This window comes from Oncorhynchus tshawytscha, linkage group LG04 (assembly GCF_018296145.1).
Source record: "Oncorhynchus tshawytscha isolate Ot180627B linkage group LG04, Otsh_v2.0, whole genome shotgun sequence".
Taxonomy (NCBI): domain Eukaryota; kingdom Metazoa; phylum Chordata; class Actinopteri; order Salmoniformes; family Salmonidae; genus Oncorhynchus; species Oncorhynchus tshawytscha.
Genome location: NC_056432.1, coordinates 44,233,125 through 44,377,303, shown reverse-complemented (window position 1 = coordinate 44,377,303; position 144,179 = coordinate 44,233,125). Strand labels below are relative to the sequence as shown.

General features: G+C 41.6%; 1 protein-coding gene across 2 annotated transcripts; it reads left to right on the top strand.

The window, feature by feature from the left end:
• The first annotated feature begins 45,051 nt into the window (after positions 1 to 45,051).
• LOC112249724 (calcium-binding protein 7) lies at positions 45,052 to 111,374 on the top strand. 2 transcript variants are annotated; one of them, XM_024419499.2, is made up of 6 exons: positions 45,052 to 45,543; positions 45,912 to 46,151; positions 106,755 to 106,898; positions 107,051 to 107,163; positions 107,939 to 108,089; positions 108,393 to 111,374. In XM_024419499.2, exons 2-6 carry the CDS (start codon positions 46,040 to 46,042, stop codon positions 108,518 to 108,520), a joined length of 648 nt encoding a protein of 215 aa, XP_024275267.1. In that variant the 5' UTR covers positions 45,052 to 45,543; positions 45,912 to 46,039; the 3' UTR covers positions 108,521 to 111,374. The 2 variants fall into 2 exon arrangements, with proteins under 2 accessions (XP_024275267.1, XP_024275268.1); XM_024419500.2 differs by lacking the exon at positions 45,052 to 45,543 and having other exon boundaries at positions 45,758 to 46,151.
• The last annotated feature ends 32,805 nt before the right edge of the window (positions 111,375 to 144,179 follow it).

The window sequence follows — 144,179 nt, the reverse complement described above, 5'->3', positions numbered from 1 at the left end:
AAGGCTTGGGCGAGTTGCTGTGGGGGGTGCAGTGCTGTTGACCGGGGTAGGAGTAGCCAGGTGGAAAGCATGGCCAGCCGTAGAAAAATGCTTTTTGAAATTCTCAATTATGGTGGATTTATCAGTGGTGACCGTGTTTCCTATCTTCAGTGCAGTGGGCAGCTGGGAGGAGGTGTTCTTATTCTCCATGGACTTTACAGTGTCCCAGAACTTTTTTGAATTAGTGTTGCAGGAAGCAAATTTCTGCTTGAAAAAGCTAGCCTTGGCCCTTCTAACTGCCTGTGTATAATGGTTTCTAGCTTCCCTGAACAGATGCATGTCACGGGGGCTTTTCGATGCTAATGCAGAACGCCATAGGATTTTTTTGTGTTGGTTAAGGGCAGTCAGGTCTGGGGAGAACCAAGGGCTATATCTGTTCCTTTTCCTGGTTCTAAATTTCTTGAATGGGGCATGCTTACTGTTCAGAGGAGACTGTATGAATCAGGCCTTCATGGCCTTCAAACCATTACTGATGGACACCAATAAGAAGAAGAGACTTGCTTGGGCCAAGAAACATGAGCAATGGACATTATACTATTGGAAATCTGACCTTTGGTCTGATGAGTCCAAATTAGATTTTTTTTCCCAACCACCGTGTCTTTGTGAGACGCAGAGTATGTGAATGGAGGATCTCCACAAGTGTGGTTCGACACCGTGAATCATGGAGGAGGAGGTGTGATGGTGTGGGGGTGCTTTTGCTGGTGACACTGTCTGTGATGTATTTAGAATTCAAGCATACAACAGCATTCTGCAGTGATATGCCATCCCATCTGTTCTTAGTGGGACTATCAATTGTTTTTCAACAGGACAATGACCCAAAACACACCTCCAGGCTGTGCAAGGGCTATTTGACCAAGGAGTGTGACGAAGTGCTGCATCAGATGACCTGGCCTTCACAATCACCCGACCTCAAGTGGCTCGGGTGGTTATTGTCCTTGATGATCTTTTTTGCCTTCCTGTGACATCGGGGGTTGTAGGTGTCCTGGAGGGCAGGTAGTTTGCCCCTCCAGAGATGCATTGTGCAGACCGCACCGCCCTCTGGAAAGCCCTGCAGTTGTGGGCAGGACAGTTGACGTACCAGGCTGTGATACAGTAAAACAGTAAAACTGTAAAACTGTTTTTTTTGGAGACAAGCCACATTTTTTCAGCCTCCTGAGGTTTTAGCCTTCTTCACCACACTGTCTGTGTGCGTGGACCATTTCAGTTTGCCGGTTATATGTACTACCACTGTTGTGTTGTCTGCAAATTTGATGATTGAGTTGGAGTCATTCATGGCAAAGCAGTCGTAGGTGAACAGGGAATACATGACGGGGGCTGAGAATGCACCCTCGTGGGGCCCCAGTGTTGAGGATCAGTGTAGTGGAGATGTTGTTTCCTACCTTCGCCACCTGGGGGCAGCCCGTTAGGAAGTCCAGGACCCAGTTGCACAGGGGGGGTCGAGACCCAGGGTCTCAAGCTTAATGATGAGTTTGCAGGGTAATATGGTGTTGAATGCTGAGCTGTAGTCAATGAACAGCATTCTTACATAGGTATTCCTCTTGTCCAGATGGGATAGGGTAGTGTGCAGTGTAATGGCGATTGCATTGTCTGTGGACCTATTGTTGCAGTAAGCATATTGGAGTGGGTCTCGGGTGACAGGTAGGGTGGAGGTGATATCCTTAACTAGTCTCTCAAAGCACTTCATGATGACAGAAATGAGTGCTATGGGGAGATAGTTATTTAGTTCAATTGGGAACAGGAACAATGGTGGCCATCTTGAAGCATGTCGAACAGCAGACTGGGATAGGGATTGATTGAAAATGTCCATAAACACACCAGACAGTTGGTCTGCGCATACTCTGAGGACGCAGCTAGGGATGTCGTCTGTGCCAGCAACCTTACGAGGATTAACATGTTTAAATGTTTTACTCACGCCGGCCATGGAGAAGGACAGCTCACAGTCTTTGGTAGCGGGCCGCGTTGGTAGCACTATATTGTCCTCAAAGAGCACAAAAAGTTGTTTAATTTGTCTGTAAGCAAGATGTCGATGTCCGCAATGGGGCTGGTTTTCTTTTTGTAATTCGTGATTGCCTGTAGACCCTGCCACATACGTCTCGTGTTTGAGCCGACTCCACTTTGTTTCTATACTGACGCTTCGCTTATTTGATTGCCTTACAGAGGGAATAACTACACTGTTTGTCTTCGGCCATGTTACCAGTCGCCTTGCCGTGATTAAATGCGGTGATATGTGCTTTCAGTTTTGTGCAATGCTGCCATCAATCCATCGTTTCTGGTCAGGGAAGGTTTTAATTGTCACAGTGGGTACAACACCTCATATACATTTCCTTATAAACTCGCTCACTGAGTCAGCTTATACGTCAATGTTATTCTCTGAGACTACCCGGAACATATCCCAGTCCACGTGATCGAAGCAATCTTGAAGCATGGAATCCGATTGGTCAGATCAGCGTTGGACAAACCTAAGCACGGGCGCTTCCTGTTTTAGTTTCTGCCTATAGGAGGGGAGCAACAAGATGGAGTCATGGTTGGATTTGCCTAAATGAGGGTGGGTTGAAGGGCCTTGTGTGTATTGCGGTTGTTAACCTCTCTAGGGGGTGTAGGACGGTAGCGTCCCACCTGCCCAACATCCAGTGAAATTGCAGAGCGCCAAATTCAAAAACAGAAATACTCACTATAAAAATTCATAAAACATACAAGTGTTATACATCAGTTTAAAGATGAACTTCTTGTTAATCCAACCATGGTGTCAGATTTCAAAAAGTCTTTACGACGAAAGTATACCATGCGATTATCTGAGAACAGCGGCCAACAGACAAATCATTACAAACAGTTTACCAGCCAAGTAGAGGAGTTACACAAGTCAGAAATAGCGATAAAATGAATTACTTACCTTTGATGATCTTCATATGGTTGCACTCACAACACTCACAATGTTTGTTTTGTTTGATAAAGTTCCTCTTTATATCCAAAAACATCCATTTGTTTGCACGTTTTGTTCAGTAATCCACAGGCTCAAAGGCAGTCACAACAGGCAGATGAAAAATCCAAAAAGTATCAGTAAAGTTCATAGAAACATGTCAAACGATGTTTATAATCAATCCCCAGGTTGTTTTTAGTCATAATAATCAATAATATTTCAACCGGACAAAAGCTTCGTCAATATAAAAGGAAAACAAGAAAGTGCTCTCGGTCGTGCACATGAAAAACCTCTGGGACACTGCAGTGTCCACTCATTCAGAATGGTCTTAGTCCGTCATTTTTCAGAATACAAGCCTGAATCAATTTCTAAAACTGTTGACATTTAGTGGAAGCCATAGGAAGTGCAATTTGAGTCCTAAATCAATGGAATCTGTATAGGCAGTCAATTGAAAACCACAAACATAAAGAAATCCCACTTCCTGGATAGATTTTTCTCAGGTATTCGCCTACCATATCAGTTCTGTTATACTCACAGACATTATTTTAACAGTTTTAGAAACTACTAATTATATGCATATCCTAGGTTCTCGGCCTGAGTAACTTTGGGCACGCTTTTCATCCGGAGGTGAAAATAGTGCCCCCTACCCTAGTGAGGTTAAAGTAGCAATGGTTGAGTGTGTTACTCGCTCGTGTACTGCAATCGATATGCTGATTAGCTTTCGATTAGCAAATTAGCTTTGTTAAAATCCCCAGCTACAATAAATGCAGCCTCAGGATATATGGTTTCCAGTTTGCATAAAGTCCAGTGAAGTTCCTTGATGGCCGTCTTGGTATCCGCTTGCGGGGGGATATACACGGCTGTGACGATAACCGAGGAGAGTTCTCTTGGGAGATATTATGGTTGGAATTTGATTGTGAGGAATTCTAGGTCAGGTGAACAAAAGGACTTGAGTTCTTGTATGTTGTTAGAATTACACCATGAGTCGTTTAATCATGAAATATACACCCCCGCCTTTCTTCTTACCGGAGAGATGTTTATTCCTGTCGACGCGATGCACTGACAATCCCGTTGGCTGTACGTACTCCGACAGCATGTCTCCAGCTCGTCATGTTTTTATGAAAAGGTGTATGTTACAATCCCGGATATCTCTTTGGAAAGCAACTCTCTCCCTGATTTCATCGACCTTATCGTCACACCTCAGTCAGGGTTAGGAACAGTGTGAGGAGACTACCTAAGCCTTTTATACAGAAATAACTATTTCAGTAACGGGTGCAACAAAAATCTAACTAAGTGATTGGATTAGTTTCGAAAAATGTATATTATTTATCTTTGTTTAGCATAAGATTAATCCATCAATCACTCAATGTACATGCAAAAACAGAGATATTAAAAACAATTCCCAAAAATATACCTGCATTTTGGGTAAACAAGTTTTGCTTGTTATTTTTTATAATAACTTTAAAAAATAGATTTGATGTGACTTCTAATTTAGTTTTGAGTCATTACCACACATTTTAAGTAATCATGAATTTTCATTGACTTTGAGTTAGACTACCAGAAGTATTTGAGTTGAAAATGCTTTGGGGTTTACAATGATAGACTCAATCAAATGCTCAAGATATTTCTAAGATATCTACTAAGAAGAAGTTTTAGAGGACAACAGTAGTTTTCCACCCAGTTTGGAAAATGAACAACAGTAGACAGACAAATGAAGATTCATCAGTGTGCTTATTATTGGGGGGAGCCTTGCTGTGAGCGCCTGAAAAAATACCAAGGGTGCAGGACTGAGAGGGTGCCGAAGAAACAAATGAGCAAGCGAATGAACACCACTCTCATCTGTCTGTCTGGTCCACCTGCTGGCAACGCCTCCAGCCTGCCCTTAGCCAGTGATTCCGTTCACAAACAAGGACACCTGGGTACCCTTCACTGGTATTAGATAAACCAGACTGGCGCCCACTCTTCCCCTGAATACACCTCAGACAGCTTCTCCCTGCTGGGATGAATGCATAGGGCGTCTTTGAAATCAGAGGGCTTTCACTTTCCTCTGTTTAAGAGGGTTGTTTTGTGTGTGTGGGAGAGAGAATATAATCAAAAAATGCAAGCTTCAGGCTTGAATACGTTGGGAATACAAAATTAGACCATTTGTAGCAATTAGTAGTAGTAGTGGTTGCCCTTGTCATTACTATGCAAAATGTGTAATTGCAGTAGATTCATACATGAGTGGGTTAGTCACTTTAAAGATCAGCTCTGACACTTTGCTGCATCGCATTATGTCACTGTGTGTCTCATTATGAGCAGGACAAGCTCAGACAATGAATATGTCTGCCTATTTATTGCAGTACCCCAACAAACCAAAAACTACTGACAAATTGTTGAATCGAATGAAAAGTTCCCTGCAGTCTGTAGGATAATATAATGAAGTTAAATTATATGGTCTATGACTCTATTGTGATCAATAGGTGCTACCTAACTAGATGAGTGCCGTTGTAGCAGCAGCTATATGACTCAGAGAGACTTCATTCAGACATGAGCTGCCAGAACCACCAGCTTCGAACAGCCTCCTGGGCTTCCACATACATTTCTAGGTCACTTTACATGCCAATGTAGCATTAAGACACAGAGAAAGCTAAGCAAACATGTACACACGCACACACCAGGCCTCCAGTGTCCAGTCTGGAGTCGGAGGTCACGAGCTCTGCTGGTTGGCTACTGCGTAGCAACCTATAGAATTACATGAAAACCACTACATCAGCATGATCCGTTGCTAGTTAAGGCCACATTCACCATAATCCTTAACGATTTTTCTATAGCATTCAGTCACCTTCAGCAATATGGCGCCTTTCAAATTCAAATACTTCGGGCTTCATGCGCCATCAGGAATTTTCCATAGGAATATGCGGGTGACCCCAGAGCCAGCACTACCTACTGGTTTTAATGTCTATTGCACACGCACACACACACAAATGTAGTTGTCAGAATGCACAAGCACGCACACACACACACGCACACACTGAAGCTTTGAGCAAGCCATAAGCTTTGTATCCAGTTGGTGGTCCTATATGGCTGAGTGGAGAGCAGTCTGTAGACAGACTATTTAGACAGACTCTTTACTAACTTTAGCATGTGGCTTTCACACCTTTTACAGTGAGCTCCAAAAGAAAATGGGAAAGTGACAGATTTTTTTGTTGTTTTGCCTCTGTACTCCAGCACTTTGGATTTGAAATGATACACTGACTACGAGGTTAAAGTGCAGGCTGTCAGCTTTAATTTGAGGCAGTGGAGGCTGCTGAGAACAGCTCATTATAATGGTCAGAACTGAGCAAAAGGAATGTCATCAAACACCTGAAAACCATGTGTTTGATGTATTTGAAACCATTCCACTGATTCCGCCCCAGTCATTACCACAAGCTCGTTCTCCCCAATTAAGGTGCCACCAACCTCTTGTGATTTGAGGGTATTCTCCTCTATATCGGGTGAACCGTTAAGAAATCACACTTTGTGTACATAGTTCACACATTTCAAGGGACCAAAAGTATTGGATTAAAGTAGTCAGAAGTTTAGTATTTGATCATTTTCTGCCCAATGGAAATGAATGGTAAATAATGTTTTGTGTCATTTTAGTCACTTTTAATGTAAATAAGAATACAAGTTCCATGCCAAGAAGAAGCATGAAAGCATGTGCCAAGATAGGAGAAATAGAGGATGGTGTAGTACAGATGGACATGCACACACACACACTCATTCTAAGAAGTTGCCCCTCTGTGTATTGTGCATACTGTTATATGCACCCCTCCCTACAGAAGCTGTCCTTAAACAGTGGTGGGTCAGCTAGTCCTTGGCATTACTACACTTCTCTGTGAGAGAAACTTTGTGGGATTCTCATATCTGCTGTTCCAGACTTCTCAGAGAGACATATTTCCCCTGCGGAGTACAGTCATAGGAGACATGAGTGGAGGGGAGACTGGTAGGGGAGGCACTGGTGGAAGGCGTAGAAACAAATCGATCCAGTAGCCTCACTAAGCGTACAGTATGGTAAATCCACTCAGGGAACTGCCAGATCTCAAGATCTCAAGACAGCTGGGTATAATTGATTTCAGACAGGGGAAATGTGGATTTTCAGCTATTTCCATTTATACTGAGTTTACAAAACATTAGGAACATCTTCCTAATATTGTGTTGCACACCTTTTCGCCCTCAGAACATCCTCAATTTGTCTGGGTATGGACTCTACAAGGTGTCGAAAGTGTTCCACAGAGATGCTGGCACATATTGACTCAAATGCTTGCCGCGGTTAGGTCAAGTTGGCTGGATGTCCTTTTGGTGGTGGAATATTGTTGTTACACATGGGAAACCTTTTGATTGTGAAAAACCTAGCACTGTTGCAGTTCATGACACACTCAAACCGGTGCTCCTGGCATCTACTACCATACCCCATTCAAAGGGCACTTCAATATTTTGTCTTGCCCATTCACACAGTAAAAATAAAAGTGTTCATATAACTCCTATAGAGTTGAATTCAACACTGTGTCAGATAATATTTGGTCCCAGTCTACATAATGAACTACATAATGATAGTGACACTTTGGAAAAGTTCTGGGAAGTTAATTTTACGTGAAGGGAATTTTTATATTGAAATGTTTATATTGACAGTGAAAGCAAGACAATGGAAAAGTGTTGAATTGTCTCAATGATGACTATTGCGGGCAAAGAGTGCATTTCAGTATAGTTGTGGCATGATATAAACTCACATCACGTCTTGCTAAACTTCGAGTTTTGCTGAACTTTTCAAAAGGGATAGTTTCCTCAATGATATCTCCTCACTGTTGCTTTTCTGGGCCTCACAGCCTGCAGACTCAGATGTTCTGATGTGTCGTGACTCCCCTCTAAAGGTGTGTGTAAACAAACTGTAGTTCACTGATGGAAGGGGAAAGATGACAGAGCCATCTTGCCCTGGTTCCCAGAACTTTGACGTCAGACTGACAGAAGCAATGCAAATTCTGTAAGGAGCCTTGCCGAGTATTCCTTTTTAAGATGCCTTGTGATACCAATTTTTGTGTTCTGTTTGTGCTTTTCTATAAACCAGTTTCTGTGTTCATGCAAGTGACTGATTGAACGAATCGTCACTATCAGTATCTGCAATTTGGCAGTATGCCCAGAACGTTGTTTAGAGAAAGGGATATCTCGGTTTCAAGGTCTCAGAGAGAAGAAGCCTCATGAGGTATTGGTCTGTCACATGCATGACCCAGTATTGGTTGTCACATGAATGAAGCAAACATGAATTATAAATAAGCTAAATCATGCAAATGTAACTTGTCAGTATATAAGGGAACTAACGGGACTGCCCCAATAGAGCTCACTTCAGACCGGTACATTATGCATATAAGTTTGACTGTGACCTCTCCAGCTTGCGGTCAATAAAGAATGATTCATATAAGATTGACTTGTGTAAGAATTTCCACAAAATGCCCAAAAACTCTGCAGAGATTAAGGGTAAATAAGCTCCATCAGGAAAATTTTTCTCTGGCCTCGAATCCTGAGGTCTATGTAGGTATTTGGAGTCTGTGTCTACCTACTGGGCACACATATCAGTTATCCACATTGATTCAACTTCATCACATAGATTTTTTTTAAATGATGTGGAAACAACGTTGATTCAACCAGTTTTTGCCCAGTGGGTGGTTCTTTTGGCTTTCTTACAATGCCCCAAATCACAATCTTAAAATAAATCTTCTTGAGGATCGGTGTCCTGCTAGTGGGACAACTTCCGGTGAAACTGGAGGGCGCGCAATTAAAATAAATAATCATAAATATTATGGATTTTAAACATTTAGGTACATATAAGTGTCTTATATCGGCTGAAAGCTTAAATTCTTGTTAATCTAACTGCACTGTCTTATTTACAATAGCTATTACAGCAGAAACATGCCATGCGATTGTTTGAGGATGGCACCCCACATCAAAATATTTTTTAAACCGGCACAGGTTTCATACATTCACATATAACGATTAAATATTCACTTACTTTTTGAAAATCTTCCTCTGATTTGTCATCCAAAGGGTCCCAGCTATAATATGTAGTGCCGTTTTGTTAGATAAAATCCTTATTTACATTCCAAAAAGTCAGTTTAGTTGGTGCCATCGGTTTGAGTAATCCACTCGTTCAACTTGCAGAGAAAGAAATCTGAAAATCTACCCCTAAACTTTGTTTCAACAAGTCAAAATATGTTTTTATTTACTCCTCAGATGCCCTACAATGTAATCAAACTGTAATATTTATTTCGGAAAGAAATATGTTCAATAGGAAACCGATTTTAGCAGGTGCGTAATGTCTTCATGGCGCACGCAAACGCGAATTTCTAAAACTGTGTCATTCTACTAAAACTGATATTTTGTATTAGTTTTTAAAGTTACAAGCCTGAATCCTTGAACATAGACTGCTGACACCCAGTATAAACCATAGGAATTGCATCCAGGGAGCTAATTTTCAACATGACCTTTCTCTTGCATTTCTAAGAGGATGGTCTCTCTCAACAACAACATTTTGGTTGGTTTTTATTTGGATTTTCTCCTACCATATCTATTGTGTTATATTCTTATACATTATTTTAACATTTCTACAAACTTCAGTGTTTTATTTCCAATGGTACCAATTACATGCATATCCTGCATATCCTGGCTTCACAGCCAGAGCTACAGGCAGTTTATTCAGACAGGAAGTGGAGAAAAAAGGGGCCTGTCCCTAAGAAGCTGAAGAAAGTCAAGACTATAGTTGGCTTAGGGCGACTCCTATGGTAGGTACACATATAGCTCATCTCTTGGCAGTAGTACTGTAGAATACTTTATCACTGACCTCAACCCAGAGTCTCTTAGAGCGTTCACAATCAGTCCACTGACACCCATATCAGATCACAGCAAAATCACACTCTACTTGAACAGAGCTTTGCTCAATCATGAGGCATCAAAGGCAAAGGAACTGAAAAATATTAAGAAATGTAATAAACTACCGGTGTAGAGTGTGCAAAGCTGTCATCAATGCAAAGGGTGGCTATTTGAAGAATCTCAAATATAAAATATATTTTGATTCATTTAACACTCTTTTGGTTACTACATGATTCCATATGTGTTATTTCATAGTTTTGAATGTTGTCACTGTTATTCTACAATGTAGAAAATAGTAAAAATAAAGAAAAACCCTTGAATGAGTAGGTGTTATTAAACTTTTCACTGGTAGTGTAGAAGGAAGAAAAGTGGTGTGGGAATCTACCAAAAAACAATTAAGCAACAACAAATTAAATCCCTTTCTAGACAATTTCCTGGACCATATGTTTCACTGTAACAGTGAAGGTGTAAACTTGGCATGATAAAACCTAAACAGTATATTTGACCCCTCAGCTTCCCTAGCAAATCTAAAAATGTTAATCAGACAACCTAAGAAAATGAAGAACAATGAAAAATGGTTTGATGAAGAATGCAAAACCTAAGTAGGAAATTGAGAAACCTATCCAACCAAAAACATAGAGACCCAGAACACCTGAGCCTACACCTTCACTATGGTGAATCACAAAAACAATACAGAAATACACTACTGAAAAAAAAAGGAACAGCACATCAGAAATCAGTTCAATGTAATTGAAGAATCCATAGAATCTAACCACTTCTGGGGGAAAACTCTAAACAAACAACAACACGAAGAGTTATCTATTCAAAACGGTTAAAATTGGCAAAAAAACACGCACATTTCTTTCCACAGTGCCGTGGGTGAGACAGGGATGCAGCTTAAGCCCCATCCTCTTCAACATATATATCAATGAATTGGCGAGGGCACTAGAACTGTCTGCAGCACCCGACCTCACCCTACTAGAATCTGAAGTTAAATGTCTACTGTTTGCTAATGATCTGGTGCTTCTGTCCCCAACAAAGGAGGGCCTAAAGCAGTACCTAGATCTTCTGCACAGATTCTGTCAGACCTGGGCCCTGACAATAAATCTCAGTAAGACAAAATTAATGGTGTTCCAAAAAAGGTCCAGTTCCCAGGACCACAAATACAAATTACATCTAGACACCGTTGCCCACCGTTGCCCACAAAAAACTATACATACCAGAACCCAAAACAGCCAGAGGAATATCCACCATTTTGGAATCAACAAAGTTAGAAACAACACCATAAATATTCACTTACCTTTGATGATCTTCATCAGAAGGCACTCCCAGGAATCCCAGTTTGACAATAAATGACTGATTTGTTCCATAAAGTTCCATAATTTATGTCCAAATAGCCACTTGTTGTTAGCGTGTTCAGCCCAGTAATCCATCTTCATGAGACGCAGGCACTTCATCCAGACTAAAACTCGAAAAGTTCCATTACAGTCCTTTAGAAACATGTCAAACGATGTTTAGAATCAATCGTTAGGATGTTTTTAACATAAAACATCAATAATGTTCCAACCGGAGAATTCCTTTGTCTTCAGAAAAGCACTGGAACGAGAGGTAACTCTGTCGGGAGCGCGCGTCAGGAGACCAAGGCTCTCTGTCAAACCACTGATTCAAAGAGGTCTCATGAGCCCCTCCTTTATAGTAGAATCATCAAACCAGTTTCTAAAGATGGTTGACATCTAGTGGAAGCCCTTGGAAGTGCAACCTAATCCCAATCTCAATATGTGTATTCGGTAGGCCAAGCTCCGAAAAACTACAATCCTCAGATGTCCCACTTCCTGGTTGGATTTTTCTCAGGTTTTCACCTGCATGAGTTATACTCACAGACATCATTCAAACAGTTTTAGAAACTTCAGAGTATTTCTATCCAAATAGTAGTAATACGCATATATTAGCATCTGGGACAGAGTAGGAGGCAGTTCACTCTGGGAACGCTATTCATCCAAAAGTGAAAATGCTGCCCCCTATCCCAAAAAGGTTAAAAGGACTCGCTGAAGAATTAACATATTAGACCAGACAGCGTGGCTACACAGCTGAGAAATGGTTTAAAACTAAAGACCGGTATACGTGCAGCACGAGCTGAATATGTTACAAAAGACTACAATACCAGAAAATGGTAAGACCCTCTGAAACTCTCAAGGAAGCCTACACAGGAACATTCAGTCTACAGCTGTTTTTGCACTGTTAGGCTAGGAAACTCGACCGAAGACGAGAGACAAAGAACAATTTCCTTTCACCACTATAGGTATCTCTAGGGTATCTATTCTAAATAAACAGAGTGAAGGACAAGACCCACAACACCACGAGTTACACCTCTGGAAGATCCATTCTAACAGACACTCCAATGCCAAGAAGCTGCAATTACTAAGTACATGGTGACCTCTGGTGGACAACCAGAGACTTACACAACCAGAGACTTTCTGATTAACTACTCTCCACAGATTGATCGGGTGATTTCACCAGAGAGAGGCGACAAAGACATACAAGTAAATATGTATTTTGCATTTCTAAATCCGAATTAGCAGTTGTTAGGGTGCTAAATATCCACATTTACGATGAGCATATTATTCAACTGTATGTACGATAGTTGAATTCCTTTATGTCTCCTCCCGCTCTTTCTTTCCCCACCCCTTTTCATTGTGTACCAAGCCGTCATATCGGGTTAGTCCACTAGGGACTTTTCATTGACTTGTTAGTAATCAACGCATAATCTACCCTGTGTGTGTGTTTATGTATTTCTGTGTGATTATTTCATTAGTTAGTAAATAAATCATTTAGATTCATCATGGAGACTAGGGTATGTGCAGATTTATAGGATATTATGACGTTCAGAATGAGACTGAAATAGGAGCAAATGATTGATGGATGTTGGATAGTATACCGAGATATTCTGATATTGAGTTCAATCGGGAAACAGTAACTCGTTAAATACATTTTTCCTGTGGTGCCCCAGATTAATACTTAATTAATTGTTATATGATTAAATTTAATCTCATAATAATTGAATGGCGTATGTAATCATTCAATGAATAGCTGTCATCACATTAATTGTAGCAACGTCACGACAGGGTGAACCGTTTAGAAATTACAGTCGTTTTTGTTCATAGTCCCCCCATTTTAAGGGACCAAAAGTATTGGGACAAATTCACTTAATATCTATTTTAAAGTAGTCAAAGGTTTAGTACATAGTCCCATATTCCTAGCATGCAATGATTACATCCAGCGTGTGACTTTACAAACTTGTTGGATACATTTGCTCTTTGTTTTGGTTGTGTTTCAGATCATTTTGTGTGTAATAGAAATGAATGAAAAATTAGGTATTGTGCTACTTTGAAGTCCTGAAATCCCGAATCTTGATACCGCATTCCAGCCGGTAAATAAAAGTGACTCCAAAATGACAGAATACATTATTTACCATTCATTTATATTGAGCACAAAATTATCTGAAACACAACCAAAACAAACAGAAAATGCATCCAACAAATTTGTAGTCACAACATTGATGTAGTCATTGCGTGCTTTGAATATGGGACCAAATACTTTTTTTACGACTTCAATACACATATACGTGAATTTTGTCCCAATAACTTGGTCCCCTAAAATGAAGAGACTATGTACAAAAAGTGCTGTATTTCTAAATGGTTCACCCGATATTTATGACAATGTGAAAAATAAGCTGACAGTCTGAACTTTAACTTCATTGTCATTGTATTATTTCAGAGCCAAAACAACAAAAAATGTGTCACTGTCCAACATCTGGAGGTGTGAATTTTTCAAACCAAAACCAACCACCATTGACCAATCAAACAATACCAAGTTACAGTAACCTGATCACACAGGCCCAATCTTCATAGGATGTCATAGCATCTAAAGGTTTGTGTGGCCCTTAAATCATTGTCCTTTGCGTTTTGGGTCAATTCACCATGCAGCCCCAGGTGACAGAGAGCATGTAAGTTTGTGACAGGGCCTACACCTGTATCCATTAAATTACCCCACTCAGACAATCAAAAGCAAACACACACCTCTATGTCTCTGCAAATGCACACTACGCGGAGCTCTCTTCTACTTCCAGTATTGCCTTGAATATCTTCATAGTGTTTGAGAACACCTGCAAGGCCTTGGTTTGTTTAGAGGCATCAGATCAAGAGTGTAGCACTTTTGATCGGTCACCAGGATTTTTATTTTATTTTCTAAAAAGAAAAGGTTTGCTCAGCTCCTTTTCCATACATCCAAGTCTATACCCCCAACCTCTACCCCTATTGTCTCCCCCCTTCCTCATCCAAGGCGAAAGCTTCCCAAGTAATGGAACATCAAACAGGAGCTGGGTGCGCCGTCCAAAAATCTTCAGCACCGTCCACCCATCTCAGGACTGCCCATGGAGGCATAGGGGAGATGAGAGGAACAATTGGAGATAAGCACAAAGTCCCAGGTAGAGAATATGAAAGCCAGAGAAAAAAAGAGTTCTCAATCTCAGAGAGTTGGAAACCATATCACCGAATGAACCCTTTCTGATTAATGTAGTATATGCTATTTCTGCTGCTGCAGCATTCAGAGAGAACAATTCAGCTCAGTTCTGCTCCTCTTTCCCTGGCAGCTCTCTTGTTTCTTTATAGACTTCAGAATGAACTGTAATTCAACCAAAACCCAGAAATGGCTACAGTGAGCATGCACACACAGTGGGTATGAGAGTTAAAGAGAATCGGAACCGGGGCTGGCTGTGCCACTGCTCACCAAATGAGAATGTTTGAAATGGGACATTCAATTGGAACAAAGCTCTGTCTGGGTCTGAGTGTGAGTACTGCATCACACAACATCAGTGCTTACACAAGCATACACCACTAAACAAAACTAGACTAATCCAATTCTCCCAAAGCAATGTGCTGGAGTGGCTAGCCGGTCATGAAGTTTGTGTGCTTCAGTCCCAAATACAGAGAAATCACCCTTTTTGCTTTTCCCTCTCCCACTTCCTTGTTTTTCAGCCAGCAGGTCCCTGTGGCTCCAGTCTGCAGTTTAAATGTCCTAAGTGGCACCCTATTCCCTATATATTAGGGAAAATCCGTCTGCAGCTGAATAGGATGCAATGTGGGCCGTTATTCACTCCATGTAGTTTCCTGCCTGCTCTGCAGCTCGCTCTGTATTGCCAGCAACACGGTCTGAATGGAGAGAATGATTGGTTCAGGGGCAGATATGACAGAAAGGGAAGGGTACTAGCCCCCCAGATTGACAGGCAGAAAAAGAGATTTCCTCATCCCAAGATGGTGTCTGGGGGAGTGGATGGACATGGTAGTAGAATCTGGAAATGTTTCAATAGAGGGTCCTGGAATGACACACACAATGTTCCACAAATTTTACTTTAGAATTTTTATGTCAGTCTGTCTGGTGGAGGATTTGCTGCTGTATTAGTCTTTCTTTAAAAGCTCAATCTGCTCATTTAAATTTATGAAGAAAAAATCTGTGTCACGCCTGCTCCAGCTCCCCCTCTCTGGCGCTCAAGGGCACCAGGCGGCCCATCATTACGCACACCTGTCACCATCGTTACGCACATCAGCACTTCATGGTACTCACCTGGACTCTGTTACTTTATTGATTGTATTCCCTATATCTGTCACTTCCTCAGTTTCTTCCACGTGTCTGCATTAATGTCTTAATGCCGTTTTGTTCCCCCTGTCCAGACGCTGTTCTTGTTTTGTTAAATGTCCGTTTATCCATTAAATCTCCACTCCCTGTACTTGCTTCATGTCTCCCAGCATCTGTCCTCACAATCTGGTGACTGTACTTTGAAGGCTATGAGATGCAGCAATGTACAGTAGGCAGTGCTTACCCTGTGTTAATCTAATAAAATAAGCAGTTATGAAAAGCCTAGTAAAAATACAATTACATACATATATTTATTTTCTTATCTAATGTTTTATCTAAATGATTCTGGTGGGTTTTATGCTCAAGATCTCAACAAACTGCATCAAAACCTCAGGAAAAGTGCCAGGATATGCATGCCTTTCTCCTCAATGTCCCCATCCATTCAATTAGTTGATGCCATTCCTGACTCCAAAGGCTGTTAATGGACAGAGTCAGCATAGACCTCACTGCTTTTCCTAGCTGACATTTGTTTCATTGAGCGGATTAGATATTTTGTGAATGCGTATTGCCTAAAAATGTTGTGTGGGTGAGCTCTGCACATTTGGGAGTCTACGTCATTTGGCGCACGCATCCCTTAAATTGAATGAAGCTAGCTAGCTAGCTAGCAAAAACAACCTGATAAAATGTACACTATACTGCGCCGCAAAAGAAATCCCAGTTGGACTGTAAAGGAAAACTTGGTATACAGTAATTCAGAGAGGGAGAACAACACCTGCACTTCCTGAAGGAACAGGAAATCATAAGATTGTTTAAACAGGAGTGGTATGAATGAAAACAATGGCTGTGTGGTTGCGCTACCAGTAGACGTCTGTACTAGTTACGCTGCCTGCTCTTCTCAATCAGGGACAACGATTGCATAGCATGCGGCTTCTGCAACCTCAACAACCTGACCAATGCCCTCAACAAACATGACAAGTTGGCATCCCATATCCAACACCATATCACTCTAAAAACATTTGGGAACAGATGAATCAATCTGGCAATAAATGAGCAGAAAAAACAACCAGTGACCGTCCACAATAAAGGAAAACTGTATGATTTCGAAGGACAATTAGAGCAACATCCTACCTAGGGTAACATGTGTTAGCATTATGCGGTAATAAGCTAGCTCATGTACTCGTGGCAACAATGTGAAGTTATTCTACACCTTTGCTGACAAAAATGTAAGGCTAGCTTGACACTTGGAGACTTCCACCGTGTTTCTGGGTACATCCAACAGAATACAGAATGATTTGATAGAAGCAGTCATTATGTATTGGGAGTGTTGGTGAAGTACAACTGTGCCATCCTCGGCCCTCATGTCAACTGTGACTGAGAAATGTTTAAAACTCAAAGGGAATAAAGAAGACTTCTACAATGGTGTCACTGAGAGGTTCATCCTGATGGACCTAATTTACAACATGGTTAGCCTTTTAAACTCTGAGTGGTTGATTGGGACCCGGTACCAGGCCAGGCGAGTTTTGGAGGTGCCCCACCAAAAAATATCGTTGACAGAAAATAGAAAGTGACAAATCTTTTGAAAGCTACAGTCCTTGTCTTTTTGGAAATCAAACTCAAATCTTACTGCTGGTAATGTCATAAGAATCCCCCCCACACACACCAAAACTCTAACCGTAACCATAACCCTTACCTATAACACTAACCTTAACACTTACCTTAACCATTTGAAATTTCAACTTCAGTACACGGGGTGGTTGTTTAGCAATTAAACTGACGTGTGCGCAACAATGGGCAAAATAGATAGGGTTGCCTTAGATTGACAACATGTAAACTAGTTTTCGTCTCCAATGTTTATTGAAAACATAAATAAAGTTGCACAATGAGCGCTTGTTGTCTCTCACATACATTGTTACAGTTGCTGGTTAGCTAGCTAGCAAATGTTTGAATACATTACCATATGCGTGACATCATTGGACGTCTACCGTGGATCGCTAAAATAATAATTAACGTGCACCTCCTAAATTTAAATATTATGTGGAAACCTATGCATTTGGCAGCCAAGGACGAGATATCAGTGTAGACACATATTGTTGCTAGACATGATGTTGAAATATTTTCATGCCTAGAATAAAAACCTCCATGCTTCCGTCATGAGATTCAATTGGAAGAAAAATAAGGGTACGAGGGTGCGAGACGCTAGTTTTGATCAACTACACATTTCCTCAACACTTTTGAAGTAAATTCCATCAAAACAATTTTGAGGTACATTTATCATATTTTTTGTAATTTAGGAAAAGTGGTAGATATAAATCCAATAAAGTTAGATACATAATTTTGTTTTTATATACATATAGGGAAGCCTTAAAATAAATAATCCACTTGTTTAGAGGAAAATGTTGATGGTTTTGGAGTAGTAATATGCTAGGTTAGTATGTTGGGGTAAGATTTTCAAAAAGAATACATTTGATGAATTAACAAAAAAAATCTGTCAAATGTAGCCATGTATTTTCCTTCATGGTTTGTTACCCTAAGTATGGCCATCATCCACCTACAATGCTTTTTTTCAGCAATTAGACGTTGATCTTAGGGGGGTGTCTTACCCCATGTTGCCCTACAGGGGGTAGTTTGGAAAAATATCAAAATATCCTTGCTTTCTCTGTTATATCGTACAACACACTGCTTTAAATCAAGCAGACAATAGCAGATGACCAACATCAATTTAGGGATATTGACTAAGTGTCCCGCTGATAGCCAATCAGGTGTCGTTGGGGCTCTTAAAGTGTTCAGATGATTGATCAGAATTAATCTTTCAGAACATCCACACCTAGCCTAATAGTCAATCACCACACAGTCATCTGGACACTTTTCTATCTGTGCAGGTCAGTCACATTCAGTCTTCTTTTATATACATTTTGTTTATTATCGCTATGCTTTCAACCATTTAAAAGCACAACCAAAATCCAATGGAAAAACAATATCAGATATTTTATATTTATACAACATAATGTGTTATCACTGTTGTTCATCTAATAGCACAACCAAATGACCAGCATTGCAGTTGAGATTACATTAATTAAAAGTATATAGTGCAAGTGATCAATGCTGTTCAAGTTCCTGTGCATATTATTATAGCAAATGTCAATATCTCCACAGACCTGTGACCTTGCTATCTTGAACATGCACATTTTCAATGATTACATCAGAATACATTAATAGTTACGATAGGCTAACCTCAAAATGTGGCCATGGATGTGTTACTAATATTAAGGTTGAATAACTACTGTTGCATTAGTTTGTACAATAGCCTTAACTTTAAACTAGAGTCTTCATTGCAAAAATATTATTGAATTGTGTTTGGTTCACAGCGCAACCAAATATCAACATTTTAAAGGATATCTAATGCTTAGAAAATTTCATCTGAGCCACTGGTGCACTAAGTTTAACAATATAACGAAATCTAATCTCTCAAATTTTCTCCCGAGTGGGGCAGCAGTCTAACGCACTGCATCTCAGTGCTAGAGGCGTCACTACAGACCCTGGTTCGATTCCAGGCTGCATTACAACCGGCTGTGATTGGGAGTCCCATAGGGAGGCGTACAATTGGCCTAGCTTTGCCAGGGTAGGCGTCATTGTAAATAAGATAATAACTTGTTCTTAACTGACTTGCCTAGATAAATAACGGTTAAATAAAAATAATAATACATCTAATCAAACTTTAAATGCACTTCAAATAAAGTTTGATTGGATTTAGTCCTATTCTTTAACTTAGATTTTTGGTTGTGACGGAGACGAGAATAAAACATATTAAGGAATAACTTGAAGAGTATATATGAAATGAAACCAAAGCATGAAACCCTGTGCCCATATGTATGGTCTATTCTTTGTTGAACCCTGGGTTGAATTGAAAATATATTTTTTGATGACTTCGCAAATACTATATAAGCTTAAATAGTGTCATTGATGATATATGACTCATAAAGTATGGCTACATTTAATTTGCTCTGTTAAACTATCCTTTGGAATGACTTCGATAGCAACAGTGTCACGCCCTGACCTTAGTATTCTGTGTTTTCTTTATTATTTTGTTTAGGTCAGGGTGTGACATGGGTGATTATATGTTTTTTACCTGTCTAGGGCTTTTGTACGTTTATGGATTGCCCAGTCTAGGGGTTATGTATGTCTATGGTTGCCTAGATTGGTTCTCAATTAGAGGCAGCTGTGTATTGTTGTCTCTGATTGGGAACCATATTTAGGCAGCCATATTCCTTGAGTATTTCGTGGGTGATTATCTAAGTCTATGGATGTTGCATTCCGTGTTGATAGCGGGCACGTGTAGTTTGTTAGTTTGTTAATTTAGTGTACTTTGTGTTATTTCTTCTTACATTAAAGTCACCATTGGTCTCATGGTGAAATTCCTGAGCGGTTTCCTTCCTCTCCGGCAACTGAGTTAGAAACGATTTCTGTATATTTGTAGTGACTGGGTGTATTGATACACCACACAAAGTGTAATTGATAACTTCACCATGCTCAAAAGGATATTCAATGTCTGATTTTTATTTGTTTTACCCATCTACCAATAGGTGCCATACTTTGTGAGACACTGGAAAACCTCCCTGCTCTTTGTAGTTTAATCTGTGCTTCAAATTCACTGCTCGACTGAGGGACCTTACAGATATTTGTATGTGTAGGGTACAGAGATGAGGTAGTCATTCAATTATTGCACAAATTATTATTGCACAAAGAGTGAGTCCATACAACTTATTATGTGACTTGTAGCATATTTTTTACTCCTGAACTTATTTATGCTTGCCATAACAAAGGGGTTGAATACTTATTGAATCAAGACATATAAGCATTTCATTTGTAATTAATTTGTATAAATAAATACAAAATTCATTCCACTTTGACATTATGGGGTATTGTGTGTACGGTAGGCCAGTTGCAATTCTTTAAAATGGAAGTAATTAAACATTTAGGCTGTAACACAACAAAATGTGGAAAAAGTCAAGGGGTGTGACTACTCTGAAAGCACTTTACGTGTGAGACACATCTGATATCCTGTACACCTCAATTTTCTTAATCCCGCCTCTACATTGATGTCACTCTCTATTTTAATTTTTAACTTTATTTAACCAGGCAAGTCAGTTAAGAACAAATTCTTATTTTCAATGACGGCCTAGGAACAGTGGGTTAACTGCCTCTCTCATCTTTTGAAGTGGGAGAACTTGCACAATTGGTGGCTGACTAAATACTTTTTTGCCCCACTGTATATATATATATTTCTCTCTCTCTGGCTCTCTCGCTCTCTCTGCCTGCTTGCCTTTCTTCATCCCTCCATCCCATCCCTGTGTTAAATCTGAAAGCCCGTTAAAAACGCCTCTCCACATCATTGCCTGCACCAACCAACCCAGGCCATTGAGTCACAATCCTCTCTTAGAAGAAGCATTCAAAGCTTCTCTGGAATCCAGGGATTTTCTTCCAAGTTACTTTTCAACTGTTCATCGATCCCGATGCAACCAGCTCCCCTTGACGACTGGGCTTTAAAAAAAGCTTGAAGTTCTCTGTGGCTATACCACCTCCTCCATCTTCTCCAACATAAACCTGGAGTTTCACCCTTTTATCTTCACAAAGCAGCATACCTACATTATAGAGTGCACTCATTGAAGAGGCATTGAGGAGGTCAGACTGCTTTGTTCTTCCAATAGACACTCAATTAGCCTGTCGTTTAGGCCCTGATGCAGTCAGTGCCTTCCTTTGTTACCTCAGGCATCTAATGATTTCCCTCTCCTGTGCTGGAGCCTGTGTGTTAGTGTCTCCTACTGTTGTTTTCTGGCTCAACTCTATGTCAGTGGTGTGATGAGTCTTTCGGTCTCAGGGCTAGCACAAGATGGCAGTGCTCCTACTCTTACTGCCCACAACACTCACTGCATAAGCCCTCTCATCTGTCTGAATTCCAAATCGGGAACTAGATTTTGTACCCGTAAGGCAGTTGCGTAGATGTTAGACAGGGTTACCGTAGGTGGTAGAGGATCAATTCGGAATTCATTGTATGTTGTCCAGTAGCATTTCTCATAACCAAAAATGAGCTGACCCTGTGTCAGTGCTTAGGTACAACTCCTTCCCACTCATTGCCACTCATGGGCAATTGTGTGCTACGAGCTAGCATATGCCATACCATGATGGCATGGAACTGGGCTGAGCTGAACTAGGGGGACTAGGGGAACAGGGGTGGGTAGCTGAGCTAGGGGGACTCTGGTGATGCCCATCAGGGCTCTGATGACAGCTTGGCGCCACAGATTTATACCTCATCATACCGAGCCCAGCTCCTCAGCTCTCTGGCAGTTATTCACCAAAGACAAGAAGGTGGCTCCCAGGAGGCTCTTCCTCAGACTCTTTTTTTCTATTGCCAAATCTTTTCTTCAGTCTGCAACAAGGATGTGAAGGAGAGAGACAGGTTTTAGGGAAGAAGCCTGATTACATTGTTAGAGATGAAAAAAGGTGAAAGATTAATAAAGAGGGAAAGAGAGAGGGGTACACTACCGGTCAAAGGTTTTAGAACACCTACTCATTCAAGGGTTTTTCTTTATTTTAATTTTATTTCTACATTGTAGAATTATAGTGAAGACATCAAAACTATGAAATAACACGTGGAATCATGTATTAACCAAAACAGTGTTTTAAACAAATCAAAATATATTTTATATTTGAGATTCTTCAAATATATTCCCTTTGCATTGATGACAGCTTTGCACACTCTTGGCATTCTCTCAACCAGCTTCACCTGGAATGCTTTTACAACAGTCTTGAAGGAGTTCCCACATACAATGAGCACAGGTCATCTGATGCAACACTCCATCACTCTCCTTCTTGGTCAAATAGCCCTTACACAGCCTGGAGGTGTGTTTGGTCATTGTCCTGTTGAAAAACAAGTGATAGTACCGCTAAGCCCAAACCAGATGGGATGCTGTATTGCTGCAGAATGCTGTGGAAGCCATGCTGGTTAAGTGTGCCTTGAATTCTAAATAAATCACAGACAGTGTCACAAAGCACCTCTACACCATAACATCTCTTCATCCATGCTTTACGGTGGGAAATAGACATGAGGAGATCATGCGTTCACCCACACCACATCTCAGAAAGACACGGCGGTTGGAACCAAAAGTCTCAAATTTGGACTCCAGACCAAAGGACATATTTCCACCGGTTGAATGTCCATTGCTCGTGTTTCTTGGCCCAAGCAAGTCTCTTCTTCTTTGTTGGTGTCCTTTAGTAGTGGTTTCTTTGAAGCAATTCGACCATGGCGGCCTGATTCACGCAGTCTCCTCTGAACAGTTGATGTTGAGATGTGTCTGTTACTTGAACTCTGTAAAGCATTTATTTGGGCTGCAATTTCTGAGACTGGTAACTCTAATGAACGTATCCTATGCAACAAAGGTAACTCTCAGTCTTACATTCCTGTGGCGGTGCTCATGAGTTGCCAGTTTCATCATAACGCTTGATGGTTTGTGATTTGTGACAGATCTTGAAATGTTTAAATTGACTGACCTTCATGTCTTAAAGTAATGATGGACTGTTGTTTCACTTTGCTTATTTGAGCTGTTTTCATGCTACATACACTCTAAAAGTTAGCAATAGGCTAGACAGCCTCTTCTACTGGAGAGTTGATCTACAGTCATTTTGATCTCCAATCCAGTGTTTTAACCAAGCCCAACCCTGCTTAGATTTTATCTTTGTCTCTGAATACTACCAATGTGCTACTGTGAGAATAATTACTGAGAGACCTCTTAATAACTAAACATATTATTAACTGTTTGTCACACTCTTCTTCCTCCTCCTCCTCTGACGAGGAGTAGTAGTAAGGATCGGAGGACCAAAGCGCAGCGTGATGTGAATACATTGTTTTAATGTAAGACGAAATAACACGAAGTACACTAAACAAACGTGACCGCTATCGACACAGAGTGCAAACATGCAACATCCATAGACATTAGATAATCACCCACGAAATACTCAAGGAATATGGCTGCCTAAATATGGTTCCCAATCAGAGACAACAATACACAGCTGCCTCTAATTGAGAACCAATATAGGCAACCATCGACATACAAAACCCCTAGACTGGTGCAAACCCATAAACATACAAAAGCCCATAGACAGGACAAAACATATAATCACCCATGTCACACCCTGACCTAACCAAAATAATAAAGAAAACACAGAATACTAAGGTCAGGGCGTGACAGTAGCCCCCCCCCAAAGGTGCGGACTCCCGGCCGCACACCAAGCTGCCAGTGTCGCCGTCTGTCCTGAGCTGCCAGAGTCGCCCGTCTGTCCTGAGCTGCCAGAGTCGCCCGTCTGTCCTGAGCTGCCAGAGTCGCCGTCTGTCCTGAGCTGCCAGAGTCGCCCGTCTGTCCTGAGCTGCCAGAGTCGCCCGTCTGTCCTGAGCTGCCAGAGCCGCCCACCAGTCAGGAGCTGCCAAAGCCTCCCTCCAGTCCGGATCTGCCAGAGTCTACATATACATATACATATATATATATATATATATATATATATATATATATATACACTGCTATATACACTGCTCAAAAAAATAAAGGGAACACTAAAATAACACATCCTAGATCTGAATGAATTAAATATTCTTATTAAATAATTTTTTCTTTACATAGTTGAATGTGCTGACAACAAAATCACACAAAAATGATCAATGGAAATCAAATTTCTCAACACATGGAGGTCTGGATTTGGAGTCACACTCAAAATTAAAGTGGAAAACCACACTACAGGCTGATCCAACTTTGATGTAATGTCCTTAAAAACAAGTCAAAATGAGGCTCAGTAGTGTGTGTGGCCTCCACGTGCCTGTATGACCTCCCTACAACGCCTGGGCATGCTCCTGATGAGGTGGAGGTGTCCTCCTGGACAGTCTGTGGTGCAATGTGGTGTTGGTGGATGGAGCAAGACATGATGTCCCAGATGTGCTCAATTGGATTCAGGTCTGGGGAACGGGCGGGCCAGTCCATAGCATCAATGCCTTCCTCTTGCAGGAACTGCTGACACACTCCAGCCACTTGAGGTCTAGCATTGTCTTGCATTAGGAGGAACCCAGGGCCAACCGCACCAGCATATGGTCTCACAAGGGGTCTGAGGATCTCATCTCGGTACCTAATGGCAGTCAAGCTACCTCTGGCGAGCACATGGAGGGCTGTGCGGCCCCCCAAAGAAATGCCAGCCCACACCATGACTGACCCACCGCCAAACCGGTCATGCTGGAGGATGTTGCAGGCAGCAGAATGTTCTCCACGGCGTCTCCAGACTCTGTCACATGTGCTCAGTGTGAACCTGCTTTCATCTGTGAAGAGCACATGGCGCCAGTGGCGCATTTGCCAATATTGGTGTTCTCTGGCAAATGCCAAACGTCCTGCTCGGTGTTGGGCTCTAAGCACAACCCCCACCTGTGGACGTCGTGCCCTCATACCACCCTCATGGAGTCTGTTTCTGACCGTTTGAGGAGACACATGCACATTTGTGGACTGCTGGAGGTCATTTTGCAGGGCTCTGGCAGTGCTCCTCCTGCTCCTCCTTGCACAAAGGCGGAGGTAGCGGTCCTGCTGCTGGGTTGTTGCACTCCTACGGCCTCCTCCACGTCTCCTGATATACTGGCCTGTCTCCTGGTAGCGCCTCCATGCTCTGGAAACTACGCTGACCGACACAGCAAACCTTCTTGCCACAGCTCGCACTGATGTGCCATCCTGGATGAGCTGCACTACCTGAGCCACTTGTGTGGGTTGTAGACTCCGTCTCATGCTACCGCTAGAGTGAAAGCACCGCCAACATTCAAAAGTGACCAAAACATCAGCCAGGAAGCATAGGAACTGAGAAGTGGTCTGTGGTCACCACCTGCAGAACCACTCCTTTATTGGGGGTGTCTTGCTAATTGCCTATAATTTCCACCTGTTGTCTATTCCATTTGCACAACAGCATGTGAAATGTATTGTCAATCAGTGTTGCTTCCTAAGTGGACAGTTTGATTTCACAGAAGTGTGATTGACCTGGAGTTACATTGTGTTGTTTAAGTGTTCCCTTTATTTTTTTGAGCTGTATATATATATATATATATATATATATGGTACAGTACAGTAGGTTTGCTATTAGAAACAATTATGACCTTGCATCATTAGCCCTTATCTGTGCCCAGCGGGAGAGCAGTGGTGATGTCAGTTAAACATCTAGTTTTGATTGATGAGCTGTCAACTGACGTAAATTCATTGTGAAATCAACAAAAATGGTCAGCATGTCATTGAATTTAGATTTAAAGTTGGGTGAAAAAAAGACTAAATGTCACGCCCTGGTCAAAGTATTTTGTGTTTATCTTTATGTATTTGGTCAGGCCAGGGTGTGGCATGGGGTTTTTGTAATTGTGGTGTGTTTGTCTTGGGGTTTTGGTGGTGGTATTGGGATTGTAGCTTAGTGGGTTATCTAGCAAAGTCTATGGCTGTCTGGAATGGTTCTCAATCAGAGGCAGGTGCTTATCGTTGTCTCTGATTGGGAACCATATTTAGGCAGCCATATTCTTTGAGTTTGTCGTGGGTGATTGTCCTTAGTGTCCTATGTGTACTCTCGGTTAGTTTGCACTAGATAGGCTGTTTCGGTTTCGATTACGTTTATTGTTTTGTGTAGTGTTCGTGTTTCTTTATTTGATTAAACATGAATCGCAATCGACACGCTGCAGTTTGGTCCGACTCTCCTTCATCACCACTAGAAAACCGTTACACTAAATGTCCTTTTTGCAAATTCAATTACATTTTTCATGTTGATTCAACATCATAACATAGATTTTTTGTTGTTGAAATGACATGGAAACAACATTGATTCAACCAGTTTTTGCCCAGTGGGCTGTGTGTGTGTCAGTCCTCTGTTGACGACTTGGGAGGGCAGTGTTGGGGTCACTTCCATCTCCCCTAATTTATATGTAATTACAGTCCATCAGAGACATAATGAATATAATGTTGAGAGTGAACACAACCACACACACACATGCACGTACGCACGCACACACGCATGCACACACACACACACACACACACACACACACACACACACACACACACACACACACACACAGTGCCTTCAGAAAGTATTCATACCCCTTGACGTATTTCACATTTTGTTGTGTTACAGCCTGAATTCAAAATGTATTAAACATATGTTTTTTTTCAAATGTATTGAAAATTAAATACAGATATCTGATTACATATTACGTATTGATTACGTATTCACAACCCTGAGCACTTTTGGCAGCGATTACAGGTGTGAGTCTTTCTGGGTAAGTCTCTAAGAGCTTTCTACACTTGGATTGTGTAACATTTGCCCATTGATCTTTCAAAATTCTTCCAAAAATTCTCTGTCAAATTGGTTGTTGTTAATTGCCAGACACCATTTTCAGGTTTCGCCATAGATTTTCAAATAGATTTAAGTCAAAACTGTAACTTGGCCACTCAGAAAAATTCAATGTCTTCTTGGTAGGTAAGCAACTCTAATGTAGATTTGGCCTTGTGTTGAAGGTTATTGTCTTGCTGAAATGTTAACTAATCTCCCAGTTTCTGGTGGAAAGCAGACTGAATCAGGTTTTCCTCTAGGATGTTGCCTGTGCTTAGCTCCATTCCGTTTATTTTTTATCCTGAAAAACTCCCCAATCCTCAATGATTACAAGCATACTCATAACATGATGCGCCACCACAATGCTGGTACTCAGTAATGTGTTATATTGGATTTGCCCCAAACATAACACTTTGTATTCAGGAGGAAAAGTTATTTGCTTTGCCAAATATTCTGCAGTATTACTTTAGTGCCTTGTTGCAAACAGAATGCATGTTTTGGAATATTTGTATTCTGTATAGGTTTCCTTATTTTTACTCTGTTAGTTCCGTTCGTATTGTGGAGTAACTACAATGTTGTTGATCCATTCTCAGTTTTCTTCTATCACAGCCATTAAACTTTGTAACTGTTTTAAGAAGGTAGAACAGCACTTTATTATGACAGACTTCTCCCCATTTTAGCCACTGTTATGTTTTAAAACACAATATGTTTTGACCATGACCGTTTATAATCCAGGGTTACTCCAAGCAGTTTAGTCACCTCAACTTGCTTATTTTCCACATGATTTATTACAAGATTTAGTTGAGTTTTAGGGTATAGTGAATGATTTGTTCCAAATACAATGCTTTTAGTTTCAGAAATATTTAATATTTAAAAATATTTAAATATTTTTTTTATCATTAATTTATCTTAGCCAATCATCAGTCATTTGTGTAAGTGCTGTGCTTGTTGAATGTAATTCCCTATAAGCATGCTGAATGTCTGTTACCAATTTGTGTACTGTAAAATAGCATTGTATCTGGTCAAACTGTAAGGACAGATGCTTCGAGATGAGAAGCATTGGGATAATGACGAGCTGGCTGAGGCGTGGAAGCCTGGTGAGCTGGCTGAGTCGTGGGAGCCGGATGAGGCGTGGAAGCCTGGCAAGTACAGGGTGTGAACATTTAATGAATAATCAACATGAAACAAACAAGGACAGCATCTGGACAAGGGAAAAATAACAACAATAATGCGGACACAGGGATCAACCCGAGGAACAGACAGATATAGGAGGGGCAATCAACAAAGTAATGGAATCCTGAGGAGTCCAAAGATGCACTGGTGTGTGTAACGATGGTGACAGGTGTGCATAATGATGGGCAGCCTGGCACCCTTGAGCACCAGGGAGCGGGATCAGGCATGACAGTACCCCCCTCTAGGGGTGACACCCAATGTCCCACCTGGGCGAGCCTGACGGCCCGGCCGAGACATGGGAGTCAGACGAGTCGGCAGAGGCATGGGAGCCCGACAAGCCGGCTGAGACGTGAGAGTCTGACGATCCCTCCGAGGATTGGGATAATGACGAGCTGGCTGAGGCGTGGAAGCCGGCAGGAAGCTAGCTAACATTTGGCCCTGGTTGATTAGCTACCAGCACTGTGGCATCGTTGGCACGTTGTTCATTGTTGTTTAACTAGCTAACGTTAGCTGGCTGGCTCATTAGCTAACGTTACATGACGTGTGTGATCTAAAATGTTGTTTACCTAGCCAGGTTCATTGTTTACCTAGTTAGCTAGCTGTATGTCTTAAGCTAAAGTGCATTATTAGCTAGCTAACGTTAGTTGGCTGGCTCCCTAGCGGATGTTATTATTTGTTTCCCAGAGCTGTTTGTTTTCTAGGCCGAATGTTTGTTTTCTATGCCTAATGTTAGGCATTGTTGGTACCTTGTTCATTGTTGCTTAACTAGCTAATGTTAGCTGGCTGGCTTGTTAGCTAATGTTCAGTGACATGTGTACAACACCCGTTGAATATGGTCGTTGTCAGTAAACGTCTGCAAAAAGCGTAATGAAATTGTTGCCAGCAGAGCTGGTTAGGCTGTTTTCATGTTATCCAGAGGTAAACAAATCACCGGCCAGAGCATCAAGTGTGTACTCAGAGAGCGAAACGAGATGGGTGGGGATAAACTTGAAAGAGTGTGAACGATACTGAATGGGTGTAGACAAAGAAGAGCTTTTCACTAGATACTAAAACATTCAAAGGTGATTATCTCAAAAGTGAGTTTACAAGTTGATCAACTTTCAAAGCAGAATCACTTTCCCATTGTTCATTAAATGCAGTGTATGATGAGTGCAGTGTATGATGAGTGCAGTGTATGAGTCTCTACTTTTATCCAATGTAAAAAACACAATTTCACATTTTGCTACGTAACACCGAATCCAGCTGGAGAGCCACATATGGCAAATAGGAGTGGCAATGTCGTCTGGTATTATCCTTAGTCATTTTCCATCCAAGTTGTCAGACCACGGTGGCTTGTCATTGTTAGTAGACAACAATCATTTTTTCACCTCTTCCACACTCACTTTACGGAGTTGAACATTTCAATGCTTGTCTTCCATAATTAGGTCAAATATACTTGGATGTGTAGTGTCAGTGTTTGTTGCTGACATGTCATGCCTATTTTTGCTAATCTTGCCAATGAAAAAATCATTGAAGTAGTTGGCAATATCATTCGGTTTTATGATGAACAAGCCTTCTGATTCATCGAATGGTGGAGCTGAGTACTGGATACTTTTTTCAAGAACATTTCTGCGGCATTAGTATAGATGGGATCAATACATGTTGATGATTTAAATCCTGTGCTGTTTGTAACTAGCCTGGTAGGTTGACTGATAACATTTTAAAGTTTTTTCTTGAGTGGGCAGCTTGATGAAAGCCAGTAAATATTTAAATCACCCAGAAAATGTAACTCTCTGTTGATATCAAATACATTATCAAGCATTTCACACGTCTTATCCAGATACTGACTGTTAGCACTTGGTGGTTTGTAGCAGTTTCCCACAAAAATGGACATTAGGTGAGTCAGATGAACCTGTAGCCATATTACTTCAACAGTATTTAACATGAGATCATATCTAAGCTTAACAGGAATGTGGTTCTGAATATAAACAGCAACACCTCCACCATTGGCATTTCTGTCTTTTCGGTAAATGTTCTAAACTTGTGTTGCTACCACTGTATCGTCAAAGGTATTATCTAAGTGAGTTTCAGAGATAGTCAGAATATGAATGTCATCTGTTACTAGCAATTGATTGATTTCATGAACCTTGTTCCTTAAGCTACATATGTTAACGTGGCCTATTTTAAGCATGTTTCTTCTGGGATGCTTACTTGTTTTCATTGCTTTACTGGGAAGTTTAGCAGAAGTAAATATGCTCATGTTATTTACAGTGGACTTCCCACTAGGGCACACTGCCTCAGTGCTAACAGTATAAATCTGGTTCATAGGCACATGATTACTGCATACAATAGCTATAGGATCAGCAGAGGCATTTATGGCAGTTAAAGGGACATACATGAGGTTACTTACATTGTGTCTACCAACTCCCCTGGTACAATGTACATTTGCTGAAGAGTTATGGCAACTCAGCATCAGAATGGTAGGGCTTGGGTCATTGATAAGTAAATGTCTCAATTCAGCCTTATAATGCTGTGAAATGATCCAGGAACCCAAATGATTTTGGTGGATCCCATCATCCTTATAAAATGTGTTACGTTTCCAAAAGTTATTGAAATTCGAAACAAGAGTTGCACACATTGAGCTGCAATAAGTTGTGAGGTGAAAGAATCCAGCAAAAACTTTCAATGCCACGATTTAGAGAGAGCACAGGGCCAGATATGTTTTTTTCTTTCTTTCTAGCAGAGTGTCAATCAGCTCTTTTAAAATCCAGTTTCAACTGTTCAGAGCTGCCCTTTATAATGTCATTAAAACCCACATGGACTACGATAGAATCGATTTCCATGTCCTGAAGTAGTAAATTCAGGAGCAGCTTAGTAATGTGATATTCTCGAACTCCAGGATAGGACATTGTTTTTGCACCAGGAACGGTCACATTTCTTACCATGGAGCTGCCCGAAATCATGGCTGGTGAAAAAGACGAGGAAATCCACCCACTTCCACACGTCACAGGATTCGGAGAACAGTTTATGGATGGGTGAGGCCTCCGACAGAGCGAGAAGCCCGGCTCGATCCAGAGCAAGGATGGAAGGTTGCCAACGTCGACTTCAAAATCGTAGGAGTAGACACTGTGGGCGGCAGGCACAGGTACAACCAGCGACAAAGGTGCAGGAAGATCAGGCTCCAGGATGACGAAATTATTAGTTGTTTGTATCCGCTTATTTCCCCAGTTTCTTATGTAGGCTGGTGACCTGCGTGATCAAGGAAGCCACCTCAAGCCTATAATCCTCGGCAAGCAAGCTATGGACAAGGTATGACAGCAATCCATGCTTTGGTTTTATTTCCAATGCTAACATTTTAGCATTTGTGGCACAAATCTCCTTCTAGCCACGGTATTGATATTAGCATTTTTCACAGATCATGTCCAAATGGTTAGTGGCGACAAATTTGGAAACAGGGCCATGAGAACTAAACCAAATCCTGTATTGCTGTCCCTAGACAACTTATAGGGTAAGGAAACCAACATTTTATTTTGGAATTTGGGTGAACTATCCCTTTTTTAGAACTTCATGAAAGACACGTGTGTCTTCACTTACTTTAACTGCAAATGCCTGCCCTATTATGCCCTATCATTACAAATGTATGTGGACTCCCCTTCAAATTAGTGGATTCAGCTATTTCAGCCAAACCTGTTGCTGACAGGTGTATAAAATCAAGCACACAGCCATGCAATCTCCAAAGACAAACATTGGCAGTAGAATGGCCTGTACTGAAGAGCTAGTGACTTTCAACATGGCACCATCATAGGATGCCACCTTTCCAACAAGCCAGTTCATAAAATTTCTGCCCTGCTAGAGCTGACCCGGTCAACTGTAAGTGTTGTTATTGGAAACCTTTAGGAGCAACAACGGCTCAGCCACAAAGTGGTAGGCCACACAAGCTCACAAAATGGGACCACCAAGTGCTGAAGCACGTAATGCATATAAATCGTCTGTCCTCAGTTGCAACACTCGCTACCGAGTTCCAAACTGCCTCTGGAAGTAACATCAGCACAATAACTGTTCGTTTGGAGTGTCATGAAATGGGTTTCCATGGCCGACCAGCTGCACACAAGCCTAAGATCACCATGCGCAATTGCCAAACGTCAGCAGGAGTGATGTAAAGCTCACCGTCATTGCACTATGTAGCAGTGGAAACGCATTCTCTGGAGTGATAAATCACGCTTCACCATCTGGCTGTCCGACGGACGAATCTGGGTTCGGCAGATGCCAGGAGAGGGCTACCCGCGAGAATGATCTGTGACCTTTGCATGCTATCTTGAACATGCACATTTTCAATGATTACATCAGAATACATTCATAGTTACGATAGGCTAACCTCAAAATGTGGCCATGGATGTGTTAGTAATATTAAGGTTGAATAACTACTGTTGCATTAATTTGTACAATAGCCTTTTAACTTTAGGCTATTTACTTTATTGCAAAAATATTATTGAATTGTGTTTGGTTCACAGCGCAACGAAATATCAACAAAGGATATCTAATGCTTAGAAAGTTTCATCTGAGCTACTGGTGCACTAAGTTTAACAATATAACGAAATCTAATCTCTCAAATTTTCTCCCGAGTGGGGCAGCAGTCTAACGCACTGCATCTCAGTGCTAGAGGCATCACTACAGACCCTGGTTCGATTCCAGGCTGCATTACAACCGGCTGTGATTGGGAGTCCCATAGGGAGGCATACAATTGACCCAGCTTTGCCGGGGTAGGCCATCATTGTAAATAAGATCATATTTTTTTCTTAACTGACTTGCCTAGTTAAATAACGGTAAAATAAAAATAATAATACATCTAATCAAACTTTAAATGCACTTCAAATAAAGTTTGATTGGATTTAGTCCTATTCTTTAACTAAGATTTTTGGTGGAGACGGAGACGAGAATAAAACGTATTAAGGATCACCTTGAAGAGTATATATGAAATGAAACCAAAGCATGAAACCCTCCGCCCATATATATTGTCTATTCTTTGTTGAACCCTGGGTTGAATTGAAAAGATATTTGTTGATGACTTCTCAAATACTATAAGCTTAAATAGTGTAATTGATGATATATGACTCATAAAGTATGGCTACATTTAATTTGCTCTGTTAAAACTATCCTTTGGAATGACTTAGATAGCAACAGTCCATCATTGCTTTAAGACACGAAGGTCAGTCAATTTAAAACATTTCAAGATCTGAAAGTTTCTTCAAGTGCAGTCACAAAAACCATCAAGCGTTATGATGAAACTGGCACCTCATGAGGACCGCCACAGGAGTGGAAGACCCAGAGTTACCTTTTTGCATAGGATACATTCATCAGAGTTACCAGTCTCAGAAATTGCAGCCCAAATAACTGCTTCACAGAGTTCAAGTGACAGACACATCTCAACATCAACTGTTCAGAGGAGACTGCGTGAATCAGGCCTTCATGGTCGAATTGCTTCAAAGAAACCATTACTAAAGGACACCAACAAAGAAGAAGAGACTTGCTTTGGGCCAAGAAACACAAGCAATGGACATTCAACCGGTGGAAATATGTCCTTTGGCCTGGAGTCCAAATTTGAGACTTTTGGTTCCAACCGCCGTGTCTTTCTGAGATGTGGTGTGGGTGAACGGATGATCTCCTCATGTCTATTTCCCACCGTAAAGCATGGATGAAGAGATGTTATGGTGTAGAGGTGCTTTGTGACACTGTCTGTGATTTATTTAGAATTCTAGGCACACTTAACCAACATGGCTCCCACAGCATTCTGCAGCAATACAGCATCCCATCTGGTTTGGGCTTAGCGGTACTCTCACTTGTTTTTCAACAGGACAATGACCAAACACACATCCAGGCTGTGTAAGGGTTATTTGACCAAGAAGGGGAATGATGGAGTGTTGCATCAGATGACCTGTGCTCATTGTATATGGGAACTCCTTCAAGACTGTTGTAAAAGCATTCCAGGTGAAGCTGGTTGAGAGAATGCCAAGAGTGTGCAAAGCTGTCATCAAGGTAAAGGGCCGCTACTTTGAAGAATCTCAAATCTAAAATATATTTTGATTTGTTTAACACTGTTTTGGTTACTACATGATTCCACGTGTTATTTCATAGTTTTGATGTATTCACTATTATTCTACAATGTAGAAATAAAATTAAAATAAAGAAAAACCCTTGAATGAGTAGGTGTTCTAAAACCTTTGACCGGTAGTGTACCCCTCTCTCTTTCCCTCTTTATTAATCTTTCACATTTTTACATCTCTAACAATGCAATAAGGCTTCTTCCCCAAAACCTGTCTCTCTCCTTCACATCCTTGTTGCAGACTGAAGAAGAGATTTGGCAATAGAAAAAAAGAGTCTGAGGAAGAGGAAGAGCCTCCTGTTAGCCACCTTCTTGTCTTTGGCTAATAACTGCCAGGGAGCTGAGGAGCTGGGTTCGGTGTGATGAGGTATAAATCTGTGGCGCCAAACTGTCATCAGAGCCCTGATGGGCATCACCAGAGTCCCCCTATCTCAGCTACCCACCCCTGTTCCCCTAGTCCCCCCAGTTCAGCTCAGCCCAGTTCCATGCCACCATGGTATGGCATATGCTAGCTCGTAGCACACAATTGCCCCTGAGTGGCAATGAGTGGGAAGGAGTTGTACCTAAGCACTGACACAGGGTCAGCTCATTTTTGGTTATGAGAAATGCTACTGGACAACATACAATGAATTCCGAATTGATCCTCTACCACCTACTGTAACCCTGTCTAACATCTACGCAACTGCCTTGCGGGTACAAAATCTAGTTCCCGATTTGGAATTCAGACAGATGAGAGGGCTTATGCAGTGAGTGGTGTGTGGGCAGTGAGGGTAGGAGCACTGCCATCTTGTGCTAGCCCTGAGACCGACAGACTCACCACACCACTGACATAGAGTTGAGCCAGAAAACAACAGTAGGAGACACTAACACACAGGCTCCAGCACGGGAGAGGGAAATCATTAGATGCCTGAGGTAACAAAGGAAGGCACTGACTGGGGCCTAAACGTCAGGCTAATTGAGTGTCTATTGGAAGAACAAAGCAGTCTGACCTCCTCCATGCCTCTTCAATGAGTGCACTCTATAATGTAGGTATGCTGCTTTGTGAACATAAAAGGGTGGGACTCCAGGTTTATGTTGGAGAAGATGGAGGAGGTGGTCTAGTCACAGAGAACTTCAAGCTTTTTGTTTACAGCCCAGTCGTCAAGGGGAGCTGGTTGCATCGGGATCGATGAACAGTTGAAAAGTAACTTGGAAGAAAATCCCTGGATTCGAGAGAAGCTTTGAATGCTTCTTCTAAGAGAGGATTGTGACTCAATGGCCTGGGTTGGTTGGTGCAGGCAATGATGTGGAGAGGCGTTTTTACCGGGCCTTTGGATTTAACACAGGGATGGGATGGAGGGAAGAAGAAAGGCAAGCAGGCAGAGAGAGAACGAGAGAGCCAGAGAGAGAGAAATATATATATATAGAGATAGAGAGTGACATCAATGTAGAGGCGGGATTAAGAAAATTGAGGTGTACAGGATATCAGATGTGTCTCACACGTAAAGTGCTTTCAGAGTAGTCACACCCCTTGACTTTTCCCACATTTTGTTGTGTTACAGCCTAAATGTTTAATTAATTCAATTTTAAAGAATTGCAACTGGCCTGCCGTACACACAATACCCCATAATGTCAAAGTGGAATGAATTTTGTATTCATTTATACAAATTAATTACAAATGAAATGCTTATATGTCTTGATTCAATAAGTATTCAACCCCTTTGTTATGGCAAGCATAAATAAGTTCAGGAGTAAAAAATATGCTTAACAAGTCACATAATAAGTTGTATGGACTCACTCTTTGTGCAATAATAATTTATGCAATAATTGAATGACTACCTCATCTCTGTACCCTACACATACAAATATCTGTAAGGTCCCTCAGTCGAACAGTGAATTTGAAGCACAGATTAAACTACAAAGAGCAGGGAGGTTTTCCAGTGTCTCACAAAGTATGGCACCTATTGGTAGATGGGTAAAACAAATAAAAATCAGACATTGAATATCCTTTTGAGCATGGTGAAGTTATCAATTACACTTTGTATGGTGTATCAATACAACCAGTCACTACAAATATACAGAAATCCTTCCTAACTCAGTTGCCGGAGAGGAAGGAAACCGCTCAGTGATTTCACCATGAGACCAATGGTGACTTTAAAACAGTTACAAAGTTTATTGGCTGTGATAGAAGAAAACTGAGGATGGATCAACAACATTGTAGTTACTCCACAATACGAACGTAACTAACAGAGTAAAAATAAGGAAACCTATACAGAATACAAATATTCCAAAACATGCATCATGTTTGCAACAAGGCACTAAAGTAATATTGCAAAACATTTGGCAAAGCAAATAACTTTTCCTCCTGAATACAAAGTGTTATGGGGCAAATCCAATATAACACATTACTGAGTACCAGCATTGTGGTGGCGCATCATGTTATGAGTATGCTTGTAATCATTGAGGATTGGGGAGTTTTTCAGGGTAAAAAATAAATGGAATGGAGCTAAGCACAGGCAACATCCTAGAGGAAAACCTGATTCAGTCTGCTTTCAACCAGAAACTGGGAGATTAATTCACGTATCAGCAAGACAATAACCTAAAACACAAGGCCAAATCTACATTAGAGTTGCTTACTTACCAAGAAGACATTGAATTTTGCTGAGTAGCCAAGTTACAGTTTTGACTTAAATCTATTTGAAAATCTATATGTTTAATACATTTTGAATTCAGGCTGAAACACAACAAAATGTGAAATACGTCAAGGGGTATGAATACTTTCTGAAGGCACTGTATGTGTGTGTGTGTGTGTGTGTGTGTGTGTGTGTGTGTGTGTGTGTGTGTGTGTGTGTGTGTGTGTGCGTGCGTGTGTGTGTGTGTGGTTGTGTTCACTCTCAACATTATATTCATGATGTCTCTGATGGACTGTAATTACATATAAATTAGGGGAGATGGAAGTGACCCCAACACTGCCCTCCCAAGTCGTCAACAGAGGAGTGACACACACACATCCCACTGGGCAAAAACTGGTTGAATCAACGTTGTTTCCACGTCATTTCAACAATACAAAATCTATGTGATGATGTTGAATCAACATGAAAAATGTATTGAATTTGCAAAAAGGACATTTAGTCTTTTTTTCACGCAACTTTAAATCTAAATCCAATGACTTGCTGACCATTTTTGTTGAATTCACAATGAATTCACGTCAGTTGACAGCTCATCAATCAAAACTAGATGTTTAACTGACATCTGTGCCCAGCGGGAGAGCAGTGGTGATAAGGGCTAATGATGCGAGATTATAATTATTTCCAATAGCAAACCTACTGTACTGTACCATATATATATATACGCCCTTGTCCATTGTTACGCAAATACCTCAGTCTCAGAAGCAACACCTGGGAACAAAGGCTATGTGACTTGAATTATCTTTTAAAACACTCAATAGTTTATTAATCACAGAACAAAAAAACATTGAAGAGCCACTGTCCCGAAAATCCAGAAACATTTTTCATACTTAAAGTTGCAATATGCGGAAAACGCTCTGCCATTTCCTGTTTGCAAAAATTATTACGGTTCACCTAATTACAGTTTATCTAACAAAACAAGCAGTATTTAGTGTTAAGAATCGCTCTGAAATATTTTTAAAAACAACAAATATTTTATTTTCAGCTGTTTGAAGTTAGTGTACCAAACCGAAAGTAAAAGACACAAAAACAAAACTTAAGAGTGGGAAGCATAAAAATAGTGCACATAGAATAGATCTACTGCTTTTAGACTTGCATTCAATGAGAATGACAGATCTATACTGATCTATACAGATCTATGACAGATCTATACTCTGAAACTCATATGTCTATGTGAATTTGGTGACTTTGACCAAAAAGCTACATAAAAGGATAGTTAACCCAAATGATAAAACTAAAAATTGGTTTACTTACTCTGTATTTGTATATATTATGGATCCCCAGTAGCTGCTACCAAGGCAGCAGCTACTCTTCCTGGGTTCCAGCATAATTAAGGCAGTTATACAATTATGAAAAGATTACAATACATTCACAGATTTCACAACACACTGTGTGCCCTCAGGTCCCTACCCCACCACTACCACATATCTACAATACAAAATCCATGTGAACATGTGTGTATAGTGCTTATGTTATCGTGTGTGTGTATGCATGTGTCTGTGCACCTCAACGTAGTCACCTCAACTTGCTTATTTTCCACATGATTTATTACAAGATTTAGTTGAGGTTTAGGGTATAGTGAATGATTTGTACCAAATACAATGCTTTTAGTTTCAGAAATATTTAGGACTAACTTATTCCTTGCCATCCAGTCATTTCATTTGCCGTAGTAGCCGACGAGGCGGCTGAGGCGTGGGAGCCCGACGAGTGCGGCTGAGACGCGGGAGCCCGATGAGCCGGCTGAGGCGTGGGAGCCCGATGAGCCGGCCGAGGCGTGGGAGCCCGACAAGCCTACTGAGGCGTGGGAGCCCGACGAACTGGCTGAGGCATGGGAGTCCGATGAGCCGGCTGAGGCGTGAGAGCCTGGCAATTCCGCTGAGGCGTGGGAGCCTGAGGAGCTGGCTGAGGCGCGGGAGCCGGATGAGGCGGCTAAAGCATGGAAGCCTGGCGAGATGGCTGAGTCGTGGGAGCCTGATGAGTCGGCTGAGGTGTGGGAGCCTGATGAGCCGGCTGAGGCACGGCGTGGGGTGTGAGCCTGTGAGCCAACTGAGGCAAGGAAACCTCTCGAGCCAGCTAAGGCGTGGAATCCCGACGAGCCAGCTGAGGCACCCCCGGTTCCTTTCGGGCAGCTGCAACCGGACCTGATGTCACCAACAAAAACAAAACACTCACTGATGCTTCAAATTGTGTGTCAGCATTCTGTGAGGACAGACACTGGGAGACGAGAAGCAAGTACAGGGAGTGACCATTTAATAAATAACCGACATGAAACAGACAAGGACAGCGTTTGGACAGGGGAAACATAACGACAATAATGCTGACACGGGGATCAAACTGAGGAACAGACAGATATAAGAGGAGCAATCAACAAAGTAATTGTGTCCAGGTGACTCCAAACAAGGGCTGGTTCACATAACGATGGAGACAACTGTGCGTCATGATGGGCAGCCTGGCGCCCTCGAGAGCTAGGGAGGGGGAGCGGGCGCAGGCGTGACACAAACACAATTTTTTCCAAAAGTTTACTAAGGGTTGGTAACAGGCTGATTGGTCGGCTATTTGAGCCAGAAAATATGTAACCCGATTCAGGAAACTAGAAGTATGTCGCATGTCACAAAATGTATTTTTATCAAAATACATTTTGGGGCCTTCTCAAACATGTGAACTTTCATGTGCCTTAATAACCAAAAAGTATGCCATCTGTAAATATGAATACAATTGTTAATTAAATTACGAGCCTTGTGGGTAAAGCCACAGAAAAAGCAAGCAACCTTCCCACCAGTCATGATTGGCTGCAATAATGAGTGGGCTGGCCAGAGAGATGTATTCTGATTGGTCTGCCATATTCAAGGCTTCTGTCTATTTGAGCTTGTCGGTATGTGTTGGTAATTCTGTCAAGCACGGCTTTTTTTAATGTATTGTGTAGTGGAGCTTCATAAGTGTTGCTCTCCACTTTCTGGAGGATCAAGGTTTGAAATCAGTGGAATTAGAGTATGATTGCTAAAGAGATGGAGAAAACACCTGTCTCTGGATTACATCTTCAAGCTAAGGGCAACCGTGGTATGGCATTCCTGACAAGGAGACATCATCATCATGCATGAGGATGTATACAGGTAAGATAGTATAGCGTTAGCAGCTACTTTTTCAGGTATTGGACAGAAAGTGTTTTCATTTAAAGCTAAAGGGTCCTGTTAGCTAGCTAGCTAACGTTTGCTGGCTAGCGCCCTAGCTGACGTTATTATTTGTTTCCCAGAGTCGTTTGCTTTTCTAATTAGAGCCTAATGTTAGCTAGCTAACATTGGACCTGGTTGGTTAGCTCCCAGCACTGTGGCATTGTTGGCATGTTGTTCAATGTTGTTTAACTAGCTAACGTTAGCTGGCTGGCTCATTAGCTAACGTTACGTGACGTGTGTGATCTAAAATGTTGTTTACCTAGCCAGGTGTCCCTAGTTTACCTAGTTAGCTAGCTGTATGTCTTAAGCTAAAGTGTACTGTTATCTAGCTAGCTAACTTTAGTTGGCTGGCTCCCTAGCGGACGTTGTTATTTGTTTCCCAGTGCTGTTTGTTTTCTAGTTAGAGCCTAATGTTAGGCATTGTTGGTACTTTGTTCATTGTTGTTTAATAACTAGCTAATGTTAGCTGGCTGGCTTGTTAGCTAATTTTAAGTGACGTGTGTACAACACCCGTTGAATATGGCCATTGTCAGTAAACATCTGCAAAAAGCATAATGAAATTGTTGCCAGCAGAGCTGGTTAGGCTGTTTTCATGTTGTCCAGAGGTAAACAAATCACCGGCCAGAGCATCAAGTGTGTACTCAGAGAGCGAAACGAGATGGGTGGGGATAAACTTAAAAGAGTGTGAACGATGCTAAATGGGTGTAGACAAAGAAGAGCTTTTCACTAGATACTAAAACATTCAAAGGTGATTTTCTCAAAAGTGAGTTTACAAGTTGATCAAATTTCAAAGCAGAATTACTTTCCCATTGTTCATCAAATGCAGTGTATGATGAGTGCAGTGTATGAGTCTCAACTTTTATCCAATGTAAAAAAACACAATTTCACAATTTGCTACATAAGCCGAATCCAGGTGTTGATCCACATATGGCAAATAGGAGTGGCAATGTCGTCCGGTATAATCCTTAGTCATTTTCCATCCAAGTTGTCAAACCCCGGTGGCTTGTCATTGTTAGTAGACAACAATCATTTTTTCACCTCTTCCTCACTCACTTTACGGATTTGAACATTTCAATGCTTGTCTTCCATAATTAGGTCAGATATACTTGGATGTGTAGTGTCAGCGTTTGTTGCTGACATGTCATGCCTATGTTTGCTAATCTTTCCAATGAAAATCTGATTCAAAGAATGGTGGAGCTGAGTACTGGATACTGCTTTCAAGAACATTTCTGCAGCATTAGTAAAGATGTGATCAATACATGTTGATGATTTAATTCCTGTGCTGTTTGTAACTAGCCTGGTAGGTTGACTGATATTTTCTGGGTGATTTAAATATTTACTAGCTTTCATCAAGCTACTCACTCAAGAAAAAACTTCAAACTGTAACCAGTGCCTGCAACCTGTTGATATCAAATACATTATCAAGCATTTCACACATGTTATTCAGTTACTTACTGTTAGCACTTGGTGGTTTTTGGCAGTTTTCCACAAAAAAATGGGCTTTACGTGAGTCAGATGAACCTGTAGCCATATTACTTCAACAGTATTTAACATGAGATCATCTCTAAGCTTAACAGGAATGTGGTTCTGAATATAAACAACAACACCTCCACCATTGGCATTTGTCACGCCCTGGTCTTAGTATTTTGTGTTTTCTTTATTTATTTGGTCAGGCCAGGGTGTGACATGGGTTTATTTTGTGGTGTGTTTGTGTATTGGGGTTTTTCGTAGGTTTTGGGATTGTGGCTTAGTGGGGTGTTCTAGCAAAGTCTATGGTTGCCTGAGGCGGTTCTCAATCAGAGGCAGGTGATTCTTGTTGTCTCTGATTGGGAACCATATTTAGGCAGCCATATTCTTTGAGCGTTTCATGGGTGATTGTTCCTGTCTTTGTGTTAGTTGTCACCAAATAGGCTGTATAGGTTTTCACGTTCCGTTTGTTGTTTTTGTATTGTTAGTTTTTTCTTCGTTATTAAACATGTATCTAACTTACCACGCTGCATTTTGGTCCGACTCTCCTTCAACAGAAGAAAACCGTAACAGCATTTCTGTCTTTTCTGTAAATGTTCTAAACTTGTGTTGCTACCACTGTATCATCAAAGGTATTATCTAAGTGAGTTTCAGAGATAGAAATGAATGTCATCTGTTACTAGCAATTTATTGATTTCATGAACCTTGTTCCTTAAGCTACATTTGTTAACGTGGCCTATTTTAAGCATGTTTCTTCTGGGATGCTTACTTGTTTTCATTGCTTTACTGGTAAGTTTAGCAGAAGTAAATATGCTCATGTTATTTACAGTGGACTTTCTACTAAGGCACACTGCCTCAGTGCTAACAGTATAAATCTGGTTCATAGGCACATGATTACTGCATACAATAGCTATAGGATCAGCAGAGGCATTCATGGCAGTTATAGGGACATAAATGAGGTTACTTACATTGTGTCTACCAACTCCACTGGTACAATGTACATTTGCTGAAGCATTATGGCAACTCAGCATCACAATGGTAGGGATTAACTGAGCTGGGCTTGGGTCATTGATAAGTCAATGTCTCAATTCAGCCTTATAATGCTGAGAAATGATCCAGGAACCCAAATGATTTTGGTGGATCCCATCCTCCTCATAAAATGTGTTACGTTTCCAAAAGTTATCGAAATTCTAAACAAGAGTTGCACACATTGAGCTTCAATAGTCACGTAGCCAGTTGTGAGGTGAAAGAATCCAGCCAAAACTTTCAATGTCATGATTTAGAGAGATCACAGGGCCAGATATTATGTTTTTTTTCATTACTTTCTAGCAGAGTGTCAATCAGCTCTTTAAAATCCAGTTTCAACTGTTTAGAGCTGCCCTTTATAATGTCATTAAAACCCACATGGACTACGATATAATCGATTTCCATGTCCTGAAGTAGTAAATTCAGGAGCAGCTTAGTAATGTGATATTCTCGAACTCCAGGATAGGACATTGTTTTTTCACCAGGAACGGTCACATTTCTTACCATGGAGCTGCCCAAAATCACGGCTGGCGAGAAAGTCGAGGAAATCCACCCACTCCCACACGTCACAGGATTCAGAGAACCGTTTATGGATGGGTGAGGCCTCCAACAGAGCGAGAAGCCCGGCTCGATCCAGAGCAGGGATGGAAGGTTGCCAACGTCGACTTCAAAATCGTAGGAGTAGACACTGCGGCGGGCAGGCACAGGTACAACCAGCGACGAAGGTACAGGAAGATCAGGCTCCAGGACGACGAAACTATTCGTTGTTTGTATCCGCTTGTTTCCCCAGTTTCTTACGTAGGCTGGCGACCTGCGTGATCAAGGAAGCCACCTCAAACCTATAATCCTCGGCAAGCAAGCTATGGACAAGGTATGACAGCAATCCATGCTTTGGTTTTATTTCCCTGACACTGTTTCCAAATGCTAACATTTTAGGATTTGTGGCACAAATCTCCTTCTAGCCACGGTTTTGATATTAGCATTTTTCACACATCATGTCCAAATGGTTAGTGGCGACAAATTTGGAAACAGGGCCATGAGAACTAAACCAAATCCTGTATTGCTGTCCCTAGACTGCTTATAGGGTAAGGAAAACAACATTTTATTTTGGAATTTGGGTGAACTATCCCTTTTTTAGAACTTCATGAAAAACACCTGTGACTTCAGTTACTTTAACTTTAAATGCCTGCCCTATTATTACACATTTATGTGGACTCCCCTTCAAATGAGTGGATTTGGCTATTTCAGCTACACCTGTTACTGACAGATGTATAAAATCAAGCACACAGCCATGCAATCTCCATAGACAAACATTGGCAGTAGAATGGCCTGTACTAAAGAGCTAGTGACTTTCAACATGGCACCATCATAGGATGCCACCTTTCCAACAAGTCAGTTCGTAAAATTTCTGCCATGCTAGAGCTGACCCGGTCAACTGTAAGTGTTATTATTGGAAACCTTTAGGAGCAACAACGGCTCAGCCACAAAGTGGTAGGCCACACAAGCTCACAAAATGGGACCACCAAGTGCTGTAGCACGTAATGCATATAAATCGTCTGTCCTCAGTTGCAACACTCGCTACCGAGTTCCAGTCTGCCTCTGGAAGTAACGTCAGCACAATAACTGTTCGTCTGGAGTGTCATAAAATGGGTTTCCATGGCCGACCAGCTGCACACAAGCCTAAGATCACCATGCGCAATGCCAAACGTCAGCAGGAGTGGTGTAAAGCTCCCCGTCATTGTACTCTGTAGCAGTGGAAACGCATTCTCTGGAGTGATGAATCACGCTTCACCATCTGGCTGTCTGACAGACGAATCTGGGTTTGGCAGATGCCAGGAGTGGGCTACCCGAGAGAATGCATAGTGCCAACTGTAAAGTTGGTGCAGGAGGAATAATGGTCTGGGGCTGCTTTTCATGGTTCGGGTTAGGCCCAGTGATGACAAATCTTAATGCTACAGCATACAATGATGTCCTAGACAATTATGTGCTTCCAACTTTGTGGAAACAGTTTGGGGAAGGACCTTTCCTGCTTCAGCATGACAAAGTCCATGTGCACAAAGCGAGGTTCATACAGAAATGGTTTGTTGAGATCGTTGTGGAAGAACTTGACTGGCCTGCAGAGAGAGCTAACCTCAACCCCCATCGAACACCTTTAGGATGAACTGGAACTCCGACTATGAGCCTTGTGGCTGCTCTTGTCCCTGTAGCAATGTTCATATATCTATTGGAAAGCCTTCCCAGAAGAGTGCAGGATGTTCAAGCAGCAAAGGGTGGACCAACTCCATATTCATATTCATGGTTTTGGAATGAGATGTTCGACAACCAGGTGTTTACATACTTTTGGTCCTGTTGGCATCACATTCAGTGGTTTCTGGTCAACAACCTCAATGGCACACATGGCTGTTCAGTGTTTAACATTTGGTGTGCAATTTAAGGTTTCAGATATAAAAGGTAAAATGTATTAATTTGAGAGGAGAGACGCCAGGGGATAAATCATCGGTATGCTATTGTGCCTCGTTGTCATTAATCACAGCTCTCGTTGTTTATGTGATACCAGTGGAGCACGTGTGACGCTACGGGATTTAGTTGCGCGCTGTGTGGAATTCAGGTTGAACGCGTAGAGAAAGATGCACACACAGTTGAGTCAGGGAACGGAGTGTGTGTGGACGGGTGTGTGAGAGAGCTGACTATACACAGGGTCCAGGGCTGCCGTTCACAAGAGTCCCTTACCTGTGCGGAACAAATAGTGAATTGGAGATGAAAAGGCGCCCCCGTGCCAATGACCAAAATAAGGGCGAGCGAGTGCTTAGGCTGAACGCATAGGCTATTTTAGTGAATGTTCTAACGATTTCTGAGACAGTTTTGAGTGAAGGTAAATTTGGACTCTTAATTCCTACTCTGTTAGTCTTTAATTTGTATTTTTCACCTGGATTTGTATCACTGTGTGATTTGTATCACTGAGTGCTCAATGGAAGAAGAAAATAACTTGCATCCAAGAGATCCAACAAGTGGCTGAATTAATATTATTTATCTGCATGAACGACTGGACAAAAACAACGGATTTAAGCATCGTTGAATTGTCTCATTGTCTTTGTCTGCCTCTCTTCTACCGCAGTGAGTTAGACCGCTTGTCTTTTTTATTTGCATATTGCGCTGAAAGCTCACTGGCAGTGTGTCTCAGCAGATGGAGTCGCCGTGATGTGTTTAGTTTTGTTCAGCTAATAGCAATTATACGTGTGGCAATATAGGCATGTTTCAAAAGTTGCCAATTAATTCCCTCAACCTAGGCTTGATCCATCTTGCAATGTCTGTAAACATAACTGTCAACTATCCAGATAAATAAAAACGATATACTGTGACAACGTCACGTCTATAAAAAATAATAATAATCTATTAGGCTTCTTAGTGTTCATTTACCAAAGAACGGGGGAGGAATTCACGGATATTCTCCTCTCTCCTGCCTCTCGATCCTGTGGCCACAGCGGTTCCTTCCTATCCATGGACTTGACCACCGCACCCTCTTTGAAAGTAAAGTTGTGAACGACTCTCTGAAGAACCACTCATATGAAGACCAGGTCACAGGTGGCAGCCCCAGACCGTCACCGCAGCCATGCCTATCATGCATCCAATCACCTCCAATTTGATGTACCGGGGCATCTGCACTATCCCGGACATGCTCGCCTACCGAGCCCCGGTCAACCTGCCCGAGGACGAGGTTGAAGGTGAGGATGAGACTTTACCTGTTATATAATCAGCTCTGTTTCGGTTACCAGCTCTGATGGTATTCTGTTGCCTAGTCAATATATAATCATGGCTCTTTCAATGTGTGAAAAAATGTCAGGGTAAGGCAGTTGTATTCACTATAGGCTAATTGGTGTGGCTCTCAGCGAGCGGTTTGAGTTCATTCAGACGAAGTCGCTGTCAGCGTTATCAGATTAAGCACCATGGACAGCGCCACTCAAAGCGTCTGCATTTCAAGCAGTCCCTCGCCTCACCGTGATAACAATGTGTGACACAGTTTAGACCACCCAACCACTGTAGATTGTCATTCACAGTTGTTTCGTTGCTTTTCTACCTCAACTTTATAATTTAATAAATTATGAAGCTATCAATTAATCAATTAATTTAATCATCAATCAGTGGGATAATTGTGTGTGGTTCGAGCTTCACCTGTTTGCAGGTGAAAGGGGAATTGTGAGAGGAGTGAGAATTGTGAGAGTAGTGAGATGTCCACATATTCAAAAGACAGTGCTATAAGCCTGTCCACTGAGTCCACATATTTTGTTTATTGGTGTGTAATAGTGCCTTATTGTGGACTTGCTTATCAGTGACTGACCAGTACTTGTTCTGGTAAGAAGGCAGTACTAGCATTGATACTGTCTCTCGAACAAAAAGGTTAGAGATGTGTGTTAATGTATGTATTTCTGCACCCCGGCACACGTTGCCCAATAGCAATAATGTATGTATCCATATAAATAGCACTTGAAATGTAAACCCCTGGTAGACACATAATCTGTATTACACAGAAACCCTGTAGATGAATCCTCTCAATGAGATAGAACACTCATGCGTACATTGTGACTGAAATCTCACACTGTAGTGGTGGAAATCACCTATTGTGTGAAGTTTCAATTTTTTTTATGTCAAGTGTACAAGTACAGTGAAATAGTACAGTCATTGTTTATTTCAAGGTACAGTATGTATTTAGTTTTGCTCTCTGATCTTTATTAGCCGATAGAACTTGCAGGATATCATGGTAGCCAATGTTTGTGGTAGCCATTATGCCTGGATTTACTGTTACTGTTGCTAGTAACGTTAGTAACCTTAGCACTCAGGTTAGCATGTGGCTAGCTATAGCTAACATTTCCCAATGAGAGCATTTTAGCCAGTTTTCTTATATTTACATTTAATGAATACCACGATGGTAAAGGTTTATCTTGACTTTGTGTAACAGTATGAGAAATGCTGATGTGCTGAACTGTTAATAAGTGATTTAATTCAAGGTTCTAGTGGTTCTAGTGGTTAGTTAGTAGGGGCAAGCCAGTAGGGGTGTAAAAGTGTCTATGCTAAAAGTGTGCGTGTTTTATAAGTGATACAGTTGAAGTAGGGAAGTTTACATACACCTTATCCAAATACATTTAAACTCAGTTTTTCACAATTCCTGACATTTAATCCAAATAAGAAATTCCCTGTTTTAGGTCAGTTAGGATCACTACTTTATTTTAAGAATGTGAAATGTCAGAATAAAAGAAAAGAGAATGATTTATTTCAGCTTTTATTTCTTTCATTACATTCTCAGTGGGTCAGAAGTTTTCAAACACTCAATTAGTATTGAATAGCATTGCATTTAAATTGCTTAACTTGAGTCAAACATTTCGGGTAGCCTTCCACAATCTTCCCACTGTCACGATCGTCGTCCTCCTCGTCTGAGGAGGAGTAGTTGGAAGGATCGGAGGACCAAAATGCAGCGTGGTATGTGCTCATCGTGAATTTAATGAACAGAGAACACTTGAACAAACTATGCAAAACAATAAACGAATAACGACCGTGAAGCTATAATAAGAACTGTGCTCACACAAGCAACTAACATAGACAATCACCCACAACCCACAATAACAAAACAGGCTACCTAAATATGGTTCCCAATCAGAGACAACGACTAACACTTGCCTCCGATTGAGAACCATATCAGGCCAAACACAGAAACAGACAAACTAGACATCCAACATAGAATGCCCACTCAGATCACACCCTGACCAAACAAAACATAGAAACATACAAAGCAAACTATGGTCAGGGTGTGACACCCATAATAAGTTGGGCGAATTTTGTCCCATTCCTCCTGACAGAGCTGGTGTAACTGAGTCAGGTTTGTAGGTCTGCTTGCTTGCACACACTTTTTCAGTTCTGCCCACAAATTTTCTATAGGATTGAGGTCAGGGCTTTGTGATGGCCACTCCAATACCTTGACCTCGTTGTCCTTAAGCCATTTTGCCACAACTTTGGAAGTATGCTTGGGGTCATTGTCCATTTGGAAGACCCTTTTGCGACCAAGCTTTAACTTCCTGACTGATATCTTGAGATGTTGCTTCAATATATCCACATCATTTTCCCTCCCCATGATGCCATCTATTTTGTGAAGTGCACCAGACAACATGATGCTACCACCCCCATGCTTCACGGTTGGGATGATGTTCTTCGGCTTGCAAGCATCCCCCTTTTCCTCCAAACAAAACAATGGTCATTATTAACAGGTCTATTTTTGCTTCATCAAACCAGAGGACATTTCTCCAAAAAGTATTTCTCCAAAAATGCATCCACAAGTACACCTCCAATTGACACAAATGATGTCAATTAGCCCATCAGAAGCTTCTAAATCCATTACATAATTTTATGGAATTTTCCAAGCTGTTGAAAGGCACAGTCAACTTCTGACCCATTGGAATTGTGATACAGTGAATTTTAAGTGAAATTATCTGTTTGTAAACAATTGTTAGAAAAGCTACTTGTGTCATGCACAAAGTAGATGTCCTACCCGACTTGTCAAAACTATAGTTTGTTAATTTAACTATTTAGAGTTTTAATTTAACTCTTTAATAATCACTAAAAATGTTACACTGAAAAATCTACACTAATTAACATTGGTGAATGTATGTATGTTAATGTTATGTTGCCTATTGTTTTTGTCTATGTACATTTTTGGTTTATTGCGAGAAAAAAAGTGAAATAAAAAATATAAAAAAATTAGAATAAGTCATGACAGAAAACCATTCAGAAAAGTGACTTCAAAGAGATGGACACACGAGTGAATACACAGCTGGAGTGAAGCCGCTGTCCACAAAATACAGTAAAGAACCATAGCATACTAAGTCCTCATTGCTTTTGGAAAAAAAATATGTGTGTATGTGGCACTCTGAATGAAGTCAACTTATCATCTGACCATATAATTTGATTGAATTGTTCTGTATCAGCAAAAAAATATCCCTACAGTTGAAGTCGTAAGTTTACATACATTTAGGTTGGAGTCATTAAAACTCGTTTTTCAACCACTCCACACATTTCTTGTTAACACTCAGTGGGGTAAAATAACCCCACTGTTGGATTCCAATATGAATTTCACATCACTTTGCAAGCCAGCATAATATGACTTGCAGGCTTGATGTGGCCTGTAGACTATGAGTTTCAGGGAACTGTATTAGGGTAAAACTAGGCACTCAAAAGATCTTATGAAATATGTATTGTATTATCTTAATTTAATTTTAATGACAACATATTTACTTCGGATCTCTATTGGTGAAGACCACAGGACTTAAAATGAATAAATGCAACAATCGTGTCTTTGTCACTAGCAAACAGTCATGGGTGGTAACTCAAAAATTAACTCGATAGGCACCTTGGGAAATGTACAAATAATGCTTAAAATCCTACAGCAGGGCAATTCAATTCTGGTCCTGGAGGTCCAACACACATCTGGTTTTGTATTTATGTATGGTTCTTCAGAGAACCTAAAATGTTTCCCCTATGGTATCTCTCTCAATAACCTTATTTGGTTCCAACTTGGACCTTTTATTTGTAAGGGTGTATAGAAACCCAGTGGATTAATAATCTCAATGATAGAGAAATGCTCACATTGTGACAGAAATCTCCTATTGTAGCGCTTCACTCAGTGTTGTGTTGCCTAGCTGGCTTACCCTTGTCACCTGATTGAGGTTTATGGATCAGCTACAGTATATTTATAGCTTGTATTTAAAGGGAACACAATTATACTGTAGTGTTGAGTTCAGATAGAGAGAGGAAGAAAGGCTCAAGGCACTCAACCCACTCTCAAGTCCCAGTTTGAGACAGACAGCATTTGGCTGCATGGTTGAGCTTTGACAGATTGACTGAAACTGTTGGTATATGGTGTTGCTTTTCGGTGTGAGAAGATGTATATCAGTGTACAAACAATTCAAATGCCTCACATTTTGGCTTATCTGACCATGACAGAATGCATACATAAGTGTGAATGACAGCATCTGATTATGTCTTGCAGGTCAGGTCTTGTGAGAGACCTCACTGTGTGGTTACCAATGAGGAAATTCCCTGGGACAAAAACCAGATGAATAGCTAATTGAACCTGGAGTCACATATGCATGCACACACATGCACAGGGTCACACGTGCACACATGCACTCACTCACACTCGCTCTCACTCACACTGTAAAGAAGGCACCGGAGAAGAAGGCTGATGTTTTACCTAACCAATTGTGTTTTTTTTGTTCGTTTCTTTGCGTTGTTTGTAACTTATTTTTTCACTTATTTTGTACATAATGTTGCCGCTACCGTCTCTTATGACCGAAAATAACTTCTGGACATCAGGACTGCGATTACTCACCACGGACTGGCAGAATCCTTTTTTCCCTTTAACGAGTGTGACGATCCCAACGTGAATTATATACTGCTCTCCTGGGAACAGGCCCAGATCCCCGTGATTTGCGTGAAGAGAAGGAGGAGGCCAAAGGGCGGGCTGCCTTCTGAGAATTCGTAGGCGATCGAATAAACCCCCACTTCCTTCCATTCTGCTAGCAAACGACCAATCTTTGGAAAATAAAATTATACTACCAACGGGACATTCAAAACTGTAATATCTAATGCTTCACGGAGTCGTGGCTGAACGACGACACAATCAACATACAGCTGGCTGGTTATGCGCTGTACCGGCAGGATAGAACAATGGCGTCTGGCAAGACAAGGGGCGGTGGACTATGTATTTTTGTAAATATCAGCTGGTGCACAATATCTAAGGAAGTCTTGAGCTATTGCTCGCCTGAGGTAGAGTATCTGATGATAAGCTGTAGGCCACACTATCCACCTAGAGAGTTTTCATCTGTATTTTTCATAGCTGTTTTACATACCACCACAGACTGAGGCTGGCACTAAGACCACAATGAATGAGCTGTATTCCGCCATAAGCAAACAAGAAAATGATCACCCAGAGGCGGCGCTCCTATTAGCCGGGGAATTTAATTCAGGGAAACTTAAATCCATTTTACCAAATTTATATCAGCATGTTAAATGTGCAACCAGAGGGAAAAAACTCTGGACCACCTTTACTTCACACACAGAGACGCACACTGTCACGTCTGCTCCCTCTCCCGGCCTCTATGTCCCCAGGCTCCTCGTTATGGCGCACACCTATCACCATCGTCATGAGCACCTGCGCGTCATCAGACTCACCTGGATTCCATCACTTCCCTGATTACCTTCCCTAAATATGTCACTCCCTTTGGTTCCTTCCCCAGAGGTTATTGTTTCTGTTCCAATGTTACGTTTGTGCGTTGTTCGTGTTTGTTTTGTTTATGTTGCGATTATTTATTATAACACTCACTCCCTGAACTTGCTTCCTGACTCTCAGCACACATCATTACAGAATAACGCCTCACCTAAGGGAAGCATCAGGGAGTGTTTTTTTTGTTTGTTTTGTTTCGGTGGAAATGATGTCGGGTCCAGAAGCCGCTCCAGGCTCTCATGCCTCAGCCGGATCGCCAGGCTCCCCCGTTACAGCTGGCTTGTCAGTCTTTCATGCGTTCACGGATTGCCAGGCTCCCCTGCTTCCACTGGCTCATCAGGCTCTCATGCCTCAGTCGGTCTGTCAGGTTCCCGCGCCCCAGCCGGCAACAGATTCCCACGCATCAGCAGGGGTGATCGGTCCACTCCTGATCCCCGGGATCGTCCCTTTGGTTGGTGTCCTGCGGTTGGAGCCGAACGCACCGGTGAGGGGGAACCGTCACGTATGCTCTTTCCGGTGCTCTAGGTCACCATGCTCCCGTGTCTCAGCTACACGGACAGGTTTCCCGTGCCTCAGCAAAGGTGACCGGTCCGCTCCTGATCCCCGGGATCATCATTTCGGTCAGCATCCTGCGGCTGGAGCCATGCGTCGGGGAGGGGGTGCTGTCACGTGTGCTCCCTCTCTGGCCCCTAGGTCACCAGGCTCCTCGTTATGGCGCACACCTGTCACCATTGTTACACGCACCTGCATGTTATCAGACTCACCTGGACTCCATCACTTCCCTGATTAACTTCCCTATATATGTCACTCCCGTTGGTTCGTTCCCCAGGCCTTATTGTTTCTGTTCCTGTGTTAAGTCTGTGGGTTGTTCGTGTTTCTTGTTTTGTTTTATGTTAAGTTAATTTATTAAAACACTCAATCCCTGAACTTGCTTCCCGACTCTCAGCACACATCGTTACACATACAAAGCTCTCCCTCACCCTCCATTTGGCAAGTCTGACCATAATTCTATCCTCCTGATTCCTGCTTACAGGCAAAGATTTAAGCAGGAAGCACCAGTGACTTGATCAATAAAAAAGTGGTCAGATGAAGCAGATGCTAAGCTACAGGACTGTTTTGCAACCACAGACTAGAATATGTCCTGGGATTCCTTCAATGGTGTTGAGGAGTACACCACATCAGTCATTGGCTTCATCAATAAGTGCATTGATGACATCACCCCCACAGTGACCGTACGTACATACCCCAACCAGAAGCAATGGATTACAGCCAACGAGAGCATACATGTTGCAGTGGTGGGTAGTATATGGGTCTTTGGTGACAAAACATATGGCACTGTGATAGACTACATCCAGTTTGCTGAGTAGAGCATTGGAGGCTATTTTGTAAATGACATCGCCGAAGTCAAGGATTGGTAGGATAGTCAGTTTTACGAGGGTATGTTTGGCAGTATGAGTGAAGAAGGCTTTGTTGCGAAATAGGAAGCCGATTCTAGATTTAATTTTAGATTGGAGATGCTTCATGTGAGTCTGGAAGGAGATTTTACAGTCTAACCAGACACCTAGGTATTTGTAGTTGTCCACATATTCTAAATCAGAACTGTTTTCCAAATAATGATGCTACTCGGGCGGACAGGTGCGGGCAGCAATTGGTTGAAAAGCATGCATTTAGTTTTACTAGCAGTGAAAAGCATTTGGAGGCCACGGAAGGAGTGTTGTATGGCATTGAAGCTCGTTTGGAGGTTTGTTAACACATTGCTGCAGGAGGTGCAGAGCAGTTGGCTGGGGTAGGGGTAGCCAGGAGGAAAGCATCGCCAGCCATAGAAAAATGCTTATTGAAATGATCGATAGCGTAGATTTATCAGTGGTAACAGTGTTTCCTAGCCTCAGTGCAGTGGGCAGCAGGAAGGAGGTTCTCTTATTCTCCATGAACTTTACTGTGTCACAATTTTGGGGGGAATTAGTGCTACAGGATGCAAATGTCTGTTTGAAAAAGCTAGCCTTAGCTTTCCTAACTGACTTCTCTGAAAAGTTGCATATCGCGGGGGCTATTTGATGCTAATGCAGAACGCCACAAGATGTTTTTGTGCTGGTCAAGGGCAGTCAAGTCTGGGGTGAACCAAGGGCTATATCTGTTCTTAGTTCAATTTTTTTTGAATGGGGCATGCTTATTTAAGATGGTGAGGAAAGCACTTTTAAAGAGCAACCAGGCATCCTCTACTGACGGGATGAGGTCAATATCCTTCCAGGATACCCGGGCCTGATCGATTAGAAAGGCCTGCTCGCTGAGGTGTTTTAGGGAGCATTTGACTGTGATGAGGGGTGGTCGTTTGACCGCGGACCCATTACGGACGCAGGCAATGAGGCAGTGATCGCTGAGATCCTGGTTGAAGACAGCAGAGGTGTATTTAGAGGGCATGTTGGTCAGGATGATATCTAAGAGGGTACCCATAGTTACAGGTTAGGGTTGCACCTGGTAGGTCTCTTGATAATTTGTGTGAGATTGAGGGCATCTATCTTAGATTGTAGGACTGCCAGGGTGTTAAGCATAACCCAAGATAGATTGGTGGCAATCAATTCACATATGGTGTCCAGGGCACAGCTGGGGGCTGAGGGGGGTCTGTAACAAGCGGCAATTGTGAGAGACTTGTTTCTGGAAAGGTGGATGATTAAAAAGTTCAAATTGTTTGGGCACAGACCAGGATAGTATAACAGAACTCTACTGGCTATCTCTGCAGTAGATTGCAACTCCGCCACATTTGGCAGTTCTATCTTGTTCGAAAATGTTGTAGTTGGGGATGAACATTTCAGGATTTTTGGTGGCCTCCCTAAGCCAGGGTTCGGACACGGCTTGGACATCAGGGTTGGCGGAGTGTGCTAAAGCAGTGAATAAAGCAAACTTAGGGAGGAGGCTTCTGATGTTAACATGCATGAAACCAAGGCTTTTACGGTTACAGAAGTCAACAAATGAGATCACCTGGGGAATGGGAGTGGTGCTGGGGGCTGCAGGGCCTGGATTAACCGCTACATTACCAGAGGAACAGAGTAGTATAAGGGTATGGCTAAAGGCTATAAGAACTGGTCGTCTATTGCGTTCGGAACAGAGAGTAAAAAGAGCAGATTTCTGGGCATGGAAGAATAGATTCAAGACATAATGTACAGACAAGGGTATGGTAGGATGTGAGTACAGTGGCGGTAAACCTAGGCATTGAGTGACGATGAGAGAGGTTTTGTCTCTGAAGGCACCAGTTAAGCCAGGTGAGGTCACAGCATGTGTGGGGGGTGGACAAAAGGTCTATCTAAGGCATATTGGGCAGGCCTGGGGGCTCTACAGTGAAATCAGAGAGTTATCACTAACCAAAACAGCAAAAGACAAGACATATTGACATTAGGGAGAGGAATGTGTAGCCGAGTGATCATAGGGTCCAATGAGTAGCAATAGGTGAGTCAGGGGGCCGATTCAGTAGTCGCTACTACGCTAGGCGAGCTGGAGACACGGCGATTCAGACAGCTAGCCGGGGCTAGCAGATAGGCCTTCGGCAACGTCGCAATGGAAGAGCCAAGGCACTACAGAGGGGAGTGCAAACGGCCCAGTATATCACCGGGGCCAAGCTTCCTGCCATCCAGGAACTCTATACCAGGCTGTGTCAGAGGAAGGCCCTGAATATTGTCAGACTCCAGTCACCCAAGTCATAGACTGTTCTCTCCGCTACTGCACGGCAAGAGGTACCAGAGCGCCAAGTCTAGGACCAAGAGGCTTCAAATCAGCTTCTACCCCTAAGCCATAAGACTCCTGAACATCTAATCAAATGGCTATCCAGACTATTTGCATTGCCCCCCCCCCCACACCTCCCTCTCTTTTACACCGCTGCTACTCTCTGTTGTTATCATCTATGCAGAGTCACTTTAATAACTACCTACATATTACCTCAACTAACAGTTGCACCCACACATTGACTCTGTACCGGTACCACCCTGTATATAGTCTCGCTATTGTTATTTTACTGCTGCTCTTTAATAACTTGTTACTTTTATTTCTTAGCCGTATTTTTTAAACTGCATTGTTGGTTAGGGGCTCGTAAGTAAGCATTTCACTGTAAGGTAACCTTCACTGTAACCTGTTGTATTCGGCGCATGTGACTAATACAATTTGATTTGATTTGACATGCACACAGGCACTCACACGCAAACACAGACTCACATACGCACTCACAAACACGTGCATGCATACACACACACAAGATGCGAGCAAGTACATGCACGCACGCACGCGCACACACACACACACACACACACACACACACACACACATTTTGGACTCGGCACAGCACAGTAAACCCATTCTGTGCTGTGACTGGTTACAATTAGAAAAGCTGGCTGAAAAACGTGAATAACAAAATTATTACATTTTGTATGGATGATGAGTTTCAACTCTCTGTAGACTGAGCATGTGATAAATCAACACTCCTCGAGTGGATGCCAACAGGGTTGTTCAGACAGTGAGTAGTTTCAGAATATGTATTTCTCTCTCTCTCTCTCTCTCTCTCGCTTTACTAGCAAACATAGAGAAAAATATAAGATGAAATACACTACCTAGTTGCTTCTTTTGTCAATAGACTTATTGATACTGAGACCAACGTATATTTAAGGGATGAGCCCTGAATTACGGAAATGACAGAAAATACACACATCAAAATATAAATAAACAGAAAGAAAAACACGGTCATAAAAAACAAACACATTCATCAGTAATAAGTTCCTCAATCAGCTTTCTGAATTGCCCTAGAGGCACCAGAACAATCGAACAGACGTTTGGCACAGGTGGAGTTTTTGTAAAAGGGCGCTATGTAATGAAAACATAACAATGTATCAACCTATGTGACATCAAAGAGGGCAAACCAACTTTCTGGTAGAGAATTCAGTGATGAATGTACTAAAACTGCCCCCGTAATAAAGCATAAACTGCATTTAATGATAAACTGCATGTAACGGCTTTAATGAAGTTGAAGTCTAGGACCAATAGGAGCGTCGACTGAATAATCTGCTTTCTACTATTTAGTGAGAGAATGACCTATTTCTAGAGAACAAGCCCATTTTTGTTAGAAGCTGATAACTCATAAATATGCTATTAAATTACATATTTTCATCTTTCCAAATGCCAAGATATTTGTAAGCAGGGACATGATCAATATGGACACCATCCAAAGGAGATACAGTATGCTTAAATCATTATTATTTTTTTATTAGTTATTTTTATGCACTCTAGAGAACAACATGTACTTACTTTTCCCTGCATTCAGTACTACACTGAATAAAAATATAAACACAGCATGTAAAGTGTTGGTCCCATGTTTCATGAGCTGAAATAAAAGATCTCAGAAATGTTCCATATGCAAAAAAACGTATTTCTCTCAAATTATGTCCACAAATTTGTTTACCTCCGTGTTAGTGAGCATTTCTTCTTTGCCAAGATAATCCATCCATCTGACAGTTGTGGCATATCGACAAGCTAATTAAACAACATGATCATTACACAGGTGCACCTTGTGCAGGGGACAATATAGGCCACTCTAAAATGTGCAGTTTTGTCACACAACACAATGCCACAGAGGGAGCGTGCAAGTTTTGAGGGAGCGTGCAATTGGCATGCTGACTGCAGCAATTTCCACCAGAGCTATTGCCAGATAATTGAATATTAATTTGTCTACCATAAGCTGCCTCCAATGTAGTTTTAAAGAATTTGGAAGCTTTTAACCTGCGGGATCGTCTGAGAACAGCCAACCAGACAGCTGATAAAACTGTGGGTTTGCACAACCGAAGAATTTCTGCTGAAACTATCTAAGCCTAAGGGAAGCTTATCTGTGTGCTCCTCGTCCTCACCAGGGTCTTGAACTGACTGGAGTTCAGCATTGTAACCGACTTTAGTGGGCAAATGCTCACCTTCGATGCCCACTGGCACGCCAGAGAAGTGTGCTCTTCATGGATGAATCCCAGTTTCAACTGTACTGGCAGATGGCAGACAGAAAGTATGGCGTCGTGTGGGCAAGCGGTTTGTTGATGTCAACGTGGTGAACAGAGTGCCCCGTGTTGGCGGTGGGGGTATGGGCAGGCATACGCTATGGACAACAAACACAATTGCATTTTATCTATGGCAATTTGAATGCACAGAGATACCGTGATGAGATCCCGAGGCCCATTGTCGTGACATTCATCCGCCGTCATCACCTCATGTTTGAGCATGATAACGCACAGCCCCATATCGCAAGGATCTGTACACAATTCCTGGAAGCTGAAAATGTCTCAGTTCTTCCATGGCCTGCATATTCACCAGACATGTCACCCATTGAGCATGAATAGGATGCTTGAGTTTGATGTGTGGTCCAGTTTCTGCCAATATCCAGCAACTTCGCATAGCCATACAACATTCCACAGGCCACAATCAACAGCCTGATTAACTCTATTCGAAGGAGATGTGTTGCGCTGCATGAGGCAAATGGGGGTCACACCAGATACTGACTGGTTTTCTGTTCCACGTCCCTACTTTTTTAAAAGGTATCTGTCACCAACAGATGCATATCTGTATTCCCAGTTCTGTGAAATCCAATTTACTTATTTCAATTGACTGATTTTCCCATGTGATCTGTAACTAAGTAAATTCATGGACATTTTGGCTTGTTGCATTTGACATTTTTGTTCAGTGTAATTTCAGGTCAATATAGTTTTTCTCTAATACAATGAAGGCAGACTGTAGTTCAGATAGAGCCTGGTCAACCATGGGTGTAATAGCATAAACAACAGTATCATCTGCATTTAAGTGCAGGTTACAAATTGTCAATATTTTTATGTAAACAGTAAAAGGTACAGGACCCAGAATTGACCCCTGTAGGACACCTTTTGTGATGTACAGAAAACTGTATTTAACACCATCAGTAGATACACATTGAGTTCTATCTGTTAAGTAATTCCTGAACCAGTTACATGCAGCCAAGTCTAGGCCAATTGAGGAAAGCCTCTGAATTAGTGATCAACAGCATCGAAGGCCTTTGCCAGTTCATTGAAGAGGGCAGCACAGTGTTGCTTTTTATCCATACAATTAAGCAAATCATTTATAAATAGGGATGCAGCAAAGCAAGTGCGATGACCTGGTATTAAACCTGACTGATGTACATTTAGAATACATTTAAAAAATTAAGAAAGGTCTTAGCTGAGAATTAATCAGGGATTCTAATATTTTAGCTAGGCAAGAAAGTTTTGAAATAGGGTGATTAATCATTTAGGTTACAAGGGTCACCAACTTTGGGAAGGGGGAGTGCATGTTTTGCCTTCCAAACCTTGGGTGTAGTACCAGATATAATAGTCAGGTAAAAAATATGGGTTAATATTTCAGCAATCAGGAGGGCAGAGTTGAAGAAAAAATTGATCAAGCATATCAAATCAAATTATTATTTGTCACATGCCCCGAATACAAATTCTGACTTACGAGCCCCTAACCAACAAAGCAGTTAAAAAAAATACAGATAAGAAATAAAAGTAACAAGTAATTGAAGAGCAGCAGTAAAATAACAATAGCGAGACTATATACAGGGGGGTACTGGTACAGAGTCAATGTGTGGGGGCACCGGTTAGTTGAGGTAATGTTAAAGTGACTATGCATAGATGATAACAACAGAGAGTAGCAGCGGTGTTAAAGAGGGGTAGGTCTGGGGGGGGCAATGCAAATAGTCTGGGTAGCCATTTGATTAGCTGTTCCTGAGTCTTATGGCTGAGGGGTAGAAGCTGTTTAGAAGCCCCTTGGACCTAGACTTGGAGCTCTGGTACTGCTTGCCATGCGGTAGCAGAGAGGTCAGTCTGTGACTAGGGTGGCTGGAGTCTTTGACGATTTTCAGGGCCTTCCTCTGACACTGCCTGGTATAGAGTTCCTGGATGGCAGGAAGCTTGGCCCCGGTGATATACTGGGCCATACGCAATACTCTCTTTAGTGCCTTGCGGTCGGAGGCTGAGCAGTTTCCATACCAGGCAGTGATGCAACCCGTAAGGATGCTCTCGATGATGCAGCTGTAAAACCTTTTGAGGATCTGAGGACCCATGCCAAATCTTTTCAGTCTCCTGAGGGGGAATAGATTTTGTCGTGCCATCTTCACGACTGTCTTGTGCTTGGACCATGTTAGTTTGTTGTTGATGTGGACGCCAAGGAACTTGAAGCTCTCAACCTGCTCCACTACAGCCCCGTCGATGAGAATGAGGGCGTGCTTGGACCTCGTTTTCCTGTAGTCCACAATCATCTCCTTTGTCTTAATCACATTGAGGGAGAAGTTGTTGTGGTCAGGTCTCTGACCTCCTCCCTATAGGCTGTCTTATTGTTGTCGGTGATCAGGCCTACCACTGTTGTGTCATCAGAAAACTTAATGATGGTGTTAGAGTTGTGATCAGCGTGGAAGATGTGTTGTTACCTACCCTTAACACCTGGGGACAGCCAGTCAGGAAGTCCAGGAGTGCAATAGAGATTGCATCATTTGTGAATCTCTTGGTGCGGTATGCAAATTGGAGTGGGTCTAGGGTTTCTGGGATAATGATGTTGATGTGAGCCATGATCAGCCTTTCAAAGCAGTTCATGGCTACAGACGTGAGTGCTATATCAGCCCCAGTGTTTTTGTGTGTTTTTTTCCAACCTTTAGTAAGGCATCTAGCACATCACAGGTAGTAAATTGTTGAAATTAAAACAAAGATTCACTAGAAGTTGACGGATTAACCGTCGAGTCAGCTACGGGCTGGCAGAGAGCAGTTGATTGACTGACTAGGGTCAATTAAACCACAGTTTATCTCAAATAAAAAGCCTGCTGAGGTAAAATGACGAGTAAAAACATCACATCTCATTCTGCTCAGTTAATATGCCATAGTCAGACAGAACATGCTTAGGCATGTAAAAAGAGGAATTTATACATTTCAGTCCATTTACTGTTTTCCAAAATTTTGAAAGATCACCAGCAGAGTCAAAGATAGACCTTAAAAATGTGCTTGATTTAGCATTCTTAATCAAGATAGTACATCTGTTTCTCAGTTGTCTGAAAGATTGCCAGTCCACGACAGAGGCAGTGTAGTTGGCAAAGCTCCAAACTCTCAGCATATGAGGACTGATGATGTGAATGATACATGGTGTGAACAGCACTATTTGGTGCACTACATTCGACAGTGTTTTGCCAGACCCCAGGGTAGTGGTTGGTGCTGTGTAAAGCTGGGTTGAGTTGAGGTGGGCCTGGTCTGGTTGAGCTGTGCTGTGATGTGCCGTGTCTGTTTGAGTTGTGCTGAGGTGGGCCTGGTCTGGTAACATGGGAGGGAGGTTCTGGCAGAGTCGAAGAGGGTGGTGTGCAGAGCATTGTGGCCAGCGATGCTCCAAACTCTGTGGGGCCTCTGTGACTGTGTACGGCTTGGGAATAGCTCAGTGTATGCAGTTTCTGGGAGAGAAGAGGGTGGTGTGGGGGGAAGTGTTGCTAGCTGTTCTTGAGTCTCTGTGAGGTACCACCAGATGCAGGTCTGAAGGTGCGTCTGATTTGGAGTTGGTGGCTGATCTCCTGCTCCTGTGGGGTGAAGTGGACTGGCAACCCAATTTAGCACAGTCCCGGGAGAGGCTGACCATTTATCCTCTCGATAGTGGCAGGGTGAACATCTCTCATCTGTAGCGGGGTGGACATTACAACCCTCACATCTGAGAAGGTGGTAGAGTTCCTCCCAAGTGATGTGGTCACCCTCTCCTGTTAAGTGTGCAGGTCATTGGTTCCAGCATGTACAATTATAAGGCTTTGTGAACCAAGCTGGGCCACGTTCAGGAGCTCCATGGCTTTCTCAGATGTAGGGCACCACAACTTTGCCAACACACTATTTAATAATGAGTGAATTTTCCATTGCAGATCATCATCAAAACGATGTCAGGCTTCTTCTCAAGCCTGTGGAGGAAGTCAGGAGTGGGAGCAGTCATATTGTCACGCCCTGACCTTGACATTTTATTTCTCTATTTGGTTAGGTCAGGGTGTGATTTTGGTGGGCATTCTAGTTTTTCTATTTCTTTGTTACCCGGGTATGGTTCCCAATCAGAGGCAGCTGTCTTTCGTTGTCCCTGATTGGGGTTCATACTTAGTTCCACCTTTAGTTGTGGGATCTTGTTTGTGTGTAGTTGCGGTCTGCACTGCACTGCACTGCACTGCACTGCACTGCACTGCACTGCACTGCACTGCACTGCACTGCACTGCACTGCACTGCACTGCACTGCACTGCACTGCACTGCACTGCACTGCACTGCACTGCACTGCACTGCACTGCACTGCACTGCACTGCACTGCACTGCACTGCACTGCACTGCACTGCACTGCACTGCACTGCACTGCATATGCCTTCACATTCGGTTGTAGTTTGTTATTTTTGTTCCATGTTCATCTAATAAATAATGTACGCTTACCACTCTGCACCTTGGTCCAATCCAACTCTAAACGATCGTGACACATATCTAGAATGATAGAGATTAACTTTTCCATTTTGATGTCACTCACCATTATAGAAATGACCTTGCCTGAGTTTGCTAAATTAATTTTCTTCTTAGAAAAGAGTTTGCTGCAGAAGCAGAAGAGGCTGGTGTTTCTTTCAGAATACACCAATCAACTTCTAGGGATTTTTTCACCACTCACCAAGGTCTTCCTGAAATACTGGTGGTGGCAACTTCTTCCATCACTCTCATTCCTTGGGAAAACAAAGACAGGGGGTACCTCACTTGGTCCTCTGCAAACTAGTTGTGTCCCAATGCTGTCAGTCAGAACTGAAGGCCAGTCAGCAGGGTCTGTAGACAGTGGTTCATTCTCAGCAGCAGGTTTTGGTGGGGATGCTGCTAAAGGCATTTCTAATAGAGATCACAAGGGCATTAGTTAACACACGTCATTCACAGAATTTCTAGTGGTGGAACATCCCACATACAAACCCAGTAATAATAAAATCATCAATGTTACCTACAATATGGAAACTTAAAACTTTGCAAAAGGGAAAATATTTATATACCTGAAGAATCCTGCTGGGGAGAAGTGGAAGCAAATGGGTCTTCATCCTCAGGCTCAGACAACATTTGCGAAGACACCTGTGTGGCTGAGGAGGTGGATGGCTCCTTATCCTGAGGCGCCGAGATAATTTTTGAAGAGGCCTGTGTGGCTAAGGAGGTAGATGACTCCTCATCCTGGCCAGTGCCAGAGGGTGCTCCAAAATATTTCAGAAGTGCCTCCTGAATTTGCATTGAAGGACAGTATACATACATTTGTTGCACAATTAAATATACATGTCATTATGCCCAATTTATCAAACTTTCAGAATAGGAACCAAATGAACCATACAAACTCCTTGGCTAATATTAGGCATAAGACACCCCAAAAGACAACAAAAGATACAAAATATCAGCATAATATAAACGTATTTTAAGTTAGCCTACAGCATTGGAAATTCCCCTTACTGAGCTCAGGACCTAGTCAATACAATCACAGAAAACCTTTATGATGTCACCTAAATGAAAGTTAACCAAATTAATAATGTGCTAGTTAGGTTGTAATCGATTTGCTGCAGGCTACATACATTATCATGATGAAACTGTGAAATTATATCCAATGTTATGAAAGCAAGTAGGACAGAAAACTGAATATTGTCGCCCTATGTGTAATAGCATAGCAAGCAATATAGCAACGTAGGCTAACAAACGTAAGTGTTATACTAGCCTATTTCATTACATGCATAATATTATACTCATAAAGAGATGACATAAAGTTGAAATCGGAAGTTTACATACTTAGGTTGGAGTCATTAAAACTCCTTTTTTAACCACTCCACAAATTTCTTGTTAACAAACTATAGTTTTGACAAGTCGGTTAGGACATCTCCCTTGTGCATGACACAAGTCATTTTTCCAACAATTGTTTACAGACAGATTATTTCACTTATAATTCACTGTATCACAATTCTAGTGAGTCAGAAGTTTACATACACTGAGATGACTGTGCCTTTAAACAGCATGGAAAATTCCATAAAATGATGTCATGGCTTTAGAAGCTTCTGATAGACTAATTGGCATCATTTGAGTCAATTGGAGGTGTACCTGTGGATGTATTTCAAGGCCTACCTTCAAACTCAGTGCCTTTGCTTGACATCATGGGGAAATCAAAAGAAATCAGCCAAGACCTCAGAAAAAAAATTGTAGACCTCCACAAGTCTGGTTCAGCCTTGGGAGCAATTTCCAAACGCCTGAAGCTACCACGTTCATCTGTACAAACAATAGTATGCAAGTATAAACACCATGGGACCATGCAGCCATCATACCGCTCAGGAAGAAGACGCATTCTGTCTCCTAGAGATGAATGCACCTTGTGTGAAAAGTGCAAATCAATCCCAAAACAACAGCAAAGGACCTTGTGAAGATGCTGGAGGAAACATGTACAAAAGTGTCTATATCCACAGTAAAACAAGTCCTATATCAACCTAAGCTGAAAGGCCGCTCGGCAAGGAAGACTGCTGCTCCAAAAGCGCCATAAAAAAGCCAGACTACGGTTTGCAACTGCACATGGGGGACTAAGATCGTACTTTTTGGAGAAATGTCCTCTGGTCTGATGAAACACAAATAGAACTGTTTGGCCATAATGACCGTTGTTATGTTTGGAGGAAAAAGGGGGAGGCTTGCAAGCCGAAGAACACCATCCCAAACGTGAAGCATGGGGGTGGCAGCATCATGTTGTGGGGGTGCTTTGCTGCAGGAGGGATTGGTGCACCTCACAAAATAGATGGCATCATGAGGCAGGAAAATTATATGGATATATTGAAGCAACATCTCAAGACATCAATCAGGAAGTTAAAGCTTGGTCGCAAATGGGTCTTCCAAATGGACAATGACCCCAAGCATACTTCCAAAGTTGTGGCAAAATGGCTTAAGGACAACAATGTCAAGGTATTGGAGTGGCCATCACAAAGCCCTGACCTCAATCCTATAGAAAATGTGTGGGCAGAACTGAGAAAGTGTGTGCGAGCAAGAGGCCTACAAACCTGACTCAGTTACACCAGCTCTGTCAGGAGGAATGGGACAAAATTCACCCAACTTATTGTGGGAAGCTTGTGGAAGGCTACAACTGAAAAGTTTGACCCAAGTTAAGCAATTTAAAGGTAATCCTGCCAAATACTAATTGAGTGTATGTAAACATCTGACCCACTGGGAATGTAATGAAAGAAATAAAGCTGAAATAAATAATTCTCTCTACCATTATTCTGACATTTCACATCCTAACTGACCAAAGACAGGGAATTTTTACTAGGATTAAATGTCAGGAATTGTGAAAAACGGAGTTTAAATGTATTGTTACGACTTCTAGGAGTAGTGGGTGCGGAGTCAGGCGCAGAGAACAGAAGGTTTAGGACAACCGTATTTTTCCGGTGACAGAAAAGGTCACACCAAAACCCCAGGCGCATACAATGACCGGCCCAAAAAACAGGACCCAAACAGTCCGGAGAAAATAAGAAAATAGCACATCCACAAAACAAACAGAGAAACAAGCCCGCACAAAAACAGGCGGGCATAACGGGCTTAAATAGCCCTAACCAAAACCCAAACGAGAAACAGATGTAACCAATAAGACAAAACCAACAGAAAAGGAAAAGGGGATCGGTGGCAGCTAGTAGACCGGTGACGATGACCGCCGAGCACCGCCCGAACAGGGAGAGGAGCCACCTTCGGTGGGAGTTTGACATGTATTTGGTTAAGGTGTATTTAAACTACCGACTTCAAATGTAGCTGCATACCTTTATCTTTAGCGTGTTTCTCCTCTTCTTCTTTCCTCTTTTTCCTAAACTGGGCACCTGATGGCTTAGACCTTTTCTTATCCATTTGTGTTGATTTAGCACTTGAGCATCAATATATTACCCATCTCCTAACACTGTCAACCAAGAGTCAAGACTAAACCAATTCACCTTGTTGGTGTGCGGACTGATTTTATATTATTCTTAACAATTTCGCACAAACCAGAAAAAAATGCAACAATATGTCTGTGAAACAATATATTCACAGTATTATGAATGAATTGTGATTTATTTGGTAGCATTTCATAGTGTGAACGATTTGACTAATTGCATTAGTACTGTACAAAGTTAGAGGTGTGATATTTGATAGATTCCCCCGCTCCCACTACCTCGGGCTTCCAGTGGGGAGACCTGAGGTCAACCTACCCCCGCCCCCCTCCCCATCTCGTACTCCTGAGTGGGAGACCTTCCCAGGCAGTAGCCTGCCTACCTCACAAACTAGAATCAGGGCACCCAATCCGACAAGGTTAATTGACAAACAGTCCCACACGTTGACATGATATCATTGACGTGCCGTGCAAATGATCAATAGCAAACTGATTGCCCATACCTAAATCCGCTGCTGCTTGCCGGAACCAAGTCGATCAATCTCTCCAAATAAAACTATCTTCTGTATCCTCTAGATGTGCAGAACATTGCAATGCACTAAAATAATTAAACTCTTCACATAGAATAAAAATAATTTGACAAAAAAATGTAAAGGAGGAGCACTTCTTAAGGGCTGCTGCTCATGGAATTGGTTGCTAGGAGATGTATGTTGTAAGAGCAGCATGTCAGTGGTAACATTGTTCTTTGCAGTGTCATTTGCATGATTATATCATTCGCTCCTTTAGTCTACCCTGTCACGCCCACATCAGCGACATTAGACAATGTCAAATTTCTTCAGAGCATATCACATAGAATTGTGTTTGCGCACCAATTGCATGTTGTGGTTTTTGAGAGAAGACAAGACTGAATCAAACATTTTTAGTGGTACAAAGTGTTAGGGTGTTCTGAGTGAGGAGTTTTTGATTTATGAAGTTCAAATGGATCTCGATCTCTAGCTGTCTAGCAGCCATAAATCTCCATTTGACAGGGGAATAGTGGCAATTTAATGCAAGATTCACAATAAAAAAGTATTCATGTATTATTCTGGTGTGTTATGCTTGACCCAATTCAGTTCTCCACCACAAAACATCAGCAAATGGCAAAAAGAGTAGAACCAGCTCTTCTTTTATACTATGATTTGTCTGTTAGATGTTCAATGTTTGATTATTATTTTTTTTAATTTAAGGAATAGTTTCACCATATTAAAACAGGGTTGACCTTAAAATGAAGGAATAATCACTAATCACATTAAATAAATAATAGTTTTCAGAAATGACTGTCAAAGCAACAAAAATAACTAGCCTTTATAATGATGATGAATACTTGGAGATATGTTGGGATTAAGTGGGTTAAAATCCCCCTAGAAGTCACAGAGTCACAAATGCAGAATTCCTTTAGCAAGTCTTTATTCATATTAACAATCAGATTGATTGAATTCTCCATGTGGTCTATATTAAATGGCACTTCATTTATTCTAACAGGCTTTGAAAATGCAATTTTGGTGCACAATCTTTACTCAAAATATCCAAAAGATATAAAAGGCACTCATTTCATGAGACAACCCTTTTATTTGTAGTCTACAATAGCCTCAGGCTCTTTGAACAGACACCGTTTCATTTTGAATTTGTCTAATGATATGAGACTAAATGAAAGGTACTGGCTCACTGCAATCAGCCTCTTTCAAAATGAGCTAAGCCGCTAAGGCTTAACACACAAATCTGTGCCAGACGGCTAGGCCATGGTGGGTAGTGTTTCAGACAGACAAAATTATAAAAACTGTTTTATAAAAAGACACATCCTTTTAAGCAGCTGTGTGAATCACAATAATCACAAGTGTGCTTATTTTGAACAATTTGAATACTCACCATTCAAGATTTTAATCAAAATGTAGGAGTAAAGTTGGGGTGGGAGAAGATTGCACAGAATTTACGTCCAATAGTACATAAACTCTTTAATGTACAATCCCTATTTGGCTTCTGAGTCTGTTGGGGGGAGGGTGAGAATTGTCTCTGGTTGTCAGAGATGTTAAATGATTCAGCATCAGCCAGGCGATTGAGGAGGCAGGGAGGGGTCAAATTGGTGTGTGAGAGGGTATGGCCGACTAATGACACACACAGCCCAAAACTAGATTTTCAATTACCAGCTTGAACACTCAGGAAGATGAGGCAACCAGCATCGCTCTCCCAACGCCTGAGAGGGGTTGTCAAAAGCTATAATTGGAACAGAATAGAATGCAATTTTTTGTTGCTCTGGAGGCTTAAGTGTATGTGGGATAACATATTGCAAATGTACAAGAAGACTAGGATTAAGGTGATGTGATCTCAACATTTCCTCCTACACTACTGGGGAGGAATGAGGGTTGATCCTATTCAAAACAGATTCCCATCATCCTCAAATATGATGAGAGCCAGATGTATGGGAGGGAGACAGTACACAGAGATTACCGGGATAGCATCTATGTAAATCATCCTCAATGATGTCTGGGGTGAATACGATTGCACCCTAGCAATGATCCACTTTCGTTGTAACAAGCTTACAGTGGCCCATGAGCAGCCCACAATTGGCAAAGGAAGCGGCCCAATGTGCATACTGCTCATTGGCTTTGCAGTGGGCCGACACCTCAATAGCGCCATATTGACTTGGTTAACCATGGACGGTGTTGTGATGCTAGTGGCATTGGTGGTAGACATGGGTCCAATATCAGCTGCCTCATAACCGCCAGTTGTCCGATAAATGCTTGCTAGCTTGCCTACAACCACTGATTTAGGTTTCCCACCTTTTAAAACTCTCCCAAGCAAACACTCCACACTCCTTGAGTCATATTCATAGGTAGGCATGCCGAAAGCTCTCTCTTGATCACTGTCAGGTTAACTAACAAATGCAACTGTTTATATAGCGAGTGCGCTAGCGTACCCCTTTGGGATAAACTGTTTTACAGACTCATAAACTGTTTTACTGACTCATCCAAAGTAAAGTGTCTGGAATCATCTAAATCAACCAAATGAACAGTCACATCTCTCCATCACCGTGCCTCAGGAACTGTGATGGGCTTCCACCTTGATTCATTAGGAAAACCAAATGGCTGTCATCTAGGATTGAGATACTATTGACTGTCGTCCTCCAGAGACAGGGAGCTGAGGCACATCTAACAGGAAGTGACTTCAATAATAGAACACGAATAAGAAGAAGTCTATCTCATGTGCTTCTCTGAGACACATAGTAATGCTACTCAGCCTGTATTGTAAGAGTGTCTTTCAGTTTATCTTAGTAGCTGTAGGAAAGACATTGTTTTCTTATTTTCTACCAGGTTGTATTTTTACTGCAGCAGAAGCGCAACAACTGTTAAATGCAGAAAAGTGCATGTCTATGAATGTACAATGTATTTGCTTTTATGCACTGTCTATTGTTTTGATTGACAAACTCACTTTGGATCTCAAAACCATTTCACAATGACAGCAGTGTATTCCTAATGACACTGACAGCCTGCAAGGCTATGTTGATATTTATGTTGCTCCCCTTGTAAGTGCAGAGGAAACACTGACAATAGCTGATAACCTCAAGGTGAAGGTTTTCTTTCCATTTCTGTGGAAATACTTGAGTGAATGCAAATGGGGATATTTAAAGACTCTGGCATATGCTCATTAGGCTTAGGCAGAAATTATGAACATAATGTATGCCTGTGCAGAATTTGTGGGTGTTGTGGGGGTGTATTTTCAAGGGGTCAAACATCACCCGTCCTTTGAAAACATATGCTGCCGTGGTGTTAAGGACAACAACACATACTGTAACAGTGACCAATCTTCATTGCAAAGATGTGTTGGCTGGTTATCAGGTTCTCTGGGTGCAGGAGGACCAAATACACATACTGTACCTTACACTAAAAGAGCAACTTGTTACTCCTGATCGTTGAGAATCTATAATCTATTTAGTCCACCCCAAGGCTTTACTTGTTTCCCAAGGGTAATGAATAACAATAAGTATTACTTTTGATATTGCCGGTAGACTTACGGTACGTTAATGGAGTTATAAGGAATCAGGGTTAAGGATTTCATACAAAACTAAGATGTGAAAAAGTGTGAATTTAAAATTCTATAAGCTCTACGTTTTATTTAATCAATGCCATCACGTTTCCCATCTTCTGTCAAGGCCATGTAACAATACGAGGTGTATCTGGTAAATTCCTGTCTATAACCCTGCATTGTCCACATCTAACAAGGAGTTGAGTTATGAGCCATTGACGGCACTCACAGTCCTGTCATCATGCAATTAGTATTGAACAAGATGACAATATGCCATCGGCCTATTGCGCTATCACAGCATCAGAGATGTATGACTTCAGTGCCATGCTGCTCAAGAGAAGTTGCACTGTAATGAACAGATGGAAGATGGTAAGGATGACTTACACTCCCTCTCTCTCCTTAGCAAGAGGATGATGAAGTGAATTGCAAGATTACTTGTTTGACAAAGTGTAAATCAATTGTGTAGTACCCACCAGGGTTGGGGTCAATTCCATTTAAATTCCAGCCAGTTCAGAAAGTAAACCAAATTCCAATTCCAACATTTTCTCATTGAAGAACATTGCAAGATAATGAAATTCCAACTCCAATTATGCCTACAGAATTTACTGGAATTAAAATTAAATTGACCCGAACCCTGGTACCCACCCATATTTGTTCATTTTTTGTAGTACTACTGATTGATGAGACAGAAGCAGTAGAAACAGAAATGTCTACATCTAAATTAAAACATGGATGGAGGTGAGAAAAAAATAGGCAGCCATTGAAACAGAGAGATAAAGATTGTATGTCTAATAAATGTTTTTTTTAAATGAAAATAACATAATTTACTTTCCTGAGCCTCCTATTGCCTTTGAAATTCTCAGTCTGATTGTGTGGGCATGTTAATACAAATGTAAATACATATACACAGATCTGATTGGCAGATAGGACCATCTAGACCAGGGTTTCCCAAACTCGGTGCTGGAGCCTGACCAGAAGACCTTTTATGGCGTCGTTGTTCTGATTTGCCGGTTGGGATCCGATCCATTGTCCTGGGTGGTGGGCAAAACACAGGATCCGCTTCGGGAAAGTTGTATTCCTGGTTGTGATGATGGTGAGTTGACGTTGCTCTTATATCCAGTAGTTCCTCCCGACTGTATGTAATAAAACCTAAGATTACCTGGGGTACAAATGTAAGAAATAACACGTAAAAACCCCAAATACTGCATAGTTTCCTAGGAACGCAAAGCGAGGTGGCCATCTCTGTTCGGCGCCGGAAGTAGGAGCCAACAGGTCCCAGACCCACTCAATGGGATTGAGATCCGGGCTCTTTGCTGGCCATGGAAGAACACTGACATTCCTGTCTTGCAGGAAATCACGCACAGAATGAGCAGTATGGCTGGTGGCATTGTCATACTGGAGTTTCATGTCAGGATGAGCATGCAGGAAGGGTACCACATGAGGGAGAAGGATGTCTTCCCTGTAACGTACAGAATTGAGATTGCCTGCAATGACAACAAACTCAGTCCGATGATGCTGTGACACACCGCCCCAGACCATGAAGGACCCTCCACCTCCAAATCGAGCCCGCTCCAGAGTACAGGTCTTGGTGTAACGCTCATGCCTTCGACGATAAACGCGAATCCGACCATCACCCCTGGTGAGACAAAACCGCAACTCGTCAGTGAAGAGCACTTTTTGCCAGTCCTGTCTGGTCCAATGGCGGTGGGTTTGTGCCCATAGGCGATGTTGTTGCCGGTGATGTCTGGTGAGAACCTGCCTGAGAACCAGAAGCCCTCAGTTCAGCCTATTGCGGACAATCTGAGCACTGATGGAGGGATTGTGCGTTCCTGGTGTAACTTGGGCAGTTGTTGTTGCCATCCTGTACCTGTCCTGCAGGTGTGATGTTCGGATGTACCGATCCTATGCAGGTGTTGTTACACGTGGTGTCCCACTGCGAGGACGATCAGCTGTCCGTCCTGTCTCCTTGTAGCGCTGTCTTAGGCATCTCACAGTACGGACATTGCATTTTATTGCCCTGGCCACAGGACTGCAGTCCTCATGCCGCCTTGCAGCATGCCTAAGGCATGTTCACGCAGATGAGCAGGGACTCTGGACGTCTTTCTTTTGGTGTTTTTCAGAGTCAGTAGAAAGGCCTCTTTAGTGTCCTAAGTTTTCAGGTAGGCAATTAAGGTTACAGTTATGGTTAAGGTTACAGTTACCTGTCTGTAGGCTGTTAGTGTCTTATTAACGACCATTCCACAGGTGCATGTTCATTAATTGTTCATGGTTCATTGAACAAGCATGGGAAACAGTTTAGACTCTTTACAATGAAGATCTGTGAAGTTATTTGGATTTGTATTAATTATTTTTGAAAGACAGGGTACTGAAAAAGGGACATTTCTTTTTTTGCTGAGTTTAGTATATTTGCTGAATGTACAAAAAATAGGAACACCTGCTCTTTTCATGACATAGACTGACCAGGTGAATCCAGGTGAAAGCTATGATTCCTTATTGATGTCACTTGTTAAATACACTTAAATCAGTGTAGATGAAGGGGAGTAGACAGGTTAAAGAAGGATTTTTAAACCTTGAGAAAATTGAGACATGGATTGTGTGTGTGACATTCAGAGGGTGAATGAGCAAGACAAAATATTTAAATGCCTTTGAACTGGGTATGGTAGTAGCTGCCAGCCATATCAGTTAGAGTATGTCAAGAACTGCAATGCTGCTAGGTTTTTCACGCTCAACAGTTTTCCGTGTGTATCAAGAATGATCCACCACCCAAAGGAAATCCAACCAACTTGACACAACTCTGGGAAGCATTGAAGTCAATATGGCCCAGCATCCCTGTGGAATGCTTCCGACACCTTGTACAACCCATGGCCCCGGGAATTTATGCTGTTCTGTAATCATGGCCTATTACCGACCGGGCACGCAGGGCACATGCCCAGGGGCCCTGACCTCTAGGCCCCCCCCACTGATTTTGTTATTTACTCTCACTTAGGTATCATATTAACATGGCATAAATAAATAATGGCAAAATGTGTATAATTTCAGGAAAATAGCTGTAAAACGGCAAACAATTTAAAAGATATTTAAAGCAAACACATTTGTTTACCTTTTGTTAACAGGAATTTAAGCTTTCTGCCATTATCAGATATGTCTATCTCCTGGGACATCTTCTTCCTCGTGGATGGGACACCGATCCCCGAAGAATTTATCAAAATACTTTTCCTGCTAACAGATCCCTCTGTACGTACTAAATTATTGTTTTTAATCCCGGTGCTGAGTTCAACCTAAACTAACTAGAGCAACAAGAGTAAGGACAAGTAAGAGATGGATTTCATGCATTCTTTATTGTGAAAAAGAGAGAGAGGAAAGAAAGGAGACACTGGAGGACGTGCACGCCATCATAAATCTACTGTACACATAGCTTTACTAGGCAGACCAGCCATCACAAAGCTTTAGCTAGTTGTTAGACCTGACAGCATTGATCATTCTACAGACACTGAAAGAAAGCTATCCAAAGCTGTACAGCGGCCTTGGCATATAACATCAAGCTAAAAACCCAGTGCAGAGCCCTACTCACTCCACACTCCACAACTGATTCCTCTGACATTGCTGCCAAGAGTGAAGAAAGAGCTAGAGGTCATACAAGAGTTCAAGGTTGTCGTCATAGTGGAGGAGCACAAGGACTGGAGTGTCAGCATGGTGGTTGTTCCAAAGAAGAATGAGGACGTGCGGATGGATATATGTCGATTTCACACTGTTAAACAGACCCATGGCTCACTTGCCGGGCAAAGATCTTCAGCAAGCTTGACGCAAACATGGGGTTCTGGCATATCCCGCAAGCTGAGGAGTCAGTTAAGCTAACAACCATCATCACATCTTTCGGACATTACTACTTCAACAGCCTGCCTTTCGGTGTCTCTTCTGCACCTGAACACTTAAAGAACAGAATGGTGACAGAGGTCACCGAAGGCCAGAAACCAGATCTGAGTCCAAAAACAATGCAAGGGGATAGGCAGGCTGGTAGTCAGAACAGGCAGAGTGGTCAGGCAGGTGGGCTCGGAGTCAGGACAGGCAAGGGTCGAAACCAGGAGGACTAGAAACAAACAGAGACTGGGAAAAATAGGAGCAAGGAAAAACATTGGTTGACTTGGCAACAAGACGAACTGGCACAGAGAGACAGGAAACACAGGGATATATACACCGGGGATAATAAGCGACACCTGGAGGGGTTGGAGACAATCACAAGGACAGGTGAACCAGATCAGGGTGTGACACATTGTTGTTTTCCAAATTAATCGGATGGATTACAGTGTGGGCCAGATGACATCTGTGAATTTATTGGAGCTAGGGTAGGGTTAAATCATTTACTTTCCTTTTGATTGATTGCAGAGAATCACTGGCTATAGCAATACTTTATTACCTGTGAAATTAACTGTGATTTAGTTTGTGGGTGAATCGCTTATTTGTTTTTCAATCAAAGAAACCAACGTGAAGGTATTCCAGGATGATATTGTGTCTTCGTTTTAATGAAAAGTAATTTGATCTTCATTGGATATAGAATAAGATACTGTACACATATTTTATGTTATCAAAATATAATTGTGCAGTTACCAATATTCCAACTTTGTTGATATGCAAGATCAGTTGGATACACACTTAGAAAACAGGGTTCTAAAAGGGTTCTTCGACTATCCCAATAAGATAACCCTTTTTGATTCTGTGGAAAGGGTTCAACATGGAACCCAAAATAGTTATACCTGGAAGCAAAATCTTTGTACCTTGAACCAAAAAGGGTTCTTCAAAGGGGACAGCCAAATAACCCTATTAGCTTTTAGAAAGCAAATGTTTTTCTATAGAGTGCATGGATTGTGGAACTTTTCTGTAAATAGCTTGGATACATTTAGGATCAATTTTGTACAGATTTGTTTCTATGCGTAGTATTTGATATTTGCATTTGACCTTTTTGGGGTGTTCTCATGGTTCTAGCGTGAAGGCTCAGGTTTATCCCACAGAAACAGAATGAACACCAACTTAGAGATCCATCGCAGCTCTATGTAACATCCTATATCCATGGGTCAAATTGGAATTTGTAAAGTGGCAGAGCTGCATAATTCTTAGCATCTGGTGGAACTCTACCCTACTGACTTCTTGCCCATTTTACCCCTATATTTAACACATTGGGTGAGTAATATAATCAGGTCAGAACTTATTGGCACCCTTAATAAAGATGAGCAAAAAATACTGTATAAAATAAATAATTCAAATTTTGAGCTGTGTTGTATGCAAAAAAAGGAGAAAATATACTAATACAATTGCTCAGAGAAAGGGGTTTTGTTTAACAAGTAATATATTGTCTCTCGAAAAAGATAAGGGTCAAAGTGTTTGGCACTCATGTTTTCAATATCTTTCAATACCTCACCCTGCAAGGATAACTACAATGAACCTTTAACAAATATATATATATATGAGATTGGAGAACACATTGGGAGAGATTTTAGACCATTCCTCCATACATAATTTTTAAAAGGTATTGAAAACAGGGGTGCCAATTATTAGGACCCTATCTTTTTGAGAAAAAAATATTTTTTGTTAAACAAAATCTCTACCATTTAAAAAAAATCAATTTTTGTTAGAAAATAGAATTTGTCAGAATTTGTATTGTTTTTTTATACAATCTTTTTGTACGATAATCTCGGGGACTATGTGGGCCAGATGTTTGACGAGTTTGGCATTGGAAGTCATGGAACGTTCGGCACACTTCGACGAAGCATTGGGACAATTAGCTTTACTCAAGATTCTGTTAAATACTGCAGAACTTTTGCGGATAACATGAATCACTCCCTTACCAAACAATCTCATTACTATTGTTCCCAACGCCAGCCAGGCCCGATCTCGAGGCACAAATAAATCCATTATCCACTGTTTACTAAAAAAGTGTATTACTTTGAAATGCACCTTTGTGTGTGTGTGTGGGTGTGTGTGTTCGATCATGGTTGATCTCCAGAGAGAGGGGTGTTGGACTGGGAAGAAAGAGTAGGTGTGGAGGCCTAGGGGCCTGAAAAGTGTTATAGGTTACCAGGTGTACAGATCTGAAGTGGTAGGCCCAGGGAGGGACAGGCAGGCGGGCAAGCTGGGCAGAGAGAGTAGGCCTAGAGGCCTGGAGGTATGGACTTAGGCTGTGGAGAGGAAAAAAGATCCATGGCTGGGGAGTGATCTGAAGTGATAGGCCCAGAGAGAGTAGGCCTAGAGGCCCCATCACCCCCTGGTAACCTGTTTGTAGAGCGAGAAGTGGGACCCAGCAGAGCTCCTTCATGGATTATTATTGGTTAAATAATTGCCTAAAATGACCAGTGGAGCACCCCTGTGGCCGATCCCAGGTGGGGGGGGGGGGGTGTTGCCCCCCCCTAGAGGGTCTCACTTAACCCAGCCATGGACCCCCTTTTATTTTTTTTATCTTTATTTATTTTACCTTTATTTAACTAGGCAAGATCAGTCAAGAACAAATTCTTATTTTCAATGATGGCCTAGGAACAGTGGGTTAACTGCCTGTTCAGGGGCAGAACGACAGATTTGTACCTTGTCAGCACGGGGATTTGAACTTGCAACCTTTTGGTTACTAGTCCAACACTCTAACCACTAGGCTACCCTGCCCACCCCCGAGGGCCCCTGGAGCCCCCACTCTCCGCACCCCATGACAAGGTGCATGGCTGGACTTGTTGTCCATTTGGGACCTGGGATTCTTGGTTCGCAGGTCCTGGATTAAAAAAAAATTGGCCTTCGTGGACAATTAGGCTAATGCTCTACATGTTGACCCAGTGAGCCATTTTGAAAGTGGAGGGCACCGAGGTCCACTACAATTCCAGATTTAGTTTAAATGTTACTGATAATAAATGATCATATTTTTTTCTGACTGTAATATATGCCACTTAGCAGATGCCTTTATCCACATTGACTTACTGTACAGTGAGCGCATACATATTTAGCAGGTTTGAGATCCCTGCAGGAATTTAACCCACAACAGAGTAGCTAGTGCCATGCTCTGAGCAACAGAGAACCACAATCCTGTGAGTATGTTGCACATTAAGCAGGGTAATGTACTACTTCAAACCTCATAACATATCTGCTACCACTAGAGAGGGTTTTCATTCAAAGCTGGGAGTTTACCAAAAACACAGACAGCATCCCCTTTAGAATACTCCAGAGCCGTGTTAGGACCCTGTTACAGCAATATTGAAAAAATGTTGGATGTGCAAGTAGGCCCCTTTCCAGCAGAAGATGGGTTAGCGGTTTAAAAAGAGCCTGCAGAGCCACACATCACACACACACACAGTTAAAAGATCGTAAGCATAGATTTTTAAGGGCCTAACATGAAGAGCTGCTGCAATTACTGATGTGAGGGAGTCGTCCTGGCAGATGGGAGCTTGACTGGAGGAGTACAACACACACGCACACAGGGTCTGACTGGAGGAGGGAGTACTTCTCTGGATCTGAAGCATGGAGAGAAACCCAGGATTATAGGAGTGTGTGTTCATGCGTTTGTTTGTTTGTTTGTTTGTTTGGTTGAGTGGATCCCAGGATTGTAGGAGTGGGTATTTCCTCTCCTCGTGCCATGCCACTTCACAGCTCTCAAAGCCATCACTGCAACTAGTAATTAGGACATTTTAACAGCAGATAAAAACTAAACTCAAGGCAATAATTTTACTGTAGGCAATGGATGCCTCAAAATCCTCAATAGATACAGTGGGGCAAAAAAGTATTTAGTTTGCCACCAATTGTGCAAGTTCTCCCACTTAAAAAGATGAGAGAGGCCTGTAATTTTCATCATAGGTACACTTCAACTATGACAGATGAACTTAGAAAAAAAATCCAGAAAATCACATTGTAGGATTTTTAATGAATTAATTTGCAAATTATGGTGGAAAATAAGTATAAACAAAAAGCAAGATTTCTGGTTCTCACAGACCTGTAACTTCTTCTTTAAGAGGCTCCTCTGTCCTCCACTCATTACCTGTATTAATGGCACCTGTTTGAACTTGTTATCAGTATAAAAGACACCTGTCCACAACCTCAAACAGTCACACTCCAAACTCCACTATGGCCAAGACCAAAGACGAGTCAAAGGACACCAGAAACAAAATTGTAGACCTGGACCAGGCTGGGAAGACTGAATCTGCAATAGGTAAGCAGCTTGGTTTGAAGAAATCAACTGTGGGAGCAATTATTAGGAAATGGAAGACATACAAGACCACTGATAATCTCCCTCGATCTGGGGCTCCACGCAAGATCTCACCCCGTGGGGTCAAAATGATCACAAGAACAGTGAGCAAAAATCCCAGAACCACACGGGGGGACCTAGTGGATGACCTGCAGAGAGCTGGGACCAAAGTAACAAAGCCTACCATCAGTAACACACTACGCCGCCAGGGACTCAAATCCTGCAGTGCCAGACGTGTCCCCCTGCTTAAGCCAGTACATGTCCAGGCCCGTCTGAAGTTTGCTAGAGAGCATTTGGATGATCCAGAAGAAGATTGGGAGAATGTCATATGGTCAGATGAAACCAAAGTAGAACTTTTTGGTAAACACTCAACTCGTCGTGTTTGGAGGACAAAGAATGCTGAGTTGCATCCAAAGAACACCATACCTACTGTGAAGCATGGGGGTGGAAACATCATGCTTTGGGGCTGTTTTTCTGCAAAGGCACCAGGACGACTGATCCGTGTTAAGGAAAGAATGAATGGGGCCATGTATCGTGAGATTTTGAGTGACAACCTTCCATCAGCAAGGGCATTGAAGATGAAACGTGGCTGGGTCTTTCAGCATGACAATGATCCCAAACACACCGCCCGGGTAACGAAGGAGTGGCTTCGTAAGAAGCATTTCACGGTCCTGGAGTGGCCTAGCCAGTCTCCAGATCTCAACCCCATAGAACATCTTTGGAAGGAGTTGAAAGTCCGTGTTGCCCAGCAACAGCCCCAAAACATCACTGCTCTAGAGGAGATCTGCATGGAAGAATGGGCCAAAATACCAGCAACAGTGTGTGAAAACCTTGTGAAGACTTACAGAAAACTTTGACCTCTGTCATTGCCAACAAAGGGTATATAACAAAGTATTGAGATAAACTTTTGTTATTGACCAAATACTTATTTTCCACCATCATTTGCAAATAAATTCATTAAAAATCCTACAATGTGATTTTCTGGATTTTTTTTTCTCTCATTTTGTCTGTCATAGTTGAAGTGTACCTATGATGAAAATTACAGGCCTCTCTCATCTCTTTAATTGGGAGAACTTGCACAATTGGTGGCTGACTACATACTTTTTTTGCCCCACTGCATGTCCTGTGAAGTGTGCTTTCATTCAGGTATGAAGATTGTTAATCTAGAGACTCTAGAGAAAAAAATCTAGAGAAAAACAGCTTCTATCTCAAGGCCATCAGACTGTTAAACAGCCATCACTAACATTGAGTGGCTGCTGCCAACATACAGACTCAAATCTCTAGCCACTTTAATAATTAAAAATTGGATGTAATAAATGTATCACTAGTCACTTTAAACAATGCCACTTTATATAACGTTTACGTACCCTACGTTACTCATCTCATATGTAAATACTGTACTCTATACCATCTACTGCATCTTGCCTATGCCATTTGGCCATCGCTCATCCATATATTTATATGTACATATTCTTATTCATCCCTTTACACTTGTGTGTATAAGGTAGTTGTTGTGAAATTGTTAGATTACTTGTTAGATATTACTGCACGGTCGGAACTAGAAGCACAAGCATTTCACTACACTCGCATTAACATCTGCTAACCATGTGTATGTGACCAATAACATTGTATTTAATGTAATTTATTTCAGCATTCAGCAATATTTGTTTTACCTTGGAAGTAGTCTATGGGTCATGGTTGACTGTAAACTACAGATGTAGTATCTTAATTTGACCAGTTTCTCACAGCAGGAAATTAATCCTGCAGCAACAGGAGATGTGAATTATTATAATTAATGGACATTTATTTTTTTGCATTTTTTGTTAGGGCAAATCAAGTCTGAATTTTTTTAAATGAAAATGACAAACTTTAGAAGCCTTTTTTAAACAATTGGCATTTCCTGCAGCGCACAGGATCACACAACAGTGTGATCAAACTAAGATAGCACACTGTACTATTCGTGTACTATAGCCACCACAGGCTAAGGTTAGCATCAGCTACTTGCAAACAAAAGGGTTCTATAACACCCTCTGAAACACCTTGGCTGAAAGGCACTTCAAAACTGCTCAATAATAATAATAATAATAATTCTGTAGATTAGGTTTCTAGCACCCCTGTTTTGATCAGGGTGTTTCATTTGGTGTAGTCGACTGGATCTTTCTTTTTTAGTCCAATCCTGCTGATTGTTTTGTACAACTCTGTTTCATGTTTTGTTGACTGTGCCCACATGTTCTCTCAGCCTATGTGGGCTCAATCAACGAAACTCCTCCATAATTCTACTCCCACTTTAGCATTGTCTGAATTCTGAGCCAAAATCACCTCAAAGTAAGATCAACCCAAGTCCTTCAGACAAGTTTCAGATAGGAAGTCTCCTTTGAGTTTCCTGTGAATATTGCTGATATCTCAACATAACTTACATGTTGAACTGTTATCTGTCTGGCTCTCAAGTAGTTTCTGTCTGATCAGATACTAACTTAGTTGTGAGCTTCAGCGAGATACTGTTCGTGGCTTTGTGCTTTATTGATTTACAGTACTCTGGGGGGAAAAAGACTAGGACACCTTTCTCTTGTGGGGTTAAACTTTAAAGGGTTTTGTAAAACTCAGTGATCTCCAGATCTTCCCTAGTGTGTTTTATCCTCCATCAAGCCCCTAGGGGACTGAACGTAATGGCGTTCTATCTTTGAAGTCCAACAAGCACCTTTTTACATCAAAGCAAATGCCACTCAGTACAAATAAAATGGTGGCAAACACTCCCAGAGAGAGGAGGCTGCGTCTCTGAAGCTCACCGAAGCAAACAGGAACAAAGAAAAAGAAAGGGAACAAACACAGGTCTGTTTAAAGAAGGTCAAAATCAGTTACAGGAAATCTGCGGCTGCAAGGAAACATTATCTGAGATAGGGCCAGGGTCAGGAAGTAATGCTTGCTTACTTGATCTGTTTTTAGGTGAATATTTTCTACAGCATGTCAATCTTTTCCATCCCCTATGGGCTATACTATACCTTACGTTTTGTCCATGACCATATGCTGTCCATCGCCCTAGGTTGTATCTTGTAGAGATAGACAACTTTAGTACATGGTGAACTGATATTTGAACAGGTAATGTTTGAAACAGTCACATTTACATTCAGGGCTATAGTTTAAGTTGAGGATTCAGAAAGTGGTGGAAACGTCCCCATAATTGGTATGCTTCCCCGTTATCATTTTGAATAGAAATCTTTCAAATGATTTTTTTCTGATATTCCCCTCCTCATTTAATTGTTGATCATATTCATATGAGATTCATAAGAGATTGACAGTCTTTAATTTGACTAATAAATTGTGAATATTACTGTTACAATTCTCTGCCCGTATGTCTGAAAATGTGATTGCATCTCACTAGTAGAAAAAATTGATAAAAAGCAGAGCATTTTATGTCTCTTGGGGACAATTAAGACAGGACATTATCTCTTTGTGGATTTAGCTGTGTGTCATGTGGCCCCAAAGAGAAACAGAATCTGCAGTATTATGCTGAATCAAGCTCCATTTGAAGAATAGTTGGAGTGCACGCTATACATTTTTTTTTACATCTTTGGACTTTGTGATTCTTTTCAGATAAATATAGTTAGGGGTTTGTCTTGATTTCAAAAACAGTAGTTTGAGGTATTTTGATTCATGCACTGTAAAACCGGATACGTTAGCAGAAGTCAATACATTTGTGGCAACTGATTGCTTCAGTTTTTTATAGTTATGAAACTTAAAAGTATTGATGTATACAGTACTTCATAATTTCTGTTAATTAATATACACATTTGATTACATGTAACTTAAAGTAATTACAATTGCTAACTTTATTACACTGATCTATAGTGACTTAAAATATATATTGATTTAACCAATTTTGTTTATGTAAACATAACACACACCTTTCAGGTAGTTTTACTACAAACTTCATGTTGAATGAACATAATATTTTTTGTTATGCTTACTTCCTAGCCATTAGCCTGTACTCAATTACAATTAAAGTTGCGACAACTAATACGCAAATTAAAAACTATAACTTACTTAAATCAAAAGGTAGTTGTACATCTAATCAAAACCTTTTGTGGCAATAGTTTTTTTTAGTAGCATCAACTAAAACTAAATAAATACAATGTTAATAGAACATAAAAAAAACTAAAAAACATGTACAAATGAATGCTTTTAAACCAGGAATATAATGGATTAATTGTTGCAGTAACAATAACACATTTCCTGAAGAAGAAAAAAACTCCTGATCAAAGTACATTTAAAGAGAATACAGTAAAAGGTTCACATGTTAGATAACATAGTGCAAGGTTCACAATTAAAGAGCACAGATTGAGGTCAATGTGGCAGGGGAGGTCAGGTTTGGTTCAGTCATTTTCAATTCAGTCGATTTGGTAAGTAAACTGAAAATCTAATATTTTCCTCATTGCCTCCTTTGAGGAAAACATTAGAATTTCAGTTCACTTCCTGAATTTACTGAATTTAAAATGGAATTGACCTGACACTGACCTCCACTGAGACATTGCCCTTATGTAATCCCCAAAATCAACTTGTCAGTGCTAGGCCGTGTTACAAACGGTGGACAACACGCTTGAAAAACGTAACAGTTGTAGACCTATTCAAGTGCCATGTTAATAACGGTAGGCAACATGCTTAAAAATAGTCATCTCAATGCATTTGAGCAAAGAAATAATAAGGTAAGGAAAATGGTAGATCTAAGAAACACCATGACCTACAATTATTAGCCTACACACTGCAAAGGTTCACTTTTAAAGAGAACACTTTACAGTAGCACTTCCACCATGGTCGGTGTCATCTGCATCTGCATTTGGAATAGACAGACAACAAAGGACAGTATTTAGAAGTTATCACAAGTTTGGAACACATAATCACAATTTAACTCAGTATAACTAATATATTAAAGCAGGTCAAATTAGTGTAAAAACAGTATTGCAATTTTACCAGTGACTCCATGCCCATAGCACACCAGAGATCATGGAACTCCTTTACAGGTAGAGTGTCGGTGACTATAACCTGGCGCAGCAGGGCGAATGTGGTCTCCATCTTCCTATTGATCAGGGGTAAGTTCCTTTCCATCTTCTGAACTTCTTAGACCATTTCCTGCCTCAGCGTTTCAAGACTCCACAAGTCCTCTCCAAGGGGGAAGTTTGGCAGAAAGTTATCTTCAGCCCACTTAGTGCAGTGGTTCATTCTCTGGATTGTTCTGCTTCTTTTTCCTGCATTTACAGACCTCCTGACATCCTGCTCTCCTCAACTTGGTTCTGTAGTTACCTATCTTGAATTTGATGCTGTTCTTCCACCCATTCCATCCAGTGTCAGATCCTGCCTCTTTCAGAGAAGTGTTTCGTAACAAGAGCTGTCTTTCCTATCTCTCGATCATTTGGGTAAGCCTTGAAACTGTACACAGTAGTAGAAATGTCATATGTTTGGTCTCTAGACAACTGAAGATATATTTCATTCCTTTCAAAGGCAGAATTTTCTTCTCTAAGATTCAACTCTACCTCCAATGCAAAAGTAGGCATGTGAAAAACGTCTGGTGGCCACCTACTGAGGCGCTCTGGGGAAGACACATCTGAAAGTATTTCTGTCAGCTGTAGAACTTGTATCTCAATCGGACCGACAGGTTAACTTGTGTAGATGATAGCTCATAGGAACAAAGATGTTCTACATACCATGACTCAAAGTGACTGCAGAGAAGATAAAATGGTTATTCACAAGATATATCTAAGCAATTTTGCAGAGCTGAGGCAGCCCACCAATTGACTAGAACTGACACAAACATGCCAGGGGCATAGTCTGTGCCATCAACGGTGACCTTCGATGTAGTGTAGATTATGCTGCTAGTTGTTTGTCCCCAAATGTATACTTGAGCTAATTCTGGTAGTGTTAAAACTAGTATATAGTTAACATTAGATGTTTGGGTCTGTGGTGTGACAAATGATGGAGCACTGAGATGATACTGATGTACTGGTGTCTGGTTGCCAATGTCTTAAAGTTCTGTGTGTCTTGTACAACCCTTTTGAAGAAACAATGTTTGCCCTCAAACTGCATAGTCATAGTCTAAATATGCACCGAGGACCCAAAACACTTAATAAGGTTGGGATAGTGCTCGACATAGTGATGTTTAGGGCAAAGTCTATACTCAGGGAAGATCTCTAAGAATCGGTCTGTGATCACTAATTTGACACTGCAAATACTTAATGGTCTCATCTGTAAACGCTGGACACAATGCCAATTCTATAATTTATTTCAAGTCCATCAAAACTAGCCATGAACCATCACCCTCTGGGACTTCACGGCCCACCAACAATGGAAGTAATCTGAAGAGAGTAGCATTCTCATGTCCATTCCCCCCTGTTGTCCTTTTAGAAGTGAATGTCTTGGGAATGGGCTGTGGTCTATCAACTTTGTCTGTGTGCTGATATGGAAACAATGCTATCTTCCTGTTTAAGTAATTTAATGTAATTGAATGTAATTGAATGACGTACTTAAGGTGAATCATCTCTTTTAAGGCAAAGAGAGTTTAACAGGCAAAATACCTTCCAAAAGAACATGAAGTATATCTGGTGGAAAACCTGTGATGGGGTGGAAATACCGCAGTGACTCACACAGGACACAATCCACTTTCACACCAAACTGACTGCTCAGAGTATCACTTTGCACAACATTTTGTACATGAATGTCATGGTTGGCTTTAGATCTCAGGCTAAACTCTCCTTCATTGGACTGAAACTGTTTGTTGGTGGCCATACATAATCTACAAACCTACTCTGCTCTGAAAGACTAGAAACCCCCCCCAATCCATGGGCAGCAAGATTGTGAGCCAAAACACAAAAGATGGTTCCCTTGACATTCTGACCAATGGATTCAATGAAAACAGCATCCTGATCAAGAGAACGAATGTCATGTAATATTGGTACAAGTACAGCCACAAAACCATACTTTTGGAGGTCTGTCACTTTACACAGTACGACAAGCTGTACAGTGTGTAAGGCTGATCAATATTTTTTGGGTAGTTTGGCAAAGACCCAGTATACTGCTGATCGTTTGTGATTTTTTTTTGGGATGTGCCAAGTGGGTTAGCAATTTCGAAATCATCAATATACAGTTGGAGTGTCAGTTTAAGTTCTCCTGTTGAGAATAAGTAATTTTCTTGAAAATTTAAACCATCTTTGTGGGACATGTAGTGACTTGGCTCAATATTTGGTTCTGAGATCTTGTTTATAATATCAGTGTTTTTAAACAGTTCTTGAATCATCTGAAGTATTGAAACATAGACCAATGTGTGTCCAGGCTGCTCGAATCTAAAACATAATGTACCTGTCACATTATACTCAGCAATTACAGACATCCTATCAGATATCAAGGTAAGACCCAGATGCAGACCGTGTCGAAGTAACAATGTTTATTATAGCAACAGGGGGAAAGCTACAGGACGGCAGGCAGGCTTAGGGTCAGGTCAGGCAGAGGTCGGTAATCCAGAGGTGGGGCAAAGGTACAGGATGGCAGGCAGGGTCAGGGGCAGGTAGAGTGGACAGGCACATGGGTACAGGATCAGGACAGGCAAGGGTCAAAAACCAGGATGACGAGAAAGGAGAGACTGGGGGAAAGCAGGCGCTGATGCAAAAATGCTGTTTGGCTTGACAAACAAAACGAACTGGCAACAGTCAAACCTAGAACACAGGTATAAATACACAGGGGATAATGGGGAAGATGGGCGACACTTGGAGGGGGGTGGAGACAATCACATAGACAGGTGAAACAGATCAGGGTATGATAGTACCACCCCTCACCTGGCGTCTTACCTGGGCGCATATCTGGTTGACCGGGGTGGTGTCGGTGGAAGTCGGCGATGAGGGCTGGGTCCAAGATGTCTCTAGCGGGGACCCAGCATAACTTCTCTGGGCCATAACCCTCCCGGTCAACCAGGTACTGGAAACCCCTGCCCTGTGGTCGAACCCTCAGGAGGAGCTACACCGTGAACGCCGGATGGCCATCAATGACACAGGGAGGAGGGGTGGGCCTGGAAATAGAAGACAAAGGGCTGTGAGACACGGGCTTAATTCTAGACACATGGAATGTAGGATGAATACGAAGGGTACCGGGCAACAGAAGGTGGAGAGCAGAGGGGCTGATGATCTTGGAAATGGGGAAAGGGACGATAAACCGGAGGGATCGTTTGAGAGACTCCACCCGGAGGGGCAGATACCGGGTGGACAGCCATACCTTCTGCCCGAGATGATACTGGGGAGCCAGGGTCCGATGGCGATCCGCTTGTCGTTGATCCCTGGCGGTGGTCTTGAGGAAGGCTTTCCTCCTGGTATGACGTCACCGGCGGACAAATATCTGGGCAGAAGGTATGCCAACCTCCTCTTCCTGCTCAGGGAAGAGCGGGGGCTGATACCCCAGGGAACACTCAAAGAGAGATAGGCCCATGGCAGAGCATGGAAGGGTGTTGTGGGCGAATTCGACCCACACAAGCTGCTGGCTCCAGGTGGTGGGGTTGGCAGAGATCAGGCAGCGCAGGATAGTTTTGAGGTCCTGGTTGGCTTGCTCCGACTGGCCGTTGGACTGGGGGTGTAACCCGGAGGACACTTTGGCCGACAACCCAATGAGGGTGCAGAACGCCTTCCAGAACTGGGACGAAAGCTGAGGACCCTGGTGAGAGACCATGTCCACTGACAGTCCATGCATCCATGAGCTTGGCCATCTCTTTGGCAGAGGGTAGTTTCTGTAGAGGAATGAGGTGGGCAGCTTTGGAAAACTGATCCACTTCGGTCAGGATGTCGGTGTTGCCATCAGATGGGGAAGACCCGTGACAAAGTCCAGGGAGATGTGTGACCAGGGATGGTGCGGGAAAGGCAGAGGTTGGAGGAGACCAGCAGGAGCTTGGTGAGGAGTCTTGTTCTGTGCACACACCGTGCGAGCTGCGATGAATCCGGACACGTCAGGAACCATAGTAGGCCATCAAAAGCGCTGTCGCACAAAAGCCAGGGTCCGACGGGCGCCAGTTGGCAGCCAAGCCAGGACTGCGGAGTGGACGGCGTCATCAACAAACATCCGGTTATCAGGCCACCCCCCGGGGTTCGGCTGGGAATGCTGCACTTCACGGACCTGCTTCCCTATTCCCCAGCTGAATGCAGTTGCCAGGCATGAAGTGGGAAGGATGTTCTCGGGTTCCAGGGTAGTAGTTGTGGGGCTATAGCGGCGGGACAGTGCATCCTGCTTGACATTCTTAGTTCCCAGGCCAGTATGAGAGGGAGAAGTTGAACTGTGTGAACAGCAGGGCCCATCTGGCTTGCTTGGAGTTGAGGAGCTTGGTGGTGCGGAGATACTCCAGTTTCTTGTGGTCAGTCCACATGATGAACGGATGTTCCTCCCCCTCCAGCCAGTGCCTCCGTTCCTCCGACACCATCGTCACCGCAAGAAGCTCATGATTCCCCACATCGTAGTTTGTTTCCGTCGCGTTGAGGAGATGGGAGAAGGGATGTAGCTTGAGGTCAAGGGCAGAAAGCTGGGACAGGACAGTCCCCACTCCGACATCCAAAGCGTCAGCCTCCACCACGAACTGACGAGATGGGTCAGGATGAACCGGATGGGAGCTGTGGTAAAGCGATGTTTGAGGTCCCGGAACGACCAGTCAGCAGCTGGAGACCACGTGAAAGGAACCTTGGGCTAGGTGAGGGTTGACAGGGGGGAAGCCAGGGTGCTGTAACCCCGCATTAAAGCGGCAATAGAAGTTGACGAACCCCAGGAAACGTTGTTGCTGCACCCTGGATGTAGGCTGAGACCAATCCATCACTGCGCTCATCTTCCTGGGATCCATCTGTACACTCCCAGCAGAGGTGATGTAACCCAGAATGGAGATGGTGGAGCGATGAAACTCGCACTTCTCCGCCTTCACAAACAACTGATTCTCCAGAAGGCATTGAAGGACCTGCAGGATGTGGAGCCTGTGTTCTTGAGGGGAGCGGGAGAAGACGAGTATGTCATCAATGTAGATGAATAAGAACCAGTTCAACATGTTGCATTCACCAGAGCCTGGGTATCCGGGTGTCAATGCACGGGCGCAGGGTCCTGTCCTTTTTCTCCACGAAGACGAACCCTGTGCCGGCAGAAGAGGAAGAGGGATGGATAAATCCAGCAGCTAGGAAGTCTCCAATGTAGGTATCTATAGCCTTGGTCTCTGGTCCCAACAGAAACGTTGTTTCTCTAAAGGACAAGAAGACACAAAATGACCAAGATTCCCGCAATACAGACAACTCTTGGTGTCAATCCTGTATTGCCATTCTGCTGGCGATGCCCCAGCTCTACCTAGTGGCATAGGCTCAGGAAGCGGTGACTTGGCCATCTTCGGCAGCCCTCAGGGCAGGTCGGGAATCCTCGGGTTCTCTCGGCAACGAGACCATCGGGAGCTTCCGGGATGACTAGGAGACAAGGTGGGATCCCTGGTCGTGCGAGTGAAATCCAAATTCCTTTCCCTCCATCGTTCCCATAATCGCCCATCGATATGTATGGTCAAAGTGATGAGGGAATCGAGCTCCATAGGTACTGCAAGCTCATACTTGTCCTCCTCCGAGACGCTGTGCAGGAACATATCGAACAGTGCCTCTTGATTCCAAGCACTCTCCGCTGCTAACGTGTGGATATCCACCACATAATCAGCAACACTGCGGGAGTCCTTCCGGGCGGCCTCTCGCCCAGAGAACGGGGCATCAAAGACCTCCCACAAACCCCTCCAAACTAGCGCATCTGACTGACTGTTGTTCCCCCACGGCAGTAGCCCAGGTAGGCTATCTTGGTGCGATCCGAGAGGAAGGAGGAGGGCTGAAGCTCGAAGATGAGTGCACACTGAGCTAGGAATGCCCGACAGGTGCACGGCTCTCCATTGAAGCGTCCCGGAGGAGGTAAGCGGGGCTCCTGAGAAGGTGGAGTGACCGAAGAGACGGCGCTGCTAGCAGCTGTGTCGGTGAGTGGGGTTACCACCGTAGTAGGCGGCCTTCCAGACAACCTGTGGAATTTCTCGAGCAAACTGTCCAATGCCCCGTCATAGCATTCAGCCAACATTTGGACCCCATCCACAAGGCCACGAAGCAATTCCTCGTGTATACCGATGGTGGCTCCCTGGGTGAAGATGGCATTGCACAGTCTGCTGGGTCAGTCATTACCATTTTCTACATTGTAGAATAATAGTGAAATTATCTAGCAATAAATGACCATCGTTATGTTTGGAGGAAAAAGGGGGAGGCTTGCAAGCCGAATAACACCATCCCAGCTGTGGAGCACGAGGCAGCAGCATCATGCTGTGGGGGTGCTTTGTTGACGGAGGGACTGGTGCACTTCACAAATAGATTGCGTCATGAGGATTATGTGGATATCTTTATGTGGATATCTTGAAGCAACATCTCAAGACATCAGTCAGGAAGTTAAAGCTTGGTCGCAAATGGGTCTTCCAAATGGACAATGACCCCAAGCATACTTCCAAAGTTGCGGCAAAATGGCTTAAGGACAACGAAGTCAAGGTATTGGAGTGGCCATCATAAAGCCTGACCTCAATTCTATAGAGAATTTGTGGGCAGAACTGAAAAAGCATGTGCGAGCAAGGTGGCCTACAAACCTGACTCCGTTACACCAGCTCTGTCAGGAGGAAATGGACAAAATTCACCCAACTTATTGCGGAAGGCTGCATGAAATGTTTGACCAAAGTTAAACAATTTAAAGGCAATGCTGCCAAATACTAATTGAGTGTATGCAAACATCTGACCCACTGGGAATGTGATAAAATAAAAACAAGCTGAAATAAATCATTCTCTCTACTATTATTCCAACATTTCACATTCTTAAAATAAATGGGTGATCCTAACTGACCTAAAACAGGGAATTTTTACTAGGATTGAATGTCAGGAATTGTGAAACACTGAGTTTAAATGTATTTGGCTAAGGTGTGAACTTCCAACTTCGACTGTATATGCTGAGCACTTGTTGGCTGCTTTTCCTTCACTCTGCAGTCCAACTCATCCCAAACCATCTCAATTGAGTTGAGGTCAGATGATTGTGGATGCCAGGTCATCTGATGCAGCACTCCATCACTCTCCTTGGTCAAATGACCCTTACACAGCCTGGAGGTTTTGGATCATTGTCCTGTTGAAAAACAAAAGGATACCACCCAATCCCTTTGGATCCTCCCCGAGGATGGCCTGGAAACCTCTCCCTTCCATTCCAAAACCCCAGGGAGTCCTGTAGGTACCTCGCTGAGGAGACATTATCCATTATCTCCCCAGAAAGGTCCTCACCTCCTCGTCCGTGACATGCGGATAAAACATGATTCTCTTGATTCTAGCCATCCCGGATCCGGGATCGTGAATACAGCCTCAAGCTCATTACCATAATGCAACGTTAACTATTCATGAAAATCGCAAATGAAATGAAATTAATATGCTAGCTCTCAAGCTTAGTCTTTTGTTAACAACACTGTCATCTCAGATTTTCAAAATATGCTTCTCAACCATAGCAAAACAAGCATTTGTGTAACAGCTAGCGTAGCTAGCGTAGCATTTAGCGTTAGCATCAGCAGGCAACATTTTCACAAAAACAAGAAAAGCATTCAAATAAAATCATTTACCTTTGAAGAACTTCAGATGTTTTCAATGAGGAGACTCTCAGTTAGATAGCAAATGTTCAGTTTTTCCAAAAATATTATTTGTTTAGGACAAATCGCTCTGTTTTGTTCATCACGTTTAGCTACGAAAAAAACCTGTATCCAGGAGTGTAATTATCCCCGCAGCTCATTAGCATAACAAAGTTAACTATTCATGAAAATCGCAAATTAAATTAAATTAATATGCTAGCTCTCAAGCTTAGCCTTTTGTTAACAACACTGTCATCTCAGATTTTCAAAAATGCTTCTCAACCATAGCAAAACAAGCATTTGTGTAACAGCTAGCGTAGCTAGCGTAGCATTTAGCGTTAGCATCAGCAGGCAACATTTTCACAAAAAACAGAAAAGCATTCAAATAAATCATTTACCTTTGAAGAACTTCGGATGTTTTCAATGAGGAGACTCTCAGTTAGATAGCAAATGCTCAGTTTTTCCTGAAAGATTATTTGTTTAGGAGAAATCGCTCCGTTTGGTGCGTCACGTTTGGCTACCAAAAAAACCTGAAAATTCAGTCATCAAAACGCCAAACTTTTTTCCAAATTAACTCCATAATATCGACTGAAACATGGTAAACGTTGTTTAGAATCAATCCTCAAGGTGCTTTTCACATATCTCTTCATGATATATCGTTCGTGAAAGCCTCCTCTCTCCTCTCAATCACTGGATGACTGCGTGCAGCTTGTAGATTTACGCACCAATTTAGACAAAGGACACCGGGCGGACCCCTGGTAAATGTAGTCTCTTATGGCCAATCTTCCAATGATATGCCTACAAATACGTCACAATGCTGCAGACACCTTGGAGAAACGACAGAAAGGGCAGGCTCATTCCTGGTGCATTCACAGCCATATAAGGAGACAATGGAAAACAGAGCCTCAAAAATTCTCCTAATTTCCTGTTTGAAGTTTCATCTTGGTTTCGCCTGTAGCATGAGTTCTGTGGCACTCACAGATAATATCTTTGCAGTTTTGGAAACGTCAGAGTGTTTTCTTTCCAAAGCTGTCAATTATATACATAGTCGAGCATTTTTTCGTGACAGAATATTGCGCTTAAAACGGGCATGTTTTTTTTATCCATAAATTAAAAGAGCGCCCCCTATATCCAAGAAGTTAAATAAAGGCAAGTCAGTTAAGAACAAATTCTTATCTACAATGACGGCTGACACCGGCCAAATACGGACGACGCTGTGCCAATTGTGTGCCGCTCTATGGGACTCCCAATCACAGCCGGTTGCAATACAGCCTGGAATAATTTTTTAAATATGTGTTAAAAAATAAATAAAAACCCTGGAATGAGTAGGCATGCCCAAACCTTTGACCGGTACATGACGTCAGACTTGACTGTCAATCTATCATCAGAAGTCCTGATATCAGAAGACCTGATATCAGATAAACTCTCCGATACATTTAATCTAATTAAACAAATACCAGTCGCACAAAATCAAAAGTGTTATGGGAACCTAAAACAGTTATGCTACTGCAACGTTTTCACATATATAATGTTTACAGAACTTAATACAACAAAGTACTGTTTGGATTTACAGTGTGTTAATAGATGTCTTGTGCTGACAGCTGTGGCATTGATATTAGTAATATACTGTAAACATACACCGAATGTACAAAACTTTAGGAACACCTTCCCAATATTGAGTTGCATCTCCTTTTGCTCTCAGAACTGCCTCAATTCGTCGGGACATGGACTTTACAAGGTGTCGAATGCATTCCATAGGGATGTTGGCCCATGTTAATTCCAATGCTTCCCACAGTTGTTTCAAGTTGGCTGGATGTTCTTTGGGTGGTGGACCACTCTTGATAGACACGGAAAACTGTTAAGCGTGAAAACCTAGCAGCATTGCAGTTCTTGACACACTGAAACCGATGCGCCTGGCACTTACTACCATACCCCATTCAAAGGCACTTAAATATTAAATATTTTGTCTTGCCCATTCACCCTCTGAATGGAACACATACACAATCCATGTCTCGATTGTCTCAAGGCTTAAAATTCTTTGTTTAACCTGTCTCCTTCCCTTCATCTACACTGATTGTAGTGTATTTAACAGGTGACATAAATAAGGGATCATAGTTTTCACCTGGATTCAACTGGTCAGTCTATGTCATGGAAACAGCAGGTGTTGTTTCCATGACATGGAAATGCGTTGTGTACATTTTGATGTGTTATGGAAACCTATTGCATGAATGTTGAGCGTATAAGTGATGAATGTTAGCTCTGTATGTATGTTGTCATGACATCAGATTAATCCACCACACTGGTAAGTATTGAAGACATATCTTAATTAGCCCTATCAGATTACAGTAAAGCATATTATAGATTTTAGTAAATATCGTAGTAAAAGGTTACAGTAAAAAGTCCACTCAACTCTTGAGAATTCTCTTCTGCATAACACATGTAACACTGTTATAACACTGTAATACTTCATGGTCTCATTAGAATGTCAAAATAGTGGCATTTAACCATTGTAACGAGAGCTGTCACAGAAGTCCCTGACTACCAGCTCTGTGTCCATGTACCAGCCACTGAATAGACAGGTGGTGAATTCCAGCCCCCACACCTCTAGCAGCATGCTAGATACAGCAGGCAGGCTGTCCCACTTCAGATTCAAGTCCATGAACCAATCATACTTGTGTGCCGAAGCATGGAAGGACAAAGAGATGCACTCTAATAAATAACAGTCAAGGTTTGAAGGAGAGATGGTGAATGTGACATAACTTGACTAATTGATTCAAATAAATCGGCTAGCACCTGGTCAGTCTGTCATGGAAAGAGTACCTAATATGTTGTACACTCAGTGTATAGACTGTATATATACTGAACAGAATAAAAATGCAACATGTAAAGTGTTGGTCCCATTTTCATGACCTGAAATAAAAGATCCCAGAAATGTTCCGTACTCACAAAAAGTTTATTTCTCGCAAATTCTGTTCACAAATTGGTTTACATCCCTGTTAGTGAGCATTTTTCCACTCAGTGTATATCGTCTTAAGTTGTATGTAACCAGGACAAAGAGCATATTTCTCTACGCAAGCCTGGACAAACACTGGATCATATATTTATTTTGATACAGGTAAAAAACAATGGCATTTTTAATCTACGGCAAAGTTTATTTGTAACGTGGTATTCAACCTTTTTAGATGTTTTATTAATCTCTGTCTTTAATCAATCAGTAAGTTAAGCCAATTAAGAGATATAGCACCTTCTAAATGGTTTTGCCACCTTCTCTAAAGGTCTTGCCCCTCCAGAGAGGCAGCATCTGAACTTTTCAATAGAATAGGTGTCTGCTCTGCTGCAGAGCTAACTGTTTAAACAGCTAACACCAGCAAACAGATGGAGCCAGGGACCTCAGGTGGATGTATAAACAATGTGATCGGGATTAGCCGGGCTAGCCATGAGGTGAAAAATGTATCTGGAGGCTTTCAATAACTCAACCCCATACCTGCAATAATACATTGGATAAACGTGAAAAACAGCTGCAGTAAAATGTAATTATACTCCACCCTATAAATTGTTTGTCACATTGTAATCTGTTGTAATCCATGATAGCCAAGTACCCCTGTCCCTGTAGCGGATGGGTTTCCATTTTGTTTGCGCCATAAAAATTTAAAAAAAGATTTCCCAAAGCCTTGGCAACATCTTATGTACACAATACCAACACATTGTCATCATTCATCCTCACATTTTGTTTTTGTTTTCCTCACACAAAATATTTGTCAAAAGCAGTCAGGGTTTTTTTTTGTCCAGACTTGCCAATACATCCCTATTCTGAAACCCCACTACATCAATGCAACAGCAAATCACTTTCACTACACTGCATATCATTAACAATGAGTTTTAAGAGTGAACACAGAATTACAAAAGCTTGAGCATTTGTAATAGATTAGAAAAAAGTTGCAACTAACATTTCCCTTGTGCATTCAATTCTAGATTTATTCATAGTCAAATCGGGTTTTGTATCTTTTCAATTCCCACTTGCAAATGTTATCTATGATGTAATCACACAGAGCTATATTTCATTTACCAGCTTACACTGATTTAACACAAATATAATATTATACATGATTATTTTAAATATGTGCTGTTGAATCTCCTGTGAAAGAAAGAGTAGCAACCAGAGAAGATTTATCCTACAGTAGATCTAGCTATCATCTACTGTATCTACAGAGATATATACCCTAAACTACATATTTTATGATCAGTCATTTCACATTATCACTTGACAAGTGTCATTTTTTACGTGACTGGACGATGATCTACAACACATATGAGTGATGGGATTCAGTCCCTAATAAGGAAATGGGCTTTGAAGCTTGTTCCAGATGTGGGGGAAGTATTTTAAAGCTGGACCTGCTCAGTATGCTTTAGATTTGTTTAAAGTAGAATGGAAAAGCAAACATTTCCTCCCAAGTCGGCTCCCAAGTGGCACAGCGGTCTAGGGCACTGCATCTCAGTGCTAGAGGCATCATTTTATTTTATTTATTTCACCTTTATTTAACCAGGTAGGCAGGTTGAGAACAAATTCTCATTTACAATTGAGACCTGGCCAAGATAAAGCAAAGCAGTTCGACACATACAACGACACAGAGTTACACATGGAGTAAAACAAACATACAGTCAATAATACAGTGTAAACAAGTCTATATACGACGTGAGCAAATGAGGTGAGATAAGGGAGGTAAAGGCAAAAAAAAGGCCATGGTGGCAAAGTAAATACAATATAGCAAGTAAAACACTGGAAAGGTAGATTTGCAGTGGAAGAATGTGCAGAGTAGAAATAAAAATAATGGGGTGCAAAGGAGCAAAATAAATAAATAAAATACAGTAGGGAAAGAGGTAGTTGATTGGGCTAAATTATAGGTGGGCTATGTACAGGTGCAGTAATCTGTGAGCTGCTCTGACAGTTGGTGCTTAAAGCTAGTGAGGGAGATAAGTGTTTCCAGTTTCAGAGATTTTTGTAGTTCGTTCCAGTCATTGGCAGCAGAGAACTGGAAGGAGAGGCGGCCAAAGAAAAAATTGGTTTTGGGGGTGACTAGAGAGATATTGTCACACCCTGACCATAGTTTACTTTTTATATTTCTATGTTTTGGTTGGTCAGGGTGTGAGCTGAGTGGGCATTCTATGTTTCATGTCTAGTTTGTCTATTTCTATGTCTGGCCTGATATGGTTCTCAATCAGAGGCAGGTCTCTGATTGGGAACCATATTTAGGTAGCCTGGGTTTCACTGTGTGTTAGTGGATGATTGTCCTTAGTGTCGTTGTTCCTGTCTCTGTGTTTTCACCAGATAGGGCTGTTTTCGTTACGTTTCCACGTTTGTTGTTTTTTTTGTAGTTTTTTGTATTGATTCGTGTTTTACGTTTGTTGATTAAACATGGATCGCAATCTACACGCCGCATTTTGGTCCGACTCTCCTTCACCAAAAGAGAACCGTTACAGATATACCTGCTGGAGCGCGTGCTACAGGTGGGAGATGCTATGGTGACCAGCGAGCTGAGATAAGGGGGGACTTTACCTAGCAGGGTCTTGTAGATGACATGGAGCCAGTGGGTTTGGCGACGAGTATGAAGCGAGGGCCAGCCAACGAGAGCGTACAGGTCGCAATGGTGGGTAGTATATGGGGCTTTGGTGACAAAATGGATTGCACTGTGATAGACTGCATCCAATTTGTTGAGTAGGGTATTGGAGGCTATTTTGTAAATGACATCGCCGAAGTCGAGGATTGGTAGGATGGTCAGTTTTACAAGGGTATGTTTGGCAGCATGAGGAAAGGATGCTTTGTTGCAAAATAGGAAGCCAATTCTAGATTTAACTTTGGATTGGAGATGTTTGATATGGGTCTGGAAGGAGAGTTTACAGTCTAACCAGACACCTAAGTATTTGTAGTTGTCCACGTATTCTAAGTCAGAGCCGTCCAGAGTAGTGATGTTGGACAGGCGGGCAGGTGCAGGTAGCGATCGGTTGAAGAGCATGCATTTAGTTTTACTTGCATTTAAGAGCAATTGGAGGCCACGGAAGGAGAGTTGTATGACATTGAAGCTTGCCTGGAGGGTTGTTAACACAGTGTCCAAAAAAGGGCCAGAAGTATACAGAATGGTGTCGTCTGCGTAGAGGTGGATCAGAGACTCACCAGCAGCAAGAGCGACATCATTGATGTATACAGAGAAGAGAGTTGGTCCGAGAATTGAACCCTGTGGCACCCCCATAGAGACTGCCAGAGGTACGGACAGCAGACCCTCCGATTTGACACACTGAACTCCATCAGAGAAGTAGTTGGTGAACCAGGCGAGGCAATCATTTGAGAAACCAAGGCTGTCGAGTCTGCCAATGAGGATGTGGTGATTGACAGAGTCAAAAGCCTTGGCCAGATGGTTAGGAAAGCATGTTTAGGAAAGCATTAAAAAAAAATATCCAGGCATCCTCTACTGACGGGATGAGATCAATATCCTTTCAGGATACCCCGGCCAGGTCGATTAGAAAGGCCTGCTCGCTGAAGTGTTTCAGGGAGCGTTTGACAGTGATGAGTGGAGGTCGTTTGACCGCTGACCCATTACGGATGCAGGCAATGAGGCAGTGATCGCTGAGATATTGGTTGAAGACAGCAGAGGTGTATTTAGAGGGCAAGTTGGTTAGGATGATATCTATGAGGGTGCCCGTGTTTAAGGCTTTGGGGAGGTACCTGGTAGGTTCATTGATAATTTGTGTGAGATTGAGGGCATCAAGCTTAGATTGTAGGATGGTTGGGGTGTTAAGCATGTTCCAGTTTAGGTTGCCTAGCAGCACGAGCTCTGAAGATAGATGGGGGGCAATCAGTTCACATATGGTGTCCAGAGCACAGCTGGGGCAGAGGGTGGTCTATAGCAGGCGGCAACGGTGAGAGACTTGTTTTTAGAGAGGTGGATTTTAAAAATAGAAGTTAAAATAGTTTGGGTACAGACCTGGATAGTAGGACAGAACTCTGCAGGCTATCTTTGCAGTAGATTGCAACACCGCCCCCTTTGGCAGTTCTATCTTGTCTGAAAATGTTGTAGTTTGGGATTAAAATTTCAGAATTTTTGGTGGTCTTCCTAAGCCAGGATTCAGACACAGCTAGAACATCCGGGTTGGCAGAGTGTGCTAAAGCAGTGAATAGAACAAACTTAGAGAGGAGGCTTCTAATGTCTAATGTTAACATGCATGAAACCAAGGCTATTATGGTTACAGAAGTCATCAAAAGAGAGCGCCTGGGGAATAGGCGTGGAGCTAGGCACTGCAGGGCCTGGATTCACCTCTACATCGCCAGAGGAACAGAGGAGGAGTAGGATAAGGGTACGGCTAAAAGCAATGAGAATTGGTCGTCCAGAACGTCTGGAACAGAGAGTAAAAGGAGGTTTCTGGGGGCGATAAAATAGCTTCAAGGTATAATGTACAGACAAAGGTATGGTAGGTTGTGAATACAGTGGAGGTAAACCTAGGTATTCAGTGATGAAGAGAGAGATATTGTCTCTAGAAACATCATTGAAACCAGGAGATGTCATCGCATGTGTGGGTGGTGGAACTAATAGGTTGGATAAGGTATAGTGAGCAGGACTAGAGGCTCTACAGTGAAATAAGCCAATAAACACTAACCAGAACAGCAATGGACAAGGCATATTGACATTAAGGAGAGGCATGCTTAGTCGAGTGATCAAAAGGGTCCAGTGAGTAGAGAGGTTGGTTGGGGTCACGGCGATTTAGACAGCTAGCCGGGCCATCGGTAGCAAGCTAGCATAGGATGGAGGTCTGTTATTAGCCACCTCGTGTGTTTCCGTCGGTAGGATTAGTGGGGTTCCGTGTGGTAGAGGGGATGAATCCAAATCACACAACAAAAAAAGCAATAGATATAGTTATAGAGGCCCAAGAAAAAATAATAATAATAAAATAAATAAATTGTCCGATAGGTCTATTCAGATAGCAGCCGATAAGACAGCTAACGGTTAGCGGACCGCAGATGGGCGTTCAGGTAACGTCGCGACGGAGGTGCCAGCCGGATAACGTTGGTAGTCCAGTCGTGAAGGCCCGGTGGGGCTCCACGTTGGCAGTAAAACGGGTCCGGATAGGTGATTGTAGCCCAGGAGTGATTGATGGAACTCTTCAGCTGGCTAGCTCTGGAATAATTTATGTTTGCTCCGGAATCGACGAAAGCCGATAGTCACACGGATAGCAGCTAGCTAGCTGCGAGATCCAGGTATGAATGTCCAGAGTTAGCGGTTGAAATCCAGGGACATGGAGAGAAAAATAGGTACGGTATGTTCCGTTCCGAGCCGTACAAAACTGGCGATAGATTTTCGAGCTAAAGGATAGCTGATGACCACAAACCGTGGTTAGCTGAATACTAACGATTAGCCAGTAAAGAAGCTAACTAGCTTCTGGCTAGCCTCTGGATTAGCTTCTGATTAGCTTCTGGCTAGCTTCTGGTTAGCTTCTATGGAGGATTACAGATTTGAGGTAAATAATACTTTATTTTTATAAATATAAATTGGTGAGGCGGGTTGCAGGAAAGTGTTCTGAAGATGAGTTTATGGAAAATAAAAAATATATATAAAAAGGAATGCGAAAAAAGTTGTAAATATATATATATATATATATATACGGGACACGACAAGATGAGGACAAAAGACGTCTGAACTGCTATGCCATCTTGGAATCGTTTCGTTACGTATCATTACAGACCCTGGTTCAATTCCAGGCTGTATCACAACCGGCTGTGACTGGGAGTCCCATAGGGTGGCACACAACGGCCCAGCATCGTCCGGGTTAGAGTTTGGCCGAGGTAGGCCGTCATTGTAAATAACAATTTGTTCTTAACTGACATGCGTAGTTAAATAAATTAAATAATGTGTCTGTCAGATATTTTTGTCCCGAAGCAACCACTTATATACGGCCTAACTAAAACCATGCATTTTGGACTTATTTGAGGCACTTACCGGTATTTCCAGCATTCCAGCATTATGCACTAGGTTTACTGCAGGTAGAGAATCCTAAGAAACTACACAAGCTGTTTCCAATCAATCAATGTCTTGTTGTGGGTGTTTGGTAGGGGGATCGCCTGTGCCAGGGGAGTAGCTCTGCTAATCTTAATTGCACAAAGCCTATTATTTGGCAGGGAATCCTATTTATAGATCAGTGACTCGACACCTCACTTTTCTCAAGATTATCCTCTTTAACGGACACAGAAGATGTAGCAACAACTGGGTCAATTAGGGGCAGTTAAATGGGAGAATCAATTAAACAAACCACGGACGTATATTGTAGCGATTTTGGGGGTACCCCTGACCGGGACTCAAGACCGGATCCAGCTGCTGTCAAGCCAACCTCTTGAAAGGGCACGGATTAATTACCAGGGCCCGGTTTCCCAAAAGCATATTATGAACTTAGCCTTTGCTACAAAATACAGTGCATTTGGAAAGTATTCAGACCCCTTCACCTTTTTCCACATTGTTCCATGTTTTTCCTAATCAATCTACACACAATACCGCATAATGACAAAGCAAAAAATGTTTTTAAAAGTATTTTTCAACAAAAAAAATCCATAAATACCTTATTTACATATGTATTCAGACACACCCCTGTCTATATAAGGTCGCACAGTTGACAGTGCATATCAGAGAAAAAACAAGAAATGAAGTTGAAGGAGACAGGATTGTGTGGAGGCACAGATCTGGGGGAAGGGTAGCAAAATATTTCTGCAGCATTGAAGGTCCTCAAGCACATAGTGGCCTCCATCATTCTCAAATGGAAGAAGTTTGGAACCACCAAGACTCTTCTTAGAGCTGGCCACCCGGCCAAACTGAGCAATCGGAGGAGAAGGCATCTAAAGGCATCTAAAGGACTCTCAGACCATGAGAACAAGATTCTCTGGTCTGATGAAACCAAGATTGAACTCTTTGGCCTGAATGCCAAGTGTTACGTCTGGAGGAAACCTGGCACCATCCCTACGGTGAAGCATGGTGGTGGCAGCATCATGCTGTGGGGATGTTTTTCAGCATCAGGGACTGGGAGACTAGTCAGAATCGAGGGAACGATGAACAGAGCAAAGTACAGAGAGGTCCTTGATGAAAACCTGCTCCAGAGCGCTCAGGACCTCAGACTGAGACGAAGGTTCACATTCCAACAAGTCAACAACATTAAGCACACAGCCAAAACAACACAGGAGTGGCTTCGGGGCAAGTCTCTGAATGTCCTTGAGATGCCCAGCCAGAGCCCGGACTTGAACCCGATCTAACATCTCTGGAAATACGTTAAAATAGTTGTGCAGCAACGCTCCCCATCCAACCTGACAGAGCTTGAGAGGATCTGCAGAGAAGAATGGGAGAACCTCCCCAAATACAGGTGTGCCAAGCTACCCAAGAAGACTCGAGTCTGTAATCGCTGCCAAAGGTTCTTCAACAAAGTAAATGTTTTTGCTTTGTCATTTTGGGGTATTGTGTGTAGACTGATGAGAAAAAAAGTTTTAATCCATTTTAGAATAAGGCTATAGTGTCACAAAATGTGGAAGAAGTCAATGGGTCTGAATACTTTCTGAATGCACTGTACTTCCATGGTTTCATTGACTCTCCCCTTCAAAGAGCGGCTGAACTCACCAATTCTGCTGATCAAAATGAGATTTGAGTCTTGGGGTTGTGGGTTGATGTGGGTGTGGTTTGTTCGCTTTATCATACCCTGGCAATTACTGTTGTTTGTCCCTCTTGAGTCACGGTAGCAACAACTTAGCCACTACCACTTTCTCAAAATAGTCAGAGTTAATAAAAAAAGAAATAAAGAAATCTGTAACTACTTTTGATGTTTTTGAAAAAGAGGTTAATGTCACGCAATTTCTCAATTAATAAAAGTTGCATAAGAAAGTCAGTGCATTGCAGACAGTATTGAGTCAGCTGCTGCTGGCTGTGCTCAGGACTGATTTCTAAGAATGTCTACAACTTCATCAGGAAGTTGTCAAACTATCGTAAATAAAGCACAAGCTGCTACACGGTGTTTATCAGTGCCCAAGATCACTAGCTAGCTAGCTGTTCCATCTCTGAGTTTGTCAGTTGTGGAAAAAATACCCAATTGTCATTCTTGAGTAAAAGTAAAGCTACCAAAATAGAAAAGGACTCAAGTAAAAGTGAACGTCACCTAGTAATTATTTTTAAGAGTACTTGGTTTTAAATATACTAAATGTAATTGCTAAAATATACAGTATCACAAGTATAATTCCTTATATTAATTTTAAGCAAACCAGACGGCACATTATATATACAGTGGGGAGAACAAGTATTTGATACACTGCCGATTTTGCAGGTTTTCCCACTTACAAAGCATGTAGAGGTCTGTAATTTTTTATCATAGGTACACTTCAACTGTGAGAGACGGAATCTAAAACAAAAAAATCCAGAAAATCACATTGTATGATTTTTAAGTAATTAATTTGCATTTTATTGCATGACATAAGTATTTGATACATCAGAAAAGCAGAACTTAATATTTGGTACAGAAACCTTTGTTTGCAATTACAGAGATCATACATTTCCTGTAGTTCTTGACCAGGTTTGCACACACTGCAGCAGGGAATTGGGCCCACTCCTCCATACAGACCTTCTCCAGATCCTTCAGGTTTCGGGGCTGTCGCTGGGCAATACGGACTGTCAGCTCCCTCCAAAGATGTTCTACTGGGTTCAGGTCTGGAGACTGGCTAGGCCACTCCAGGACCTTGAGATGCTTCTTACGGAGCCACTCCTTAGTTGCCCTGGCTGTGTGTTTCGGGTTGTTGTCATGCTGGAAGACCCAGCCACGACCCATCTTCAATGCTCTTACTGAGGGAAGGAGGTTGTTGGCCAAGATCTCGCGATACATGGCCCCATCCATTCTCCCCTTAATACGGTGCAGTCGTCCTGTCCCCTTTGCAGAAAAGCATCCCCAAAGAATGATGTTTCCACCTCCATGCTTCACGGTTGGGATGGTGTTCTTGGGGTTGTACTCATCCTTCTCCTTCCTCCAAACACGGCGAGTGGAGTTTAGACCAAAAAGCTCTATTTTTGTCCCATCAGACCACATGACCTTCTCCCATTCCTCCTCTGGATCATCCAGATGGTCATTGGCAAACTTCAGACGGGCCTGGACATGCGCTGGCTTGAGCAGGGGGACCTTGCGTGCGCTGCAGGATTTTAATCCATGACGGCGTAGTGTGTTACTAATGGTTTTCTTTAAGACTGTGTTCCCAGCTCTCTTCAGGTCATTGACCAGGTCCTGCCGTGTAGTTCTGGGCTGATCCCTCACCTTCCTCATGATCATTGATGCCCCACGAGGTGAGATCTTGCATGGAGCCCCAGATTGAGAGTGATTGAACTTCTTCCATTTTCTAATAATTGCACCAACAGTTGTTGCCTTCTCACCAAGCTGCTTGCTTTTATCCTGTAGCCCATCCCAACCTTGTACAGGTCTACAATTGTATCCCTGATTACTTTACACAGCTCTCTGGTCTTGGCCATTATGGAGAGGTTTGAGTCTGTTTGATTGAGTGTGTGGACAGGTGTCTTTTATACAGGTAACGAGTTCAAACAGGTGCAGTTAATACAAGAAATTAGTGGAGAACAGGAGGGCTTCTTAAAGAAAAACTAACATGTCTGTGAGAGCCGGAATTCTTACTGGTTGGTAGGTGATCAAATACTTATGACATGCAATAAAATGCTAATTAATTATTTAAAAATCATACAATGTGATTTTCTGGATTTTTGTTTTAGATTCTGTCTCTCACAGTTGAAGTGTACCTATGATAAAAATTACAGACCTCTACATGCTTTGTAAGTAGGAAAACCTGCAAAATCAGCAGTGTATCAAATACTTGTTCTCCCCACTGTATATATCAGTATTTTTTTTACTGATAACCAAGGGCACACTACAACACAGCATTTACAAATTAAGCATGTGTGTTTAATGAGTCCACTAGATCAGAGGCAGTACGGATGACCAGGGATGCTTTCATGATAAGTGCGTGAATTGGACAATTTTCCTGTCCTGTTAAGCATTCAAAATGTAACGAGTACTTTTGGGTGTCAGGGAAAATGTGTGGAATAAAAAGCGTACTGTTAAGTTCCAAGAAATGTTCCATACCAACAAAAAGCTGATATCTCAATAGTGTGCACAAATTTGTGTACATCCCTGTTAGTGAGCATTTCTTATCCACCTGACAGGTCTGGTACATCAAAAGGTAAACAGCATGATCATTACACAGGTGCACCTTGTGCTGGGGACAGTAAAAGGCCACTGTGCAGTTTTGTCACACAACAAAATGCTACAGATGTCTGCAGTTTTGAGAAAGTTTGCAATTGGCAGGCTGACTGCAGCAAAATCCACAATATCCTCTGTTGCCATAGAATTTAATGTCCATTTCTCTACCATAAGCTGCCTCCATTGTCGTTTTAGAGAATTTGGCAGTACGTCCAACCAGCCTCACAACCGCAGACCATGTGTAACCACGCCAGCCTATGAAGCAGCTGAATAATCTCTGTACAAACCTCCAGAAACTGTATCAGGGAAGCTCATCTGCCTGCTTGTCATCCTCACCAGGGTCTTGACCTGACTGCAGTTCAGCGTCATAACCGACTTCAGTGGACAAATGCTCACCTTCGATGGCCACTGGCATGCTGGAGAAGTGTACTCTTCAGGAATGAATGCTGGTTTCAACTGTACCAGGCAGATGGCAGACAGTGTGTATGGTGTCGTTTGGGCAAGCGGTGGGGTTATGGTATGGGCAGGAATAAGCTACGGACAATGAACACAATTGCATTTTATCAATGTAGGGATACCGTGTCGAGATCCTGCGGCCTATTGTCGTGCCATGCAGCCACCGGCATCCCATCATGTTTCAGCATGATAATGCAGGGCTCAGTGTTGCAAGGATCTGTACACAACTGCTGGAGGCTAAAAATGTCCCAGTTCTTCCATTGCCTGCATACTCACCAGACATGTCACACATTGAGCATGTTCGAGATGCTCTGGATTGACGTGTACGACAGCGTGTTCCAGTTGCCGCCAATATCCAGCAACTTCGCACTGCCATTGAAGAGGAGAGGGACACCATTCCACAGGCCACAATCAACAGCCTGGTCAACTCTATGCAAATGAGATGTATTGCAATGCATGAGGCAAATGGTGGTCACACCAGATACTGACTGGTTTTCTGATCCACATCTCAACATTCTTTTTAAGGTATCTGAATTTCCAGTCGTGAAATCCATGGATTAGGGCTGTAAACTGTAACTCATTAAAATCTTTAAAATGGTTGCCTGTTGCGTTTCTATGTTAGTTCCGTGTACATTATTTTCTTTAGGAATGTAGTGAAGTTAAAATTATCAATGAAATATTAATTGTAAAGTACAAAAAACAACTAAAGTAGTACTTTACAGTATTTATACGTAAGTACTCTCCACCACTGTTGTCAATGAAGCTAGCTAGTAGTAGCTCGCAGGCACAATGAACAGACAGGCCATATTAGCTAAATCAGCTTTCAAGTTACTGGAGAGTGGCGATGTGTGTGTTTTGGTGATGTTTCGCATTTACAGCTTTCTCACTATCTCTTACCAGAGTGTGCATCTGTTACGCAGTGTTTTATATGGAATCATATCACAAAACAAGTTGTGGAGGGACACAAAATGCTCTGTGTCAGTTTTGAATTATTTTGGAATATTGACAAGTGGCAGTGTAGATGCAAGCGTGCATCGTCTCAATTGTCAATATGACCAAAACAGTGGCAGACTTGAGGAATCACTGTCAAACACATCAATTGCGTTGTCTTATGTAAACATGTCCGAGGCCCGAGGTGCTGTGTAATGGTTAGGTCTGTCTCACTGTTTGAAGGGTGTTATGATTGGATAGAACTTAATTAGCACAGCTTCATGAAAGGTTTCCCTAGGTGATACAATCCCATGTTAGTGGGTAAGTGACATGATTGTAATCCAAACCCAACCCTCACGTAAGTCGTGAGTTACACAAATCTCACAAAACTTTTTTGAAATATACTGACTTTGGCTCAATCCCAACAGTTTGCAGTTTGAAATGTAACAGTCACATTTCCTTCACATGTTTCCTGCAATTTCTATGGGATTAATGATTAACAATTGGAAGCAATAAAAAAATGAAAACCCCTATTCTGAACTAATATTTATACCAAATGTTTTAAGGTCTATACACAGATCGGCTACAAAGCAACCCATCCATAGGAATACGGGTATTTTTTTATCCTCTACTACACAATAAGCAATAAAAGAGTTACTTCAGCTGCATTGCAAGACAAATATCTTCAATCTCTAACGTTACTTCAATAACGAACTATGACAAGTCGGACTTAGAATCTATTTTTTTGAAGGAGCAAGTCAATTTTACAAAATTGTTAATTCAATTTCCAGTAACATTAAATGCTTTAGCTGAATTCTTTACTTCCACTGGGTTTCACAAGATGATAGCCTTGCTTTCTGGTTTGCTCAGGAGTTCCTAAAACATTAAAAAAGACAAATTACAATTCGTATAACTGTGAACCGCACACATAGAAAGCTAAATGCATAGCTAGCTGGCCAATGTTAGACAGATTTTTTTTTTTTTCAATTAACTTCATGACAAAAAAAAAGCATTATAATTTGTCTCTACAGCTAACATATTCCTGTTAACTGAAAATGTTTTGCAAGATTTGTTATAAAGTTATAATTCCTTCCATTGCTTCAATCCTAGTATTTTTCTCATCCATTACTCTTCAAGCAACTCTCCAGTGTTGGGTTACAGAACATCATTCTCGATTAGCTTTGTTTCGAGGGCCAACTGTAAAGGCACTACGCCTCACTCAAAGTTTAATTGGATACCATTACGACTCCGATGACCAAAATTATCCTACTTACATTTTTTATAAATTTGAGCACTGGAATAAATGTTCGTGGCTAATATCGATGCGAAATAGGCCGTTTACAACCCCAAAAATTGCTGCAACTTACAAGTCGGTTGGAGAGAATCAACTTGAGCAAAGTGATGTGTAGAATCAATAAAAGTACTCTTCCCGGCCAAATAATAGGCCTTGTGCAATTAAGATCCACCCACCAAACACACACGCACAACCATACATTAATTGATTGATTGATTGATTTCTTAGGCGCACAGAATAGGTAGGCTGGTTTCATATACTCCTTTGTATGTGTCTTCTCTGCAGAGATCCGCGAGGCGTTCAAGGTGTTTGACCGTGATGGGAATGGCTTTATTTCCAAGCAGGAGCTAGGCATGGCCATGAGATCCCTGGGATACATGCCCAACGAGGTGGAGCTGGAGGTCATCATACAGAGACTGGACATGGACGGTGAGACACGCACACACACACACCGACGAAAATACTCAGGGCACGCACACAGGCACACACACAGGCACCCACATGGGTATGCATACACGCATTCATGTGTGCTCGCAAACCTACTAGCATAACAGATGTCTTCGCCCCACTGTCATCAACAGGTGATGGTCAGGTGGATTTTGAGGAGTTTGTCACTCTCCTCGGACCCAAGCTGACAGCAGCCGGGATGCCTGACAAGTTCCACGGAACCGACTTTGACTCCGTGTTCTGGAAGGTAAGTAATCATTACCCGCATCTCTCCTGCTGATTAACACTGACAAGCTGAAGCAAAGTCTTCTGGGTGATCAGGATGCTTCGCTATAGCTGTCTTCTATCTATCAAATTATTTATTATTTATCGCGTTTATCTAAGTCTTTGTGACTTGGAACAAAGACAAATGTAATTGCCAGATTTGGTTGGATGGTTAATAGGACAGTGCCATCCCTTTCCTACGCTTGTCTTATTATCAAATGAAGTGAAATCTATGTAGATGTAATCAGGCATTGATTCTGTGACAGTTTCCCAGATAATTACCCTCCCATATTGACAGTAATAGGAGTCACCAAGTATTTAGAGACTGATTCAAATCAAATCAAATTGATTTATACAGCCCTTCATACATCAGCTGATATCTCAAAGTGCTGTACAGAAACCCAGCCTAAAACCCCAAACAGCAAGCAATGCAGGTGTAGAAGCACGGTGGCTAGGAAAAACTCCCTAGAAAGGTCAAAACCTAGGAAGAAACCTAGGCTTTCAGGCTTCCCTTGACAATGTCTATGCCTAAGCAGTGTTTTTGTGTTCAATCTAGAACAAACACACACGTTGTAGTGTGTGTACTGGAAGTGTATGTTCCCAAGTCAAGACAGTCATTCAATATGTCACACGCATCAATGGGCAGTGTTGTGCTGTTCACTCCATTGGGGTGAAAAACATAAAATCATCCTTGAAACAGTATCTCCACCATAGTGACAACAGCTTGTGATTGTCTGTGCGTGTGTGCTTGTGTCCAGACTGACATGCAGAAGCTGACGGTGGAGGAGCTGAAGAGGCTGCTGTACGATACGTTCTGCGACCACCTGACCATGAAGGACATCGAGAACATCATCAAGACCGAGGAGAGCCATATAGAGAACGCAGGGGCCTGCCAGGTGGATATAGACAGTAAGGGATCTTATAGTACACACTTTGTAGTAGACACTTTATAGTTCACTCAGAGCATGCGTCTCAGGTGGATATAGATCATAAGAGACTTCTTGTACACACTATAATACACTGTTGTATAATTGTTTTTTTTTTGAGACAGGAATATAGATTAACTGAGAGGGAGTAACAGGTGAGAGATATGGAAAGTTGACGACGTGGTGGGAAAATGCATAGCCTGGAGGTAGCTGCGTTATATATACAGTAGCTCTTTTCCTCTAAAATACCTTCCTTGTCCTCTTGCCTCCCTTCCCTGTCAAGCAGCTAGTCCAACGCAGCAAGTCAAGCAGACGTGTGTACGCAAGAGCCTGATATGTGCTTTCGCCATTGCTTTCATCATCAGTGTCATGCTTATCGCAGCCAATCAGGTGCTGCGGAGCGGCATGAAGTAGACGGGGACACCTATGGCCTCCTGACCCTCTGAAAGAGACTAATGTAAGACACCTGGACAAATGACTGAGGAAAAACTTCTAAACCACAAACACAACCATGACCAGAACAACAACAATGACAAAAACAACAACAGATGATCAAACCAACATTTAAATAAACTGAAAGGAAAATAATACATGGCTCTCATCCAATTGACTTCATGGGCATATTTCCCAACTTGCTCCTTAAACTCCTTTCTAAATGGAACCCATTGAGCCACTACTATGTGGGCCTGGAGGATGACCATCATCTGTGCATGAAGTGCATGGATTTAACCAGTCGTCTCTTGAAACATTTGTAGAAGTTATAATAAGTGTATATCCATAGAACTGTGTAACAAACATAGGTGTGTTTTAAATCACGTATGGCCAACTGTGACTTTCACTTTTGTTAATGGGGTTGGGGTCGGAGGTCAAGGTGTCAGGTTAAGGACCAAAGTTCAGTGGTCAGGGGAGGGAATGGAGAATTTGTTTTCTGTACTGTTTACCAAATAATATTTAATGATAGGAATACTTCACAGTTCTGCATGAACATAAGGGCTGTTTAGTAGACTACATGCTCGTATTGTAAAAGTAGTTTGTTGGGGAACTGTTCTTATCGACGTACTGTGGACTATTAACTTCACTGAGCACCCCATGACGATCATCATAGTATATCTTACTGCCAATGAAAAACAGCTCAGACGTGATGGATTGTATTAGCATATCACTGAGAAATCCTAAAGTATGTTATTGATATTTGTTATATGTGCATAGCCTAGTGCAGGTAGCTAAGTGGTTAGAGCTTTTTGCCAGTAACCGAACGGTTGCTGGATCAAATCCCCGAGCCGACAACATACAAATCTGTCATTCTGCCCCTGAACAAGGCAGTTAACCCTTCTGTTCTCCGGTAGGCTGTCATTGTAAATAAGAATTTGCTCTTAACACATTTGTTTTTATTAACATACAAAGAAGAGGGTTGTTAGCTCTGTATAAGATGAATGATGGAATATATTTTGTGCTCCTTGGTCAGTCCTATTTACATGGCTATATTGAGCAATAAATCATGAGTATATATATATCACATGTGATATCACCGGCCAGACATGATCTATATAGTCCTTTAGGCTCATCTATAGGGCAGCCCTGCATTGGTGAATCAAAGCAGGAGCAATTACCTTCAATCTGATTCTGTCCCATGTTAGGTTCTTGTTGTCCTTGGGATGCAAAGCCCGGACGTCTATGAGATAAAAGAAACAAACAAAAATTACTCATCTTTAAAGGACCTAAACAGTTATTCTGAAACTACCAGGAAGTTTAACAAGACAGGCTAAGTGGGTGGGGAGCTTATATTCATGAGCTCACCTTGACTGACAGCTTTTTGAAAGCTCTATGTCAAGCAACTTGGATGTTTTGAGAAGTGTTGCAGTAAAATCATCTCAAGCACATTTGGTGATACACAAAGCAACTCAAACAACGTTAAAATTGCATCAATTCAATATATATATTTTTTATACATCTCCTGTTTGGAATGTCTCCTTGTGATGAGGTTTACAGCAGCACTGACGATTTGTTGGCTTTTGTTCCATGCTGGCTGAATACCTAGCTAACCAGAAATGAACACCAGACACGGATGAATGGGGTAACATATACAGTAAGTAGCTTTGCCATAGATGAAGAGGGTAAACTTTTAATTATATTTACTATCACCCTACAGTCAAAATTTAGCACCAGTAGAGTAGCTATCTAGCTATGTGCACCACGCCTCTCTGAAAACACATATTTTTTATTGGTTACAGGGCAGAACGTATTTAGGTAAGATAACATCATGTTACAATTGGTGTAATAAAATGAGAGTTAAAGGGATGTCACCTTGATTCCAAGTGTTCCAAGTGTTTAACATGGGGGAGGGGACCAGTAACTTTATGATAAAACTATGTCAATGTAGAAGCAACAGTCATTTTTCATGGGCATCATAGTTTGATGACCAAAGTTTCCTTCCGATATTTCATGAAAACTTGATTAAGACTGTTCATGACCATTAAGGCACTACTGAAACATCAGGTTTCTATCCTCTTTCATTCTGGAACTATACCGCAGCTATACTGAACATCACATGGCCTGTGAAGCTCTGCAATAAAGCACTACTCCATGCCTGTGTAACATTTACGCTATCCCAGTGGTCTTTAAAGTGTTCTGCATGTTTGCCAATGTTGCCATTGAATGACGTCCATGAATACTGAGAGAATCTGTATACATATGTAAGATACAAATGTCAACCAAAGCTATGAAAGTAAATCACTGTATGTAGTTAAAGGTCTCTTACAAACCACAAGATCATGAACATTTAATAGCTCATCATTAGGGCCTAGATTCAATCAGTTCCAGCGCTATCTGACAACTGCATAGCAGTTTCATTGTTTTGTTGAGGTGATGTCTAGGTGTGATAGATGCCTTGTTTAGGTGATGTAACTGTGCTGGAGCTATCAAATTGGTGAGCCGCTGCTCTTGTCGTCATTGTCACGTTTGACATTTTACTGCAATGTTAGGCGCTAGCAACAAAAGCATTTCGCTGTACCCACCATAACATCTGCTAAACTGTGTATGCGACCAATAAACTTTGATTTGATACCACACCGTCCTTAAACTCCCACCTGTGTTATAAGTTCAGAACGAGAAAATGTAGCCAAAATAGAAAAAATGACACTCAAATTGAAAATCCTTGAAGTAAACAATGAAGATTTATACAACAAAATATACATTACCGCTCAAAAGTTTGGGGTCATTTAGAAATGTCCTTGCTTTTGAAAGAAAAGCACATTTTTTTGTCCATTAAAATAACATCAAATTGATCAGAAATACAGTGTAGACATTGTTAATGTTGTAAATGACTATTGTAGCTGGAAATGGCAGATTCTTTATGGAATATCTACATAGGCGTGCAGAGGCCCATTATCAGCAACCATCACTACTGTGTTCCAATGGCACGTTGTGTTAACTAATCCAAGTTTATCATAAAAAATAAAAAATTCCCAATGCCCCTGGACACTGCGCTGTGTAGGGTGCTGTCTTTCGGATGGGACGTTAAACGGGTGTCCTGACTCTCTGAGGTCATTAAAGATCCCATGGCACTTATTGTAAGAGTAGGGGTGTTAACCCTGGTGTCCTGGCTAAATTCCCAATCTGGCCCTCAAACCATCACGGTCAGCTAATAATCCCCAGTTTACAATTGGCTCATTCATCCCCCTCCTGTAACTATTCCCCAGGTTGTTGATGCAAATGAGAACGTGTTCTCAGTCAACTTACCTGGTAAAATAACGGATAAATAAATCACTAATGCAATAGCTTTAACGCAGGAAGCCGCTTGCTGATTTGACAGCTCCAATGCAGTTACATCTCCGACATCGCCTAAATAAAAACAATTAAACGAACTGCTATGCAGTTGTCAGTTAAGGCAGAATGGGATTGAATCTAGCCCTGGGTTCTGTTGTTGGTTCTCAATGTGGGCATGATGACATGGGTTATATTTGTTGAAGATTTGACTATTCAGCTGTGAAGTGTATGAATCAGAGATGAGATCTCAATGTAACGAAAATAATAGGACAAAGCATTGGAGAGATACTGTGGAGCATGAACAAAATAACAAAAATAAAATGCCCTTCTCTATAATACTGAAATATGTATTGGAGGCTGAGGATATTTAATTTGTATTGAATATAACTTTTTTGTGTTTGACATGATTGTCAGAACCAGTATTTGTGTATTATGAACAAGCATACCACCGAGGTGATGGAATAATGATTACTGTTCTGTCTAAAAACAGTCAGGACAACAATTATCTCACGTGCATGAGCATTTTGTTAAAGGCATCAAGGTTGCAAGAGGACATAATACAATTGCACATGGTCAATTTACATGTACTTTAAATGTAGCACTTTGTAGTACTGCGCAAAACATACTTGTCTATGTTTTGAATAGTTACTGTTTTGTACATTTTCCTTACATCATCAAAAAGAATGCAATGATGAAGAAGAGTAGATGACCCCACCTAATTTGTTGTTACATTTAACTGGTAAATCTGTTGTTGGTACATTCAGTTTGTGCGACAGTTGACTACACTGCTTAATTAAATGTCTTTATTTTTTACATATTCTAATGAGACGATAATATGTTGCCCTTTGAAACCGAGGGTCTGGAGAAGGTTGTTTGACAACCTGTTACTTTGCCTTATGCTCTGAGACACTTTGGCATTGTACTTTTAAAGAAAGTGTCAACAAAACATAGTTTATTGTCAAAGCAAAGCTGTACAGAAATAGAAACCAGTCAAAAATGTATTTTCTTTTACAGGTGAAACAAAACGTGTTGTAATGTATAAATGTTGAGTCTACTGAATGTTCTAGTTCCATTCATTGTATTGTAATTTGATACTCAATGTTTCTGGATCTTGCAAAAACATGTTACTGTATATTTTCCGCCCCCTGTGACATATGTTAATTGATCACACCAGATGTCTGTCTGTCGTGGGATGGTATTTCACATAAATAAAGTATATTAATGCACAACTATTGATGAGTGAAAATTGCATAAGACCTACAATCATAACACTGTCTTTGAATGATGACCAGCTCTATGAACAAGCGCTATTTGACATGACATTTCAGATAGTAACTCAACTTCAAAACTGACGTGTTTTCTTGGGTTCAGTAGATTTATGGATTGCTATTATATTCCATCTCAAGTCGCCTCTTGGCTTTCCAGAGTCTCTAGGTCCCAGGTGTGCAATCTGTCACATGTGGTTGAAGACTTTAGATAGTATGTCCCTTTGATGATGCTTACATTGCAGTATCACTAGTGGGCACACACATTTGATTGTCAGTCCATGTTGTATCTGTGGATCCCAGCTGATCACTATGATGCCTGTTGCCATCGTTCCTCATCTGAGATGTTTTGGATTCTAGCCTAGTATCATCACCAATCCCCCAGGCTTCATATCACCTTCATCTGTCTCTTTGAAGGTTCTGATGGAAGTCAGGCTGCTGTAAGACAAAGTAGAACATCCCCTCATACATAACCGGGTAGCCTAATGGTTAGGGCATTAGACTAGTAACCGGAAGGTTGCACGTTCAAATCCCCAAGCTGACAAGGTACAAATCTGTCATTCTGCCCCTGAACAGGCAGTTAACCCACTGTTCCTAGGCCGTCATTGAAAATAAGAATTTTTCTTAACTGACTTGCCTAGTTAAATAAAGGTAAAATAAATAAATAACCGACATGGGAATAGACTGAGAGGTGTTACTTTACAGTATGTGGCATGTGCTATGTTCTTGATACAATTTGTCAAAATGTTGAAGGATATCAAACCTCGGCATCCAGCTGTTTTGATGTCGTTGGCTACTTGGGAGATATGAAGGGCCTTGGTGACTTAGTTAAAGCTTGTGTATGCAGGCCCATCCCTTACAAAAATGCAGTAACTGCATTCGACTTTGATATTTTGTACACAGTAATTGCAGAATAAATGCAGTTTTACTGTACTCTAACTGCAGTTGCAATGCAAAAACATTTCGTAGGGGAATGATCTGGGGGTGAATGGTTATGTGTCCCCGTTAAAGAGGCTTATTTTCAAATCAAATCAAATCAAATGTATTTATATAGCCCTTCGTACATCAGCTGATATCTCAAAGTGCTGTACAGAAACCCAGCCTAAAACCCCAAACAGCAAGCAATGCAGGTGTAGAAGCACGGTGGCTAGGAAAAACTCCCTAGAAAGGCCAAAACCTAGGAAGAAACCTAGAGAGGAACCAGGCTATGTGGGGTGGCCAGTCCTCTTCTGGCTGTGCCGGGTGGAGATTATAACAGAACATGACCAAGATGTTCAAATGTTCATAAATGACCAGCATGTTCGTATAATAATAAGGCAGAACAGTTGAAACTGGAGCAGCAGCATGGTCAGATGGACTGGGGACAGCAAGGAGTCATCATGTCTGGTAGTTCTGGGGCATGGTCCTAGAGCTCAGGTCCTCCGAGAGAGAGAAAGAAAGAGAGAATTAGAGAGAGCATATGTGGGGTGGCCAGTCCTCTTCTGGCTGTGCCGGGTGGAGATTATAACAGAACATGGCCAAGATGTTCAAATGTTCATAAATGACCAGCATGGTCGAATAATAATTAGGCAGAACAGTTGAAACTGATGATCTATGGTCCACATTCCCATCCAAGGGTTTTAGACCCAACTTATCAAAGGAAGTGAAATCCATGTAGATGTAATCAGGTGTTAATTCTGTGACAGTTTGCCAGATAATTACCCTCCCATATGGACAGTAATAGGATTTACCAAATATTTAGGGACCGATTCAGGCTTCCCTCGGCAATGTCTATGCCTAAAGCAGTGTTTTTGTGTTCAATCTAGAACAAACACACACGTTGTAGTGTGTGTACTGGAAGTGTATGTTCCCAAGTCAAGACAGTCATTCAATATGTCACACGCATCAATGGGCAGTGTTGTGCTGTTCTCTCAGGCTAGAAAGTCCAGGATCAACTTACCATTCCCAAATCGTAACCATATCCATTGGGGTGAAAAACATAAATCAACAGTTCCTGTTTGCCTGTGCGTGCGTACGTTCTGCGACCACCTGACCATGAAGGACATCGAGAACATCATCAAGACCGAGGAGAGCCATATAGAGAAGCCAGGGGCCTGCCAGGTGGATATAGACAGTAAGGGATCTTATAGTACACACTTTGTAGTAGACACTTTATAGTTCACACTGTATGATACACCCTTTAACATGCACCTCAGGTGGATATAGACAGTAAGGGATCTTATAGTACACACTTTGTAGTAGACACTTTATAGTTCACACTGTATGAGACACTTTAACATGCGTCTCTGGTGGATATAGATCGTAAGAGACTTCTTGTACACACTATAACACACTGAGACAGGCATATAGATTAACTGAGAGGGACTAACAGGTGAGAGATATGGAAAGTTGACGTGGTGGGAAAACGCATAGCCCGGAGGTAGCTGCGTTATATGTACAGTAGCTCTTTTCCTCCAAAATACCTTCCTTATCAAGCAGCTAGTCCAACGCAGCAAGTCAAGCAGACGTGTGTACGCAAGAGCCTGATATGTGCTTTCGCCATTGCTTTCATCATCAGTGTCATGCTTATCGCAGCCAATCAGGTGCTGCGGAGCGGCATGAAATAGACGGGGACATCTATGGCCTCCTGACCCTGGACAAATGACTGAGTAAAAAAAAACAACAACTAAACCACTATCCAAGGGTTTAGACCCCGCTTCTCCATCTCATTCTTAGGGAAGACACCATCTTAACACCAAAGAATGTATGCATTTCTCACCATACTTGTAGTGGCATGGATTCCAACTCAGAACCTCTAAATTGGTGCCACAAAGTGTTTAGTCTGCCAGAAAGCTAAACCAACAAGAAGAAATTTAGCTAGCTATCTAGCTTTAGCTACTAGGGGTAGCTAAGGGTTGAGTGTTGTGTTGTTGGGGTTCATTGAGACAGGACTGCTATGAAGGTCTGGCTGCATTTCACTTTAGGTAACATGAATGTGTTATTAGTCTAACTAATCTGCAACCAAGCAAGCTAGCTATCAATCTAACTGTATTCCACTCACTGTCTGAAGGCCTAGCAAAAACTGTCTAGTCTTTTAAAAGCTGTCTATGCCACCCAAAAAGCTAACTTTTTGCAACAGGAAAATACATCTGATTGTGGGTTGCTGTAACATCGGTAGTAGCTAACTAGCTAGCTCTCGACTCTAACTAGCTAACTTGAATAGCTAATTCTGTGAAACACAATAATAGCTACATCCATGTATTGTTGTTAAGCTACCATAGTTGCTCTCTGTGCAAGCAATTGTGATATAGCTTTATACCCCCAAAGCTGATGGGGTGGCTTGCCCAGTTAACCTGAACTTAGCTAGCTAGCTAACTAACTAAAGTAGCTAGAGGATTTGGTTAACTTATGTTCTATTGTTAGGCAAGCTGGCTAGATATCTATCCAAATTCTAGCCCATAATCATAATCCTAGTGTGTCTACTACAAAAAAATGTATATTGATGAGAAAGAGTAACTAAGAGAAAGATTTGGCTTTAGACAATTCATTATCCTATGTGAGCGATAGCGCATGGTTAATACTCATCTTGGGGGTCTGTGGGTTATAATCAACGTGAAAGGTGTCCCATCAACATTGCGCTGATATATTTCAACAAATGGTTGTGCAGGGGAGTCTATAATGTGTTGTTATTTTTTCCAGAAAATAATGCTTGATGGTAGACATATATTTCCTGGTGTTGTTACGTCTACCCCCGCTCTCCCTCTCCGGTGCTAGACGTCACCGATCTACTAACCACCGGTCCTAGCAATCCATCTTTATGCACACCTGTACCCTATCATCAGTCACACCTGGACCTCATTATTACCTTCATTACTTAACATTTATCCTGCACTCTGTTTTGTCAGTCTTCAGGTAGTATTGTTTGTGTTTCCATGTTTTGTATCGTTCCATGTTCATTATCATTAAACTCACTAACTGCACCTGCTTCCTGACTCCTTGCGTCTACATTACAGGAGTGGAGTACATGGGGAGCCAGCTGGTGTTGTCGGGGCTGTCTATCCCTCTCTAGATGGACAGTATCTGGATAAAGGCATAAATGACGCTAAATAGGAATTTAATACAACTTCATAATCCATTGGTTAGAATGGAAAATATGTCTTCACTCTTTCCCATCGCCAACAAATACACAAGTTGACACAGGGTCAGCAGCAGTGCAGAGGCCCTGTATGGAGAGAAATTGTGGGGGGTTAGGTGGCTTGATCATGATCAAGGGCACAATGGCAGAAGTTGGTACATGGGATCAATGACCAACAGCCTTCCAGCTGCCAGTTCAATTCCACTCCCATTTTTTCTTGCCCGGGCCGGGACACATTTCTGGTTCAGGGGCACATTCTTATATTTGTCCGATCAATACACAGCTGATTCAAATGATCAACGTATCAAGCTTTGATGGTTTGAATCAGATGTGTAGTGCTAAGGCAAAAACAAAAATGTGCACCACTTTGATTCCGTACGATCAGGATCAGGAAACTAGGGTGCTCTAGGGCTAGGCAACTACAGGAGCAATGAATGAGTGTGGTGCCATGACTACAATTGTTCAAGCCAAGGATGACACAAAAATGGGTATGGATTTGAACTGGCAGCTGGAAGGCTCCCATGTACCATTTCCTGCCATTTTACCCTTGAGCAAGGCACCCCTACACTCTCCACTCAGGGGTGCTGCACTGAAGGGTGTTGGGAAAAACAGAGGACAGATTTCTGTTCTAACCAATGGACAATAAAGTATCTATTCTCTCCTTGTTCTTGTCACAAGATCCCTCTTTGCACATCTCTACACCCACACCGCTGTTGCCTCTATTGCACCACTGTACAAGTAGTCCTTGTATTGTACTACACTGCCATTACTGTACAGTATGTATGGCTACTATTTAATTGTGCTGTTAACTTTTCCGTATCTTCAGAACAAATAAACTTCAAATTATTACTATGGCTCTCCATTTGGAAGTGGCCTACTTAAATATTTGACACTTTGAAATACAAATTTCTCTATTACTATGACTACTTTGAGTATTATTGTGAATGACTTGTTTATTGTGAAAGACTGTGATCTTGTGAGAAACTAATATATCGTATTATAAAGTGTTTACTTTGCCAACAAATGTGAGAGCCGGAATTAGACAGCTAAAATTATACTTTTGAATTTGAGATTGAAATAGAAATAGAAATCTTGACACTGACAGGCCTATAACATCTCACCTGTAGCCTAATATGAAATGAACTCATGCAGAATTATGTATTTCTTGCAGTACAATGATACACCAAATGTTATTTTTGTCTCAGGAAAAGGAGTGGAGCAACATGGTAAGATTTCTTTCAGTATTTTGAGCAAATGCGAATATGGGTATTTTTAGTCAGTGATTGGTCCTTTTACAGCTGTCAGTATTTCAACCACGTAAAATATGCATCAGAAACAGGATTTAGTTTTCAGAGGTTTTAATCTGAAATTGTTTGCCAGGGAAGAATATTTAGGCTACGCTGTTTAGAGATAATGCATATTCTCCCCAGGCCCATCAAGAGAAGCAACATTGAAAGAGAAAGCTTTACAGATGTCAGCTAGATGATTGCTGCATTCATTCTTTAATTTAAGACATTTACTCTTGTCTGTACCAATGTATTTGTTATGTACAGCAGGGGCCTCTATTTTTTTTTTAGCTTTCAAATTGGCATATTCTTCTCTTCCCCCTGCAACTCTTCCCCAGGTCCTTAGAGTACAAGAGAAACTTGTACGTTCTGTACGGTCACGTTCTGACCTTAGTTCCTTTATTATGTCTTTGTGTTAGTTTGGTCAGGGCGTGAGTTGGGGTGGGTAGTCCGTTCTTTTTTCTATGTAGTATTTATGTGTTTGGCCTGGTATGGTTCTCAATCAGAGGCAGGTGTCGTTCGTTTTCTCTGATTGAGAATCATACTTAGGTTGCCTGTTTTCCCCATTTTAGTTGTGGGTGATTGTTTTCTGTCTCTGTGTCTTCACTAGACAGAACTGTTTCATTTTCGTTCGTTCTCCTTGTTATTTAGTTTTTGGTGTTCAATGTTAATAAATTATCAATATGGACACGTACCACGCTGCGCATTGGTCCTCCTCTCTTTCTCCAGACGACAACCGTTACAGGTGCACTATGTTTTCTGTCAATATACACTACCGTTCACAAGTTTGGGGTCACTTAGAAATGTACTTGTTTTTGAAAGAAAATCACATTTTTTAATAAATTGATCAGAAATACAGTATAGACATTGTTCATGTTGTAAATGACTATTGCACCTTGAAACGGCTGATTTCTCATGGAATATCTACATAGGCGTACAGAGGCCCATTATCAGCAACCATCACTCCTGTGTTCCAATGGCACGTTGTGTTAGCTAATCCAAGTTCATAATTATAAAAGGCTAATTGATCATTAGAAAACCCCTTTGCAATTATGTTAGCACAGCTGAAAACGGTTGTTCTGATTAAAGAAGCAATATAACTGGCCTTCTTTATACTAGTTGAGTATCTGGAGCATCAGCATTTGTGGGTTCGATTAAAGGCTCAAAATGTCCAGAAACAAATAACTTTTTTCTTAAACTCGTCAGTTTATTCTTAAAGGCTATTTCATGTGAGAAATTTCCAAGACACTGAAGATCTCACACAACACTCTCTACTTCTCCCTTCACAGTACAGCGCAAACCTGCTCTAACCAGAATAGAAAGAGGAGTGGGAGGCCCCGGTGCACAATTGAGCAAAAGGACAAGTGCATTAGAGTATCTAGTTTGAGAAACAGATGCCAGCTTCATTAAATAGTACACGCAAATACCAGTCCCCACAGCCAACATTTATAAGTGACCCCAAACCTTTGAACGGTAGCGTACTTGGTCAAATAATGGTTAATAAAGAACTCTAAGGGGGGCCCTATAAAATCTGTGATTTTTTCCCTCAAATTCTGTTTTATATTTTCCCAAATTATGTTCTGTTTTATTTTTCCTTGTTTTAGATTTTCTTTGTTTTTCACTCTTAAAATTACAATTGTTCATTGAATAACAACGAAATTGGATGTTCTGAGTCCATGTCAGTGCTTACATCACATCAGAAGACACTTTTTGGGGGTCTGGAAGAACACATTCTTTTTTGAGGGAGAACTACAAAAAAAAAAGTAAGACCCTCACCAGGACAGGGAAGAGAATAATTATCTCTGGCCCCCTTCCGTGCTACCGAAGGGGTTCATAACGTTTCAGCCGACTCTTTGCCCTACACGAGTAATCTGAAGAAACTTTGCAATGACAGGAATTTCGACAGGAATTTCTCTTTTTGTGACAACTTTGATTTGCTGTGGGAGCAACCAGCACTTTTTTTTTAAAGAAACGGGATTCACCCTAACCGCAGGGGTTCCAATATTATTTCCAGCAACATCACAAACTGTGTTAGAGACTGACAGGCAGGTTCTGGTAGTGCTTCAGTTCTCCCTGTCAGAATAAGCAACAGAGGACTTGGAAATCATATCAACTCCTATAGAAATGGCACTATAGTTATTGTGAGTAACCTAATTTATGTTCCTTTAACTCCACCTTCTAGTGAGTTTAAACAAATGGTCATCTTCTACCATTCTGATGGATTGGAGAATGTGAGAAACAAGATGTGTGCAAACCTGGTGGCCAACTACAAGAAACATCTGATCTCTGTGATTGTGAACAAGGGTTTTGCCACCAAGTACTATGTCATGTTTTGCAAAGGGTGTCAAATACTTATTTCCCTCATTAAAATGCAAATAACTTTCTAACATTTTGACATGTTTTTTCTGGATATTGTTGTTGTTATTCTGTCTCTCACTGTTCAAATAAACCTACCATTAAAATTATAGACTGATAATTTCTTTGTCAGTGGGCAAACATACAAAATCAGCAGGGGATCAAATACTTTTTTCCCTCACTGTAGAATTAATTTTAATATCAATCCACGATTGTGCACCCCAATACATGTCAGACATGCTTTTAAGTGATGTACCCAGTATGTCCCTCAGGCCTTCTGGCACTGTCTTTTTAACTACGGACATGCATCCTTTAGTTACTTTGCCCCCAACCTCTGGAATAGCCTGAGGGGGGCTGAAACTGTGGACATTTTTTTAAAGAGATCTTAAAACACAACTTTTTAGCTTTGCTTTTTCTTAGGGTGCTTTTTAGACTTTCAGGTTTTATTGTTATAGTTTTTTTATTCTCTTGTATTTGTAATTCTTTTCATTGTTTTTATTTTTTTCCTGTGAAGAACATTGTGTTGCATTCCATGTCTGAAAAGTGCTGCATAAATAAAGTTTGACTTGATGATTTGATTTAATTTGAGTGTAATTCCCCTTTTCCGCTTCTGGCCCTTTAATTGTGCATCTAGGGAGTGAGGGATGTGCCATCTAATGTGCTGGTCTTATGATGGTTCTGTACTGCTTCTGCTCATTTCATGGCAAAGTTTGCAAATTACAAATAATACAAACAAATTATATACTTACTCATGATATACTTCTGCCAGGTAAGCCAAACTTTTCAGTGAACCTTTAATTGAGAAGGTTTTATGGAAAGTACTGTATTTCTGTCAACCCCAAGATGGTTATCACATCAACTGGATGCAGCAGAGTGATAAACAATCGTGCTCACCACATAGACAGATGGGCAATATTGCTGGAAATTAATTGTCAGATAGTGTCAGGTTTGCCTTTTAAGCCAATACTGGCTTACCAGGGGTGGGATAATTTCTATTTTGCGTTGATTAGATAGTAGCTGGGAGCTTGCGGTGTCTGATACGTTACTTGTGAGATTTGTTTCCGACAGTTTGGGGTGAAAGCTGCATGTACTTTCATGATGAGCTACTCATAGGTGGGCTGCAATTGACCTGTTGGAGACCCCAGATGTTTGGACGGAAGAGAACCTGCAGGTTCTCAAGTCTAAGCCTATGAAATTACACTACCGGTCAAGGGTTTTTCTTTATTTTTACTATTTTCTACATTGTAGAATAACAGTGAAGTCATCAACACTATGAAATAACACATATGGAATCATGTAGTAACCAAAAAAGTGTTAAACAAATCAAAATATTTTATATTGAAGATTATTCAAAGTAGCCACCCTTTGCCTTGATGACAGCTTTGCACATGCTTGGCATTCTCTCATCCAGCTTCATGAGGTAGTCACTTGGAATACATTTCAATTAACAGGTGTGCCTTCTTAAAATATAATTGGTGGAATTTCTTTCCTTCTTAATGTGTTTGAGCCAATCAGTTGTGTTGTGACAAGGTATGGGGGTATACAGAAGATAGTTTATTCAAGTGCAGTCGCAAAAACCATCAAGGCTCTCATGAGAACCGCCACAAGAATGGAAGACGCAGAGTTACCTCTGCTGCAAAGGATAAGTCCATCAGAGTTACCAGCCTCAGAAATTGCAGCCCAAATAAATGCTTCAGAGTTCAAGTAACAGAAGAGAAGCGACTTGCTTGGCCAAGAAACACGAGCAATGGACATTAGAACGGTGGAAATCTGTGCTTTGGTCTGGAGTCCAAATTTGAGATGTTTGGTTCCAACCACTGTGTCTTTGTGAGACACAGTGTGGGTGAACGGATGATCCCCGCATGTATATTTCCCACTGTAAAGCATGGAGGAGGTGGTATGGTGTGGGAGTGCTACACTGTGATTTATTTAGAATTCAAGCACACTTAACCAGCATGGCTCCCACAGCATTCTGCAGCGATTTGCCATCCCATCTGGTTTGGGCTAATAGGGACTATCATTTGTTTTTCAACAGGACAATGACCCAAAACACACCCCCAGGCTGTGTAAGGGCTATTTGATCAAGGAGAGCGATGGAGTGCTGCATCAGATGACCTGGCCTCCACAATCCCCCGACCTCAACCAAATGTAGATGATTTGAGATGAGTTGGACTGCAGAGTGAAGGAAAAGCAGCCAACAAGTGCTCATTATATGTTGGTACTCCTTCAAGACTGTTGGAAAAGCATTCCAGGTGAAGCTGGTTGAGAGAATGCCAAGAGTGTGCAAAGCTGTCATCAAGGCCAGGAAGAATCTCAAATATAAAATATATTTTGATTTGTTGAACACTTTTTTCGTGTTAATTTACAGTTTTGATGTCTTCACTATTATTATACAATGTAGAAAATAGTAAAAATAAAGAAAAACCCTTGATGGAGTAGGTGTTCTAAAACGTTTAACTGGTACTCTATATATATATTTTTTACATATATTTAACCCCTTTTTTGCATTTATTGTGTTATGCACAAAACTACCTTCATACATCCTTTCGTTCATCCAGTTATCTTCAGACGAGTTCCGTGACACTTGTGGGAGTCATAGAGAAAAACGAAGCACACCATCATGTTCATGAGAGTCTCATCTTTCCATATTAGTTCATGTGCTAAACTGTTTGGACACTAGAGACGTCTTTGTGAAAAGACACATTTTCGGGATGTCTCATCATGGTTTGACAAACATCGCTCTTGCACTGCCACCTTTCACTGCAGTTGCGGAAGTGTGACACTGGCGGATGAGGTGGATCTCCTGGAACTCCCTCTCTCTAGCCATCCGTGAGTGTGTGTGTGTGTGCGTGCGTGTGCCTGCCTGCCTGCCTGTGTGTATGGAGGGGACTATTAGTACCATATTGGTAAAAAGCCCTGTTGAGCCTGTTCACACCAACACATATAAATGGATATGTTTCACCTCTACGTTAATGATGAGACTATTTCTCCTGTGCTCCTCCGTTGAAATCAGAGGCTGGGTGCCTTCCGAGTGGCGCAGCAGTCTAAGGCACTGCATTGATCCCATGCTGTATCACAACCGGTCCCATAGGGCACCGCAAAATTGGCCCAGCTTCGTCCAGGTTAGGGGAGGGTTTGGCCGGGGGGCTTTACTTGGCTCATCGTGCTCTAGCAACTCCTTGTGTCGGGCCGGGAGCCTGCAGGCTGACCTCGGTTGTCAGGTGAACAGTGTTTCCTCCGACACATTGTTGTGGCTTGCTTCCAGGTTAAGCGGGCGGATGTTAAGAAGCACAGTTTGGTGGGTCATGACTCTACCTTCGCCTCCCGAGCTGGTTGGGGAGTTGCAGCAATGAGACAAGATCGAAATTGTGGAGAAAAAGGGGGTTAAAAATGTTAAATAAATAAAACAATCAGAAGTTGGACTATTCATAATTTTACTACAGAAGTCCATTCTCCCCAGAGTGTGGTTTGATTACTTTGTTAAAATACAGTTCTCATATGCTTTGCAAATGGTCATAATCAAACGCAAACAACTAGAGATGAAGCTGATGTATTTCTCTATAACTTAGATGTACTGTTATTGACTAGGATTAAGTGGCCGGAACTGTCAATGTCAACTCCACCTGCATTGGACATACAGGCATTATCAACGAGCCGCCACACAACCAGAAAAATATCCTCCCTTCACTGGCTAACAAGCCCGAAGTTCACATATTTCACAGTATTGTTAGTACACCAGATATGGTCTGGTGCAACACATCTGGCTACCCAGCTCCACCCAGATATGCTACCACCAAATCTGAATCATTAAATCTCTAACTCAACCTTTAACTTTCCTCACTGCCCCTGAGCCCCCCAATTTCACAGGTCACTGACTGTGGAGAAATCAACCAACTGCAAGGAAACCAAGGAATGTTACGTTTCCAGCCAGGAGGAAATGTCACTACTGTAACGGCCGTCGTCGGTGGAAGAAGGTGAGGACCAAGGTGCAGCGTCGTAAGTGTTCATGATTTTTTTATATAATCAAACTGAACACTAAACAAAATAACAACTAGGAAGAACGAACAAACAAAACAGTCCTGTCTAGTGATGACACACACAACAGAAAATAAACACTCACGAAACACAGGTGGAAAAAGGCTACCTAAGTATGATTCTCAATCAGAGACAACTAACGACACCTGCCTCTGATTGAGAACCATACCAGGCCAAACTCAAAAACCAACCTAGAAAAATAAACATAGTCTGCCCACCCCAACTCACGCCCTGACCATACTGAAACAAAGACAAAACAAAGGAACTAAGGTCAGAACGTGACAACTACATTTGACCCATTAGTCAACACTGGGTTGTTTCTGTTAAGGGGATAATATTTGATTTCATCAGCAGGACGAAGAAGGTGTTTGGAGAAAGAGGTATAGGTCCAGTGAGAGTTGGTTTTATAGTTCATTCTTAAAAGTGTATTTTGAGGTGGGGGGGGAGTTCTAAGCTGACATATGGAATTGTTTTAAGGTGGTGATACTATGGATAGCTATTTGATTTAGAATTTTAGGACCCCTTTAGGTATCAATCATTTTTTACAAATTACTTGATCAAATATTGCATTTGGCCTTTACCACTATAGCCCAGAGAAATGCATTGAATAGCACAGTCATTTGATTTGATTCATTAGGATCCCCAATAGCCAACGCCAATGGCGAGAGAAGGTCTTATTGGGGTTCGAAGTACAACAAAAAAGACATTACAGACAAAATACTTTACAATTTACATACCTTTAAAAACATGAACATGTAGAGTGTGTGTGTGTGTGTGTGTATGCATCAGTTCAAATCAAATTGTATTGGTCACATAAACATGGTTAGCAGATGTTAATGCGAGTGTAGCGAAATGCTTGTGCTTCTAGTTCTGACCGTGCAGTAATATCTAACAAGTAATCTAACAATTTCACAACAACTACCTTATACACACAAGAGAGTTAAGGGATGAATAAGAATATGTACATATAAATATATGGATGAGCAATGGCCGTGCGGCATAGGCAAGATGCAGTAGATGGTATAGAGTACAGTATATACATATGAGATGAGTCATGTAGGGTATGTAATCATTATATAAAGTGCCATTGTTTAAAGTGACTAGTGATACATTTATTGCATCCAATTATTAATTAATAAAGTGGCTAGAGATGTGAGTCAGTACGTTGGCAGTAGCCACTCAATGTTAGTGATGGCTGTTTAACAGTCTGATTGATGGCCTTGTGATAGAAGCTGTTTTTCAGTCTCTTGGTCCTAGCTTTGATGCACCTGTACTGACCTCACCTTCTGGAAGGTAGCGGGGTGAACAGGCAGTGGCTTGAGCGGTTGTTGTCCTTGATGATCTTTTTGGCCTTCCTGTGACATCGGGTGCTGTAGATGTCCTGGAGGGCAGGTAGTTTGCCCCTGGTGATGCATTGTGCAGAACGCACTACACTCTGGAGAGCCTTACGGTTGTGGGCGGAGCAGTTGCCGTACCAGGAACAATGGTAGCCCTCTTGATGCATGTAGGGCACATCAGACTTGGTGATTGATTGAATATGTCCGTAAACACACCAGCCAGCTGGTCTGCGCATGCTCTGAGGACACGGCTAGGGATGCCGTCTGTGTCTTGCGAGGGTTAACACGTTTAAATGTTTTACTCAAGTTGGCCACGGTGAAGGCGAGCCCACCAGTGTTGCCAACTTAGTGACGTTGTTGCTATAATTATCGAGTATTCAGACCCCTCTAACATTTTTAAAAAATCGTCTAGCGACAAAACTAGCGACTTTTTCTGGTGTTATTGGAGACTTTTGGAGACTGACGTGAAAGCATGTATCATTCTTACTCTCATCAACGAGCAGCGGGTGCTGCATTGGGCCCAGTCCTCGCGTAGCAGTCCCTCCCAGCTGCAGTCAGAGCAGGAGATGTTCACCCCTCCGTGTCCAGTCTGCAAATGAATCGCGCATGCGGGAAGCCGCCACTGGCTGATCCCGCCCTGGCTTACATTCAGGGAAGATTTAAATGTAAAATGTTCTTTGTCTAAAATAAATCACTGCACAAAAATAAATCACTGCATTTGACTCACGCAGCCTCAGTCACTTACTCACCTTGTCCACTGTGTGTGTGCCTCTCAGTGACTTTATAAGCTAAACATCTAAACATCTAAACATCAGTCTAAACTGTACAATCAAAAATACAAAAAGGAGTGGGAATCAAACGGCAAGCGGTACCTAAATTCAAAGACTGGTTGAAGCCATTTATTGGAGATGATACACGGGCATACTGCCTGTATTGTAAGGCTGATTTCTAGAAAAAAAAACACATGACAGCTCAAAAACATACTCACAAGGCAAAAATCCTCATAACAGTTCCACCCTAAACAAGCTGCCATTTGTGGCTACAAAAAATTAGGCCACCATGGCATTAGCTATCGCTGAACACTGTTCGATGCTGGCATGTGATCACATTGGAAAAGCATGTAGAGCTGCTTTCTCAGACTCCACTGCTGCTACCCACTTCAAAATGCACAGGACAAAGTGCACAGAAATGATTAATGGTGTTCTAGCACCATACTTTCTGAAAAAGTTGGTCGCAGTTGTGGGTGACCAGCATTTCAGCCTCCTTGATGAGTCCACAGATGTAAGTGTTTCTAAGTACCTGGGGGTTGTGATAAGGTACTTTAGTGACACCAAGCAGACAATTGTATCAACATTTCTGGGGCTTGTTAAGTTGGAGGGAGGAGATGCCAAATCTATAGCCCATGCTGTTGTGGCTTTCCTCGAGAAATGTTGTCTTAAAAAAGAGAAACTCCTGGGGAAAGGGACTGACAATGCCTCTTATGATGGGGATTAACAATGGGGTCCATAAAGTGCTGAAGGAGGAGTATGACCTCAAATATCTGGTTCTTATTTGCTTTGTGTGCCACTCTCTGCAGCTTGCTCATTTGTAGTTCTAAACATATTTAGGGTGTTTTTGCTCACTTTTTGTCTCTCTCACGACGTTATTCCTCTCTCCTACAGCGTCCATCACAATTACATGCACATTGTCAATTATGCAAATTAGGGGGATGACGTCAAATGTGGTGGTTCGCGCTTTCAGTTTTGCGCGAACGTTCTATCCATCTATCCATGGTTTGCTGGTTAGGGTAGGTTTAGTAATGGTCGAGGGTTTTAGCAGCGTGAGTACAACATTCAATATGTTGATAGAATTTTGGGTCTTTTTCCTCAAATCTGCATTGTTAAAATACCCAGCTACAGTAAATGCAGCCTCAGGATACGTGGTTTCCAGTTTGCATAAAGTCCAGTAAAGTTCTTTGAGCACTGTCGTGATATCCGCTTGGGCAGAATATAGACCGATGTGGCTATTATTGACGAAAACCATCCCGGGAGATAGTACGGTCAGCATTTGATTGTGAGATATTCTAGGTCAGGTGAACAGAAGGACTAGAGTCCCTGTATGTTATCACAGTTGCACCATAAATTGTTAATCATAAAACATATACCTCCACCTTCCTGCTTCCGGAGAGATGTTTGTTCCTGTCGGCGCAATGTACTGAGAAAACAACTGACTTTACAGAGTCAGACAGTATATATTGAGAGAGCCATGTTTCTGTGAATCAGAGTATGTTACAATACCTGGTGTCTCTCTGAAAAGCAACTTTTGCCTTCAGCTCATCAATTTTATTATCCAGAGATTGGACATTAGCGAGTAAAATACTTGCGAGCGGTGGGTGGTGTGCACACTTCCTAAGTCGGACCAGAAGACCTCCTTGAGTACCTCTTCTCCATTGGCGTTGTTTTGGGTCAGCCTCTGGAATAAGTTAAATTGCTCTGGGGAGAGCAAACAAAGGATCTGCTCCAGGGAAGTCGCAATCCTGGAAGTTCTGGTGCGGTACTTCCGCTCTAATATCCAATAGTTCTTCCCGGTTGTATGTAATGACACAAAACAATTCCTGAGCTAATAACTTAACTTCTTCGATATAGGGTGCGCTCTTTTAATTTATGGATAAAAAACGTTCCCGTTTTAAACAAGATATTTTGTCACGAAAAGATGCTCGACTATGCATATAATTGACAGCTTTGGAAAGAAAACACTCTGACGTTTCCAAATCTGCAAAGATATTATCTGTGAGTGCCACAGAACTGATGCTACAGGCGAAACCAAGATGAAATTTCAAACAGGAAATGCCCCAGATTTTGAATGTGCTTTGTTCCAATGTCTCCTTTATATGGCTGTGAATGCGCAAGGAATGAGCCTACACTTTCTGTCGTTTCCCCAAGATGTCTGCAGCATTGTGACGTATTTGTAGGCATATCATTGGAAGATTGACCATAAGAGACTACATTTACCAGGTGCTCCGGTTGGTGTCCTCCGTTGCAATTATTGCGTAATCTCCAGCTGCGTGTATTTTACCATTTGCTTCAGAGGAGAAACCAAACTGCCACGAATGACTTATCATCGAATAGATATGTGAAAAACACCTTGAGGATTGATTCTAAACAACGTTTGCCATGTTTCTGTCGATATTATGGAGTTAATTTGGAAAAAAGTTCGGCATTGTAATGACTGAATTTTCGGGGTTTTTTCTTAGCCAAACGTGATGAACAAAACGGAGCGATTTCTCCTACACAAATAATCTTTTTGGAAAAACTATCTGTCATTTGCTATCTAACTGAGAGTCTCCTCATTGAAAACATCCAAAGTTCTTCAAAGGTAAATTATTTTATTTGAATGCTTTTCTTGTTTTTGTGAAAATGTTGCCTGCTGAATGCTAGGCTTAATGCTATGCTAGCTATCAATACAAATGCTTGTGTAGCTATGGTTGAAAAGCATATTTTGAAAATCTGAGATGACAGTGTTGTTAACAAAAGGCGAAGCTTGTGAGCCAATATATTTATTTCATTTCATTTGCGATTTTCATGAATAGTTAACGTTGCATTATGGTAATGAGCTTGAGGCTATAATTATGCTCCCGGATACGGGATTGCTCGACGCAACAGGTTAAAATATAGTACATAAAACACACAATATACTGCAGAGTTGCTTATAAGCTAGTCGCGATGCTGCCATCTCAGTCGGCGCCATCATACAGACAGAGAGGAGTGCCTGGAATGGCAACTGATCAGCCTCCGACCGCAAGGCACTAAAGACGTAGTGCGAATGACCCAGAACGTCACTGGGGCCAAGCTTCCTACCATCCAGGAACTCTATACCAGGCCGTGTCAGAGGAAGGCTCTAAAAATTGTCAGACTCCAGCCACCCTAGTCATAGACTGTTCTCTCCGCTACCGCACGGCAAGCGGTACCGTAGCACTAAACTGCTTCTACCTCCAAGCCATAAGACTCCTGAACACCTAATCAAATGGCTACCCAGACTATATTCATTGCCCCCCTTTCCTCTCCCCCTCTTTTACGCAGCTGTTGCTCTCTGTTATCATCTATGCATAGTCACTTTAATAACACTACCTTCATGTGCATATATTACCTTAACTAACCGGTGCCCTCGCACATTGACTCTGTACCAGTACCCCCTATTTCTTATTCTTATCCATGTTTTTTTTAAACTGCATTGTCAGTTAGGGGCTTGTAAGTAAGCTGTAAGGTCAACACCTGTTCTATTCGGTGAATGTGACTAATACGATTTGATTTGATTTGAGTGGCTGCATCAACGACCCTCCGACCCAACACCAACCCTTCTTAAGTCAGGAGTTGCACATGTATGTCAGGGCAGCAGCAACACAGCTAAGTCTACACTCTAGTTAACCATCATATACTAAAATCTCCACATAAGACACTAGCCAGCCAGCCGCATATCACGAGTTAGAAGATTATGAATATTAAGTTATTATTTGATACAAGCATTGAAGATAAATCACCGTTAGTAAAACAAATTGCCCTCGCTACCTAGAAGATTTACATCAATCATCAACAATCATCAATCACCACCCTCTTTTCCCTCATGTCAATCATGTGTTTAGGAGGCATTGTAACTAGTGTGTTTACAATTTATGATGTGGGAGTGGGTTGTTGCTGAAATAATTAGGCCTATTTTCGCTACAGAGGCTTTTAGTATGTTATGAATTTCAAGATATGATTTATGAAAGTCCCCCCAAAAATGTAAGGGTGAGTAATATACATTTTCATTAAGGCTGAAAGACTGTCATGTTCCCGATGTCTGATGTCCTGTCTGTCAGGTGTACAGTTATGGACCATTGTCAAGATGGGATATTCATCAGAAGTCACCTAACATCCAAATCTAATTCAATCAACACTACAATTGTATTTTGTAGTGTTATGTATATTATGTAATTTTATTTGTTGTTTCCTGTTTGGACCCCCAGGAAGAGTAGGAGACCCTAACAAAATTCTACTAAATATTTAGTACAACCAATATCCCAGGAGGATGTTGTCCCTTGGGTTGGAAATACTAATTTGAGAATTTGACATTGATGGAATTATAATTGAGGATTGATGTGTTTCTTTACTGCGAAGCTAAGAAAATATGAAGAAATGAAATGTCTGTAATAACCTTATCACTAGCCCTAACAGCAGCCAGTATCCATAAGTCCACATCAAGGTTCATCCTTTACCTCAACTATAACCATAACCTTAACCATAGCCCTAAACTGAACCATTTTCGACCCCTATGCCAAATACAATGTTTTAAATATGCTGGTTGAACTTCCTAAACTATCATATTTTTTTCCAGCTCAGCCACGCAGTTAGGTAATTTCCTGTCCCAAGCTACTGTATAGGTGTGGTCACTCACAGAAGCTCATCAATCATAGACTGAATACATGTCCATAGGTCCTGTCAAACATTCATTTGTATCATTCCACCATTGGGGTGCCAGGACAGAGAAGAGCTTTGACTGGGCTCAGCGGGAGCCGACCCCCATAGGGGTGGGATGGCCAAGAGGTGGCAGAACGGAGTGCTCGGTTTGGGGTGTAGGGATTGAGCATAGCCTGAAGGTATGGAGGGGAAGTTCCCCTTGCTGCTCCGTAGACATGTGCCAGGGTCTTGAAGTGGATGCAAGCTTCGGCTGGAAGCCAGTGGAATGTGACATGGGAGATCAGCGGGGTGACATGGGAGAACGTGGGAAAGTTGAACACCAGGTGGGCTGCTGCTTTCTGGATAAGTTGCAGGGGTTTGATGACACACGTGCGGAGCCCAACCAGAGAGTTGCAGTAGTCTAGATGGGAGATGACAAATGCCTGCATTAGGACCTGCACCACTTTCAGTATGAGGGAAGGTTTTACTCTACGGATGTTGTAGAGCAGGGGTATTCCCTATGAGGTCCAGAGCTTGCTGGTTATCAGTTGTACCTGATACTTATTTGCACCCACCTGGTGTCCCAGGTCTAAATCAGTTTGTGATTTAAAAAAGCAGTTGAACTGGCTTTAAGGTCCAGAGTTTAATCTGAGGGTTGTAGAGCATGAACCAGCAGGACAGGTTGTTTTGTGCAGGGCCACGCCAAGGTTATTTGCACTCTGGGAGGGGGACACAGTGGAGTTGTCAACCGTGATGGAGAGGACTTGGAGCAGGTAGGATTCTGGAAGGAAGAGCACCTCCACCGTGTCAAGGTTGAGCTTGAGGTGGTGGGCAGACGTCCAAGCTGAGACGTTTTCCAGGCATGCAGAGATTAGTGTAACCACCCGGCTGTCAAAGGGGGCAGAGAAAAGTAGCTGAGTGTCATTTGCATAGCAATGATAGGAGAGACCATTTGAGGATATGACGGAGCTGAGTGACTTTGTATAGAAAAAGAGGAGAGGGTGTGGAGAGGCTAAGTCGCCCAGCCCTGAGAAGGTGGAGAGGAGGAGAAGAGCATCTGATGATTCACATTCTCAAACGCAGAGGATAGATCTAGGAGGATGATAACAGAGGAGAGAGTCAGCTTTGACAGAGCAAAGAGCCTCGGCGACACAGAAGAGCGTGGTCTCAGTAGAGTGCGCCGTCTTGAAGCCTGACTGGTTAGGGTCAAGAAGATCATTCTGACAAAGATAACAAGAGAGTTGGTCATAGACAGCTCACTCAAGTGTATTGGAAATAATAGAAAGAAGTGATACCGGACTGTAGTTTGACATCAGAGGGGTCAAGTGTTGGTCTCGAGGAAGGGAGTGACTCTGGCCATCTTGCAGTCAGAGGGCACTCAGTCAGTGGTCAGGGATGAGTTGAGGGTGATGAGGATTGGGAGAAGGTCTCCAGAGATTGTCTGGAGAAGTGAGGAGAGGGTGGGGTCGAACGGGCAGGTTTGACAGGCAGCTGGACATCACTAGTCGCAAGATTTCATCTGGAAAGAAAAAGATCAGTGTAGGGTAGTTCTGCGTGAGTGGGACTAGTGGACTCAAATGTAAATGTATACATTTTAGCAGACACTCTTATACAGAGCGACTTACAGTTAGCGCATTAATCTTAAAAGAGATAGGTGGGACAACCACATCTCACAGTAATAGGAAGTACATTTTCCTCAAAGCAGCTTTCAGCAACAGAGTTAGTAAAGGGGGAAAATATTGCAAGTGTTACTTCACAAAAGGGTGAGTAGAGGGTGCGAGATTATTTAAAATACTCTTTGAAGAGGTAGGGTTTCAGATGTTTTCAGAAGATGGACTTTGCTGTCCAAGCTTCAGGGAGAAGCTGGTTCTACCATTGTGGTGCCAGGACAGAGAATAGGCTGTGTGAATGAGGAATGGATGTCATCAACCTTATTTTCAAAGTGGTTGACAAAGTCGTCCGAAGAGAGGGAGGAGGATCAAGGAGGGAAGTGGAAAATAATTTCCCAGGGTTAGAGACAGAAGCTTGAAATTTAGAGTGATAGAAAGCAGCTTTAGCAGCAGATACAGAGGAAGGTCCTCCGGAAGTTTTGTTTTGTTTTACTTTGCTCAGATACCGAAAGCCCTATTCTGTGAGCTCGTAGTGAGTCACACAGCCATGGAGCTGGAAGGCCGAAGGCAGGCGTCGGGAGGTTGAAGTTGCCTAGTATGTGTGGTGAGGCATCGTCAGGAAATGAGCTTATCAAGGTGTCAAGCTCATTGAGGCACCTGGTGGGCGATAGATTACATCATGAAATTCAAATGAGGAGATGGACAGGTGAGAGAGAGGGGGAAAAGATAATCCATGTCTCCGTCAGGCAAACATGATCGGTAGTTCCAAAACGTTGCTGGAGACCAGACATTCCACACAGGTTGTGTGCTCAGGGTACACTACGAAGGGTTGCAGCAAAGAGGTGGGGAGCACACAAAGTTGACAAACCTACAAAAGAGCAAAATGAGAATCTGAAAATAACTAGGTGAGATACTCAAGTGAGAGAGTAGTGTGGAGCTTTCCTCCCTTTGTCAAATATCGCTGAACTGTGTTTGTTTCAGCAATGACACTGTCGCTGTAAAAACAGGATTAGCAAGATTACAACACAAATTGGCCTGAAACTAAGTCAATGTATCAGCAGTCACAAGCTCTGAGCAATTAAACAGTTCAAACAATAATGATTACATATGCTACTAGGGATGCATTTAGACAGGCAACACAATTATTATATTTTTTCACTAATTGGTCTTTTGACCAATCAGATCAGCTCTGAAAAATATCTTACGTGAAAAGATCTGATGTGATTCACAATTGGGCTGCCTGTGTGAATGCAGCCTAGATAGAGAGACAGCACTTAACTTAAATTTACTTAGCAAGACAATATCAACAACAATTGATTTAATGAAAATGTACAAACCTTATACAACTTGATATATTATTGGCTTAAGTTAGAGCATTTTCCAACTGTATTTAACATGTACCACGACTGTCAAGTGTGACTATCAAGTACTGTATCAACCCCAACACATCCTCCTCAATCATATGGATAGATGTGGTTCCTGTCACACTGAGTAGGACATTTGCATGGCATGTGGTCTTTGGGTGTAGTTACAGAGGTTGGCAATGTGATATGCCACACAGGTGTGTAGGCAGGTCATCAGTCATCCAGTTCAGGATTGGATGACACCTCACGCTCTCTGATATTAGCTGTGTCACTGAGTAAAATGTGTTTGTTAAAATTCAGTAACACTTTATTTTACTTTCACTGTAAGTCTCTTATTCTGAATGGTGATCTCCAGTAGTGGTTTCAGACCATGAAGGCCTGATTCACAAGACCATATATCTCACTGGTCACCCCCAAAGCCAATTCCTCATTTGGTCGTCTTTCCTTCCAGTTCTCTGATGCCCATGACTGGAATGAATTGCAAAAATCTCTGAAGCTGGAGAATCACATCTCTCTCACTAGCTTTAAGCACCAGCTGTCAGAGAAGTTTACAGATCACTGCACCTGTACATAGCCTATCTGTAAACAGCCAATCTATCTACCTACCTCATCCCCATACTGGTATTTATTTATTTTGCTCCTTTGCACCCCAGTATCTCTACCTGCACATTCATCTTCTGCCGATCTACCATTCCAGTGTTTAATTGCTATACTGTAATTACTTCGCCACCATGGCCTATTTATTTCCTTAACTTACCTCATTTGCACTCACTGTATATATACTTTTTGTTTTCTTTTGTTCTACTGTATTATTGACTGTATGTTTTGTTAATTCCATGTGTAACTCTGTGTTGTTGTATGTGTCGAATTGCTACGCTTTATATTGGCCAGGTCGCAGTTGCAAAACTTGTTCTCAACTAGCCTACCTGGTTAAATAAAGGTGAAATAAAAAAATAAACTCAGTCTCCTCTGAACAGATGATGTTGAGATGTGTCTGAATTTATTTGGGCTGCAATCTGAGGCTGATAACTGTAATGAACTTATCCTCTGCAGCAGGGGTAACTCTGGGTCTTCCTTTCCTGTGGCGGTCATCATGAGCCAGTTTCATTATATCGCTTGACGGTTTTTGCAATTGCACTTGAACTTTCAAAGTTCTTGAAATGTTCTGTATTGACTGACCTTCGTGTCTTAAAGTAATGATGGACTGCCATTTATCTTTGCTTATTTGAGCTGTTCTTGCCATAATATGGACTTGGTCTTTTACCAAATATGGCTATCTTCTGTATACCACCCCTACCTTGTCACAACACAATTGATTGGCTCAAACGCATTCAGAAGGAAAGACATTACATATAATTAACTTTTAACAAGGCACACCTGTTTATTGAAATGCATTCCAGGTGACTACTGACTGCAGCAACAGTTCTAACAAAGTACATTGTAACATTACGTCTCAAGTCGTCCATTCAAGTATGCAAGATCATAATAGGGACTCTTGACTCTCCATATCATTTGTCAGTGTGCATTGGTGCTTTAACTTCTAGTGACACCCCATCCCGTGAACGGGACCGTTGTCATCATCTGACACTAATTAGCATAACGCAACGGACATAAATCTTCCTAGAAAATTGTGTGTTTGAATCAATGTTTTTTTTTTACTTTAAAAACTTTTTTTTTTTAAGTTCTCATCAATACCCTATATATTATATTAAATAGTATACATATTAGTATTAGTATACATATTAAATAGTGAACATGAAAGGTTCGTTGGGGGGCCCCTTAACCCCAAGGAACCCAAACATCTGTCTGAAACAGTTGTTTGTGAGTCCGAGGATGTCAGAACCTCTGTCTCTCCCCTCGGGGTTGTGAATGCGTGTTTGAACTAACATTTTCTTTAATCATGTCTAACCTTTAACCTTCCAAAAGACTACTCAGCAAATCCATATGAATGGTCAACAAATGTTTACAAACCTTACATCGTATTTCACTATATGTACTGTACATAGTGGTACCCCATAACAACTGTTTGTTTGGGGTCTCCTGAGGTGTCCTGGGGTGTAATGTCTCAGTGAATCACACCATCCTCTTTTTGAAAGGGTAATTGTACATTTTAAGATGGGCGTTTTACTTATGACTTAAACAGATCAATTTTTACCCCCTTTAATAACCTTTTAATGCACTGGGCTAAATCAATCTTAAACAAATCTACTGTGAAACAAAAGTCTACACCTCACCTCCCCTTATGGACTTAAAAAAGAAGACACCAGTAACATGTCAGATACTGTATAGTTTAAATATATTCATTTTTTTTGTTTGCATCCCAATATGCCACTTTAAATACATCATAGAAGACTGAAATGTATTAAGACGCCTATTGTGTTTATTGAGCTACACTAAGATGCTCAGTTGGTCAATATACCCCTGCAGTGATTCCCCAACATCTTGTTAACATGGCCCTCAAAGTTAGAGCGGATATCTTATAATGGTCTATCTTTATAGACATGTATCCATAACAAGGCCTAATCTCTCCAAAATGTCACATTTTTAAGCATCTTTTTTCCCCATGCATATAACCTGTCAAAAAGCATTTTTATGACCAAATTCACATTCTTTAGTGTATGTAGGCAATAATGTTTTTCATGGTTTCACGTGTGTTTGAGATTAGGTCTGACAGGTAGGCCCTCGTTCACGCTCTCATCATGTCAGACGCTAACAGGCTCCCAGAGGCAGGACCATAAAAGCCCCCAGCTCACTCACCTGCTCTCAGACTAGAAAGTATGATTAGAGACTTTGGCCAACTATGTTCAAACTATGATTAGAAATGCTAATTAGAAACTATGATCAAACTATGATAATAAACTATGAACAATTATAAAGCCATGTCTGTGTGAGTGATGGTCTATTATTTTATTGTGTAATATTACTCTCTTTCTCAATGTATAACATTTCACTCAATGTGTAACAAAGTAACAAATATCTAACAACGTTTAAATGTTTTGTATTGTAACAGTTATGAAAGACAATGACATCACATATTTAGGAAATTATTCATATAATGAGTTACATAGTGTGCATCTATGATAACTTTATGTTATAGATCCTCTCTCTCTCTCTCTCTCTCTCTCTGCCTCTCTCTCTCTGCCTCTCTCTCTCTGCCTCTCTCTCTGCGCCTCTCTCTCTGCGCCTCTCTCAGGCTATTAAAAAGACATGACATTGACTCCTGAGTGTTGAACCTTTGCCCACTCTATAGCCACCCTTGGTATTATATGACCATGAGGGTCATCTGTGAACATTGGAACATCTTGAATAACGATAAGGGACACTTGTACTCTTAAATGTCCACTCAGCACAGCCCTCTGAGCATGGTTCCTCTCTAATTTTAATCGTGGGTTTATGACTTCTAGGGAGTGTTTCCTAGATGCTGTGGTTCGGTATATGCATTGATGGGTCTTAGATTTTTGGACTGGGTATCTGTAAAAGACTTTGTGACAACTTCTGATGCAAAAAAAGGGTTTTAAGAAATACATTTGGTTGATTGACAGATTTGTAATATTATACAAATAATATAACAATATTATTATTATAATTATCATAATCATTATTATTATTATGTTACAGGTGAGACATACCCAGAAATGTCAACGTTATGTCAAGTGCTCAATTCTGTACAACAGATTCACGTATTCACGTACAGCAACTCCAACTTACAAGAATGTGTTTACAAGGCAGTAATGAAAACAGTTTATATGAGAAATAATTCAAACATACAATGATACATATATATTTGATATATATATACTCATTCAAATCTGTTGTTACAAAATCACTTCCCATTGTGTTAATTTCAAGGTTTCCAACAGAAAACAACTATCTAGTTAATGTTTCTCTGACTAACACACTGTTGAGTTTCCTATTTACGAACAATCAGTAAGACAAAACACAAAAAGTTGTAATATAATCTGTATACATGTCATTATATACTGAAAACAGGTACATTCTGAAAGATTTTGATGTTGTTGATGTGATAACAATTTAGGATAATACTGTTTATTTTATTTTACTTAAGGTATTATATATGTCTCATACCATGCGAATACACTACCAAACAATGCAAGCAGATGTGGAATTAACCCCAAAACATTTGTGTGTCTTTCACACCAATAGGCTTGATCAGATCTTCTTTCCTATTCAGGCATCATATAATGCCCAGTCACGTGTAAATCCATAAACTCCACCAAAAAAAAAAAATTGGCTACTGGCAATGTCTTTATTTTCGTCACCATCCATCAATGATTGATTGAAGTGGTTCTTTTTCTTTTGTACAAGCTTCCAATGGCTGGAGCCAATCAACGGGGTCCATGAAAAAGACCCAAATAAAACGTGTGTGAAAAGATGTGGTCAAAGTATGAAGCTTTGCTGTTTTTGTTGTTGTTGTGTTTTGTTTGTTACAACAACCAGGTCCTCCTAACATTTGCCTTAACTCGTAAAGCCTTACATCCTGAATGTATATGCACTATAAAATATGCACCTGGGCACATAATGGGAGGGGTGGGACCACATGCCCTTCTAAGTAATTGAAGCGAGAACATATTTGCTATATTCTAATTAAAATCATTGACCTATAAGAGAACACATGAGCAAAGCAAAGCATGACTCATATATAATTAAAACAACATTATTCTTAATGAGAAATATAATCTAATAAACAAATGTTTGCATAACGAAAGACATGACAACCGTCTCCAACATTGTATTTAGCTCTGTATAAAACGTTCATATTGTCAGTAAGGCCATTGAAAATAACAGAAGACAATAGTTATTGTGGGTAGTTTTGGGATAAATATAGTGAAGCATCATGAATGTTAAAGATTTGTTCAAAGTGTGGATTTTGAAAGAGGGGGATTAGAACCCCAAAGCAATAGTGGTCAGAAAGATCATACAGGTCGTTTCAGATTCAGGTTTAGGGGTGCTAATAACTTTATGGAAACCACTATTCACACTATGTGGATTATAAACATGTACAGACATAGAGAACCATCACATCAAGAAGGTGTAACAGTGATGAATGGTTATTCAATGAACAACGGTAGTCTTCTGTAACAAGCAGTACTTATTAAATATGTTTACATACATGCATGACTGAATGGTTTCACAAACTCCTTTAAAGGTTCTGTAAGTAAATTGCAACAGGCCTCATTCAGCAGTCTGACTTAACCCTCCAGCTGTGTTCCGGTCGAATTGGACCGATTGACAAGTTTTCCCTCTGAAAAATTTAGTTAATTTAATCTGATTGTCATAAGGTTCCATGACTTTGTCCACACAGGGCATCTGAACACACAAAATACATTTGGATGATTTTCATTCAATTTTGGATGTTTTATTTAACTTTTGTACACCTGTGGTGTTCCCGGTCAAAAATGACCGGTCATTAGAAATGAATGGGTGAGCCTACAATTAGTGTATAAAATTGAGTTCAGGCACATGCCCATTCATCAGATGGACACACATCCTCTCCCAGACCCCAACATGCATGTGTGTTTGAGCACACACACACACACACACACACACAAATACACACACACACACACACACACACACACACACACACACACACACCTCAGTCCCCTTCTTGGCTTCCATGGCAACCCCCACGGGACCTTTCCCCAATAGAATCTCAACGGGAACCACATCTGTTGGTATTCTCACAAACAATCGCAACATTGTTTCAATAATATATATAACTTTTCTCGCACCTCTGGTATATAAAGCTTTTTTGAGGCCTTGCTCACAATTCATTCTGTGGCAGCACAATGACCGAACGATATACTGTATGTGAGGCTCTTGATCATATCTTTGATCATAACACTGGTAAGGAGTAGAGGCCAGGAAACTGACAGTGAAGATGCATTAGAGGAGAAAGTAGTCTGTGATAAATAGCACAATATGTTTCATCTGAGTATTTGTTATAGTCAAACTAATCCATACATTATGCTTTTTTAAACTCAAAAACGAGTTGTATGAGCTCAGGTCAATGAGGCCTACAGGCCATTAATAGCAAATATAATTTCAAAACCTGTAATGTTCACAAGAACTTAAGTTTATAAAAGATCCAACACAACATTAGGCGATAATATATGTATGCATTATGGATTTATTATAAGCTATAATTGGGCGGTCATTTTGAAACAAACACAACAGGAGGGTTAACCTAGACACACCAAAACATTCATGTTTAGAGAAGCTTGGGGATTATTCCACATTAAGGGGTAAAGAGCTGATTTACCGAACTCTGTACAGACCAAAGGAATTTCCAGAGCTAGCTATCCCTGAGACTGTATGATAACTCCGACTCGTACGTCCTAATGGTATATGTTGTAGATGTTAGCTACAGAGGGAGTTTACAGTATGTCAAAGAGCTATATAAAGGCAAAGAGAGCAATGAATTGACCTACGTGACCTCAAAGAGGGTCAGTCTACTTCATGATAGAAAATGCAGGGATGTGTACTGAACCTGTACCCATAAAAAACAAAGTGATCTATGGTCAAATGTATCTAAAGGCTTTAATGAAGTGGCATCTGCATTCATATAGATGATTTCGCCACAGTCTAGGACCAGTAAGAACATCACTTGATGTATCTGCTTGTACTATTAAGCATGAGGCCTGACCTGTTTCTTTATAAGAAGCCCCTTTTTATATTAATCTTCTTAATTAACTAACTCATCAATATGTTATTTTTTTTAAATGACAGCTTAACTATACATATACAACATACTAGGTACATACACTTCAATCATTAGAATAATTTTTGTACACTCTAGAAAACGTATACTTAATTTTACACGTATACAATAATAATTTAAGGTCAATAAAGGTTTTCTGCAAAATAACAAAAGCATAATGTAGTTCAGATAGAGCATGATCAGCAGGGCGGGCGATAGAGTACACAAACGTATCGTCTGCATACAGGTGCAGGTAAAACTTTATTATTATTATATTTACATTTTCCTGACAAAACAATATTATTGATGTATACAATATAGTTGTTTGTTAGACATTCTAACATATAACACAATATGTAGGCGCTAAAAAATGTGTATGCAACATTTGAACATCAATTTCATCAATTGCCAAGAAACGTAAGATCTTGTACAACACTGTGTACTACTCCCTTCACAGAACAGCGCAAACTGGCTCTAACCAGAATAGAAAGAGGAGTGAGAGGCCCTGGTGCACAACTGAGCAAGAGGGCAATTACATTAGAGTGTCTAGTTTGAGAAACAGACGCCTCACAAGTGCTCAACTGGTAGCTTCATTAAATAGTACTCACAAAACACCAGTCTCAACGTCAACAGTGAAGAGGCGACTCCGGGATGCTGGCCTTCTAGGCAGAGTTCCTCTGTCCAGTGTCTGTGTTCTTTTGCCCATCTTAATCTTTTCTTTTCATTGGCCAGTCTCAGATATGGCTTTTTATTTGCAACTCTGCCTAGAAGGCCAGCATCCCGGAGTCGCCTCTTCATTGTTGGGTTAAGGGGCCAACGAACCATTCACATTAACTATGTAATATATTGGGTATTGATGATTAAAGGTTAGACAGTTTTAAAAAAAACATTGGTTTAAAGACACATACTGACACGTTCAGAGTCATAGGTCATGAGATCCTCGGATGCCCCAGGACACAACCGTTTTCAGACAGGTGTTTTTAAAGACACACACTCACACAAACACATACATCTTACAGGAAGCCCTGGCTCTTGTGTAGAGAAACAGATCGGGGAAGACATACAGAGAGAGGGAGAGAGATATTTAATTCATTAAAGGTCATTTACATGTTCTTTTTAAATATAATATTTTCTTCAAAAATGTTAATTCCCAAAATGCCTACTGTACATATAACAATTATTAAAAAGTTTACTATGCAGTGTTAAACTATAACTCTGTTTTTTTTTACTAAACCTTTATATAAATCCTAAATATTATTATCACACAACAGTACATATTAATACCCATTAAATGTTTATATGTATAATTATTTTGTTGTAGGAAAGACTGTTTTCTAAATGTGTTGTCTTAGAAAGAATGCCTTGGAGCCTGGCTCTCTCTCTCTGAATGTAACCTGGCACCCTGTCTCACACACACTGACATACACACACTCTCCTTTGACGGAGAGACATAGGTCCATAGGAAGAGAGACAGAGAGAGCCTGAGATTTCATTAAAGGTAAATTACATTTTAAAACCCTTTGTTTCTTCAAAAATGTTACGACCAACATTTAAACATATCACTATTATTAAAAGATCACTATGCAATATTAAACTATACCTCTAAAATGTTTGTTTTTTACCAAACCTTTATATATCATACATATTATTATCACACATTACTACAAAATATATATTTAAAATGTATAATTATTTTTATTTGTCCGAAAGACAGTTACATTTTTTTTAAACTATTATTATTTTCATAGAAAAGAAGGCATCGGGAAGGGTTCTCGCTCTCTCTCTCTGCTTGTAACCCCACAGCTTGTAACCTGACACCACCCATGCAACCAGGCCTCACACTCAGCCCAAGGGGGAGAGAGACATAGAGAGAGGCAGGGATTTCATTCATTGAAGGTAAATCACAATACACTTAGAATTGGTCTAGGAGGCATGTTTTCTGTAGTTTTCTGTGGTTTATCTGCTTTAGACATTGTATTTGGTATTTTATTAGGATCCCCATTAGCTGTTGCAAAAGCAGCAGCTACTCTTCCTGGGGTCCACACAAAACATGAAACATAATACAGAATGTCATAATACAGAATAGACAAGAACAGCTCAAGGACAGATCTACATACATTTTTTTTTTTTTAATTCACACGTAGCCTACATATCAATGCATACACAAAAACTCTCTATGTCAAATAGGGGAGAGGCGTTGTGCCACGAGGTGTTGCTTTATCTGTTTTTTGAAACCAGGTTTGCTGTTTATTTGAGCAACGTGAGATGGAAGGAAGTTCCGTTTAATAAGGGCTCTATATAATACTGTGCGCTTTCTTGAATTTGTTCTGGATTTGCGGACTGTGAAAAGACCCTTTGTAGCATGTCTGGTGGGATAAGTGCGTGTCAGAGCTGTGGATTTTCAACACATTAATGTTTCTTATAAAAAGAAGAAGTGATGCAGTCAGACTCTCCTCAACTATTAGCCAAGAGAGACTGGCATGCACAGTATTTATATCGCTCCTCTGATTACAATTAAGAGCAAAACGTGCTGCTCTGTTCTGGGCCAGCTGCAGCTTAACTAGGTCTTTCCTTGCAGCACTGGACCACACGACTGAACAATAATCAAGATTAGACAAAACTATAGCCTGCAGAACTGGTGTCAAAAAAACAGAGCATATCTTTATTACGGCTAGACCTCTCCCCATCTTTACAACCATTGAATCTACTAATCTAATGTTTTGACCATGACAGTTTACAATCTACTTGTTCAACAGCCACACCATTAATTACCAGATTCAGCTGAGGTCTAGAACTTAAGGAATGATTTG

Coding starts and splice junctions, on each gene's coding strand:
- LOC112249724 (XM_024419499.2), top strand. CDS start 46,040: ATGCCTATCATGCATCCAATCACCTCCAATTTGATGTACCGGGGCATC. Junction 107,164..107,938: donor TTGACTCCGTGTTCTGGAAG/GTAAGTAATCAT, acceptor GCTTGTGTCCAG/ACTGACATGCAGAAGCTGAC. Junction 108,090..108,392: donor CTGCCAGGTGGATATAGACA/GTAAGGGATCTT, acceptor CCTGTCAAGCAG/CTAGTCCAACGCAGCAAGTC.